Raw genomic sequence first — 144,179 nt, forward strand, 5'->3', positions numbered from 1 at the left:
ATACATGCATCCATAATTTATAATTACATATATTTTACATTGAATGAACTGACATTTTAATTATTTTATATCATATTTAATGACACATTAAAACAATATTTAAATCTTTATTTATTGATTTCATTAATTAATGGCACATTTAATAATTAATTAAATACTGATTAATTACATTTTGTCGCATTTGGTCCTCCATAGTGTGATGCACTGCAGTTTGACAGCACTGCAAACTGTAATAAAATGTTATGTTACATGAAAACGAATATGATTTTGACATGAACGGGTTCATCAGGCTCCTTCAGGCTATATAGGTGTTTCTGCTGCTATGGCAGAGAGTTCATAGTGTGTCAAAATGATTGAAAGACATGATTTGTAGATTAATATTGATGCGGATTTGTACATAAATGATGTGGTATGCCGAATATGAACGTCTCCATATTCACAGTCCTTCAATCATAATCGAATATGTATATGTCTGTTAGAATCATATTTTTCCCCTGACCGTATGACTTTTTAAAAAGTTTATCATGCACATTTGTACTATGTCCTATTATGAAACACTTGTTCAATGTGATTCATGTTATGAATTGACCATGTTGCTCTTACGTGTTTTTTTTTCCCAGTATCCATGCCCTGCCCCGAGGCCCCACAGTGTCTTATCTCAGGAGAGGTCGTGTGCTGGATTGCTGAGTCACCTTTCATGGGAGGCTGCTCTTATCTCCCGAGAAGCACAGCATTCAGGCAGTTGCTTGCAAAAGGAGGAACATTGAGCGGGAGCGCTGGGGCATTTTGAGTCTTCATGGCTAAAATGTGGATTGCAGCAACACTCGCTGACTTCCTCTTTTTTCCCCTCTTTTTCTTATTGTTTTTTTATATGCAGGTATGCAGGTCTGCTGTATAGAGAAAATACTGGAACTTAAGTGTGACCGAGCATGTTCGGGGTCATTCACTATGTGATGAATGGGATTGATACATAAAGGTTGATGTCTCCAAAGCCTTTTCTATAGCACCCTCTCATCTAAAGCATGTTCACTTTGGCATTAAACTCCATACAGATGCCCAAGCGGCGAATCGAACCCAGATCTTTCCGATCTCATGACTGTGTGGACTACATTTGAACCGCTCGGTTAGGCTAAAGGAGGTGCTCTCCAACTCACCAATGGATTAGGCTTGAGAGCAATTTTAATGCCATAAAAAAAGTCACTAGGTGGCAGAATGCATTTGGTAAGAGCTGGACAGGCATCAAGAGAGGAAGGCATCAAGAGAGGAAGGAGAAACACACATGACAGGAAGTGGAAGCCCTTGCTTAAAGGCAGCTGTTACATTGCACACAAAAAAAAAAAAAACTCTGAAATTTGAACGAATGCACATGGAGGGTCAAACACATGCACGTGTGCACACACATGCACAAACATGCACACAACATGTCCCAGATGTGAAAACTGGAAATAGTTATATTATATAGAGTTATATTTTTGAGTAAAATATCAGTTTGATGTGTCATCCTCCCTCCCTTTTTTGTCTTGTTTATGTTGGTATAGTTATTATATAAACTATATAAAATTATATTAAATTGCCACAAAAGAAACAAATATTTGTGAAAGTTATGCTTGTAATGTATCTTTTCACAAAAACTTGTTATCGCCCACTTCTAGTTGGGAACTGATATTTTCCTGAAACGTACCCATGTTGTACCGCTTCTTACTGGACTATACATAATAGTACAGTGCTATACATACACTTTGTACATACATTTTTGTGGCTTCACTCTATCACGGTTTCTCAAAAATATAATAAAGAATAAACTACGCTCCTTCACATCCAGAGGAGTCAGTTGAGGTGGCTCGGGCATCTAGTCTGGATGCCTCCCGGACGCCTCCCTGGTGAGGTGTTCCGGGCATGCCCAGCCGGGAAAAGGCCCCGGAGCAGACCTAGGACACGCTGGAGGGATTATGTCTCACAGCTGGCCTGGGAATGCCTTGGTGTCCTCCCCGGTGGAGCTGGAGGAGGTGGCCGGGAACCGGGAACCGGGAAGTCTGGGCTTCCCTACTGAGACTGCTGCCCCCGTGACCCGGACTCGGATAAGCGGAGGAAAATGGATGGATGGATGGATGGATAAACCACGCTGTTACGTGATAGTATATGGCCTATTATTAGTCACAAATGTGCATATTTGAGCAAATTGTATATATTTTTTGCCTAAATTAAGCATTTTCTAGCATACAAATGGCTAAATGTACTAACATATGTAATCTACAGTGTATTTTTGTCTGTAGAATATATATAAAGGCTGCACGGCATGCAGGCCTCACAGCTAGGAGACCCGAGTTCAATTCTACCCTCGGCCATCTCTGTGTGGAGTTTGCATGTTCTCCCCATGCATGCGTGGGTTTTCTCCGGGTACCCCGGTTTCCTCCCACATTCCAAAAACACGCTAGGTTAATTGGCCACTCCAAATTGTCCATAGGTATGAATGTGAGTGTGAATGGTTGTTTGAATGGTCTATATGTGCCCTATGATTGGCTGGCCACCAGTCCAGGGTATACCCCGCCTCTTGCCCGAAGACAGCTGGCATAGGCTCCAACATGGCTGCGACCCTTGCGAGGATAAGTGGTAGAAAATGAATGAATGAATGAATGATGTTATTCTACACTAGGTCACTAGGTGTCAGTAATGTTACTGTAATGTTTTGGTGAGACACACAAGCACCACACTAGATTTTTGCCTGTACAGCAAACTTTTATTGCAGGTTTATGTGTGTAGATGACATTAGTGCAAGAATGGCATCAGTAAATGGGCTGCTTGTGGGCTCATCCAGGTCTGTTTCTTTACGGAGAGTCATACTAATAGCAATGAACAGGAGTTAAAGTTTTGATGACATAATTGAATTAAACATCCAACTTCATTTTTATATATGAAGAGGAATCCATCAACCTAAGCCTCTCTTGATCCACAAGCCACGTTGCTGTAATTAATATCACTTGGCAAGTTACGAAAAAAAGAAAGAAAGAAAGAAAGAAAGAAAGAAAGAAAGAAAGAAAGAAAGAAAGGAAGAAAAAAAAAACATTACCAGATGATGTAGCTGGCCGACTACCAAACAATACGCTCCGGCTGCTTATTTCATGGATCCTTAAGCAGTATTCAATGTTTCACATGTGGAAGCATGAGCAGCATGTAGCCCTTAATTGCTTCCAGCACTTTAATAAGTCAAATACGTTCAAGGCTGATAATCACATTAAATAGTCCAATTTCTCTAAAAAGTCAACTGCAAAGTGAAAAATTCTCTTTCTTTAGGAATGCATTATGCCGTGAGGTTGTCAGGGTAAATTAAATTCCCCCCTGCACACTAAAGCATCAATTTCCTTATGGTAATTATCTGCTGGAATAGACGTGTCACTAGAAGGAGTCAGGCATGCTTGACATTTAGCCTTTTTATGGAGAGGCGATGAGTAAAAATTAAGATGAGGAAATGAAATTAATCTCCAGCCCAGGCAGGCATTGAGAGATCCTGCAGGATAGTGGCTGAATCAATCATGATGTTTGTGAGGCTGTTTTGAAAAGGAACCACTGATGAGATGGAGACCACGAGGTGGAACATCGGAGGAGGCGGGAGGGGGAAGCAAATTGAGTTTGCATTATGATAGAATGTTGTTGCACTTTTATTGGTCATAAACACTACATCAAAGTTTCAAAATAGTGGTTTTCATTCTTTAAAGGATTATTAGTTCATCTGATTATAACTATAATTACTGACTACACTAATTGTGCTAACTGCCTTCTTCGGGCACAAGCCAATTAACTTGTACAGTGTTGTCCAAACTGAGGCCCGGGGGGCCATTTTTGTCCTGCACCTATTTTTGTATTGGTTCTCAGCGTATATAAAAATAAAATGATTTAGGTATTTATTCATTTATTCATTCCCAAAGACATATTTATACATCTTTTACGAGTTTTGCAACCCCACAATAGAAGAGAGCACGTTTGGTGCAGCTTTAAGCCGAGAAAATGGCCACAGAGTGCCGGAAGTGCCTGCATCTCCATCCATTTTCTATGGCGCTTACCCTCACGAGGGTATGCTGGAGCCTATCCCAGCGGATTTCGCGCAAGAGGCAGACAAACAACCATCCACACTCACATTCATACCTATGGACAATTTGGAGTCGCCAATTAACCTAGCATGTTTTGGAATGTGGGTGGAAACATTTGGGGATGAATGTTGAGGGAAGATTACAAAAACGGACTTCATTTCCAGACAGTGGATGCCCTGGAGCAACATTCCTGCTAGCCTCCGGGAAACACTGACATTAAGTATGGCCAACCCAATTTTAGACGTGACTGACAAGAAACGCACTAGAAACGTAATAGAAACAATAATACCGTAACTCCCAATGCCCAGTTGTTTTGAAACTTGGCCAAAATGTAATATTTTCATGTGAAAACATAGTCTTTGGCGGTGGCTTACATGCACAAACGACTCATCAACTGAACATTTTGATCAATTATTTTGTGTAATTTTTTTGCCATATTCTTCTCATTGCACATCAGTAATCACATATCCAAATTGTATGCTACAGACAGACTGATATTTCATACACTGTCATTTTGTATGACTGTCACATCTGGGCAGCAAACACTGTGTTTCAGTTTGCAGGGAGTGTATTTGTATTACTTTCATTTAATAGCAGAACTTTACTCATTTATCCATCTTGTAGTCATTACGAGCATCAAACACACAATTCTACGTCACAAAAAAATGCTTTAGTATCACACACACCCATATTAACATGAAAAAGAGCTCACAATTCCAAAACCATTCATGTAAAACAAGGAAATTGGATGCCAAATGAGGATGCCACTCATTATTTTGAATCAATGACATTATTCATATAGTGAAAACACATTGAATGACTCCACAAAGAAGCTGACACTCTTTAAAGTCTTATTTAAAGTCTCTTGCCTGGAACAGGAAGTGAAGGCGTCAGGGATGGGTTGAATGGCTTGATGATGGTCACCATGCGAGATAGGGGTGCTACGCGACCAAAAAGAGTCCTGTTTGTCTTTCACTGTCCTGTGTGTATTTTAGGTATTATAAGAGGTGCTGCCAATGTAAAAATTCCAAGAAATCATCAGCTAACAATAATTCTGTAACACAATGTGACCTCTTGTTGAATGTGTGAGCTCTGTTAAACAAAGTAGAGGTCGTCTGACTGTTGCAGCCGACCGTTAATCAATCCAAACAAGTGTGTTTTTTTTTGTTTTGGGGGAAAACTTTGGGGCAGGCCAGTATAATCAGCAGAGGAAACAGATCTCAAGGGCTGTTGGGCACCAGGAAAATGGATTTGGGTTGTGAAAACCACGATTACCACGAGCTGCTCTGGATTCAGCCATCTGGAGCCGCCTGCTCCAAAAGCCGGTAAAATTGGCTGTGCTGGGGCCCCTGTAGGAAACAGGTTTGCAGCCACTGACACAGAGGACACTCCAAGTGCATGTGTGTGTGATGTATGATGCTGCTTGATATTAGTAGGACTATGAACGATTCAAAGAAACCAACTCATCTTTAACCATGTGAAATCATGGATTTTTAGTACAATCAAGTATTAATTGTTCTTATGGAGTCAAGTGATGCATTCATAGGTTGGTTTTATGGGTCAAATATCGTAAAATGCTGTCAATCAGACACACATTTTTATGGACCTTTTTGGTAATGGTAATGGTAATAGTAATTGTTTTATTTCATTTGAACATGCATCAGATTACAACTGAGTGCATCACATAATCAGTTCACAGTTCCACATGTCCAAAAGGAGTAGGGAAAAGCAAAGCTTATTAAATCCATCTGGCTAGAATGCTCAGGCTAAAATGCTCAAAAGTTTAGTTGTTCCAGCCAAACACAGGGCACATATAGACAAACAACCATTCCCACTCACATTCATACCTCTGGACAATTTACCTAGCATGTTTTTGGAATGTGGGAGGAAACCGGAGTACCCGGAGAAAACCCACACATGCACGGGGAGAACATGCAAACTCCACACAGAGATGCCCGAGCGGGGAATTGAACCCAGGGGTGCGTGCTAACCACTCAGTGGCCACACAGCATGTGGTGTGCAGCCCCCATATCATATCACAAAATTCCTTACAAATTCCTTAAAGAAAAAAAAAGTATATATATATATATATATATATATATATATATATATATATATATATATATATATATATATATATAAAATATGTTACATGTATTAGTTTTAGACAAAGGTTGCATGTTTTCCTTCTTTTAAGTACTGGTTCAGACACTGTTTAAGCATCGGCACCATTTCAGAAGTACCGATTTGGCACCGGTATTGGATGATATGTAAACAATACACAAACACCACAAGTACAGCACTTAGAATAGTTTGTGATATATAGTAAATTAATTTACAACAGTGGCACGGTGCATATTCATCCAATCCTGGGACGCATTTAAAATTATTAATAAATTATATGATGATAGAACACCATTTGTTTGTTTGATTGAGATTTGTCTAACAAATAAACAATCAATTTTAGTATTGATAGCAGAACTTTACACAATAGTTGTTATTCCACTCTACTCAACTAAATAGTGAGGACAATGTTCTTGTGGAAAATGAAGCAGGGATTGTGAAGCAGGACATGGATCCGTGTATTAGGTTGCTCTCTAGAGGACATTTGCTGTCATTACTGCCTGGTGGCTGAATTTATGTTGAGAGAAATGTACAGCAGTAAATTAAGAACAACAGTGGGTTTGTACACATTGTTAGATTGTATACATAATTACAAATATATAACAGTAACTGTGCAATTTTTCTTTAACTGTGACTGACCTGGACACATCAGGGACAGCTTGTGGAAGTGGAATTATTCATAAGAATGTCATCATTATTGATCAAATAAAAACACGTACCGTGCTGGAGGTGTGTATGGTGGCACAATGCTCCTCTTTAAGGTCAGTGGTTGGAAATCTTCTTCCATGTTATCAATGTTATCCATGTTTTCTGAGCCAATTGTCCCACTGCACATGGATGTGAATAGACGCATTCATGTGTTAGACATCCTCTAACATTCTAGCTTTTAACGTTAGTGTTGACAGTAGGATACTCATGTGTACAGTGGAATTTGGCCTGATCTTGCACACCCACTGCAGTGGCACAACATGATTAATGTAACAAACATGTGATGGGTCTTTAACATTACACAATCAACAAGAAGCCACAAGCATAAGTCAGTGAGGCAAGTTGTAAACTTACAATTATATTGGCTTCTTGGCATCATGCCTCAGTCGAAGCTGCTGTCTCGCCCACTCAGCTCCTACGAGACTATGGAGGGCGAAAATACGCATACAACCTCATCTCTTTAAATTGTGTAACACATACTGACCCCATTGAAGGGTTGAACATTCGCAAAACACTCAAGTTTGAAATAAGTACAACATCCATTCATCCATTTTCTGTGCCGCTATTCCAGCTGTCATCGGGCGAGAGGCGGGGTAGGTGGCCAGCCAATCACAGGGCACATATAGACAAACAACCATTCACACTCACATTCATACCTATGGACAATTTGGAGTGGTCAATTAACCTAGCATGGATGTTTTTAAAATGTGTGCTGTGCGCCCTTTCACCATACTTTTCCAGACCTGTAACTGTAGCTATACTACTTGTCTATACTAGGAACCCAGTAAAAATGACGTATTGGAAAATAGAAGCTATTCAGTGTAGCAATACAGGATGTAACATGCAACTCTTTGTTGTTCTGTTTGTCTTGGAGCTCTTGACAACTGTACTTCGGGGGGTCCGTGAATGCACCACAGTTGTGTGGTTGGAGAGGCATGATGGAGAGATGTGTTTGCGAGTTAGAATACCTATGTGGTGTTGAAATAGCACTGCTGTTGTGTTCAGGTTGGAATAAAGTAAAAAAAAAAGACTTTATGAGGATGCTTCACTTGCGTCTTCTGTCTTAACAGACAGGCTTGCCGTGGTGCACAAGCATTAATTACACTAAAAATGTTAATGAAATTAAATAAAGAACTTAGTTACCGGTGTTAAAATATCACCTCACCTGCTGTGAATCTATCCAAAATATTACAAATATCTGTCAGTATGATACAGTGCAGTTCTACACCACTGAATGATGAAGCATATCTCTGTAAAGGCTCCTGTGTAAAGGCTCCTGAGTGATTTACCAAGAGACTACATGTCCAGGAGCACCCCAATCTCCTCTGTTATTTGTTACAGTTTCTCTTCCGCTCTGAAGACATAAAAGTCAAAGTTTATACGGTATGGACAAAGCAGTGGTGTTATTTATCAGATTTTTTCCACCCTGCTCACCTGCCACAGCTGAGGTTTTCTGTAGTAGCGTATTGATGAAGGACGCTCAGCCACCGGGTCAGCAATTTTCTCCAAGGTTGGCGTTGCCTTCTGGCGTCGAGGCAGCTTTGAATCCCAATCAACGTCCTCATAACTCCTGCAAATGTCTGTTGGCCATATGTTTGTCTATATGTGCCCTGTCATTGGCTGGTACCCAGTTCAGGGTGTACCCTGCCCCTTGCCCAAAGTCAGCTGGGATAGGCTCCAGCATACCCTTGCGACCCTAATGAAGATAAGCGGTATAGAAAATGGATGGATGTAGCACCATCAGGGAACTGCAACCAAGTCTTTTTCTGATATTCATCCATTTTCTATGCCGTTTATCCTCATTAGGTTCGCGGGGGCATTATTTAGATTTTCCCACAATGTCAAACAAGGAAAAAGGTGTGTTTGAGGTGTGCCTCCAACTAACTCCAATGTTGTCAGGTAACCCATAGAGGAAGCTTTCCCATAATTGCAGCATTCAGCAACTAGAAATAGTTAAATAGAAAAATCTGTAATATGAATGTAATATTTGAGTGCACATGTGGCTACAGAGCAACATTTAGCATTCCAGCCAAAGAGGGCAGCATAACACTACATGTGAAGATAAGAGTTGTTTGTTGCACTGCAGCTGTGGCAGAAATACACTGCAAATAGATTTGACTGTAAAGTACATGACATTTCAGCAAATAAAATATATCTATTTGTTTTACCGGCAAGTCTGGCTCTTATTGCTGCATGAGAAATCCTCCTGGAGTTCCAGGCCTGGTCGTGTCTTAGCTCTATCGCAGACAGCCTTGAGGCTGTTTTCACCTTCTCCTTGTAATGAGGGGATACCAACATCGCAGAAGCCACATGCTGGAAGCCAATAACCTTCTGCCGACCTTTGATACAGAGATCCACTTCTGCTCCAGCGGACAACTGCCAGTTGCATGGGTCCAAAGGAGGGACATCATCTCGCTTGGGAGCCAGAGGGGTATGTTGAGCTGGTCGCTGGGATCCAGCAGGTGAGTTTAAGCATCCTGGTTGTGGTCTGTCTCCACCAGCAGGCCGGTACACTCGAGAGTTAATACACGATGATAATGATAACACGCATGCCTGCAATATATGTCTTGAAGGCATTCAAGTCTGTGGCCATCTTTCTAAGTGTGCAAGTGTATGTGTTGCAGCACAGGTCGTTAGACCGTCCCAGGCCATGTGATGTAGAGTGTTGGTTGCTGGGAAACAGACTTTGTTGGCTAACCGGATGAAATTGCTGACATGAAGAGGTCACACGACACCTAACGTTCTGGACATACTGTACACTAGTTGACCATAATCATTCTGTATGTTTATAAATGCCGTTCTAGTTTTCACCACAGTACAGTGAAATGCGTGGGATCAATCGTCAGGAATGTTCCCACAAGATGCTTTAGTTTGCCACAATGACAAACAATGACTTCATATCTTTAGACTGGAGAAAAAAGGTCAGCTTTGAAAGATTACTGTGCTCTGCCATTTACAATACACGGTGGACTAGTGGTTAGCAGATTGGCCTCACAGTTGAATCTCTGGGTGGAGTTGGCACATTCTCCCTGTGCATGCGTGGGTTTTCTCCAGTTACTCCAGATTGCTCCCACATTCCCAAAATATGCATGTTAACTTAATTGGAGGCTATTAATTGTCTATTTGGGGGCACGGCAACCGAGTGGTTAGCACGCAGTTCAATTCCACCCTCGGCCATCTCTGTGTTTGCATGTTCTCCCCGTGCATGCGTCGGTTTTCTCCGGATACTCCGGTTTCCTCCCACATTCCAAAAACATGCTAGGTTAATTGGCCACTCCAAATTGTCCCTAGGTATGAATGTGAGTGTGAATGGTTGTTTGTCTATATGTGCCCTGTGATCCAGGGTGTACCCCGCCTCTCTCCCAAAGACAGCTGGGATAGGCTCCAGCACCCCTGTGACCCTCGTGAGTTGGTAGAAAATGAATGAATGATTACGTAATTGTCTATTTGGGCCCCATGACTGACTGGCAATTAGTCCAGTGCCTACCCCGCCTCTGGCCCAATATCAGCTGGGATAGGCTTCAGCAGTACCCTAATGACGACAAGCGGTATAAAAAAAACAGATTGTTGAATGGATTTTTTAGAGCTTGTATACTCAATAGGGTGTGATCGACCCAAGAGAGCCGTGGACCCTCTAATAACCAATCAAATAACCACTAGATGGCGTGCTTGAACTAGCAGAAAACTCAAGAATCCCTTTTCCATTTAACTATATCAGCACTATTTATCGCAGAAGAATGGATCCCTGTTGGATCCATGATGGTTTTAAAATGGCACAGTATCATAAACCTGTGAAGTCCCTAGAAACAGGATGAGGTGTTTTCTTCCTGTTTGCCTGCAGGCCAGCTGACAGAAAATAATGCTTCGTTTTTAACAGCAAACATAATTATGTAAATTACAGGGATGTAAAACAAATGTTTATTTTACAAAGGGCATAATCTGGTGAATGCACCGGCTTGAAAGAGCTGTCTTCTATTCATTGGAGCAAAAAACACAAAACCCCAGAAATGACTAGAGTATGTGGCTGAGCGCTTATTAATGGCTTTGCCTGGATTTACTAAATTGCGTTGTGTAAACATATACATACATGTACACACACAGGCGTGTGCTGCAGTTTCACCCAGTAGTGACTAAAACACTGGGGCTGGATAGCATTTTGATGTGAGAGCATTTATTCATGTTAATGTGTCAGAGATGATGCTGATGCTTGCTGATGGATGACTTTCACTCAGGCTGTCATTTGCAAATATGAACACCCACGGGCTGTTGAAAGGGATGTGTTAAAAATAGTCTAATTATGAGTTATAGCGATGGTGGTGAACGTGTCACCCATGGAAATTCTCCCTTGAAAAAAAGGAGGGCAGATATGACACTTGTCAGATGTGATGGGGGCCCTTCTTAAAATGGCACTGTTGACAAAAACACGCTATTTGTTGCATGCCTTGTGAGAACCATACGCTGATTGTATATTGATGCCGCTGTTATGAATACAGTTATGTTGAGATAGCCACATGATTTATTACATCTGGAGTACTTTAATTATCCACACCACATCCCCAAATCTTTGTTTGCCAATTATTTGAGTTTCCTGTATATTGTTGCAGAAATATGAATAGAAATCCAGCCTGCAGATGGTATAAAGCGTTGCAGGGAGTCAGATATTTCTGGAGGGAGGCGTCATTACCATCAGAGCAGTCTGTGTCTGAATCCTGAGTTATTAGTTGGCTTGTGTGGCTTTTTCAAGCATCCTCTGCTATCTCTGAAAATATTTACTAGCCAAGATAGTGGACCCGATGCTGCAGTGCGGTTAATTTGCACAGGCTAGATGTGTCTGCTCGGAACTGATACTCTAGATTGATCATCGTTCTTGTTGCTGCTGCTGCTGCTGCTGCAGAGGGTCGTTAAAGCAAAATAACAATTGGATGGCGGTGACAATATGGGCAGCTACTGCTGTTGGCCTTTTAAGTATTTTGGTCTTTTGGTCTTTTAAGTTATAAGAGCAGATTGGCTCAGTAAGTCACCCGATGGTCTTTTTAGTTGGAAAAAATTGGTGGTGCACCAAATCACTTAAAGAGACCATATGCAATGAGCAATGAGCCCCCCAACTGCCCAGAGGGCTCTCACGTTCTATCAATGAATAAGCTGTATCCTGTATAAAATAAACCCAAATTAATAGTAGGATTAATAGTTGTCACGTTTAGGCATGGCTGTGACCCCAGGATGCAGACATAGGACCGTAGTGCAGGTAAAAATCATTTCTTTGAATGCTTTTTCTTTTAATTCCAGATAAGCAGAGAGAACGGCTACTGGCCAAACAAAGCAAACAAATGGCAATGAACCAACAAAGGAAGGAGCACACACCTGAACTAAATAGAAGGGAGTGAAATTAGAAACAGGTGTGGGAGATAGGAAAACGAAAACGAGGCAAGACAGGAAGTGAATAAAAAAATAAGAGCATCCAAGGAGAAATTAAAGTAAAAAGGGAACATAAACACACTGTCACGCAGGAACCAACACAGGGCGTGACAATATAGTAGGTCAAAAAGTTGTTACAATCTTAACTAGTGCTATAAAATCACAACTAGAAGTGCTAATTTCATAACATTTCATCAGTGGTTATTTACTGAACCAGTGTACCAATCTGCTCTGTAATTTAGTCATTGGTCTGCAGTGGTCATCAAAATTTATTTCCAGTATGTCAATAAACTGAATGTTAACACATTGTTCTTCAATGAAGCCCCCTGTGGATGTTGTGGAGACTCTTAAAACAACATTTGATTTGTTGGGAAAACAAAGCATTCCAGCCATCGATGCATTTTCTATGCCACTTATCTTCACAAGGGTATGCTGGATATAACAAATGATTATTACAGTACCATGTAATTACATGGTACTACATTGTACCATGTACATTGTACTACATGGTAGTGGCAGCCTTGCATATCGATAAGAATCAGCCACGGACATCATCAGTTCTTAAGTATAGCCATTGGCCACGCCTCATCCTGTTTAGGGCCAGTAGATGTCCAGAACTGCTGCGCCTATAGACTGCACTGGCAGGCAATGTGTCAGACGGACACACACTAAGACAATGATTCCAAAAACAGCACTAAAAGAATTACGAGACAGGATTTTTTTATACACATTATTTTTGCATGCAGCATATCATATATTTATAGTCCTAGTCCAAAGTTTGGGCACACTAGCTCATGCTGCTGAGAGGGAGTCCTACCTTTTCCATACACATTACCTTCAGTCCTTATCAGAGAATGCAGTAATCATCAGGTGTTTTTTCTCATCTTAATATGCCGGGATTCAGAGGCGCTCTTGTTATGGCGCTGCAAGGATGGGGGGAGGGGGGGGGGGTTGGTTTATTTAAAAAATGCATACAATGTTATATTGAAATACACCACATGTTCACAATTCCCAGTTCAACATATCTAAAAAGAAGCAGAAGAAGCAGAGTATATTAAATTCTACCCCATCTCCATATAGTAACTCCAGTAACTAGTTCAGTTCTAGATTTGTTCATTCCTCCACCCTGCAAACTCTCCCATTTCTGCAGCTACCAAATGTACTCGTCCAGTGCTCAGTGCCCCAGCCACCCCCGCACACCCCACTGCCCTCCAACAGGGAGCATTGTCATTCAAACAGACCCTCATCATTAGGCCACAGACATGTCATCAACATGCATTCAAGGTGAGACCTAATAACCAGCCATCAGGACCTCATCATTGCCAGGCCCTAAACAGGACGCTCCCAAAATGCCATCTGCAGTCAAATGTCACTCTTAATATTGTATAATATTGAATATATCGCAGGCCAAGAGTCTCAAACATATGTTATTTCACCATGAAAACGTTAAATAATCGGGTGCACAATTTCAAAAAAAGAGGTGAAATGCAGAAAAGGGCCGAAAATAAAGTAAGGAGCTACGTCATAGATATTATGTCATAGATATTATGGGGCAGATGTGATAAAAATAAGCTAACGTTACTTGGTCGCTAATATCCAGTGGCAGTTTCTGGCATGTGCGTTATGTACAAGCCCACAGAGCAGCCTTGATGAAGGGGCACCGTGCACCCCTGCCAGAAAAGAATAAATCAATTGCACAGTGAAATGTTTTTGTGTCTTGTCAAGGGTGTGGAGGCTTTAGCTTTTACTTTACTGTAACTCTGTTGTCTTGTCTGATATAACAAACATGTAATGAGGCAACACACCTTTCGTATTCATTGTCCTGCTGTAGAATCCAAGTTGGTTTCAGCTTGAGGTCACCAACAGATGGCCGAACATTCTCCTTCAGGATTCATGGTTCCTTTTATCACAGCAAGTCTTCGAGGTCCTGAAGCAGCAACAGCCACAGACATCACACTACCACCACCATATTTAACTGTTCGTATGATGTTCTTTTTCTGAAATGCGGTGTTACTTTTACGCCAGATGTAATGGGGGACACACCTTGCAAAAAGTTAAACTTTTGTCTAGTCAGACCAGAGAGATGAGCCTTAATGTTCTTTTTGGTCTGCAATGGTTTTGGTCTTGGACCGCTGCCTTGCAGGCCACTTTTGCCTAGTGTCTTACTTATAGTGGAGTCATGAACACCGATCTTAAAAGAGGCAGTTTTTTGGATGTTCTTGCGGGGTCTTTTGTCACCTCTTGGATGAATCATCGCTGCACTCCTGGGGCTATTTTGGTTGGCCGGCCACTCCTGGGAAGGTTCACCACTGTTCCACGTTGTCACCATTTGTGGATAATGGCTCTCACTGTAGTTTGCTGGAGTCCCAAAGCTTTAGAAATGGCTTTACAACCTTTTCCAGACTGATAGGTCTCAATTAAGTTGTGTTTTAACAAGGGGGGTAATCACTTTTTCACACAGGGCCATGCAGGTTTTTCTCCCTTCATAATAAGTTGCATTTAAAAACAGCATTTTGTGTTCAGTTGTGTGTGTGGACACGCTACACAGGCAGCTGTGAATGATCAATCAGCAATTTATACAATAATTAGGAGGTCTTGCTGTATGATTCCATCTAAGTGATGCCGTGCCCCAGTAGCACTGGCAGCAAAGCCCACATCATGTTTCTACCTCCACCAAGCTCGACAGTTGGTACAGTAACAGGGTTGAAATTCTCAACTTGACTCCTCCGAACACACTTTTTGTCATTGTGGCCAAACACAAATAGCTCAATCCTTATCCAAAAGGTCAAATATTATTTTATTGATATCATAATGGTTTCAGGCCATAGCTCCATGTGATCATCACATTATAAAGGCAGCGCATTACAACAAGGAGGCTCAGTGAGCTCTATTTTAGGGTGTGTGCAGCTCTCTTGGACCGTTTGGAAAAATGTGAGTGCGTAGATGAAGCTCCCCTGAGCAACGTGGGCAGCTATGTCCTCAGAGAGGGGGGCCGGAGGCTTCGGCGTATTGTTGCTTTCCTGCTCTCTCGCCACTGCCGTGCTCCACTTGTCATCCTCAGTTAGCTCAACAAAGTAATGAGTATGCCGCTGTACATTTTTCATGAGGGGGTGGGAGTGAAAAATCTGCTTCTTATAATGCTTTTAATATGGTTTCCCCACACACTCTTCGCCCTGTCCCCCGCAGAGCACCCTCCGGGCTAACATGATGCTGCATAAGCATGTTTAATGGTAACATTCCCTGCGGGAGAGTCAGCATGATGCAATGTCACTTTTGGTGATGAATATGTTGACTACAGCAGATACACAAGCAGCTGTACATCATGAGAAAACTAGATACAAAGGCAAAGAATTATAGCAAATTGAGGTCTCATGTTAACAAAACAGAATGAAAAAAAGAATGTTAACCTTTATTGTCATTATGCTGCAATTAACAATATTGAGATTTATCAAATATTAAATTAAACAACATATGACTGTCTTTAGGCTGCACGGAGGTCAAGTGGTTAGTGCGCAGGCCACACAGCTAGGAGACCCAACTGGATTTTATGTCGGTAAGAATGTAAAAATATGTGATAATACAGGTGAAATGTACAGAATACCATTGTCTGTCTGCTTCACTGATAACGTTTGTACGTCTCCCGCTGAGATTTTGCATTTAGTTCAATTCCACCCTCGGCCATCTCTGTGTGGAGTTTGCATGTTCACCCCGTGCAGGCGTGGGTTTTCTCCGGGTACTCCGGTTTCCTCCCACATTCCAAAGACATGCTAGGTTAATTGGCCACTCCAAATTGTCCATAGGTGTGACTGTGAGTGTGAATGGTTGTTTGTCTATATGTGCCCTGTGATTGGCTGGCGACCAGTCCACGGTGTACCCCGCTTCTCGCCGGAAAACAGCTGGGATAGGCTCCAGCAACCCCGCGACCCTCGTGACGATAAGCGGTAGAAAATGAATGAATTAATGAATGTCTTTACAGTAAATTATTTCATGGGTTCATTTTCCTTTCATCCACCAGTCAGTGATAATGCACTCATTATTATTATTGCACAGCTATGACATTCCATTTTTGTATTCACAGAACACGCTCGTATGCATGAAAAAGTCAGCTTACTTCAGAAAAGGAAAAACAATCATTTCAATCAGCATGATCTCACAGATGCGAAATATGTCAACACTGCCATAAATCAAAATTTAATTCCCGCCTTAATGTCCCGCCTTTCATTGTGGCACAACACAACCGCAGTTTTTCTTGTGCTTGAACCCATTGTTCCATTAAAACACACAGATTGTAAAGCAAATCCAATATGCCTCATCATTCACAACAAAAGCATTTCAAAAAACATTGTGCACAAAAATGGATCCAGGCAAATGAATATCAATATCATCTTTTTTATCACAATTATTTTTAGAATGTCAGACTTTTACATTTGTGTATGGTAATCTGGGAATTCAACAAAGTAAATGTATTAAGCACCCTACAACACAATGGAGGTAATGTGAAAAGAATAGCAGTAGAAAACAAAATATAGAGAAAAAGCCCAAGCTGCTGAAATACATCATCCCATTCAGGCAACCTCTCGACAAGGACAAACGATGATTGATGACAGGGTCAATGATTGTTGCCACAATTTCATTCTGTACCAGAGCTTTATTTGCTTTTTCAACGAGGTGTGTAAGCTCGTCATCCTCTTCTGTCGTGCTTTTGGCCACTTTGATTCATGCTTTCTAATATTAATAGAGGCAGTATGTTTTACTTTCCGATTAGTCGTGATGGTATCCATCAAGACTAAATAGATATGACATAAGAGGCCCAAGTTAGTTTGTTCAATAATGTAGTGGTCAAAGACATTTTATGTCCCATTTTATAAGAGTTAGCAAAATTGAGTCAAACACAAACCTGAGTTCTAAAATGTTATTCAATCATTATTAGTCAATGTCGTGATCCAAGCCATTTGTATTGAGTTATGGACTCCTGTAGAGCAGCTACACACAATAACCAACACAGAAAGCTTTCTAGTTCTTCTAGAATTTGCACCTATTCAGCTGTATTTCTTTGAATTCCGTGCTTCCTGCAAAAACGGTATGTTTTAATGTATTCCACCAATGGCCCGCCTCCAGACACGCTTAGAACAACCGGCTTGTGCCGCTAGCTTGGAAACCCAACTTTACAGGAGTTGATAAACAGTATAGGAGTTGATACAGTGATGTATCTTTTTAATATAAAATTCCTTTAACAGCCATATGTGTTGGATTCTGAATCCGATCTGGAAGTAGAGACTGGACAGTCTGACCTTTCTTAAGAAAAGAGGTTACTTCAAGACATTTCTCAATAGCATTTAGAAAGGTCAGAGAAGAAATGCTCACACTAAAAAGATGGTTTGATGATAATAGATTGTCCTTGAACCTAAGTAAAACTAAAATCATGCTGTTTGGTAACAGCAGAAAGGACACACACCAGCAAATACAAATAGACATTGCAAGGGTGAAGGAAAATACATTTCTGGGGATCACAATAGATGAAAATATGAGCTGGAAACCTCATATTACAAATATACAACATAAGGTGGCCAGAAATATTTCAGTCTTGAACAAAGCAAAATTTGTTCTCAATCAGAAATCACTCCACACTCTTTATTGCTCTCTGGTTCTACCATATCTTACTTATTGTGCGGAAATATGGGCTAATAACTATACAAGCAATCTTCACCCGCTAAATGTACGGCAAAAAATTCATAATGCCGCCTACAGAGAAGATACTAACTCCTTATTTCTAAAATCACAAATACTTACACTTGCTGATATAGTTAATTTCCAAACAGCTAAAATAATGCACAAGGCTAAATCAACCATGGAATGGATTGAGTAAGGAACTCAAACAATGCACAACGATGAGCCAATTCAAGAAACAATACAAGCAGTTGATGTTTGCTAAATACAAGGATGAAGAGTCTTGAACCAGTCATGATGTGCTATATATATCACTATATTGACAGTTACTATGGTACCCATTATGGCATTGTATGGTCATATCACCTGGTACTTCGGTACGAGGTGCATTATTAAAAAAAAACAGACAAACAAACAAAACAAAACAAAAACTCAAACTGTATTATGGAAAGCAGAAAGTGAACAAATGTAACAGTTACTGATTGTAAAAGTACCAGATGGAGGGGTAGGATTTAATAAGCTTTGCTTCTTCCTACTCCTTTTGGACATGTGGAACTGTGAACTGATTATGTGATGCACTCAATTGTAATCTGATGCATGTTCAAATGAAATAAAACCATTACCATTACTATTTAGCATCTACAGCATTGGTAATGTCTAATGTTACCAGGGACTACCGGTGTTTAAAGAATTCAGGTAGAAACACTAATTGTGGTGGGAAACAGTTATTAGCAACCCCGCTCCCTGTATGCGCATTCTATAATGCTACACAGACAAGTGCTTTTGCTCCATGACTTAAAAAGACAGTTAGGACACTAATAAACTGTTACTTACTGCTTGCTCTTCTGACTCTTTCACACGACCGAGTAACGTTGGAAAGGTGTAGGGCATTAGCAAGTTTGTGGGCTAGTCCAGCTACATAGTGGCCCATGTTCATGAAATAGTCCAGTGTGAAATGCCGTTCACAGATTAAAATACATTTCTTTTGCTGGTAGGGAATCAGGAACTCCAACGACAAATGAGGGAGGGAAGAGAGATTATCTGCCTTACAGACATGCCCATATAAGTAAATCACCTCCTCTGTGACATCACAAAACTTCTTTCAGGGCTCACTTCCAAATGTGTAAAACTCATTATCTGAAAATTCTGCATCATTTAACACAAGAATACAACATTCTAACTACATTTATAAGTCTGAAAAGTAGGAAAAGCTTAAGAGATTCACTTTACATATTAAATGCTAACCATCAAAAACATATTTCTATGGTCCACATTCGAGGAAACTAGCACACTCTCAAGTGTTTTCATCTAATTCATTCATTTCACTTCCAACAGCAATGTTGAAAAATAAACAGTAAAACTTTCCAACTGAAATACAATTTTAGGTCTCCAGCAGAAGCAGCAACTAAGGTCAACATAAGTGCTGAAATTATTATTCCTGGTCACGTCACACGCTTTGGAACCAAGGCAAAGTTCATTGGGCTCAACGATAACGGCCACATAGGCCAATGAAAACAATAGCATATACATGGATCCTTGAATAATTTGGATTTTATGTCGGTAAGAATGAAATGAAATGTACAGAATACCATTGTCTGTCTGCTTCACTGACAACGTTTGTACGTCTCCCGCTGAGATTTTGCATTTAGTTCAATTCCACCCTCGGACATCCCTGTGTGGCGTTTGCATGTTCTCCTCACGCATGCGTGGGTTTTCCACCGCCTCTCGCCCGAAGACAGCTGGGATAGGCTCCAGCACCCCCTGCGACCCTCGTGAGGACAAGAAAATGAATGAATGAATAATACTTTCAATATGCAGAAATATGCAAGTGAGAAAGATCGAAAGGGCTTAAATGTTGAATGGAGGAGAAGGTCAACATCAAGCCACAATTTCATGCAGACTGTTGAGTATTGAGAAACCACTCAAAGAGACATCTGCAGTTGGAGGGAGAAGTGGCTCCATTTCTTTATTCAACAGCATGACCAGGAGTTATTCCATCTTTGGACAACCCTCCATCTATTGAAGTGGTCCTTTCGGCAGACCCTGAGCTTGTGGAAGGGGTGCACTCCACACCTAGGAAATTTAGCAAAACATGTTATGAAAGGGCTGGGTGTACCCCGCCTCTCGCCCGAAGACAGCTGAGATAGGCTCCAGCACCCCTGCGACCCTCGTGAGGAAAAAGCGGTAGAAAATGAATGAATGAATGAATGTTATGAAATAACACCTGTTAAACCTCAGGTCAAATTCAATTGCGCTATACCGTGCCGTTGGAGTACACATACTACCATAAAATCCCCTCCCCGGGCATCTCAAAATATCTTCAAAATGTCCCTTGTTTATATCTCTGTGCCTCGATAGGGGAAGGCTTTATTTTGATGGGCCAATCACATGTGAGGACAGACCAGGCCAAGCAGGTAAGATGGGGTAGTCACATTTAAATGCAAGCGTGAAATGAGTGGAAAGATGCTAACATTTTTTCCCTAACAGAGGTGCTTATAAAAGCAATGAATACAAACAAATGCTTATCATCACACAGACTTTTGTTGCTGCATGTTAGCCCCTTTCGCCCACCAAATTATTGACATTGAATGCTACAATTTTATATGGGAAAAAAGAATCCCTTTGGTGGACCACGTTCTGGGAAACCAGCACACCCCCTGACACTCTGAATACAATTTGAAATGTATTCAAATTGAATACTATGGTTGGCGACAGCCGAGTATTAGATGTGAAATACATGCTGTGTCTTCTATTTCCTCCATGCCTCAACCACAAAGGGTAACATGTATTGGAGAGAAAGGAAGTGAAGTGTCTAAATGTGGCGTACAGGACACTAAAAGTGAAGCATATCAACAGACTTTCTCTCTTACCTCAAATATCTGCTGGTCCCTCACTTCTGTCACTAAGCTGGCCCAAACTGCACAAACAGGCTATTTTTTATTCCCAATAAGAACAAAGTAAAACCTCTTCTTTTGAACCATAAACACAGAGGAGAGAGCCTCAGGGTGGACACCCATGGTTAAAAGCTATACTTTGTCTCCAGCTTGGTATTTCAAGTTGTTTGGGAACAAAATGGGAAAGCAAACTGAGCCCAGTTGTTTGCATTCAGAAACTTTTCATGCACATAATATCCTCAGGGAGCCGCATGACCGTTTGAGCCAGCAGCTCGTACATGTGTGCTCTCCCAGTATGGATCAAGACATGAATGATGAATTACCATAGAGGGAAGAAGAAGAAGAAGAAGAAAAAAACCTGGGGCTGAATGTTGTCTGCAAATACAAACACTTAATATTCCTCAGGGCTGAGACAAAAGCGGCCTTTTTCATTCTTGACAGCAGCATATGCAGAAGTATGCAGCTCAGCAAAGCTCTTCTGACTCGAACCCCCCACACCCTTTAAAAAGTCTTCAGTAAGCAGGTCACATTGGCTCCGTAAACTTGTCTGTTGTGGATGAAATGCTACCATCAAAGACGCTCTAAGCCTTGTCACTCACCACCCATAACAACCTGTGATGGATTGGATGGCCACAGGCAACTCGCCCTTGCCTGTTCAACCCATGCATGTTATCTGAAGAAAATAGAAGAACCCTATCAAGAAAAAAAACTATTCCTATGCTCAAGCTCTCGCTCCTTTTACACAGACAAAAATGGTCCTCAGCTAGTAAGATCCCAAGTAAGGAGGGCTAAATTGCGTAAACAAACCAAAAATCTGCCTGCACTATTAGTCGGAGTGTTGCGGGTGATCTACAATGATTGCTTGCACAATTTTCACAGGTTCAAAAGTGGTAGAGACTGTCCTATTTAAATGAGGATTTAAAATGAAAAATGGGGTGTCAAGCATTGAGTCGGAGGGCTTGATGGAGAATGCAAATAAACACACACATAAACACATTTCTCCGGCAGAGACATTGCATCATCCTAATAATATTATAGTATGTTATAGTAGTGAATTTGATCATTTAATATACACCAATTCCTTCTTAATTGTGGCTAATTTGTTCCAGACTCGATTGTGATTGAATACACAGTACATTTCTGTGAAGTAGGATTCCTTATTTATGAATATTTTTTCAAAAGCATTGTGTTTTTAGAGCATAGAGAAACTGTTTACAACATTCTAAATAAAGTTTTTAACCTCATTAGAGCCCTGTAGGCATTAAATAACACCCCTATAGTCTGTCTAGTCTAGTCACCTTCACACACATATTACCCAATATAATAGATATGCTAACAGAAAATAAGCCAGCGTGTTGCTGTAAAGGTGTTAGTGGAGCTGAGTGAGGCGGTGGACAGGAAGTGAGGTCATAAGTTGTAGCTCAGTGTCAGTATTTTAGTTAATTTAGCCATTTTTACGCCTGAAATACTTAATTTAGTAAGAAAATTCATACAATTTGCTTAAATGTGCATATTTTGGACTAATAATAGGCCATATTCAACAAATAAATATAATACAATAAATAAAATGAATTATTGAAAAACAACTACAAGTATGTCACGGTGTGGTATGTCGGCATTGCATCGCGACTCAGGATGCAGAGAGGACCCAAATGCAGGTAAAAAGTCTTTGTTTAATTATAATAAAAAAAAAACGGCAACTGGCCAAACCAAACAAACAATGACAACAAACCGACAAAGGGAGAAGCACGCACTTGAATTAAGTAGGGAACAAAAAATTAGAGGCAGGTGCGTGAAACAAGTAAAGGTGTGAGCGAACGGAAAGGAGCAACAAAGGAAGTGGCAACAAAATAAGGGCATGGAAACAGGAACTAAGGCATAGAAGGAACTAAACAAGCTGTCACGGAGGCTAACTCCCAAATCCTGACAACAGTATACAGCGTTATCTATTCTCATTACTTAGCTGTATAGCCTGGTGAAACCCACAAACCTGCGCCATGGAGGGCTGAAAGGTTTTCTTTCCAGCCGGTCACTAAAGCAGTCTGAGGGAAGGAGCTCATCAATTAAATCACCTGCTGGAGAAAATGGTTGGAGAGAAATCCTGCAGTGTCTGGCCCTTCATTGAGCCTGATGAAAGGAAATGCAGTATTGCAAGGAGTCTCTACTACTTTTATTTCTCACAGTCCTAATATATTGATACGCGCATAATGCACCAGTTCCCCCTGCCTTTCAATCGTGCTAAAATACGACTACAAACAGTTTTAGGTTTGATTAATTACATTACAGGTGGTAAATGATTACATTTACAACAACTACCGTTGTTTTGCACGTTCAGATAATGCCAGTCTTCTTTTGAATAAAATCGGGCCCATTGCTACAAATGTATGACTTAAAGCACAATTTCATCCGTCAACCTCAGAAGAATCTACAATGTGAAAATCTGGGCAATGGCAGAGAAGGAAAGCAGGACTTATAATACTAAATCTATAAAAGGCAATTTAAGGCTTCAGCCTTGTGAGAAGGCGCTCAATGGTGAAGCAATTCACGCAGATTGATCAAGGTCAAATGGGAGCAACACGTATGTCTCCATGGTGGGAGCATGTGAAACCATCAGGGGGTTTCAAAGTTGGATTGAGTGGATTCAAGGAGACAGGCTTAAAAATAAATCCAGGAAGTGCAAATAGAATCCTCAAAGTGTTTTAACCACATTTAGCAGCCGTGTGGAGAGTTTTAAAAGTCATCATATTACCAGTGCAATTTTAATGAAAAAAGTTAGCGTGAGAAAAGCCGATCTTATAGCAGAAATATTTGGTTGTGTGAAAATCCACAAACGAACGGCGTTCCTAAAAATCCAATCCTGAGCAGCAAGCTTAAATGTCCTGACAGATGAGGAGGTTTTGTTTGTTTTAATTGATCCTTGTTAAAAACTCATTTCCCTCTCTCCAATTGAAATTAATGCGGCACATCTGCCATTAAAAATGTAGAACCTACAACCCTTGGTGTTGCGCTCTTCCTCTCTGAAGATTTAAGTTCTAAGACGAAAAAGAAAATCTTACATAATCATTCACTTCTAATGATTACCAAATCCATGAAGATAAATGACTGGAGCAGCAAAGGAGCAGTATTCTGCAGTTTTATATGCATTTTTATATGTTTTTATATGCATGCATAAGTACATTTTAAAAGATAAACAATGATGCAAATTCAGTGGGAGTGTACATTTTTTGCCCTCGAGGCTCACTCAGCAGCTTCAGTTCAAATCACCGTTTCATAAACATCCAACATAAACATTCATAATCCTCACGAGGGTTGCGGGCGTGATGGAGCCTATCCCAGCTGTCTTCAACCTGGACTGGTCGCCAGCCAATCACAGGGCACATATAGACAAACAACCATTCACACTCACATTCATACCTATGGACAATTTGGAGTCACCAATGAACCTAGCATAGTATTTGTTCAGTGAAGTTGTATTAATATATTCCCAACAGTCTATTATCTTCATTTAATGTGTATCTGGATTTTCTAGTCCAATCAGATTTCAGCTTCATGGGTTGCCATATCAGTGTCATCTACACAGGGCCTTCAGAATATGGAGTGCTGGCCCCGTCACAGACACACATTAGAGGTGGGGCTCATTTATTTCAGATTTGATCAGATTTACCTCTCAGATGTCATTTATGGACCGTCGCTGGCCTCCCATAGGCTGTGACACATTGCTGCAAAAATAAAATAAACAAAAAAATCCAGCAAAAAAAGCTAGATAGCAACATATGGCAATGTGTAATATAAAAAATTCTAGCATAATTATCAACCCTCATATTTTTCCTGGGTAACTGTCGTATTTCCTGTTTTTTTTCTGGTTTTTATAATTTCCCATATTTTCCCTGTATTTTAACGTTCATTTGGAAGAAAAAAATCGTCTTCTGCACTGGCAGCACTCTGGACTTTTCCACCGTACAATGATCTCTACATGATGGTAATACAGTTACTTTACCCCTGAGCTATACTTTTTAAATCAAGGTTACAATATATTTCATTGTCTTTATTGAAGGCAAATAACTGGAGGACATTTATCCCTGAGCAGTGTGAAGCAACTTTAATTGGCAGTGTTGGCCGATTGCAATAAATGTATAATGAATGTCATCAGCACCAGTAATATGATCACAAGTCGTGAAAGCAGAGCAGTGTGTACTGGCCAATTATGGAGTTTCAGTGTTGAGAAGACCAGAGGCTAATCTTTTATGAGGGTCTATGACAGATATGCAGCCAATTAATGGCCTGTCTGGAGGGAGACCAGTTTAGATGCAGCCCATTTAAAATATTTGACGACTCGGACCATACGTTGTTTTATTTGTTTTATGGTCATACACTGGGACCACAGTTAAATATGCTGGAGTTTAAACTACATTGTAAATGGGGACCTATTATAGTTTTTCCACTTATCAACTTGGGATGGCTCTGAATGTTTGGTTTCAGAGAGTTTTTTCTAACATCTCATACCTGTATAAGGAAGCTGCGGCTCCAGGAGGTGGACGAAACCCACCACACATTCGTTACCTAAAGACCCACTTTTCTGACGCTTTGTTTTTTGCCCGTTTTTCAAGTCCACAGCTGATGCTTTTTCTTCTTTTTTTGAGCTGCTTTAAATGACACTTTTCTGTTGGACAAAACCAACCACATGGCTTGTACCTGGGCACGCCCATATAAGGAAGCCTGGCTCACTGTAAGTCACAATGAGTCGGCACGGAGCGATGGCTTCCAGGTTGGTTCATGTTTGAAGGAAAGCCAACTTCCCGAAGGAAGGCAGAAGTGGCAGAAGTGGCTGGAGTTGCAGATTCCAGGTGAAGAGGAAAATATTTTGTGAGCATGGGACTGGACTATCTGGCAAACTGTTGCTGAAGTCCTATGCCTGTCCAACATTACTTGGTCATGTTGAAGAGTCAGAAGCGTAAGCTGTAAGTAACAATGTATCAGTGTCCTGTGTTTATTTTGTGTATGTAAACGGTGTAGCATTATAGAGTGTGCATATAGGGAACGTCTTCCCTGCATGCAGGCAATTTACAAGCTCACTAATGTCTGGAGTTGCCAATAGCCTTTTCCACCACAATTGGTGGATCTACACAGATTTTTTTAAACACGACCTATGTTACCACTCTTTGAGTTCATACATGGTAAATCGGCACTGTTCCCCATGAAGGGAACTGGGCTTGTATCAAACCAATTCATTTGTACACTACAGTAAATCTATTTTACTTTAGGTAAGAAATGTAGGCACAAGAAGAAAAAGCATCTGACCAACATTTCACACTTGTATGTATGAGCACAGTTCTATCATTTCTTGAATGAATGCGTTTGGCTTGAGAGGACAGTCATAGAATCTGGCATATTAGGATTGACAAAAGCCCTCAATTGAGCCGAGCACAGAAAAGCCTGTCTGCTTGCATGTACATGCATTTAGGCTGATTTGCCTCAATCCCGCTGGCTGGCTCCCAGGCACGTCTCGCTGTTGGAGATGCAACACCGTTGTCTGGCAACCCCCTGGATCACAGCGTTGTGCTGTATGACTAAGGCATTGCAAAGTGTAAGAGCACTGTGCTGCTCCTGTAAAAGATGGCAGGTAAACAGAAACACAGCATTTGCATTCATTGATTCAGCCAGCCCTTCAGTGCTCATTACCTGGACTTATTATGAGCCATCGTTTTGATCTGCTGGCTGAGGCTGGCCGGACACATGCACTCATTACTTCCCATATTAACTGGAGGTAGCAAATAAAACTGCAGGTTGAATGTGTCAGATTTCATTTTGACGCCTTGGAAGCCAGTTGGTGGCTACAAAATCTAAACATGCTCTTATACTATATTTCTATCCCACCGAGTGAAATCGATACTGTGGAGTAAAAGTCGTTTTTTGTTCCTAAAACACAAGTGACAATTTTATTATACTTAGTGTGTACTTGTCTTTATTTCGTTTTCACTGACGTTCCAATTGTGTACAATTTATACAGTTAACTGTATACCAGTGGATCACAATAGGCTGCCTGACGGCCACATCAAAGCCAACCAAAGCTTTTCATTTGGCCCTCCCAACATCACCCAAATAATGTAAAGGTACAGGTGAACATTTTTGAACAAGTCAAAAGAGGAAAAAATGTTTGATAACCTCACATAACTTCTTTGGTGGGGAAGGAGCTCAAGCTTGTGCTAAACATTCCAACTACTACACATAGGCGGACTCACCTTGACGCACAGTTTGGGTTCTGGAACCAAACTCCTAATAACACCCATATGTGCCTCTGTGATCAGTGTTCCCCAGTGAACAGGAGGGTCATCTCCCTAAGCCTTCCTACGCAGCAAATAGCAGCTCAGAGTACCCAGCCGTCTTGGAGTCTAATGGGAGGGTGCTGGAGAGCATCCTTAGTTCTACCGGGATACTTCACCGCCCATGTGGACAATACCAGTGTGACCTGGAGGGGTGTGATCAAGAGGGACGGCCTCCCCGGTCTGATCCCATCTATCCATTGATCCATGCATCCATTTTAATAAACACCATGAGGATGTCCATACGTGCGCCAGAACACTAGCAAACCTTTGTAGTTAATAGTTATATTATCAGACCTGCGTCCGCATGTTCTGGACTTACGGGTGAAGAGAGGGGCTGAGCTGTCAACTGATCACCAACTGGTGATGAATCTTTCCCGATCTTGTTTAATGCAAGGTACCACTGAATATGATACAATATATCTGTATCAGTATATGCCTGTACTAATCAGTGATAACTCAAACACAGACAGTAGATACAAATAAATTTGGTCTTGTTGCTTTGAAGCTAACTTGACCAAAAAGAATTGCTGCTGTTAAAGGAAACTTCCCTCAACGAGTCATTAGCGTGTTAACTTTGACAGCCAGGGTCGGGTGCGGAAACATTTCTCTCAGGCTCTCAGGCATGACAGAGAATAATTAGAGTAATGTACACAAGTCTTATAGATATATAATATATATATTTTTAGATAAGTTGTTTTATCAATACATTAATGACCACATATTAATAAAATTGAAAAAAGTACAGTATTGCACGTACTGAGCTGCTATTGTGTAGTGGTTAACGTTCTGGCCTTCGGAACGCCCCGGGTTCAAATCTCCACTAGTAGAAGGGAATCCAGATTATAAAGTGCTCAAGCCAAAATCTGTATGCGGATCAAAATATCAACTGTGGCGATTTCGCAATCAGGAAAAATCCGAAAGAAACAAACAATTGTACATGTTTTAGACAACATTCAATATTCTCAAAAATATATCTTTCCATCTGAAATACAGCCTGCTTACTTTACAAGAGTGTTTAATTTTGTTCATGTTTCACACATTAGAGGCTCACCTTCTTGATTCACATCGTATATCTGCACTACGACTGCATAAACAACAAACATTTGATTCATTTGGGAGTTGGTAAACAAAACAAGCACCGGGTTGCATGCAGACCTATCGGAAGTATGACGCAGGCACCCGCAGAGCCACAGACTGGCGTTTATTTGAAACAGGATCACACAGCACCAAGATACAAAAAAAAGCACTTTTCAAATCAAAGCACATTTGAAACAGACAAAAGAACGCAGCACAAGTCATAAACAGTCAGGCCAGCTTTAACATCACTTTTAGATCCGTACTCGATCGTCTTGGAACAGCAAAGCTCCACAGTTGACTGACTACATGGGTCTTCTCTGCACTGCGGTCATTAAGGAATCGGTGTGAGGATTTGTCAGACTTATGGAGACATAAAATCTCTGCCCCCATAGACAGCCGGTGTTTTCTATACATTCTATGTGTTTCTTTGCAGTCCATGACGCTGTTTATTAAAATACCAAGCCTATAAAAATATTACAGCTAGTTCAGCATAATGACGCCTGCCTATACAGAATTTGTATATATTGATAAACAATTCAATACATAGATAAATAGATATTCTGTGTATGGATTATAAATCTTCATAAAAGCCTTTGCTTAGTACAGAATCCAAATGCTGAGCTGGTCACAGGCTGCAGGCTGACCCTGATGTCCGGAAGTCTGGGTGAAAGGCCAAGTGTTTACATGGATTGGCGCTGGTGTCGCATACCAACGTTCCTCTCACCGTGCCAGTCTCTAACCGCGCTGGCACTCGTTCTTACTGCAGGTGGCCTGACGCTCGATCTGCCAGGTGCCCTCTTCGTATGTGCAGTAGCAGATTGTACACTCGTCGATCTTCACCTCTCGTCCGGCAGGTATCACAGTTGTGTCTGCAAAACAGTTGGGACCTGTTGGCAGGCAGAAGAGTAAAAAAATGACAAGAGCGAGTGAATATGCTGGGATAAATAACAGGCATTACAGCAAACTTAACCTTAACCTTAGATAATCTGTCTCTGTTGTTAGTGTAGTCTATTCTGTCCAATGTCAGGTCAGGTATTGAAGGTTGTTCCTGATTCTTCATCAAATCAGGCTCTAATTTGTTGTGGTTATCAAGGATGTACATTTACATTGCATTTTGTTCTAGATGAAAGCTTTCCACTCATTGATTTGGCAAATGTTTATGCCCCGGTCAAGGCATGCCCTGTCTGTGTACTCTTGTTGTTTTGTTTCTTATTTTAATCTTCTCACCTTGAGACCTGTCATTTGCTCTCTTCTGTGCATTTAATGAGCTTTTTCTGCCCCTCTTGTGTCTACACGATGTCGGTGTGTTTCTGTGTCCTTTTCATTTTAACCTGTTCCTGCCCGACAGCTTAGCTCATATTTTTGTTCCTCCTTCCAGGTTTATACTAAACTATTGTGTATGTTCCTATATCAAGAACGGTCCAACTGATTTTCATGAAATGCCCTGAACATGCTGAATGGCCTGCTGGTCCAAATGATCATAAGTATCATCTAGGTGACAGTAGCAGTGGTCATCTGTGCAGCCCAGCCCGGCACGCACCAAGGTTTGAACATTTGAAATGAAAGTTATATCAAGCAATGATTTAGCAGTCCTAGGCTGGCATCACCATCAATTTATAGGAATTTTGTACGAGACATACAGTATTTTTCACAAAACATTTTGTCGAAAACTGAATCCTATGAAAACCTGGGTGTATGAAAACTGAGGTTCCACTGTACAACTGAACAAACCCAGGTTTTTTGGATTATGGATTCTAATAAAATTGTCGGGAGGGCATCAAAGTGCAAAAAGAGAAAACAGCAGCAAGATTCGGGAAATAGAGTGTACAATTTATTACAGTTGTTACAAGATCTCGTGTCACGATTTGCAAGATTAAAATGTAATTTATCGTTCAGACGACACCAGACCTAGACACCAGATTATAATAATTTAACAAATGCATCACACAACAAATGAAAATGAACTTGACCATTTTGCTGGTTTCAGTATATTGCCATGTGCATGCGTGTATGTTTTCCTTGTCTTTGGCCTCCAGCACCTTGGTGTGTTTGTTCCATAGAACAACAGCATGAATGAGACCTTTTGTCAGTCATACAGTACAGTCTCTTTGTCCTGGTGGGTGGAGGCGGGGCTCGTAAACACACAGAGTACAGAAGAGTGTAACATAGTAGAAATTAAATGAGTAGACTGTAGAGGTGTATGTTTTAATAGTGAGTGAGTATGTTTTTAAAGTGAGTGTCTCATGACAGCCCTACCATTTATTGAAAACTGCGTTTAAACTCAAGTAGGCTGTTTCATCAGCTGATGAAAAGGTAAAGACTAAAAAGTCAAATCTGTGCTAAAGTCTGGCTTTTATGTAATTTATGTAATTTTCTATCTGGCATTCACACAATGACCCCCTAATGGAAAAAGGCTCTCCGTCTTTGAAAGAAGGGCTTAAAGATGGAGCCCCAGGTTGCACAGTGGCATCAAATAGTGGCTGGCTGATGAGTGCCAGCTTGAGATCTTTTAAGAAATTTAAAATCACTGTCTTCCTGCATCCATCATCAAAAAGGCACAGCAGGGACTGTATTTCCTGAGGATTATCAGAGACAACAATCTTGCACAGAAATTGCTGGCTCTTACCGATACTCCACTGAGAGCATTCTAACATACTGCATCTGTGTGTGGCTTTCCAGCTGCACAGCGGCAGACAGGAAAGCACTCCAAAGGGTTGACACCACGGCCCAGAGGATTACTGGCTGCTCCCTTCCTTCCTCTGTGGATCTCTACAATTATTGCTGTCTAAAGAAGGCAACGCACATCCTTAGGGACCCGGCCCATACTGGACACTAGACTTTAAAAGCCTGAACCAACAGAATAAGAAAGAGCTGTAATTGCACTGAACAGTGCCAAACTTGCCATAACCGCCATAACATAATGTACATTTACAAGGAATTTCAAATTCAAATTCCTTTTATTTCTTTCACACCACACCTTACTCTATTCCGAGACAAGGATCCTTTTTTTGTTATCTACAGTGAGTTTTTTTTTATAATCTTGTGATGTACTTTCATATGGCACAGAGGAGAATGCGTCTTTCATTTACTTACATTGCAGTTCAATGATATTGCTACGTTCAAAGATATGATGCCAGCAGGAGGTCACAATGGTTTGAATGTCTGACAGAAAATGACACAAAATATTTCAGGGTAGATTTGGACTTTGTAAGACTTTCATCTTAAACATATAGACACTGTTTGAATACAAATGCAGTTTTCAATCAATTGTAGACTATTGTCTTCTTTTTGCATTTTAAAGCTCTATTTACAGTCTGGTTACAATCCGTAGGTGCAAAATGTGAATATTTTCTCCCTGCCTTAAAGTGCTCACATCACAAAAACACAAGTCAGTCTGGTTCTTTTCGCCGTGGAAAAAAACACTGAAAGGCATACATATTTCCTCTGTTAGATGTGTGCTCGAAGGTTGAAATATTTAGGGTTTTTACGATTTTCCCTACTGAAGCTTCATGCAACTGAAGAGCCCTTAAGAACCCTTCCACCTGAAAATGCCCATGAAATACTATATATTGGTTTCTAAATTCTTATGGTACAGTTTGGTAGAACCTCAGTTGTTATATATTTGTCGATATTATGGCCGATGGTTGTGTGGAAGGCTTTTGCTTGAACACATTTCCACAAGATGGCATTCGCTACATCTGATTACTCGCTATTGTATGTCGACACCTTCGGAGGACAATTGTTTGATACTCCACTTCAGATAAAGGATAGTTTATGACTGACTGTGTATTACCAGAGGTGGCTTCTCCCATCTGCTGTCCCAACTTTCTTTTTTGACCAAGCTTGGACAGAAAAAAGCAAAAACCCAGAAGATGTTTGACTGTGGAAAGGCATACCAAGGTAGAAGTAAGCAAATCCACATTGTTTTCTACTAGATATATTCTACAAATGTTAGAATAATAATATAGGCTTTCATGCTAAATTTTGAGGCTAGTGAAACAGTGATTGCTGCTCAATCTTCCTGTGTCTTGTAGTTATATTTTGGAAACAAGTATTATTAATATTATTTGATGTTTCAGCGCAACAACACTTGTGGGACACCTTGAGCAACTGTCATCTTCATACGAGGAACATATTTCTTGACATCACAGTGAAAGCGTCAAAGACAGGAATCACTACAAGCACGCTCTCTATTTTCCACTCTATTTCTAGACTCTATTTCCAAATTTGTTTTATAGGGGTGGAAAAAGACAGAAAAATATGGATACATACACAAAGAAAGGAATGTGTCATGTAGTGACCTTTCCTGACGGCATGTAATCCGAAGCAACCCAATGCAGAACACATATACGGAATGCATTAGAGTCGTGCCCCGGGGTCACTTAAAAGGCGGAATTTAGTACACTGTGACATTTCCACTCAAACTGCCATGAATGATTCAAAGAATTAAGATCTGCTTATACTGTAGCCTTGGACTGCCATTAGAAGGCTCCGGAGACCACAAAGTAGCCTCTTCTGTTTTATATGGAGAAGCGTTTTCTAGCTCGCCTTACACGAGGGAACCTTTACTGTTTTACCTACACTGACTAAAACCTTGGCTATCTACTTAATGGAGCAATACAAAAAATCATGGCTTAATCTAGAGAAACAATGTAGTTATCTTCAAAAGATGGTTCCAGTGTGGGTTAAAGGTGTTGGGTAGCTTTGCTAGTTGATATGAAAATACACTGGAAATGCTCCTGCAAACAAAATGTTCACAATATCTGAGGCGAGGAAAGTGAAATTCCAATTAAAATGCCACAAGGACAATTCTTTTATTTGCAATGCATACAATCTTACATGTTATTATTATTATTACAATGTTATTACTGCAAAATACATTTTGCAGAATAGACATGGGGGAAGGGGGGTGGATGACACCCTACAACAGCTATAATATTAAGTGTTTTATTTGGATTGAATACATTTGGCAACTCTGTACAGTGGCTTACACACCTGGCCTGCCAGAGAATAAGAAGATGTAGCAGGAAGGAGTCACTATATTGAGCGGTGAGTAACCCCCCACACACACACCGGGGGGGCTGAGCACTCAACACTTTTGGAAGTACCATAGCTCATTGTTTTTCTTCCGAGCCCCTCCCGGATGACTGAGCTCCTCACCCAATCTCTCAGGGTGAGTGAAATCCCCTCCTCAATGAATCAACACCTTAGCATGGTGGAGGGATTTGAGTGCCCGAGGAGCCATGTTGTCTGGGGCGATATCAAACATGCTGACATCGATTGCCAAGCTGTCAAACTGAAACCATTGAGGTCGTACAGACTAGTGCTGATTCCTGCAGTAACATGGAGAGTGCGTCCCTTGTCAGTCCAATATGGGTGTTGGCAACCCAACATGACACAGTAGACATGCACAGTCATGTACTGTTTGTGTAGTCATGACATGAATTGTCATGTCACCATCACGATAGTTTTTTGTGATCGGCTTCGAAAAGGCATTTGTCAGCATATGCTGATCAGGTTACAGAAATCAGGCTGATCGTAATCGGTGGCCGAGCGATCGGAGCATCCCTACCAATGACAAGCCATAGCCATTAATTAATTGTTTTAAAAATTGCGATAGAGTGAAGGAGAACTATTCAAATTGCGATGTATTGCGGGAAGACTTTACACCTCTCACATCTCAGCAACTATTGTATTCTATCTTCTCAGGGGACAATATAGAAATATAACCAGTGTTTTGTCCTCATCTGTTTAAATTGTGTAGATTTTGTTTTTATTCCACTGTATGAAACAGAATACTGAAATGTGTTAGAATCTATTTTGAATTTCTCTTGCCAAATCTACACATTATTTCTCTGGATTGTCCTTTATGGTTGATGTGATTGGATCACCTTTGTCTCCTGAATATGCCTTTGTCTTCAACCACAAGTAAAAAAAGACCCCATAAATCATCCACTATCTCCACGGCTGCACTGCAAAATATAAACTCGACAGGAATTGTTTCATGCAGCATCAGGTATAGCATAACAATGGGTGTTTCCTGCACTAACAAGGTCTCAAGCTGCTGTGTTACACATTACTCTGTAATTAAGAAGCAGAAAATGGGAAGTCTTTCCTCTGGAAATGCCGGCGCATCTCATTGGGCGTCAGCACCCGGAGGAAGTGTGCTGCTGGCACATCAATCAATGTGAACAGCCTGTCAAAATGTCAACACATTCATAGTCTTTGGATGCACGCACACACCCTTGCTGGGGAACAGCTCATCCTTTGCCCGCAGACTGCTGTCGCTCCTGATTCATCATCATTAGGCCTCTTTACAACACACTTTCACCAGTAAAGTATGTCAAAGGTTTGCTTGGACAAAAAATATCATAAATCAACCTTCAAACCTCATCTTGATTACGTCGCAGTCTGCCAGCTACTCATTCACCATTGCATTGGTGCATGCAGGACACATTCATTTTCATCACCCTATTATTCTTTTTTGCCCTGGCTTCATTTATCTATTCTAGAATCTTTTCTCCATCAGTCCCTGTCTTCCCCTGCTTTTTGCAGCACATTAGGCACCACAAGAGCTTTTCAAAAACACTTGCGGAGACAAATGGACTGTGCATGTGGACCACACTTACGCTACAGCATTTGTTAAGGGTTAACAAAGGCAGTATATGGAAAAGGACAGACATCGGCACCTGTAGCTCTGAGCTCTGAAGTATTACCACATCATGAAATGGGAGAGAAGACACATTCGCACAATCACATCCCTCCATTCCTAAACACAAAGATCAGAAGATCGCCATTATCCTGTAATGTAAAAGGAAAAAAAGCTGAAACCACTCATCTTAATGGACTCCTTGAGTGCATTTGCATTATAAATGAAGAAATAAAAGTGATTCTAGTTCTGTAAAGAGATAAAACAGTACCCACCATAAAAATCTTATGGTATAAATGCAATTCATAAATAGCTTTTAAATTTGTTGGATTTCATGGTAAAGCCTTTTTTATGTTTTATTTGGTATCTTTATTAACTATCATATTTTCTTTCTCATGTTTTGAACAGCCACGCTGCCTAGGCTGCCAGATGAAAGGTCCAGCTGCACAGTCTGTCATAACCAATGTCCTTCATGGGGCAAAAGCACAGACTGTCGGCAGTCATCACAGTAGTGACCAGGTAACAGACTTCATTTGAATCCCATAATATCGTCCTGTGAAGTTAATGCCCTATCTCTTTGTAATGTAAAGTAGCCAACTAATATGACTAATATGACTAATATGAATTCTATTCAAAAGAAAATGTACACTAAACATATTCCCTCAGTGACCAAGCCTTATGTTATTAGGTGACCTATATTGCAATCATAAATCTAGTCTACAGATGGAAATTGCCTTATAAAATACTGAAATATGATGAAAGAGCTGATCCAAATAGTGAAATATGGATGAAATTAAGCCACAAAATGCCCTACTTAGCCTGCCTGGCTTCGTCATAAATTATCTCACAAAGTCGCCATCATTCCCAATTGGGCTGCCTCCTGTGGACTGCCATTATCTAAACTGAAGATGGCATAATTAATTAATTAGTGGCCATTATACGTATTTCCTACAAACCACAATGTTATATTGTAGCAAATGTAACAAAATACAGTGGGGAACCTTGGTTTGCGTCATTAATCCACTCCAGAGGGTCAGATTCTAATCAAAACGTACTCTGAATACATGTTTCCATAAGTAATAAGGTAAATCCAATTAATCTATATCAGAAAAACAGAAAATGTTAATACAAAACACATTTTTACAGTTTTACAAGCAAAAAAAATCATTTGAAAATGCATATAAAGAACATAAAACGTTACTTTTGTCTTTGTGTCACCGTGTTGAGCTCATTGTCACATTGTGTCTTTGGCGACAATCAGGCAAAAGTAATCATAAATGTTCATTTATCCTTTTCAGCCGTCATTTATATGCAATTAGAATTGTTTTATGCATGTACAACTTTAAGTGTAAAACTATGAAACATGTTTTGTGGCATAAATGTATTAGTTAGCAAAGAGAGTCAACTGATGATGACATCACAGACAGGCGACAGAGCTGACTTCCAGTTTCTGTTTGTGTGTATTAGGCTGCTCAAAAGTATATTTTGTGATAAAAATACATTAAAAACACAGTTATACTCATGCAGTGTCTTAATAATAAGACAATATTGTATGCTAACCGGAATATGGAGGTAAAAGAATCTAAATGAAACACTTACATGCTAGGACAAGGTTAAAAAGCCATAGCATTTCAGTATGTGGAATCAAACTATGGAATGGATTGTGTAAGGAACTCAAACAATGCACAACGATGAGCCAATTCAAGAAACAATACAAGCAGTTGATGTTTGCTAAATACAAGGATGAAGAGTCTTGAACCAGTCATGATGTGCTATATATATCACTATATTGACACTTACTATGGTACCCATTATGTCATTGGATGCTCATATCACTTCGTACTTCGGTACGTGACAAAAAAAAAGTAAATAAAATACATAAATAAATTACATGATATCAGAAAGGCAGGAAGTGAACAAATGTAACAGTTACTGATTGTAAAAGTACCAGATGGAGGGGTAGGATTTAATAAGTTTTGCTTCTTCCTACTCCTCTTGGCCATGTGGAACTGTGACCTGATTATGTGATGCACTCAATTGTAACCTGATGCATGTTCAAATGAAATTAAACCATTACCATAAATTATTAATACATGTGCATTAAGAATGAAAGTTTGTAATCCCTAACATGGTCTACTGTTACAGCCATAACCCTCGCCAGGCTAAAACTCAACTCTGAATCCCGACATCACTTCCTGTCCGCCCCCACACAGTTCCCCCAGCACTGGAACACATTCACGCACAAGCACATGTCTTATGTCTTAAATGGCTTATTCATGGTTAGCATGCCTACTATATTGGGTAATACGAGTGCTAAGGTGACTATAGGGGTGTATTTAATATCTAGAGGGTTCTAATAATGTTTTTAAAAAACTTATTTAGAAGGTCAGAAACAGGTTTTTTCTGTGCTCTAACTACAACTAAATTCACCTGTCACGGGTAAGTCTGGAACCAATTAACCATGGTAAACGAGGGACTACTACATATAGTTAAACATTCACATCCTATTGCTCTTTTAAAGATCCACCGTAGCAAGATTTGTCAGCACTGATTGTATATCTCTTTGCAGTATCTTAGTGTGACTCAGTGTATCATTAAATACAGGAAAGTACAGGCGCATGTAATCAAATTAGGTGAATAGTTTCCAGTCAGCTCTAACTCAGCTTTTACTAGCTACAGTAGTTGTAATTCAATCTGGTAGTGGTCATTCCTGGTTTTGTTCTGCATTGTATCAGCATGGCAATAAAAACTTGAAGTTTAATAGCCAATGCCAAAGTCACAGCATAAACCAAATACAGTATATATATATATATATATATATATATATTTTTTTTTTTTTACTGTCAGGACGGTCTGCATCAAATTGAATTCTAAAAAAAAATTGTGGTTTTGATGCGTTCTTTAAAAGAAACAAAAGCTCCATCTTAAAGGGCCCCTATTGAATCATACGTCTCTTAATTCAAATGAGCCTCTATCGCTCTTGGCAACCGGGCCACCATGTCTCATGTTGCTTTATTTGAACTGATATTAGCTCCAGTTCAGACTGTTTATCACAGCTCCACAGATTAGCGCTGACCCTCATGTCTGGGTCTTCAAGAGCCCCATTTGTTTCCTTGTGCGTTGCCAAGGCAATAACCTGCAAAACTAAAGGACAAGAGGGATGCAGCCCAGATGGTGAGGATGTTTTTTATTTATATTATTTTTAATATATTTTTGCATCACTCAAAAGTATCTTTGCAGCACCTTGGCTTTGGATATAATATATAATAAATAATATATAGATTAAATATATATATACATAATAAATAGATTATTTTGATTGTATAGACTTGATTGTTGGTTAATCAATTTAAGGAGCAACTTAGATTTGTGTCAACTAGTTTGTCCTCAACAAGGCTTCCATTCACGCAGCCCATAGATACCAGGAGCGTTAATCAGATCAATGCAACACAAACACTCTAGCGGGAGTTCAGAACATTTGGGAAGATTCTCTCGAATTTACAAAGGTAGCCATGTTAGCCATTTATCACGACGTTACTTCTGCATTAATTTAATTTAATTTGCCAGAGTGACCATTTCTTTTATTTTTCAACAAGAACAAGTAAGCAATTGACACTTTTTACTACTCAAAAATATGACGACTTAAAGTTTTACCCATTCTTTGCCTAAATGAAACGTTTTCAAACATAAAAATGGCTAAATAAACTACTACAACGCCTTGTGATCATATGTAGTATTCTCCACTCATCATTCGGTGCCAGTGATGTTACTGTAATGTTTGTTGAGACACACAAGCACCAGACTTGATCACCAGAACAACAAGCTTTTATTGCAGGTTTGAATTAGTATCTCACAACAGGCAAAATAATTCCTAATAAAAACACAGGTTACAGTTGCGGCTGTGTCATATTTATGCCTTAAATTGATTATTTTCTGTTACAATATTGCAGTCCTTCTCAATTATTTTCTGTTATGCCCCCTTAAGGGACACACATTTTTTTGCCCCCCCTCAATTTGAAATACTAGAGAAACTGGTAATATCTATTAATTTTCATTTATCTGTTCTGTACAGGTTGCTGAACTTGAAATTAAAACCAGGAAAATGCAACAAAATTGAGAGCATACAAGCGTATTCAGGTGTTCAGGCTGCATTTGTAAATAAGAATTTGTTCTTAAATTGCTTGCCTGGGTAAATAAAGGTAAAATAAAATAAAAATAAAATACATTCAGTAATTAAATTGCATGTTGAGTACTATATAGTATATATAGTATAAATGTGTACATGTTGGTAGGTTTGCATTACAATTGCCTCTTGCGCCCCCATAGAGTTCATCTCCCCCAGGAGGAACCCGCCTCACTATTTGAGTGGCTAAGAGTAGTGTGAAGGTCACTGTAGGGGTGCTATTTCATGTCTAGAAGGCTCTAATACTGTTAAAAACCATATCTAGTAAGTCATTAGCAGGTTTCTTATGTCACAGAAATACAGAAATATCGCATTTAGCAATAGGGAATTGTACTTCTTGGGAAATCGAGTCTCACAGTCGGGCCTGGAACCAATTAACCAAGATAAATGAGGAATTACTGCATATAGATAAGTACAATTTATCAAGAAATAACATGCTGGAAATCATAAATAACATGAATGAAAAATACAAATTAATGAAAAATTTAATTAATGTTTTTTTTCCTCCCATGCTTGATGGGAAAGTAGTTAAATGTAACTATAATGTAACTATTACTATAAACACTTTTAAAGCACTATTTGATTCATGATGTTCACAGATGGTCTTTGTAAAGTCCCGATTGTTAAATGAAACCTCCATCCATGAAATTAAACTGGCGGCAGTCACCAACCTTTAGGGGGTATTGTTGGAATAATTGTACATAAAGTTATCCTATTTTTACTATATTCTTATGACCTATTTTTACTATATTCTTATGACCTATTTTTCTTATGACCTACAAACATTTCGTATCACTCACATAACAAAGTAAGATTAACGCTGTACATGTGTTTCATATCACTCACATAACAATGTAAGATTAATGCTGTGACGCCTGCACTTGTGGTGTACATCATGATTAAGGGAAAACAGAACATGACAGAACATTCCTTAGCAGATAGTTTTAACACCCTCAGGGGACATAGGCACGGGTCAGAAGTAGATATGACCTCAAAGGCTATGTGTGTGTGTGTCCTCGGAGAATCACATGCCAAGGATGAGATATCTACACATATGGATAACATGTTGTGCAAAGAAACTGGTTTTAACTAGAATGATTAAACCCCCCTTCCCTCAGCTATTTGATTGTACAGGGCCTCCCTTCAATAAAAAGGCAAGAGGGCAGGAACTGCTTCAGAGTGAGGTGGCGAATTGTTACTGAACGGTTCCTGATCACTCTCCTTGCAAGTAAAAAGAAACTCATCTCTCTGTGTCTCCCTTTGTACAGGCAGTGTTTTTTTACAAGTGTCGGGGTTTAAACCTGACAGGTATGAAACTATTTCTTTTAATTGCAATATGTTCCCCTTCTTTAGGATAATGTGTAAAAATGTGGACAACCTGGCTCCATTCACAGCTGTTCTTTGATATTCATGAACAACTGTCTGCGCGAGATGTCAGCGATACCTCGCACTTTCATCCTGGTCCCTTGGCCCTTCCCAATATCTCCATGGATAGCGACATAGCAAATAACACATCTGAGACAGGCGACACTATAGGCATCGATTTTGCATGCCTGAAAAGGCCACGATAATGCCAGTGCATAATTGATGAACTCATCAAACATTGAAATACATTTTGTTTGGTAGAGGAAGTGATACAGAGGAGAAATGATGCCAAGCTGAATTATACAGACAGCAGAGATATTGAATGAGGAATATTCTTTAATACCCACCTTTCTTTTGCTGCCTCATTTACTTTTTAATACTAATTTTCTCATTCAGTCAGTGGCAAAACACATCTGGATGAGGAGTGAGTTCTTCCCCTATTAGTGAGGTGAGCTTTGATGTGACAAATTTGCTACAAGCTCATAACATCTGTCTACACCTAAAAAGCATCTGCAGGCTGCTGGGTGACAACTTTAATGACCCCCAATAACCTAATTTAACACCTATTACTGTTCGACATAGTTTGACTAACGTAGACTTCTTTGGAATGTACACTAGCAAGAAGTGACAATTAATAATTGTCCCCATTTGAATTGTCAGCTTTAGAAATGAGGACCCCAGTAAGGAAAGGTGAACAAACGATAAAGTGAGATCCAGTGCATCATGTTGTGTCAATACAAACCTACTAGAGATGCTTCTTATTCACTACAAAAACAGCTATACTAGAAACAGGGGGTAAGTAAAATTAGACTTTTAAGAATATAGTGAGTCCTAAAATAAGAATTCAGCCTGCAAGAAAGCTGTTCTTATCACAGAGCTAGATATATGTAAAATGTTCTTATTACAAGGTAGGATTTAAGCCAAATGCTCTTATAAAAGTCATAAATTGAAAGAAAAATGCTTTCATGAGACTAGATTTAAGCAACATGTCATTACATATTGTAGATTTAAGAATAAAAAAGCAATTCACACCAGTGGGCACTTTTTAGAGTCCACAATTAACCTAACGTGCATATTTTTGGAATGTGGAAGTTCATTATTAGAGCCCTCTCGACATGAAATAACATCCCTACAGTGACCTTTATACTCTTATTACCCAATATAGTAAACATAATAAGAGAACAATAAGAGAAAATACAACATTAAGACAAAAATAAGACTTGTGCTTGTGTGTGTTGCTGTAAATGTGTGCTAAGGGAGTGGACAGGAAGTGCCATCAGGGGTTCAGAATTGAGATTAGCTTGGCATGGACAATGGTAGCTTGTGTGACTGCTGTGAGATAATTCAAACCTGTAATAAAAGTCTGTTTTCCCGCAATCAAGTCTAGTGCTTGTGTGTCTCACCGAACATAACAGTAACATGACTGACACCTAGTGACCAGCGTAGGATAATACGCTCGAGCCTATCCCAGCTGTCTTTCACGGGGGGGGGGGGACATGCAAACTCCACACCGAGATGGCAGAGGGTGGAATGGAACTTGGGTCTCCTAGCTGTGTGGCCTGCGCACTAACCACTCGTCCGTGCAGCCCCCGTTAGATAGTGAAGCTTCGAAATTTGATGCATGACATGGTGAGGGATGACTGAATATAACTGTTCATAGAATACCCTTTTTCCAAGGAAAAAAGGGCTTGCAAAACAACAGCAGGCATTAAAATAGTCAAACCTTTTCACATGAACTGCAGATGTTAGTATGTGTCCACATAAAACACAAAAAGTTCATCTGCCTCTTGTATTTCAGTATGAATTTCTTTCTTATGTATCTGACATTATTAACTAAAAACCTGAATGCTATCAAAACAATGTAATTACAAATACACAGAACTTATGCATTATGCACTTGTCATTTTGTTGTCTGTCCATACATCGCTGTATGACTTAAGGGAGTATTCTCACTTCCAGTTGTATTTATGACATGTATTCTGTCTCTTTTAGTTAGTGAGATGGCTGGCACTGCATGGAGTCAACAAGAGAAGTGTTTTGTGGAATGCAGCCACTTAGCTTCATTCTATTATAGAGTGGGGTCAATGGTACCTTTTTCCTTTGTCCTGTATGGTTGACCCAGCTGGGCTTAATACCACACACCCAATACTCACTACAAGTTCAGTGCTGGCTATTGATTGCCCAATCAAAGATCTGCCTTCCTTTAAGCAAGCTAAAATGCCTCACACCATCTCCCCACCCAGGGAACACAGGTAGAACTTGTGCTAAACACCTATGTAAATGCTAAATGGTCTTTCACTTGTATAGCGCCTTTACCCCTCAAGGTGCTCAAAGCGCTTTGACACTGTTTTACATTTACCTATTGATGACGCAGCATCAGGAGCAACGGAGAGTTCAGTACCTTGCCCAAGGACACCTAGACATGATCACAGAAGGACAGAGGATCAAACCCACTACCTTCAGGTTGGGAGACAACCACTCTACCAGCTGAGCCACACCACCCCGCTAAGGTCACTAATGTCAAATAGGGGGCTACCAAAAATTTTGACCCATGGGTGGTGATTTTGAAACTCCTGCTTTACAAAGTAAAAATAACACAAATAACACGTGGCTGTCAAGCCCAAATAATATAATGTTTATTCATGTCATGTATAACGTGACAGGTGACAGTAATTGGAAACGTACTCATAAGGAATTCTATAAACAAGTCAGGGTGCCGGTCTTTTTGAGGTGCGTCAACAGGTTCCTCGTGTTTCCTTCTTTAGTTCTGAAAACTTTGTCATGCTGCTGCTCCATCACGATGGCAGCAATTCTTGACATTTAACAATTTGTATGACTTATTTATGAACTAAATTATTTAACTTTTTTTTCAACAAACAGCAGAACATGAACAAAAATCATTACAAAACTGTTAATTTAATGGCAAAGTGTGCAGCTTGGCTGATTTTTCTAATACTCTTTGATGCGTGAACTCGGCCAGAGGTGGATCATTGATGCTGACTACAAGGCATGCACAGCTGGATGGTCCCACTGCAGCCTGTTATAACTCAGAACAGAAGGTCATAACGTCACAGTCCTTTTTTGTTTACTTTTTTGTTTTTTGGTTACTTGACCTTCCTCCTGGACAATTTTCCTCTTCTTTTGAAAGTTATTTCTAATACTCATCCGAAAAGGCAACCAGGAAAAAGTCCCTAAGGACATCTTACTACAGCTGCCAACTCCCTGAAAAATAGAAAAGGGACACCTAATTGGCGGGGCCAAATGACCCAATTTTTTCCGATTATTTGTCAAGTCTAGTTTATTTATATAGCCCTTAATCACAAAAAAGCCTCAAAGGGCTTAACAAGCAGGCAACAATAGACGATAGATGACATCCCCTGATATGAACCCTCATTAACTACAGTGCAGATTGTGCAATGTCCAAATTTAAATATTAAGTAAAGTAACACTAATGATACCAGCAACATTTCAGATTGAATCAGAGCGTTACGAAGGGAAAACGTCTAATGGAGAAACATACTTACAGGGCATAGCACGAGCATCATTCAGGATAAAAGTATGGACCCAGTGAGCAGGTTATTATGCTAAGAGGAGCTGTGATTCATATGAAACCCACTTGAAGAATACATAGATATATACAATGCAGATTGTGAATATTGTCATTTATCCAGGTATGTGTATTCTCAGGGCATTGAATCTATCGCCACTGGGTTGTCTTAAAAGGCGTTATTCATGCTCCTGGCTAGATAGGAATGCTCTAGTCCATACGGATTGTTGTCATAGATACCAAAAAGCCAAGCTGTAAGTGAGCAACACGCAAATTCTCAGACATATGTATTATTTAAATATATGCATGATACCCTTTGGTCTTAAAAGGTTCCCACTGGCATGTTGTTCTTGATTGCTCTGGATTTGTTAGTATGTTGTGTATGCTTTGTACTGTATATATTACTGTATTGTTTTACTGTATTGTTTACTGTATTGTTTTACTGTTTTATAGTTTTGTCATGATGAAAGCTTTTTAGTGAGCCAGTCAGCTGCTGGTAGGGAATGTTCATGATTGGACCTAACTCCAAATGCCACTTTGAATTTAGTGCATGCTATCAGTTGCATGTTAAAGAGTGAAACTATTAAACAGGCCCTACTTAGCGGTGCCATTTCTCTCACAAGTCCACACTTTTACAAATGTACAAATGTGATGTGTACACTTAATTGTTTAGCATAAACAAGAATATGGTGGCCTTAAAGGTTAAAATGCCTCAGTACAGTATATACTGTATATATGTATACAGTATGGAATAATGTTGATGCACAAATTGACTAGCACAAACTTCCTCTTCTTTTCAAAGTGACCTGAGGTTGGGTTCAGGTACACAACAACACACAATATTTACTGTGCTGAAACATTTACCAGGTTTCAATGATAAAAAGTTCTTGCCAATGTTCTGCTGTCTGCACTTTTATGATGATGTTTCCTTCAAGTTTCCTTCATGCAGAAGCTTGCAGGCTCACTTAGGTCATGGATGGCTTCATTGTGCATTTTAAGATGCATGGTGCGTGTTCATTGTTTTAAACTTGGTTTGTTGGTGGAGCTGGACAGTTAATTACAGAGCTTGCGTCTGTCTGCTATAATTTCCCGTCTCACTGGTTACAGGCTATATGAAGAGATCATATCATTTAATACGTTATGTTATTCCTTGTTGTCACAGATCTGCAACATGCTTTGAATGACAGCAGAAGCTTTGCCATTACAGTGTGTGTACGTGTGTTTTAAAGTGTATGCACAAAAATTCGGAGCTGATTAGGAGTAAATCAACATTCTCTGTCAGTTCACATGTTTGCACCGTTCATGCAGTGTAAATATTGAAGTAAATATTACCCACACAACCTAACAGTATCTCATAAGAAGTTGCTCTTTTAGATATGTTGAACTACTATACTATAACTACTATGTTGAACTAGATATGGAAGGAATCCACCTCAACTCTGCAAATCCTTCTCGGCTCAGTGGCGGTTTTGACTATGGTTTCACACCACTGCCACATCTGTATCTACACGGATGTGCATGCAGCTGCTGATCAGCTTAACAAATCCACTGTGCAGTCCACAGGGAAAAAAGATGGAACAATGCTGAAATGCAACACAAAGCACTCCAGCATGTGCAAGTTAAACAGCTGTATGTACGGACTGTCATCTTGTCTGCCAAAATACAGCAGGTAAACATTACGGTGAAACACTGTTGTAGGGAAAAGGCCTAAGCTTGTAATGTTGATTTGAATCTTGATTATGAGGCAGCCATGTGCAGTCATTATGTGCACATTTTAAATCAATTAGGTTTTATGAGTCTAATGATGAATGCTTTACAATTAAACATTATTTAATATGTAATTTGGCCACTTTGATTGCTTCAGTTGGTTAGAATGTAATCTAGATGTTTCATTATATCTCTTTTGTAAGCCATCCACTCAAGTATTTTTATTTCTGAACTTCTCTGGTGTCAATACACTAATGCAAATGGTAACCTAACACAATAATCTCCCTTCTACTTTCAAGGGATCCGAGTGTAATAAATGGCATTTTTTTTGTGTGCAACATACTCTACCAGTCATCTTGATCTTGCCGATTTGCTCACAGTCTGCACAACTTCAAAATCCCACTTCTGTGAGACATATTGCATCATCATTGCCGTCTTTTAGCCAAAGGAAGAAATTTTGCTGACATTGTCATGTTTCATTAGAGTCACACCAAGAAAAATGGACACATAAGCGAGGACATGCTCTCTTAAGTGGAAACAAATTCAACTTGAATTGACTTTGAGCTGCACGATTTCTTCCCAGATGGACCAAGGCTCTCACAAACAGATTTTTAAAACACAACTCCCCTCTGTGGCATGAGGTGTGTACATGAGTGTACCTTCGCTCTCAGCATGATGGCACACTACAATAAAAGGCATTGAATAAGAACATACCTGCAAACAACATCAGAAAATCCATTAAAATTACAGCAGAAATGCTGTTTTTTTATTGTCATCTTTTGGTTTTGTTGTCTTTTGTGCTTTTCTTTATTATATTTACTGCTACAGTTTCTTGGGCGGAGCTACTGGACGTGCGCAAAGGGACATCATCATCATCCTTTTAGGTTCACCTGTGGCGACTGGATGGCACTTGGTGATTCCTACTCGTACCTCTACACCATGTGCTGCCATCGTTCCTGCCTGCTTTCTTGTCAGCTGTTGGTTATATACTCGGTGCCATCCAGTCCAGCTGCGTCAGTCTGCAGCACGTTAAGTAGCTCAGCCGGAGCGGCGTGCTTTACATCTAGTTTAGCCTTTTTGTTCCTGTGCACCTTTTGGACACTAGTAAAGAATATTAAACTTACCTCTTGTCGCCTCTGCGGCTTGGGATCTTGCTTTGCTGCACACACTCATCACAGTCAGACATGTGCTTCTATTTTTACTCTTTTTCACTTCTCAACACTAAAACTACTTCTGGGAACTGGAGAAGAAGGATGAAATTATAAGATACGATAAGATATGCCTTTATTTGTCCCTCAGTGGGGAAATTATGCTGATTTTCAGCTGTTGTTGTTAGGGTGTCCTGATAAAAAAAAATTGCACTTCCAATGCGATACCAATAATGCATCGGATGATAAATCAATCAGATATCATCACAAATTAACTTATTTTGTAGTGCGGAATGTTAGGAATGTCTAGTGAATCAAACAGAACAATAATCAGTAAAGGTAGGTATGAGAAACAGACCCATTTATTTCTTTGAGCATCTGGAGTTAGCGGCTGGACACAATATAGCTAGGTTTGAGGTGCTCAATTACAGGGATAGTTGGTATTTTTTGACATGAAGTGTACTACAGCAACGGTGACTTACCCTCACTCCAATCGGTCCTATGAGTTCAGTTATGGTCAGATATCCGTGACAAAGAATGTAGTTCCGCTTCGTTGCTAGGGCCACTCAAGTAAAGACTTTGGCTTCTCAAAACAATATGCGTTCAAAAAAGTAATTTGCATCCCAAAAAAATCCTCCTCAAAAAGAATCAGACCTCACAAAACGATTGGCCTTGTATTTATCTCCCACAGCATGTTCCTCTGCTGTGGAAGACATACCTCAAGAAGATGGCTCCCCGTCGCAGAAGTAGATGCAAGCATCTTCATCACATACACAACAATGGACAGTCATCAACGCGCAGTGATAAGGTGGTAGACCAAAAAAACACTAAAGCTTTTGTGGGATCCAGTATATTTTTTTGAGGAAGCATTTCTGTGATGCAAAGGTTTATTTCTTTCAGCTTTTTTCCGAGTCGCCACAGAGGATTTTTTTTTTAACCTGCATACTGATTTTTGGCTTGAGCCCTTTAAATTCCAGATACCCTTCCTGACGAATACTGATGATGCTTACTAGTGGAGATTCGAACACAGGGCATCTGCTCTAAAGTCCAGAATCCTAACCACTAGACCACAGCGGGCTCATTTCTGTGATGCAGACGTATTACTCTTTTGAACGCACATTGTTTGGCGAAGCCAGCCTCTTTGCTTAAATTGCCCCAGCAACTAAGAACTACAGTCCTCGTCCCTGATCTACGACCAGACGTGGACTCACAGGACCAATTGGGGGGATAGGTCACCGTCGTTGTAGTACATTGCCGATGGGGATATTATACAACTTCATGCCAAAAAATCCAAGCCATCCCTGTAAGCGTTTAAACACCACCGACAGGGTCTGGTCATCTTTTCAGTTGTAGCTAATGACTTCCAGTGTAATGCTGCTTCAAATGCGTGATGAGTTTGGTCGTATTGAACACCCTGGTTCTGCGCCAACACAGGAAACTTGTGCATGACACGTTTTGCCCTCAGCTGGACTTTAACGAAAAATACACACAGCCAAGATCACTCTTACGCCATGCATATCATTTAGCACACGCTGATGTTGTGATTATGTGGGCTCTATTCAGCTGCTGTTGGATAGACATGCTGGGGCGGAGTCAGGAATTGAATGTATTTGTCAGAGTGTTATTTAGATGCAGGTCTATATAATCCAATATTCATTTTTTTCAGATACGTATCAGCCCGATATCAATATTAGCGAGAGACACCCTTAGCTGTTATAAATGCTTATGATATTATGTCTGCGAGCTGTGTGGCAGGCTTTTGCTGCTACACTCAAGTCTGCTCACTTTTCCAAAAGACACGACTTGCGTCAGATGATTTGGTATTGTGTTTGGCACATTTTGAGGATGGTTGTTTTGATACTGAATGTGAATTCCCAGAGGATGCTCCCTACAATCTATCTTCAATCTAAACCAGTGAGAACACATGCACTGACACAGATGTATGTAAACAAAAAGGCAAAACCCAGAAGACGTTTGACCATGGTGCCAAACTGGCAGTACGTTTTTTTTCTACTACATATATTTGACCAATCTTAGACTTAAACAGCTGTTGCTGCTCTTGTATCTTGCAGTGGTTGCATAGATTCGTCGGTGTCAATCACGGCCAGTCAAACAATATACAGTACTATTAGTGCTTGATTTTTGGATGAGTGCTTTGTCATCATAAGAGAATATGTTATTGCTGTGTGGTTGTTGAATGAATATTTCTCTTTCTTTGCTTTGCTGTGTATCCAAGGCTATGTTTTGTCTGTCGACATGACCTTGCAGGCAAGAGGGTGACGGTTCAGAAAAGAACACAACTTCATTTCACTTGTATTATATTGTTGTATCCTGGCAGATGACATCAGTGTGACAAAATGTTTTATAATATGTTCATTGTAATTGCCGTTTTTTGAACATTTTTGGGTGACAAGAGCACTGAAATATAGAAAATACAGTACAACATGCTTATTATATACAGTACATTATAATATTCATGACCATACATCAATATAAATATATATTAATCTAAATGTTTTTACATTTTTGTAAAAAGAGTTGTGTATTATGGGTCGCACGGTGGCCAACCAGTCAGGAGATCGGGAATGGGGTTCGATTCTCCGCTTGTGCATCTCTCTGTGGAGTTTGCATGTTCTCCCTGTGCATGCGTGGGTTTTCTCTGGGTACTCCGGTTTCCTCCCACATTCCAAAAACATGCTAGGTTAATTGCCCACTCCAAATTGTCCATAGGTATGAATGTGAGTGTGAATGGTTGATGGTCTATATGTGCCTTGTGATTGGCTGGCGACCAGTCCAGGGTGTACCCCGCCTCTCGACAGCTGGGATAGGCTCCAGCATATCATACGTGAGGATAAGCGGTATAGAAAATGAATGGATGGATGGAGTTTGTTGTATTATCAGATAAATATGGAAATAGAAAAAAAAATGTGTATATTGTAAAAATGTGAATATTACATACATGGTTCAGGTTATGTGGGAGGAAGTGGCAGCCAACTCCCACACAGATCATATGGGTCCCCTTAATGACAGTTGGGTATTTCATACATCCATCTTGTTTGTCCTTATTAGCTTATGGCCTATCCCAGGTGAGTTTTGGGTGAGAGGTAGGCTACAGTCAATCGCAGGGCAGATATAGAAAGCAACTTCATTTCCTCACTGTGAATAATTTCGAGTCTCCAATTAGCCTAACATGCATGTTTTGGATGGGAGGAATTATCTGAAAAAAAGAAAAAAAACACACACGCATGGGAAGACGTGCATCCTCCCCGCGGAGATGTTCCAATGAAGATTTGAACCCGGATGTCATAACAGTCTATAGACAGTGGAACCTTGTTTAGGGTAATTAATTTGTTGCAGAATTACTCTAACTGAAACAGATGTTCACTGAATCGTTTCCCATAAGAAATACAGCAAATCTAATTAATCTCTTCCATTCATTCATTCATTCATTTTCTACCACTTATCCCAGCTGTCTTCGGGCAACAGGCGGGGTCCACCCTGGACTGGTGGACAGCCAATCACAGGGCACATATAGACAAACAACCATTCACACTCACGTTCATACCTATGGACAATTTGGAGTGGCCAATTAACCTAGCATGTTTTTGGAATGTGGGAGGAAGCCGGACAAAACCCACACATGCAGAACATGCAAACTCCACACAGAGTCTCCGAGCTGCGAGGTATGCGCGCTAACCACTCGACCGTTGTGCAGCCTAATCTCTTCCAGAAAGCCAAAAATGTTAACACAAAACACAGTTTTCAAGATTTACAATTGTAGTTTGACATGCAGAAACAATTAACTCATATACAGTAAATGCACATGAATAAAGTGAAGTGAAAGGGATAGATGAAACTTTAAGGTTACTTTTACCTTTACTGAGGACATGATTCTTGATGTGACTGAAAACAGGAAGGTGGTCGTGAACCACAGTAAAGGTTTGTGAACTCTACCGTTTTCAATGAAGGTAAATGTAACCTTTAAGGGGAACTGCACTGTTTGGGAAATGAACACATATTTATTTCCCTTTGAAAGGGAAATAAGAAAAGGAGTTAATATGAGCTAGCTAACAACGGGCGTGATGGGAAATACCTAGTTTGATGCTAACTCAGGGACGGGCAAACTGCGGCCCACGGGCCACATGACGCCTGCCATGTGTCTTAATCCAGCACACTGGGCATTTCTAAACACCCATATATTCCCACCGCAAGGCATGCTGGGTAGCTCTTCGTTGCAGCTGAACTACCCAGCATGTGTTGAGGGCATGTGGAAATAACATTTTTAAGTTACATGTTATGTTTAGCGCTGTTGATTTATGTGTTTTGCGTTAACGTGTTGTGGATGTCTTGTGTGTTTGTTTCATTGCTCCGTGAGCAAGTATGTCATTCTGATTGATGCTGCCTATATATAGACGGCCCCTTTAACCCATTGTGGCCCGCATGTCAAGAAAGTTTGCCCACCTCTGTGCTAACTCATATTAACACGTGTTATAATGCACAGAAAAAGGAAATAAATACGTGTTCATTTTGCACATAAGGATTGTGAATGATTGACCAAATTCCATGTTGTATTTTCTTACCATATTTGTTGTGCTGTCATATATTTTATCCACTTTGTGTCTCAGAAGACGTTATTCCTCTCTCCTACAATGTCCATTACAATTCCATGCAAATGCATCACAACTGATTATGCAAACTAGGCAATGATGTCATTATATCAACCCCCCTACTCTCCCAACTCTCCCGAGCCAACACCGGCACAAACTCATTGCCATCCCGCGGGAAAAAATGTACAAACCAAACACTAAGCTGACGTTACAACTCTAATACTGAATATATTATATATTGAATATACTGTATAACCTCACTTGTAATACAAAAGTGTTTTATTCCATCCACAGGCCCTGACACGTGGCAAGGTGAACACTTTATCATCTTCCCTCATACTTTATATGATCTTGATCGAAAACAAAATGCTTGTTACACTGAAGATAAATGCGTGACCTGAAAGTCAGTGTTTTTCTTTTTTTTTTTTACAACAAATATCCTTTACCCCAACCATCTGTGATTAACAGATGTAGCTGAAGTGTGACAGGAGTATTCGAGGATGCGTGCTGATGCAACTTTGTCCTCACTATTAATGGCAAGGCATGCAATTAATATTTTTGGCACGTTGGTGCACCTGAGAGGTCACTTGAGCTTAGTTGGTCAAACACTTCTGTCTCATATAAAAAAGGTCAATAATAATATTTTATTGCTCTATTTGGTATACACAGTTAAAGAGACATCAGTGAGAAAAACATAGCATCTAGGTATATATCATATTTAAATGTCATATAATGTATTTTAAAGACAGCTGGGATAGGCTCCAGCACCCCCCGCGACCCCCGTGAGGAAAAAGCGGTAGAAAATGAATGAATGAATGAATGAATGTATTTTAAAGATCCATTGTATATAACTGTATGAATCATGTTGTTTGTTGTTCGATGAACAATGAAAAGACATGAAAATGCGATTGTGGTCACCAGACAAGACCTGTTTCTGTCCACAGTTTACAACAGAGCTACAGCAATTAATCAGTAAATCAATGATTAATCAATCATCCAATTAATCGATTACTATTTTGGTATTCAATTAATAGTTTTTCAAATGTAAATATCCTCACAAACGTGAATATATTTTAATTCCTTTGCCATCCATAAAAGCAACCTAGTATTATCTTTGTGCTTTAGGCAAAACTAGATATTCACAGATATTAGCTTTGAGTTTGGAAAACAGTGATTGACATTTTTGAAAGAATAATTAGTTGAAAATAAAGAATCATTATTACTATTAAGAATATTAATTTCCAAAGCAAGCATAGGCTACAGTATATGTATGGTGGGAATCACCGTTTACCTGATACCGTTTTTGGCACTAGTTTTCCTATCATTGCTCAGTCAAAACCCAATGCCCCATATCATTTCATAATCACCTTCCTTAAAATTCATCTCTTAATAGGTATTTGTTTGTGACAATAGGAAATCGTATCTCCTTTTCCATTTTGTACCTTAAAGCAACAAACATCCTCCTCCATTTTGGTACTCTGTAAGGGATAAGCGTTTCACAGCCTCATTTCTAATGCTAAATACTACAAACATAAAACCGCATGTGCAGTAAAGCTGACATCATGGGTATGTGTTGCTAAAATGTCTGTCACACCCTGCATGTATTCAGGTATTGTGTTTTGAGGTGGTTTTGACAACATATTTTGATGATAATGACAACAAGACATTTATCCAATGTCCTACTACTATGGTTTTATATCAAATGATGAATATAGTTAATGCAACAAATGCAGAAATGCTCTACATGTAAGTGTAGTATTAGTCAGAATCTAATTTTAAATCAAATTTTTCAAGTACAATATCTGAGTATACTCAAAAACTAGTATCCCTGGCAAAATTCCTTGGACCTCTGTGAGCGGCATCAGACGTGCACACTGTAGCCTTGCACCTGTCCAATTCCTAAAAAACCTCAGAACTGTGAACTTCCATTCTGTCATATTTTATATATGACTGGTTTCAAACAGACAGCAAGGAAGATTCCACAATGTCGTTCTCAATCTCAGACTAAACAAGCAATGATCTCATGGAATTAACCATTAATCTTGTAGAAAACCCATAGTTCATCATTTCATTTTCCATTTATTTTCTAGTTTCCCTATTTGACTTTCTGATTTAAAGCAGCCTATTGTGCCACTGTTTTATCCTGCAAATTTACTTGAAATTAAAAATAAATTAAATTAACAGACCTTCCAGTTCCTTCAGCAACACAAAGGCAGCGGAACACTCTGGCCATTCCTGGCCATCAAAAAGAAGCACGGCAGTAAAACATGCACAGTTACACCACATATTCACTCCGCACTTTTCACTCCCAAAACGTGCTTGCTTCTTTGGCTTTGCAGCATGTTTTATAAAGCGTCCCTTTCTCATTCGAAAATGAAAAAAAACACCCAGTTTCACTGCTTGTTCTTTTGTTTGCACATACCCAGACAACCAGTCCACCTGAAAAGAACTGCTTTTTCTCACTTTGGCTTGTTTCGTTTCGCCATTTGACAGGGTCATCAAGCAGTATTAGCTACAACCTGTAACCTGTAAAATAGCAGCATATACTACGTAAACAGGACCTTATCATTGGCTGGACAGTGTTCGTCATTGTCTTATGTCTTGTTACCGCTCATTGTCACCTGTCATTCACCTTAAATGACCTTGAATTTTCTTTCATCTCATTGTTGTTGAAGCAAACATCCTCCACTTACCGCTTTTGCAGATTGGACAACACTGGTCCGGCTCATATTCAGGGTCAACACACTCTGTCTGAGGACAAGCCGACACAGAACACAATACCTCCCCGCTTGGCTCGCATCTGCATTTCTCACATGGAGACACCTGAAAAACACAGTTACCATCCTTACACCACTGAAGTTTGCTATTTCTATTTCAATTTGTTTGTTAACAAATGTGAGTGTGGTATGCTGGAGCCTATCCCAGCCATTTGCAGGGCACATATTGAAAAACAACTATTCACATTCACATTCATAAAATTTAGAGCAGCCATTTTTTTGAAAAACCCTCACATGGACATCCATCCATCCATTTTCTATACAGCTTATCCTCACTAGGGTCGCAGGCAATCGAACCCCGGTCTCCTAGTGTGCCTGTGCGGTGACCACTCTCCACCGTGCAGCCCTAAATGCACTAAAAACCTCAAAAAACATTGGTTTAAATAAAAATTTTAAGGCCTATAAACTAGGGGTGCATTACAATTTTCTGGTCATTCAAAGCCTGAATTGCTATGTTTGTCCTTTTTTTTTTAACTGACAGCATACACTTTCAATGTTCCAATCTTAAGTTGTTGAAAAACATTGAATAATACCTGTGAAACAATACAAACTTGTTTTAAATGTGCATGAGGTAGTTTTCGCAATATCTTGAAATAGTACAAAAGGTAAGTGGTGAATTGCCAGAGGTTAAAAAAAGGTAAGTTTACCCAAAACTGAAAAATAATATATTTCAGAATTATACAAAAAGGCCTGTCTCATTGACACTTTAAAGCTGCTCTGCAGAAATGGAGGTTGATCAAGCCTTGGCAGTTGGTGCAACTAATTCCTCCACATTAATATCGTCCTGTCTCCTCTGCATAAAAACTGTGTTCGGAACTCACCGTGGTACTATACCCTTGTGAACATCAGTTGAAAAGCATTGTACTGGAGAAAGTAATTTGTTGCTGCAAAAATGGCAAGAAAGAAGGGAATTAACAATGGAGGAGAGACGCACCATCTTGACACTTTAAAATGTAGGTTTTTCCTCCAGAGAAATCGGAGCGTTCTAAAACTTTTTTTTCTAAAACTTACATTGCTATCTTCAAATACTGCATATTCCACAGTGTATTGGTTTCTTTAATGACGAATGAGGTTTTCCCTTTTTCTGGGCATGACCAACATCAATACCTTTGAAGATACGTAATTAGCTACAATTAGCTTGTCAGTAGGCTGGGTAACTGTTTTTGGATCTGTGGGCAGGACGTGACAAGTGCCAAAACAGTTGAAAACTTCTTTCGGTCCATACACACAGGAAGTGACATCACCCAAAAATATGGTGAATGGGCCTAATAATGCTGAATTGCGTTTTAATCTCCTCGATGTCTTACCGTCTTATATAGTGCACGTCTACTGCTTCACAAAATGAAGCCAACACTCATAACTCCATAACTTCATGTTCTGTAGATAAATAACGTTTAAAAACATTACTCGTCCATGCACACTAAAACACTAAAGCTGGAGTTACTGAAAATGTCCAATCTGCTCAGAGTTCTTCAATAGCTCAGTTTTTAAGGACAAAAACCTGGACTCAAACCTGAAATATATGCTTATATACTTGTGTTTTTTCATTATGTGCTAGTGTATTTGGAACGTAATCCCATCAAAAAGTGGGGATCGACTGTATAGATCCATTTTCATGGAGATTTCTTCCTACAAAAATGGCGCAGCAGAGTCATAACAGTAGATTTAGTTATCAAATCCCAGAGAAGAGGGACATTGGTGTAAATGTGTGCACATTCACACAGTAATCTGATAATGTATGACGACAGCAATTTTCAACACAACAGGTAGGGACAAGTGACTCAGGTGTTAAACGTCCTAATCATCTTCTGTTTCACACATGCGCCCATCCACTTCCATTTAGCCATAATACAACCGCCAAAGGTAGAATAGCAGCAACATGAATAACGTTGCCAAATGCACCTCAAACAACACAGGGAAGAGAAGTAATGGCATAAGAAGAATGATTAAACAAAAAACTGAGGACTGTTCGCATGCTCGTTAATAATGCTAAAAGTCGATCGCAGAGCAACTGAGAATGTCTGCTCAGCTTTTTCAGCTCAATATTAGTGGTTATTGAGAGACTTGGAGCACAATTGGATCTGACAGCGTGTGAGGACAGAAGGCTACTAGCGGAGCAGAAGATCCATCCAGAGTGTTGCCACTGAAAATTAACAAGTAAGTTTTCTCAGTGAGGGCTGCTTAGGGATAACAGTAGGTGCAGCCACCAACTGTGATCATTGCCATGAGGATTTCTATATATCAGACGGAACGTCTCTGAAATTATTTTAAAAATACATAAATATATACACTGTTGTTAAGAGTAGGGGGTTCAGGGCTGGAAATTATTGTGGAACTCATGTTACAATGTTATCGCAATATTTGTATTTTTTATAGGGATGTTCCGATCATACATCATTGTAATTAAATAAGAATTGTCTATAGGTATGAATGTGAGTGTGAATGGTTGTTTGTCTATATGTGCAACCAGTCCAGAGTGCACCCCGCCTCTCGCCCAAAGACAGCAGGGATAGACTCCATCATACCCCCACGACCCTAGTGAGGATAAGCGCCATAGAACACATGGAATCAGAGTCACAGGATAACTAATCATAGACACAACGATGACCGCCGAAATCTCAACTATTCCTGAATAACATGGTCCGTGTATCTATAAATTATTGGGGGAAAAAAAAACTTTAAAACTGCAGGGCTGTGAATGCTAAATCACACCCACCTTTTGATGCAAATGCAGAGGCACACCACATGGTTCCATACATAATATTGCCCTATATTATATTGTCTTCGGGTACACTCTGGACTAGTCGCCATCCAATCACAGGGCACATATAGACAAACCATTCAGACTCACATTCATACCTAAGGACAAATTGGAGTCGCCAATTAACCTAACATGCATGTTTTTGGAATGTGCACGCACAGGGAGAACATGCAAACTCCACACAGAGATGACCGTGCAAAGGTTGATCATCACCATATATAGAAATCACAGCTAAATGGATCTTCTGTAAGTCAAAGTGACTTAACCTAAAGTTAGAAGTGACCCTCTGTTTCAGCTTCTGGTTTTCACCATAACTGAGATCAAAGTCATTGTGAACAGACTTCTTTATACAGAAACTAAAATACCAAACAAGCAAGTTTCACTACTTTCCGTTTTGTGTCTATGACTGTTTGAAAAAGACATACTGTAGGTTCAAAAAGACTGTACTATTCAATTGCTCCCATGTGTCTCAAAATAACACCAATTGTAATATAAAAAACTAGAACTGATTGTGTACAGATTGAATGACATGCAGCTCCTATGTAACCTGTGCATGGCGTCATTTGGCAGTCGGCAGTCCTATCAATAAAGCTGAGGTTAATTCTTACGCGATTGCTGCTGATTGCAGAAGCTTGCGCCTCCGCATGACACTTCACTGTGAAAAATGGAGTGAGGCAGCACTTAGTACAATGCCCCAGAACCTAGCAATCAGGCATAACAACCTGCCAGTTGCAAATCCCACTGCACAGTGTCAAAGGATAATGCTTGATGCTTTTTACATCAGCAGAGAGGGCCTGTAAACTCTAAGTTTCATTTTGATGTAAGGTAATGACCAGTCAAAGGACTGCATTAGTGGATCATTATGTACTAAGACAAATATAGTCGACCTTTCAACATGCCACAAGAGGAGTTCAACCCAAATATTATTGAAAAATGTGCCTCAAAAGTCATGTCTTATGCCCTAGTTTTCGCAGGATTCAGTTTTCAACAAAAAATATTGCCACAAATATGCATTGGTTTTAGTGAACCGTCTCAGTTATCATATAATTCCACAAGGTCGAGTGCATAAATAAAGGATCCACATGTTGGTGGCTCAGTCTCTGTAAAGAGTGGATATTGGTTCTTTTACAGTTGTGACACTATGGATAGATTCTGGCCAGGGAACCTTTTAATCATATTTACTATGTGTGTGTTGTTCATTTGTTCAGTGAAGGCACACAGAACAATAAACTACTGTGTTTTTGTCTCTTTTCTTCCTTGTAGTAAGCATTGTGCTCCGTGCGCTGATGAGGCTTTCAGGCATCCTGCGTATGTCTGAGTGTCAGACATTTCCTTTTACGGACTGCAAATAACCCACTATGGGGCTAAAAAAAAGGTTGTGAGTGACAGAACATGAATAAAGAAGGTGAGAAACACTACTGAGGAAGGTAGAATTGGAGGCAGGATCGGAACCGCACATTATAAGCCTTGTAATCCAAGCTGGCCTTGGGTTTTCACTTGTTACTCGTCTCTCTTTAACTTTGGTGGTTGAGACGTGAGATGCTTTTCGGCTTTCCAGCTACTGCTGTGCTACTGTCAAACCAGAAGCTGCAGTAATTCTACACTTGATCATCCATCCATTTTCTATGCCCCTTATCATCATCCATTAGGTTTGCGGGGATATGATGGAGCCTATCCCAGCTGACTTTGGGCGGAGAGGCGGGCTATACCCTAGACTGGTCGGCAGCCATCTACACTTCATCAAACTTACTACTTAAAGGGGAACTGCACTTCTGGGGGAATTGTTCTCATTTTTTTTTATTTTACCTCATTCACAATCCTTATGTGAAACATGAACACATATGTCTTTCTCTTTTCTGTGCATCCAAGGGCAAGAAAACAATTTAGTAATATGCACTAATATGCACTAGCCAATGGGAATATGTATTTTGACTAAACGCTCACACAAAAGCCTAAAAAACACCAACAATGACCATTTACAGAATAGACTTATACATTAACCAAGCTACAGCGATATTGTTATTGTAGCAGCAAATACGAAAAACTTTTTTTATCTGGTGGACTAACACAACGCCTCGCTAGCCGTTTGACGTGGAGTGGATACCTACGTACCTCTCAATCTCACGACAAAGACTCAACAAGATGCTTGTTTGCTGTCAGCAGTTTATATCTGAGGACTGGAGCACACGTTTTGTGCTGGAAGACACAGCCATCCCAAAGACAGCAGACATTGAAGGTTGGCGCTGTATCTATGCTGCTGTTATTGACGGAAGAAGAATAACCTACATGCTTGATGTGAAAACCATGCGCCGGGGAAAGAAGTATTGATAATGTTTTAAATCAGCAAAATACTATAGGTATTACATGTTGTCATCAATGTACTTGTTCTTGCATGATCACAACATGTTTATCAAATGATAAAACGCTGATGAAGGTTTTTTTTAGAGGGCTTGGTAGTTGAAATAGGTGTGTCCCAATGGTGTGCATTGTTAGCTAGCTCATATTAACTCGTTTTATGGTGTTCTAATGCACAGGATATGGAGAGAAATATGTGATCATGTTTCACATAAAGATTGTGAATGATGGGCAAAATTCCCCAAAAAGTGAGGTTCCCCTTTAAGATTTGTCAGATGAAAACACTATCACTGCGAGATACAAACACAAGATATTAGCGTCTATTACTTCTTGTACTTCCAGTACAAACAATAGTTTACATGTCTTTACGTAACTACACATCAACATAAATGATGAACAGCAGTTACAACTGCTGTCATTATTTTAACTTTTGAACTTTTTTTGTTTATTTCAATTTGTAGAAAGACTGTCAAAAGCATCAAGCACGTTCTTGTGAGCTCAGTATCGCATATCGTCCCATAAGCTGAGTAATGATGTAATGATTTGAATCATTGTGAGCTCTATGTGTGCACAAACAACAGTTAAGTCTGAATTGAAAAGCAGGAAGTAATCGGTATTGGTGTGAAAAAAATATCATTTTTATTTGACCCTTTGGAAGGGATTCATGACGAAAACCGAGGTTCCACTATATTATATCAAATCAGCAAATCCTGTAAGAATTCAACTTAAAATTGTTGAGTATGCAATTTCTTAAATGGCACATAATGACCAAGCAAGTACAAAGCTTTGATACACATACAACAAGGTTTTATTAATTCCAGCTGCACTTATAAAATGGCAACAGTATTATTCCACAAACACCTTCACTTTCCCTCTCCATTATGCGTTCATCAGGTGTCTTGAATGGGCGCGTTTACTTCAGTTTCTTTTTATTTAGTAAAGACATTCCACTGGTTAAGGGACACTGTTACGTCTCATACAGCTTAAAACATGCAGCAGCTTGCACTTGTAAGATTACTACAAGTGTATCAATATGGAAAGACTTTGCTGAAGCTGCAGCTCTAAATTCTGCCTACAGGAATATTCCAACGAGAACAAAGACAAGTGCTGACCTTTGCCATTATAAATCTTCCGTCCTGCCTTCTTGACTGCTTTCTTCCTGCGGGAGAACTACTTTTTATGTAGTGCTTGCCATAGACCAGGGGTCAGCAACCCGCGGCTCCAGAGCCGCATGTGGCTCTCCAGCCTCTTTGTTGCGGCTCCCTTTGCAATGCTTGAATATTTTTTAGCACCCGTGTGGTGAAAATGCACGTCTTTGTTATGAGTTTACAAAAATCCAACTTTGTGTGAGACCATGAATGCATCCTGACTGAGTTCTGACTGGTGACTGAATGAGCAGACAGGATGCTATTCAGTTCTCTCTGACAGGTTAACATGAAGGGAAATGAGTAATACTTTGAGTTATTTGAGTTATTAATTATTATTAATGAGTTATTTGACGATTCTAAAAAATAAATTAGAGCTCATTTAAAAACAAAAGTTTATCTCCAGTACTAGCAAGAGTACTCCAACTCGTCTTTTTTTTTCCCTCCAATGTTGTTTTAAACATACAACGTTTTGCGGCTCCAGGCTATTTTGCTTTAGTGGGCAAGTGGGTGAAATGGCTCTTTTCATAGTAAAGGTTGCCGACCCCTGCCATAGACTAATTTGAACGTCAAAGAGGGTTCTGTCAGGGCTCGGTTCCACTTGAAGCATGTCAAAAAATGAGTGAATGCAGTTCATAAACTCACCTTAAACTCCTCTAGTGAAGCGTAGACCTTTCCCCGAAATTCACAGTAGTTCTTTTTCTCCTTGCATTGCGGGCAGCACTGACTGGTGTCCACTTTAACGCAGCGAGGGTGCACCCTGGGACAATCAGGCTTGCTGCACAGAGGACCTTCATCTGTACAGAGGCAAGGGCACGTGGAAGGGCCTGGGGTGAACTGCTCACCGATGGCGAATACAAAGCCACTCTCATCCATGCAGCCTTTACCCCTGTAGTCTGGGTAGGCATACTCATCGATGGCTTCCAAGGAGAGGGTGACGTCACTCGTAGGGCCCACATCTATTTGGTTCAGGCTGTCTTGCTCAGTCAACAGCTCTTGGGACTTCCCACCCTTAGACCACCGCGACTGGGAGCTAAGATTCGGTCTGGCACGGCTCACACCAGTTCTGTTTAGACCTAAAGTATTGTTGTCCTCAGGTTGCAGCTGCTTAGGGGACGCTTTGTCCTCCTTGGCCTGGGTCAGCACCCTTTCCAGATGTTCCCGGCTAACGGGTAAGGTTGTTATAGGATTACTCCGGGCACTGCTCATCAGGAACCAGAGAACAAAGAGAACCTCTGCTGTCATGGCAACGGAGTGCAGCATCTCTCCCCACCACCAGCGAGGTGGGAAAACACCTTGGCTCACATAACACACTTCACATCTCAGGTGTGAGCCAGTCCATCTGGAAAGAGAAAATTAAACTGGGGTTATGCGCTCAGTATTTTGTCACTTTTTATTCCAGGTGTGGGCCTTGGAGCAGGGCATCACATTGACATGGCAATGTTCCATCATGTCAAGCAAACACCCCAGTGAGAGTGAGTTGAGCCGGTGAGATCATTGAATTGAATCATCAGAATAGGGAACATTCATAGGCCTGTGTGAGAAAATCAATGCTGCCTGACACTGTAACCATTCCCTGCATCAAGCAGTCTTGTCGCTGACAAAAAGGAAAGGCTTGAATCAAATACTCAGCTGTTCCTCTTAACAGAACAAAGAATCTAAATCAATGTACTTCTTCAAATGAATTGCAGTCAACTGTAGGAGAAATTGATTCAGAGAAGAAAATCATCATTAGTCTAGCGAAATCTGACAAATGCATGCAAAGTGAACTTGCAACCTCTACTTTTAGCTGTACAAATATTCTTTCAATTCAAATTTATTTCTAGAACACATTTGCAGTTGACCAAAGTGCTGTAGGGAAGTAAAATCATGTTAAAATTATACACAAACGGTATAAATAAACTTGAACTAAAAAAGTACTCTAACCAAATAGATATTTCCCATAAGAAATCATGTAAATCCAATGTATCTGTTGCAGACCACCAAAAATGTTCAACAAAACCTGGTTTTCTAGTTTTACATTTATAGTTTTACATGCAGAAAACAATTAGAAATTTATATAAATTAGGGGTGTCACAAGATCTTGTGCCACAAGATCTCGCAAGAATAAAACAAGATTTCTCGTTTGTGTTATTTCTTGAATTCAATCATGTTTTTCACCCCAAGTCAGTGCTTTTATTTTTATCACAGCTGCAAAAAAAGGGCAATGGAGCCAAAGAAAGTTGCACTTTGATGAAGAAGGTGAGAAGCATGATTGAATTCAAGAAATAGTGTCACAATGTGGGCATTACCCCCTCGTGACAGCTCTTTTAGTTTCCTTCTTTGCCTCTTTGCCTTTCTCGATCCCTGCTCATTTCACGCACCTGCCTCTAATTTCATACTCCCTATTTAGTTCAGGTGTGTGCTCTTTCTTTTGTGGCTTCATTGTCATTTGTTTGGCTTGTTTGGTAGTTGCTGTCTGTTTGCTTGCTACATTGCTCAAGTACCATTAAAAGACAAATTTTTATCTGCATTTTGGTCCTGCTCTCTGCATCCTGGGGTCTCAATGCAACGCCGACTAACCCGATCGTGACAGAATGAAGCCAGCCAAAGACGACCTTGCGGAGAGCGACTTTTGGACCTGGCAAATTCTGAAGGCGATGGAAGAGGAGTGCACGACGTTCACTCCTGAGGAACTGGAGGACATGGTGTGGGGGCCGGATGGCACGCTTGTACCCATGGCGTGGGTGTATCCGGGCTCCGTTAACGACACACCAGCCCCGCCGCGACGCCGACACAGGTCTCGCTCACTTCCTCCTCGCCACGCCAAGCCAGGGTGCAACCCTCAGCTCATCTCACAGCTGCTGATGGTTCCCACGTTGCGACAGCCCGCCGAGCCCCAGCCGCCCACCTCTTCGGAATCCCCTTTGCCTCCCATGCAACACGAAGAGGACCATGGTACACGTTCCCCTCCAGTGCCAAAGCCAGGCAGCTCCAAAAGTTCCCAAACCCCGGCTTCCGTGCCAAGCTGCGTGACGCCCCAGATTCCTCCTGTGCCCAAACCACGCAATCCTAATGGTTCCCAAACCCTGGCTCCCGTGCCAAGCTGCATGATGCCCCAGATCCTCCCCGTGCCTAGACCTCACAGCTTCAAGTCCCTGCAACCCCTGGCTCCCGTGCCCAGCGGCTTGATGCTCCAGACCCGTCCAGAGCCCAAACCCCGTCTGAGGCCCTCTGTTGCTCCGGTCGCGGAGGCAGAGCGGCTGGAACTTAAAACCCTTCTCCATGCCCCCCTCCTCCCTTCCCTGGTTCGACGTCCAGCGGCATACGGCGTCTGAAATCCGCCTTCGGAAGGGGGGCTAGTACGACCAGCCGTGCGTCGGAGGACGCACATCACACCCCGTCCATGGAGGGTGGGGATGATGCCCTATGCTGGTCACCCAAGGAGGAACATCCCACCGGTCCTCCAGCACAACTGGTTCTTCCGGCTAACCGGGATGTGCTGTGCGGTACGTTACCTTTTGTCCAAGACTCAGATCTGGTTTCCTCCCACATTGCAAAAACATGCATGTCAGCTTAATTGGCGACTCTAAAGGTATAAATGTGAGTGTGAATAGTCGACTAAGAAAATAATTGATAGTTGATTGATAGTTGCAGCTCTAAAAGAAAAAAGAATTACAGCAGTCAAAGCCTGAATTGCTCTTTCAAGGTCAGCCTAATGAAGATACTGTTTGGTTTTGTCAAGAAGCCCCATCTTGACTGAATGACAGAGCTGATTTATTTCCCAAACTTAACGTTCAGTTGAAAATGAGCCCAAGGATTCTAGAAACAATATATTCCTTATGTCCTTCACATGTTATTGCATATGACTTTAACTGGACCTTTCTGCACAGTATGTTAATACACCACACCTCAGGAGGAGTACAACCTCAGAGTCAACTGCAAACACAGCACATTTTATAAAAAGCTGTGCTCAATATTTTTACTTTTGCCTCTTGCTAAATTTGATTTACCCTGGCACTTTGAAATTCAAATGCCGGCTACGACGCTTTGCTGCGCTCGGTGGCCTACTTCCATTTATTTCCTTTGTAGGGAGCATTCGCTGCCATTGCTGAAGCCACCATTCTGTTATATTAATGGTAGCAATTTCATTTGAACAATGACTTCATTATCCTGTGTTGACTCATTTAAAAATAATCTGATGTGCACTTATGCTAGCATAGTTTTTTCCCTCTGAATAGGTAGTGAGGAGCGTGTTCGTGTAGGAAGGCGGGAAGCACGTTCTGACTCCAACTATGATGCCATATGTTTTATCATGCCTTTGAAAATTCATAAATTATCTTCCATTCAGAGGTTAAAGAGCTGAAATTGACTGCTGGCATGTCAACAGCAGTGAGTAATGTTTTTAGCTAAATTGCTGTGTTTGAATCACAAGTATTGAAGCTGCAGTGAAACGGAGAGGAAGGAGAATGGGAGTGTATACTGTAATACTGCAGCTGGCAGGGAGAGAAAGAGATGAGGCCAAGACTTATTAGTAAAGGAACCTCATTGGGCTTGTCGAGATCACCTCACCACCTATTACAAGCTGTCACATGGACACTGTTTGCTGTCTGTTTTATGCAGTCCGTGACTGGGTGCTTCTTAAATGGGCACAAATTACCTGCACTACTACAGCTGACTGACAAAGACCAGCTCAACAATGAAGCAGTATTAAACATGGAAACTCCTCAGTAGTCCCTTTGAAGTTCAAACAAAAATAATCATTCAAAAATCAGGATTTTCTGTCATTCATTTTCTTGATTTATTGTATGTGATGCAGGGCTGATAAAAAAAAACAGCCGTGAGCTCTAAATGGACCCAGGGCCACACTTTGGACACCACTGTATTAGACTGAAATGAGCTAATAGACTGACTCTATAGCTTTGATAATCATATCTACCAGACTTTTGGATGTAGGAAAGTGTCTGTCCTGGTTGCTCAGTACAATATGTCTCAGTCAATAATAAAACAGAATATATAATATATATAATATAATATAACAGAAAAGAATGCTGGAAAAGCACAGTTATGTAAAGAGACAAGAGAGATTTTATTTATTATTTTATCAAAGTTGTAAAATGTTGTAAAAAACTGATCACATAAAATTTTTATCTGCCTTTTACTATTTCTGTGTGCTGGGATCTGAAGAATAGAAAAACATGATGTAGAGTTAGATTCATGTTGTAGTGGAACTACAAAGCTGTTATAATACACAATCATCATCACAATATTGCAAAAGCAATTTTAAGCATAACCTTGTACTATTATGTGAAAGGGAATCGAATAGGAATGAATGAACGCACAAAATAAGCAGGGCAGATTTCGGGTATACAAATAAAAACACAAATACATGGCATTGGTGGAAAAAAGAATTGACTGAGCCTTTTGAAGGTTTTTTGTCCCTGCCAAACCTCAATACAATCTTACTATTTTATTACAAATAATCTTTTCCTTGGGTTTTTATTGTTCAATGTATAAGGACCAAACAGTACGAGAGCGGGTGCCGTCACTTCGAGGAGCATGACACAAAGATTACAGTGATTTGCAGCTACATTGAAATAAAAATATTCTGCAAACACATTGAATAAACTGAGGAAACAGTGTCAAATATTTTCTTTGCTGCATGCAAATGAGCTGACATCTTCTTTGACACACAATGTGTACTTCATAGTATTTGCATGCTATGTCTCTGTTTGTTTTTTGTCAAAATTCAGACAATAACGAGAGGGACAAAATCATAAATATTGCATAATGTCCATTATACATGCATGTTACCTTCTGGATTCATACTGATGTATATTTTCTAATAGATACACTTTGAGGAGATATTTTACATCATGCCCAGACAGAAGGTGTAATGTGTTACACCTTCTCAAGAACAATGTTTTAATGTATTGGGAGTATCGAGTTTGACGCGGGGTCCATCTAGGAGCATGTTTGTGACAATTTAAGGTAAGTTTAAAGCATTTATAGTGATTGATATACTAGATGAAATACTGACATTTATTCAAGTGATACTTTATTTTAATATGCAAATTTGTAGAAAATATTTGTAATTTTGCTTGCTATGTCACACTTCTGGTACCCCTTTTAGGAAACTGACCCATAAACTCCATTAAAATACAAATCATGTCCCAATCCGATCTTCAGGATCAGGATTGGCTTGCCAATCCGCTATAATTTTAAGTAGCCGAATAACATCGGCTTCAGCCACCAGATCAGGCCGATCTGGTGACCGTATCACGTTTATAACTGAGCTACACTCCAACATGGCATGTGCAGTAAGCATGAAATAGAAAATGCAACACCACGGTGTAGACCTGTCCACGGTGTAGGTGGGTATCTCATAATGAAGTTATATTTCCACAATTTGGCCTATCATCCACACGAGCCCGCAGATATCCGGCACTAAAAACTACGATTTTCAAAACCTTTCAAATTCCGGTTATGTGTTTAGGTATTGGCGCAAATAACCAGAGTTATACGTTACCAAACACCACTGCCAGGTATTGGTAATGATAATGGTTTTATTTCATTTGAACATGCATCAGATTACAATTGAGTGCATCACATAATCAGTTCACAGTTCCACATGTCCAAAAGGAGTAGGAAGAAGCAAAGCTGATTAAATCCTACCCCTCCATCTGGTACTTTTACATTTATTCAGCATTTGTTAGCTTTCCTAATATAGTTAAAGTTTTTATTTATTTTTTTATTTTATTTTTGTCACGTGCCGAAGTACGAGGTGATATGACCATACAATGACATAATGTGTACCATAGAAACTGTCAATATCGTGATATATAAAGCACATCATGACTGGTTCAAGACTCTTCATCCTTGTATTTAGCAAACATCAACTGCTTGTATTGTTTCTTGAATTCGCTCATCGTTGTGCATTGTTTGAGGTCCTTACTCAATCTATTCCAGAGTTTGATTCCACATACTGAAATGCTATGGCTTTTTAATGTAGTCCTAGCATATAAGTGTTTCAAATTTAGTTCTTACCTGAGATCATATTTCTCCTCTCTTGTAGAGAAGTATTGGATGACATTTTTAGGTAATTGGTTATTTTTAGCCTCATACATTATTTTAGCTGTTTGAAGATTAACTATATCAGCAAGTTTAAATATTTGTGATTTTAGAAATAAGGAGTACGTTCTCTGTAGGCGGCATTATGAATTATCCTTACTGACCTTTTTTGCAGTACATTTAGCGAGTGAAGACTACTTTTATAGTTATTAGCCCATATTTCCACACAATAAGTAAGATATGGTAGAACCAGAGAGCAATAAAGAGTGTGGAGTGATTTCTGATTGAGAACAAATTTTGCTTTGTTCAATACTGAAATATTTCTGGCCACCTTATGTTGTATATTTGTAATATGAGGTTTCTAGCTCATATTTTCATCTATTGTGATCCCCAGAAATTTATTTTCCTTCAGCCTTTCAATGTCTACACCGTCTATTTGTATTTGCTGGTGCGTGTCCTTTCTGCTGTTACCAAACAGTATGATTTTAGTTTTACTTAGGTTCGAGGACAATCTATTATCATCAAACCATCTTTTTAGTGTGACCATTTCTTCTCTGACCTTTCTAACGATTTCATCTGTAGTCCCTCCAGAACAAAAAGCAGTGGTATCATCAGCAAATAATACCAGCTAAGGAGACTAAGGAGCGAAGGAGACTAAGGAGACTGGCCGATAGTTTGTAAATTGGTTTTGTCACCATTTTAAAAAATTGGAACAACCTTAGCTGTTTTCATTTCTTGGGGAAAACTTCCGGTCTGAATAGATAAATTACTGATGTACATCAGCAGTTCCACGATCTCGTTGACTACCATTTTCATAGTGTCCATTTCTATTCTATTACAATCAGTTGATGTTTTTGCTTTACAATTTTTGACAATGTCGATGATTTCCTTTTTTGTTACATCTGTCACAAACATAGAATTAGGATTCCTTTTTTCATTCCTTACCTCGCTTGTCCTTTGTTTCAGAATCCCTTCTTCTAGTTTGGGACCAATATTGACAAAGTAGTTATTGAACTTTTCAACTGTCTCATCCATATCATCATTATAGGTGTTTCCCACCATGAAATAATGAGGGTAGTCTGTCTTACTTTTTTCTTTCTTACCTTATTTTTGTGTGGATTGAGCAGATCAATATTGAAGTCTCCACATATTTTATAAACATAAAGTGTTTTTTGATAGTTATCTGAAAAGGTTGTTTTGATCCAATCTTCAAACATTTCTATCCTTGAGTGTGGCGTTCTGTATAAACAATGTACATGTTTTTTTTCTTTGTTCTTTACAGATTTCAATTGTTATGCATTCTAGGATATTAATAGCAACTGACATTCTTTCCAACTTTGTAATGTAGTTGTCCACATACAGGGCGACTCCTCCTCCCGTCGTGTTGTTCCTGTTGATGCAGGTCATCTCATAACCTGGTGGTGGGAGAACTTTGAGATTGAAGTCGTCCTCCCAGAGGAATGGCATGACAATTTCCGAATGCCGCGGTCCTTGCTATTGTCTTTGTCAGTGTTATTAGCATTTATGCGGTTTTGTAAAAATACAGTCCGGAAAGTATTCACAGCGCTTCACTTTTTCTACATTTTGTCATGTTACAGCCTCATTCCAAACTGTATTAATTTAATCTCTTACCTCAAAATTCTACACAAAATACTCCATTATGACAATGTGAAAAAAGGTTTTTTTGACATGTTTTGAATTTATTAAAAATAGAAAACAAAAAAATCACATTTACATAAGTATTCACAGCCTTTGCTTAATACTTTGTTGATCCACCTTTGGCAGCAATTACAGCCTCAAGTCTTTTTGAATATGATCCCACAAGTTTAGCACACCTATCTTTAGGCAGTTTTGCCCATTCTTCTTTGCAATAAGTCTCAAGCTCCATCAGGTTGGATGGGAGACATCTGTGCACAGCCATTTTCAGATCTCTCCAGAGATGTTCGATCAGATTCAAGTCTGGACTCTGGCTGGGCCACTCCAGTACATTCACGGAGTGGTTCTGAAGCCAATCTTTTGAGATCTTGGCTGTGTGCTTCGGGTCGTTGACCTCAGGCTGGGGCGAAGGTTCATTTTTCAGCAGGACAAGAGCGCTCTGGAGCAGGTTTTCATCCAGGATATCTCTATATATTGCTGCATTCATTTTTCCTTCTATCCTGACTAGTCTGCCAGTTCCTGCTGCTGAAAAACATACCCACAGCATGATGCTGCCACCACCATGCTTCACTGTAGGGATGGTATTGGCCTGGTGATGAGCAGTGCCTGGTTTCCTCCAAACATGGCGCCTGGCATTCACACCAAAGAGTTCAATCGTTGTCTCATCAGACCAGAGAATTTTGTTTCTCATGGTCTGAGAGTCATTCAGGTGCTTTTTGGCAAATTCCAGACGGGCTGCCATGTTCCTTTTACTAAGGAGTGGCTTTCGTCTGGCCACTCTACCATACAGGCCTGATTGGTGGATTGCTGCAGAGATGGTTGTCCTTCTGGAAGGCTCTCCTCTCTCCACAGAGGAACGCTGGAGCTCTGACAGAGTGACCATCGGGGCCTTGGTCACCTCCCTGACTAAGGCCCTTCTTCCCCGATCGCTCAGTTTAGAAGGCCGGCCAGCTCTTGGAAGAGTCCTGGTGGTTTCCATTTACGAATAATGGAGGTCACTGTGCTCATTGGGACCTTCAAAGCAGCAGAAATCTTTCTGTATCCTTCCCCAGGTCTACAGACAGTTCTTTTGACTTCATGCTTGGTGTTTGTGCTCTGACATGCACAGTCAACTGTGGGACCTTATATAGACAGGTGTGTGCCTTTCCAAATCATGTCCAATCAACTCAATTTACTGTAGGTGGACTCCAATTAAGCTGTAGAAAGATCTCAAGGATGATCAGTGGAAAAAAGATGCACCTGAGCTCAATTTTGAGCTTCATGGCAAAGGCTGTTTATACTTACGTATGTAAATGTGATTTCTTAGTTTTCTATTTTTAATAAATTCAAAAAAAGTCAAAAAAAAACTTTTTCACATTGTCATAATGGAGTATTTTGTGTAGAATTTTGAGGTAAGAGATTAAATTAATACAATTTGGAATGAGGCTGTAACATGACAAAATGTGGAAAAAGTGAAGCGCTGTGAATACTTTCCGGATGCACTGTACATGGTTGTGTGGAGAGGGGAAATGTGCGGTTTACAAAAAAAAAAAAAAACCTGCTACTGTACGTGTGGACAAGGCCTTAGTTTCCCATTTGATGATGGATATTCAACTCTGCAGCCCTTCTGTTACAGAGTGAATGAAGCTACTGGGGTTAGCTTCATCAATGTGCCCTACTCAGGCTGGATCCGTGTTGAGTCTTACCGCTGTAATGTAAGGACCAATTCATAATGTAAAGACCATTGTGGTCACTGACAACATAGAGATTCTGAGAGAGAAAAAGACAAGAGACACATTTATTCTCTCTTGCATCAATGTCACATTTCTGGCCTTCAAATTAAAAGCACTCGCCACATTTGTCTAATTGTGTCAGCAAGATAAAGGTGTCATAAAAACATCTTACATTGATATCCCATTAGAGATAAAGGGCTCTAATTTTGTGGCGCAGCGCAAGGTGCCACAGGGTGGCGGAGTGTGGTGGACCCCACGCAGTAGTAATTTCATCCAGCGCACCACTGTGCACATCCAACTTGGTAGACTGGGCTGTGCCGAGATGGGTGTGGCGTCCAGATTTTCAGCTTGACGCAGTGACAATTTCATGAAAAAACAGAGCCCCGGAGGTGTCCTAGAAGCTTGCCAGCTCCGACCTGGTCTAGTCTCGGTGCAAGCGAAGGACAGTCTGAGCAGTGGTAAATTGGGTGACAGGCACACAGTGCACACACAAGCAGATTTTTCAGCATGTCAGGCATGCATTGACATGTCAGGCATGTCAATGCAATAAACACAGCAACCTCTGTTTAAAGTCACCGTCGGAACCAGCATGTACATTTTTTAATTGTCCAATCACATCTGATGTCAAAGACGTCACGCATAATGGGAACTCAACCTGACAGCAGCTGAAAGTATGATGCCAAAGGGATGAAAAATGGGCATAATAGGTCCCTTTCAATACTAGGCTGGTCTGAGCCCTGTCCATGTATTGGGATACATACAAAAGAAAATACTTAATGTGACTCACAAAATGTGAATAAAAGTTGAAAATGTGCATTGCTCTGTAATTGTCCATAAGAGTTTAGGGAACGGCAAACAGGTTCCTCTGTTTAAACATTCATAAATACAAACTAGCAAACGACTCTGCAGAGCTTTGCTGTTTTTACAAAAGTTAAACTGAAAGTTCTTTAATAAATAATCATGCAACCTAAATCTGTGAGGTGTGGAAACAAACGACAAACCTCCGGGGAGAAAGTACGTTAATGGGCTGTGTCGAATAGCATGGAACCTTGTAGTGACTTGCTTACAAGCCTAAAATCACATCATAGAAATGCAAACATAATTGAACTACATTTCTTTTTATTATAATTCCACCACTGAGTGAGTGTTTTTGTGTTCAGTCTTCTTGGCTCAAAGAGGAAAAAGTTTTCATCTCAAAACTCAACAATAGAACTCAACAACGGGAAATGAATTAATGTGGTACATAGTAGGGATACTCCGATTGATCGACCACCGATCAACATCAGAGCTCGATCAATATCAGATTTCTGTGAAAAAGCATGTGATCGGCATATGCTGCTGACAAATGCCTTTCGACGCAGATCACCTCTGGCTCGTACAATTGCAGCATGCAGCCTGTAGGGAGTGTCCCCCGCCCACTTTCCTTCACAGTCCGTAGGTGTGCCAAATTGAAAACAAACATGTTTGCTGTGTGAGACTTATTTTGTGAGAATCAGATGAATTTTGCACCCGGTAAAACATGCCACAAAAAATATCTTGCTGAGTAATTCATATGGCATTTGAACACTTGACTAAGTATGGTGGGTTTTCTCCGTTCACGATGTGATCATCAGTCAAACGGCAGCTAATGTAGCTCCAATACTCGTCCATATGTGCGTCAGCAATGGAGCTGCAAGGATTAATCGACAAATTGATGATTAATCAATTATTCAATTAATCAACAACTACTTTGGTAATCAATTAATAGTTCAATTTTAAAATGCAATGTACGTAAATATCCTGAATCCAACCTCTCAAATGTGACTATTTATTAATTTCCTTAGTCATCCATGAAAGCAGACCTATTATCTTTATGTTTCAGGCAAAACAAGATAGTCACACACATCAGCTTTCACTTTGGAAAAGAGCAATAAACATTTTTGCCTTTCTCTTGCAAAGCAAACCGAAGCAGAGTTGTGTGTAACAACATCCCCACTGCAAGTACGGGATTTATTCACTTGTACTTGTGCATAGGAAAATGGCTACGTTTATGCACAAAAAACGTAAGAAACCACATACAGTTGGTAGAGAAATTATTTTTTTCCCGATTCAAATGTACAGTATTAACAGTTATTTAACCTTTAACATGAACATTAATGAAACGTAATAATTTTACCCAATTAGCAAGTTAGCATCGTACTCAGTTCCATCTGGGAGCAGCGTCGTAACTTTAACATGTTTAATGAGATGCTTTATCTTGACGTGTATTTTCCATTTTATTCCAAATCATTTCCTGCATTTATTTGTACCCAGCGTCATAAGCCTTTAGCTTAATTGCTAATCCAAAGCAAAACAGGGCGGGGTAGCAGGGTAGGGTAACAGTATGGGCGGGGCAAAATCAATTAATTGATAAAATAAAATTAATTGTGTCCGGTGTGCACACAGCTTTAAGCTGTCATTCCAACATTATGGTATCAAGGTGGGGGCCTCAAACTAGCGTCTCGCATTTGGCCCGCAGGCCGCGAGTTTGAGACCCCTTGTAGTAATGGGGGTTTAATTGGGTGCAGCAATGGTCAGCAATCACTCCAGGGTGTCGGGTCAGGACAGCAATTCTGTTCAGGTGAGTGCAGTAGCAATGAGGGACGTCCACATCCAGCTTGATGGCTGCTTTATTTATTTGTAATACGTCGCATCACAGGTAGGGGGGTGCGCATGGGACTTGTAAGTGTAGTGTGGGTGTGTGGCGTGTATGGGTTGTAAGGTGAGTGTGTGTATGTGTGTGTGTGTGGTTTGTTTATAGACGCACACAGCTATACATATCATCCACCACGATGTCCGTGTGGGCACATTAACACCCAGGGCTAAGCAGTTCGAGTGACATCAACTCACGAAGCTAGCGGCTACCGCGGTGCGTTCAAGTACTCGACCAGCGTAGTAATTCCGAGTCACGCCCACACTCATGTCAGCCTAATTAAACCAGAACAGAACAGGGTATAACAAGGAGTCTTTTGTACAGCCGCCCCCAAATTTGTTAACAAATTTGACCATTAGGTGTCATCAATGTCCCGAGGTAAGGCTGGTAGCTTGACAAGACGAACAACTGGCCGCGTGTACGTCCGGTCTTTTACTCGAATTACAGCTGTTCTCACTCGGCCGTCTGCTCCAGGAATGACAGTCTTCACTGTCCCTATTTGCCAGAGGGCTCTTGGGGCTTGCTGATCCACAATGAGGACGACTGTGCCGACTGTGATGTCATCACTCTCCGTCTTCCACTTCTGTCGGGCTTGCAAGGTGGGAAGGAAGTGCTGAACGTAATGTTTCCAGAAGTGATCGGCTAGAATCTGAGAATGACGCCATCTTTTCCGACTCAGTAGTTCTGTTGCAGGGTAGATCACTTGAGGGAGTGATGAGTCCGGCCGCCCCATCAACAGGCAGTTGGGTGTGACTGGGTCAGGGTCAGCAAGGTCAGAGGATACATAACCCAAGGGCCTTGAATTGAGGATTCCTTCTATTTCAATTAGGACGGTCATCAAAACTTCCTCTGGCACTGTCTGAGCTCCCAAGGTGGTACGTAGGGCGTTCTTGACAGATCTCACTTCTCGTTCCCAGGAGCCGCCAAAGTGTGGAGCATTAGGTGGGTTGAATTTGAAACGGATCTGTTCGGCTGCAAGTCGGTCCTTGATTGCAGGTTCTAGGGCACTGAAGGCCTCATGCAATTCTTTATTTCCTCCTTTGAAATTGGTGCCCTGGTCTGAGAGTAGTTCATAGGGCTTGCCTCTGCGAGCAACGAAGCGCCTCTTCTCTGTGCGTCGTCCCACTTTAATAATCATCGGTCCGAAACAGTCAACACCAGTGGAATAGAAGGCAGGTCGACATAGTCTCAAACTGGAGGGGGGTATATCGGCCATCCTTGGTACCTGTGGGCGGCTTCTCCACTTCCTACAGTCCACGCAGTAATGCTGGTGCTTCTTGACCGCTTCTCTGCCTCTCAGTATCCAGTATTTCCTGCGAAGTTCAGCAAAAACACGCTCTGATCCAGGGTGGTGCAGCTGGTTGTCATAATGCTGAATTAGAAGCTTGACCACTGGGTGGGAAGATGGCAGGAGAATGGGATGCAGTTCTTCTTGGCTCAGACTATCACATCGTCTAAGCCTTCCCCCGACACGTATCAGACCTGATGACTGGTCATATTCGGGAGCTAGGGTTAACAGTCTACTGTTAGATGAGAGGGGTTTACCCATTTTGAGCATGGATACTTCTTCTGGGAAACTCTTTATTTGGGTGTACCTGAGGAGGGCCAGCTCTGCTTCGTGGTAATCAGCAGCAGTGGGACGTGTGTTGTCAGCCGCCCCGTGCAGCTTCTGCGTGGTTGCCTCCAGAAGCTCTTGAAATGTTCTAAACTGAATGATGTCAGGTATTTCCGAATTGGTTGAGCTGACCGTCAAGCCACAAAACATGGCATTCCTCAGTTCCTCTGCTTCTTCCAGGACTGGACTGGGTGGTGATTCAGGCCACTGGTCAGACGGTTGTAGAAGAAAGGGGGGTCCATGACTCCATCGGCTCACTCCGCTGAGCTGTGTTAGTGTTTTTCCCCTTGTAATGTCGTCTGCTGGGTTTGTGGCTGAGTCAACGTAGCGCCAGGCATTGATGTCAGTCAGATCCTGTATCTCTGCAACTCTCGTGCCCACAAATACCTTATATCTGCAGGAGTCTGACTGGAGCCAGTGGAGGACTGTGGTGGAATCGGTCCAGTATACTACTGCTTGGATCTTGATTGTGAGCTCTTTGATCAACACAGAAGCCAACTGTGCACCGGTTAAGGCTCCACACAGCTCAAGTCGGGGTATGGAGAGTTGTTTCTTTGGCGCGACTCTGGATCTAGCTGCGAGGAATGCCACTTGAACTTGTCCTTCACTGCAGTCAGTCAGCAGGTACGCCACTGATCCATATGCACGTTCGGATGCATCGCAGAAGACATGGATGGTCCGGTTGCTGATACTGCAATCAGTGAAGCGGTCAGTGTAGCATCTAGGTAATATGACTTGTGCCAACTGAGGAAGTTCATATTCCCATGCCCTCCAAGCCTGCAGCAGATCTTCGGGGAGATTGGGATCGTCCCATCCTCTTTTCCGGTCCCAAAGGCGCTGCACAATAATCTTGGCTCTTGTGATGTAGGGAACGATATATCCCAGAGGATCATATTGTTGAGCAAGAAGACGATAAATGTTGCGCATAGTCGGTTCGGGACACTCACTCTGGTGTTGTTTGTAGCCAAGTGTGTCTGTCCTACACTGCCATAAGAGTCCAAGTGTGCGTTCCTGAGGGTCAGCTGTCTGTTGCGCGAACCATAGGGTGCTACTTTCTGACTGGGATTCCTTGGGCAGGTGTCTAATGACAGCAGGTACGTTGCTGGCCCATTCTCGGAGTTCAAATCCGCCCTCCATCAGTAATGTGTGTAGTCGGCTTACCAGCTGCTTGGCTTGATCTTCTGACTGAAGGCTCTGCAGGCAGTTGTCAACGTAGAAGCAGCGTTCTGCTGACAGGCGGGCATTCTCCTTTGGTTCAGTATGCCTGTGAACGTGAGTCTGAAGGGCAAAGGTAGCACAGCATGGACTACACGTCGTCCCGAACGGGAGTACTTGCCATTCATAGGTGGTAGGTTCTTGATCCACTTTAACGTCCCGCCACAAGAAACGAAGGAATGGTTTGTCCTCTTCAAGCAGGCGGACTTGGTGAAACATTCCCTTGACATCACTGCTGATGGCCACTGGGTGTTCCCGGAACCTGAGCAGGACCCCCAGGAGGCTAGCTCCAAGTGTGGGTCCGGGGAGCAGGTGGTCGTTTAGGCTCTGTCCATTGAATGTGAAGGAGCAGTTGAAGACTATTCGGTATTTCCCATTGTGTTGCACCATGTGGTGGGGGATGAACCACGAATAGTTGGTCTCTTTGGTCTTACAAGGAGAGATGGCCTTGACGTAGCCGGCATCGATGAGCTTGTGGATTTCTTTAGAGTAGATGGCGGCTCTCTTGGGATCACTCACAAGTCGTCTTTCTGCCCCACGTAGCTGGGACAGCACTGCTTCCTTTGTTGCCTGAAGCAGAGGTAGGCTTTGTTTCCATAGTAACGGAGTAGCATACCTGTTTACGCCATCTACCATTACTCTGGTGGTCTTCAATTCAAGGGTGCGGACTGCTTCTGCATCTTGTTTTGATCTAGTAATCAGACGCTCATTTCTGTATGGTAAGGTGTCTAGTTGCCATAGTTTCTCCACATGCCTGAAGAGTTCTTCTTCTGGAGCATTGCAGGCGGTGAACAGACATTGCTGGGGGGAAAGTTGGTGGTTCAATAGGCTAGTAGGGCCTTGTAACGTCCATCCGAGTCGGGTGTGTACTGCTGCAGGTCCGCCGGGGGGGCCTAGACATACTGGTTCCACTGGTGTAATTAGATGAGGATAGTCTGACCCAATCAGCAGCAGCGGCTGGGCATCCTTGATGGGTGGCAGTGGAATGTCTCTCAGGTGGCGATATTTCTCCTGTAGCGCTTTGACTGGATAGGTGTAACTGGCTAGATTCAGCTCTCTGGAAGTGAAGGCTTTGTTAATCTTGTAGCATTTGTCTGGCTGAGAGGCAGCAGCTACTGAGAAGGACACAGTGGCTCCATGGATGGTACAGATTTCTTGTCGGACTGTTCGGAGTGTGAGGTCTTCAGCCTTCCCATCAAGGCCCAAACGAACAGCAGCATCGTTGAGGAGTATTGTGCGCTCTGACCCATCATCCAATATTGCGTAGGTCTCGAGTACCTTGCTGCCGCTCTGGAGGATGACTCGACTCAACTTGAGTAACACTTGGCGGCTACTGGCTGGCCGATCGATGAACAAAGTCTCTGACACGGAACTCACTAAACAAGTGCTTGATTCAGGTACTTTGGGTTTACTGGGTGCTGAGGCATGTTGACTTGAATTGACCTCATGTAGAACCTCCAGGTGCTTCCTCTCGCATCGTTTGCACTTAGCTTTCAGGTTGCACTTTGCTGCAAGGTGTTCCCGGCCGCATCTCCAGCATCGATTATTTGCTTTAATCCAATGCATCCTTTGCTCTACGGACAGCAGTTTAAAGTTGCTGCACTGGTTCAGATAGTGCTGCGCAGTGTCACAGAAGGGGCAGTATTTCTTTGGCTTATCAGGCGTTGCATCCCTCACTGGAACAGCTGGCTCTCTATCTGAGTTCTCCTGCAGGTCGGTAGATTCGCTTCCATGAAGAATAGCAGTAGTTCTCTGTGACTTGTAGTCGGGAGGTCGAGTCTTGTATGAGACTTGTCTCTCTCTGGCTGAGGTACTGCTGTGTTGATCTCCACTGATTTGAACTCGTACCTCATATTCAAGCCAGTCTGCCAGATTGATTAGAGTTGGAATAGGATTATGAATGGGGTTCACATATCTGTGGAAATTAGCTCTTAGGTCGTGGGGCAACTTAGCTAAGAGGCGAGACACATGTGAACCACATCTCAACTCCATCCAACCTTGGCTTCCAAGTTGATGCAGCATTCCGACAAGTGCACGAACCTGGAGCGCGAATGACTTAAAGGCCTTAATATCTCCAGTCCTGACATTGGGCCCATCCATCAACATGGAAATCCGCTTTAGCGCCAGCTGCTGTGGTTGACCATACATCTCAGTGAGCGCCCTCATAGTGTCCGCAAACGGACGTGGACTGTTGCTGTAGGAGTCAGCAATGAGTAACGCTTCCTCACACTTGAGATGATCCATGAGGATTTGGAACTTGAAGCGCTCTGGAGCATCATATGGGAGTAAATTGTCCAGGGCCAATTTCAGTCTTGCAAATTCACGAGGATCCTCTGACTTAAAGTCTGGGATGGTTGGTTTCGGTCCACGGTAGGAGTCCAAAGCTGGCATTCGGCCATATGGAGTGGTGGAAGGATATGGCGGGTCAGGTGGGTATCTCTCCTCCCTTTGCCGATTGTCATGTCCATAAACAGCGCTGTTATAATCATCGAGGTGGCCTCTATATTCCAGAGGGTATCCACTTTCGTGCCCGTAGTAGCGGCTTTCGTGACGGGCTCTTGGACTACTTTGTAGACGGGATGTTGCAGGATGACGGCCTTCATCGCTGTAGTAAGGATAACTTGGATGGCGTGGAGGATAATAAGGACGATGATAGTGGTTGTCGCCCTCTTCATAGCTTGAGTGATGCTTGACATAAGACTGCCTAGGTGCAACTTTAGGCCAAGGTTGTTGGCCATAGTTAGACTGATGGTGAGCTTTACTGGGTGGTGAGCTGTCTTGGTCGTCGTGGTGACGCGGCTCTTGGCACTCCTTTGTGTAGCTCATCTCAAATTTGTCTTGCGAGCAAGGAGTTGAAATGCCAGACGTGACTGGTGACTCGGTGTGCTTGTTGGCTAATCCTGCTTCCTCCAAACACTGTCTGAGGTCCTCAACAATGTCACTTTGGTTGCCTTGTGGAGGTGAAAGAGCATCGTTGTTCACCGGTGGATTAATGAGTGGCTGACGTGGGCCTTGATGGCCACTAGATGGCGTCGGCTTGCTGGCGAGTGCCAGTGTGGTGAATATTTCCTCCATTTGGCATCTGGACTGTGTCTGAGTCCTTGAGGAGGTTGCTGGGAGACTGTGGATCATGTCTGAAAGACGTTGGACATCTCTCCGCAGCTGGTCATTTTCTTCTCTCATGCTCTGGATCGATCTAATAATTTCTGGAGAAGACATTTGTGTGGCCCGCTCATCATCTCCAGGAACGTGGCACCTCATAGGGTAACTGACCTCGTAGTCCTGAAGATGTGATGGCGGTTGTCTTACTCTTTGTGGGCGGTCCACACCTCTAGGCTCTCTCTCCTGTGGCCTGAACATAATGACTGAAGTGGTTGCTTCTATCCGGCTCGAAGGACCAAAATTGTAGTAATGGGGGTTTAATTGGGTGCAGCAATGGTCAGCAATCACTCCAGGGTGTCGGGTCAGGACAGCAATTCTGTTCAGGTGAGTGCAGTAGCAATGAGGGACGTCCACATCCAGCTTGATGGCTGCTTTATTTATTTGTAATACGTCGCATCACAGGTAGGGGGGTGCGCATGGGACTTGTAAGTGTAGTGTGGGTGTGTGGCGTGTATGGGTTGTAAGGTGAGTGTGTGTATGTGTGTGTGTGTGGTTTGTTTATAGACGCACACAGCTATACATATCATCCACCACGATGTCCGTGTGGGCACATTAACACCCAGGGCTAAGCAGTTCGAGTGACATCAACTCACGAAGCTAGCGGCTACCGCGGTGCGTTCAAGTACTCGACCAGCGTAGTAATTCCGAGTCACGCCCACACTCATGTCAGCCTAATTAAACCAGAACAGAACAGGGTATAACAACGAGTCTTTTGTACACCCCTGGTAGAGGACGATTGGTTGCCTTGGTTACATGGTTACATCTTGTTGAGGGAGATGATGGCTCGAGGAAAGAAACTGCTTTTTAGTCTGTTTGTCCGTGCCCTGATATATCTGTATCGCCTCCCAGAAGGTAGTCGCTAAAACAATTGTGCGGCAGAGTGAGAAGAGTCCTGGATGATCCTGAGAGCTCTGCTGACGCACCGGGAGTTGTAGAGCCGCTCTCTGTCTGCAGCAGTGCAGCTCCTATACCACATGGTTAGGCAGTAGGTCAGCAGCCTCTCAATGGATGAGCGGTTGAAGGCCATCAGACGTTTCTGGGCCACTTGTTTTTCCTGAGCAGTGTAACCGCTGCTGAGCCTTTTTGATGACGGCTGAGGTGTAGTCCAGGTCAAATCACCGGAGATCTGGACTCCCAGGAATCTGAAGTCATGGACCCTCTCCACGTCCTCGCCGTTGATGTAGAGGGGGAGATGATCACTTATTGTCCTCCTGAAGTCCATGATGATCTACTTTAGTCTTCCTGGTATTCAGAGTCAGGTTATTTTTAGAGCACCAGGTTGTGAGTCTCTGAACCTCCTCTCTGTAGCCTGACCACTGTGGTGTCGTCTGCAAATTTGATGATCATATTGTTCCTGTGGGCCGGACTGCAGTTGTAGGTGTAGTGACAGTACAACAGGGGGCTCAGGACACAGCCCTGTGGTGAGCCACTGCTTCGAGTGTGTGTGGAGGAGAGGTAGGGGCCGAGCCTCACTTTCTGGGGCCTGTTGGTCAGAAAGTCCATAATCCAGCTGCATGTGAGAGGGGGGAGGCTACAAATGTGTGTCCAATTTTGTGTTTATGTGTCTGGGATGATGGTATTGAAGGCCGAACTCTAGTCAACAAAGAGCAAACTGGGATAGGCCTGCTGCTGTTCCAGGTGACTCAACACAGCATGCAGAGTTGTTGTGATGGCATCCTCTGTAGATCTGTTTGTCCGGTAGGCGAACTGGTGGGGGTCAAGTGTGGGGGGGAGATAGTCCTTGATGTGTCGGAGTACCAGTCTCTGAAAACACTTCATGATTACTGGGGTGAGGGCAACAGGGCGGTAATCGTTGAGGCTGGTTGGAGGTGATTTCTTGGGGATGGGGATTATTGTGGCTGATTTTAGGCATGTTGGAACGATTGTTTGGGCCAATGAGAGATTAAAGATCTTGCAGAAGATGTGGGACAGCTGGTGAGCGCAAGCTCTGAGCACCTTGCCAGGTACTCCATCAGGGCTGGGAGCTTTCCTGGGATTCACTCCCTTCAGCACACGTCTCACCTCCTGCTCCTCATAAATGAGTGGGGGTGTGCTGGGGTCTGATGTGGGTGGGGGCACGGTTAGAGCAGATTAGTGTTGCCAAGGTGGTGTAAAGCGGGCGAAGAAGCAATTCAGCTCCTCTGCTAAGGACTCACTCTGGTCTGCCATCACATCACAACCTCTGTAGTTGGTGATGCTCTTGATGGCCTGCCACACTTTCTGTGGTCTGTGCTGGTGAGGTGGGACTCCATTTTCTCCTTGTAGTCCACTTTGGCTTTCCTGATCCCTTTCCTCAGGTCAGCCCGGGCTGAGCTGTAAAGTGCTCTATCACCTGACTTAAAGGCACAATCGCGGGCCTTGAGGAGTGAACGGACCTGGTTGGTCATCCAGGGTTTCTGGTTTGGGAAAACCCGGATGGTTCTTGTCACTGAAATGGTTCCCATGATTCAGGTCCTGATTTTCAAAGAGGTGCCAGTCTGTGTATTGGAAGCAGTCCTGTAATTCACTTTTTTGCATTTTCAGGCCAAGTTGTTATAGTCTTTGTTGTGGGCCTGGAACTGCGTCTGAGGGGGGTGTATGCAGGGATTAAAAGCAGGGAAAGATGGTCTGACTGTCCGAGGTGGGGGAGGGGTATTGCGCTGTATCTGTGTTTGATGTTGGAGTACACTTGATCTAGAGTCCTTTCCCCTCTTGTTGGGCATTTAACATGCTGGTAGAACTTTGAGAATACAATCTCAAGATCTGTCCGATTGAAGTCCCCAGCAATGATGTGTACACCCTCGGTGTGGGCCCGTTGTTCTGCATTGATGGCGTTTAGCAGGAGAGAGAGCGCCGTGTTAGCGTTAGCGTCGGGTGGGATGTAAACTGCTGTGATGATCACCACTGTGATCTCTCTTGGCAGAAAGTAAGGCCAGCATATCACGGACATGTACTCAATATCAGGGCAGCAATACTTCGCTATAACGCTGCTGTTGTTGAACCAGTTCCCACGCACGTAAATACAGAGTCCCCCACCTGTCTTTTTCCCCGAGTCCGCAGTCCGATCCCAGCGATGTAGGTAGCGTCAGGCTAGCTGTACACTAGCATCGGGGATCTTTGAAGTGAGCCAGGTTTCCGTGATGATGAGGGCACAACAATCCTGAACGTAGCGGTTTCCAACAAGCTGTAGTTCAAGGTCATCCGTCTTGTAGGTGAGAGACCTGGCGTTGGTGAGAAACAAGCTTGGGAGGGGTGGTTTGTGCGGTTGTAGCTTTAGCTTTAGCCGTAGGCCGGCTCTACAACCTCGCCTCGCTTCTGCTTCCTCTCCCTCCTTCGTTTGCGCCGCTTCCCAGACCCGACAACAATCCACGGGGAGTCCGACGGCCTAGCTAGTTCGCATGGGATGTTGTGGCTGGTATTAAAGTCCATCGAAACAGACATTTTATGTCGGTATCCAATGTCTATGAGGTCCTGTCGGCTGTAGTGGTGTATAGCCGAGGCGGTGAAGCAAAACGTCCGGCCGCTGATCAGTATTTCAGTGCTGATTTCAAAAGTCGATCACCTGTGAGTAGTAACTCACAGGTGAGTATGGCATCTCGTATTGATGCCTGTGTGCAGTGTAGTGTCTTGCCCTAACTAAGAGGGCCAAAAAAAAACCCAAATACCAACACTTGCCGGAGTATGGTTAGTTTTCTAGGCTCACAGTGTACATGACATTTAGGAGGCTAACCAAAGTAACCCCAAGCTCCACCAATGTACTCTCACTTCCAAAGCGTCCTTAAAGAAGTTTCACTAGTGATGTATGTTATCTTATTACCCCCCACCTCCTTTATTAATTACCAATTTAACTATTTCTTGGGCCCCTGGGCAGTTAGGTAACCTTGGAATTGTCCTGACTTTTCACTTTAATACGCCACCCCTGGCCAATAGCACTATTCATAAACAAATTGAAAAATGTACAATTAATCCATGTGACTGGTATCGACCACCTTAAAACCCTGATCGGAGCATCACTAACATATATAGGTATTTCTATTTTAAGAATAATCTTTACTGCAGCATTTCTTTTAACACTATGTAGTCATCCCACCCACCCAGCCCCCCAAAAAGACAATCTAGCTTGAAGCCTCAAACCCAATTAAATGTACACCCCACTGAACACAGTGTGCAGTAATGCAGCTGAAGTAATCCAGCCTTGCTAAACACACTATATTAACTTTACATTAGTCGGTAAGGTAGTAAAAGGAAGATGGGTGAATCTCTCTCTCCGAATGTTCTGAATTCCTAGTTTGCTACTGAATAATGCTGCCTGGTCTACTGGTCAACTATGCATTGACGTAACTCAACTTCCCATAGTTGACATCATGTTCAGTATAGACTGTATCAACAGCACCTCTGCTGGTTACAGGCAATAGTAGTCATTCTATTTTAGCTAAATGTCCTAAAGACCGATATATACAATCCATACAATCATCAGAAGTCTTAACAATTAATGAATCAGCTAATCAATTATTATGCAATCCCTGCTAATAATACTGTATGGTATAGTGTATTAAATAGAGACATTAAAGCGATGGTTATTTTGGAAGCATTCAACTCAAACAGCAGTTGGAGCAGTCAAGAGTGCTCCACATGCTTTCATAATTCCACACACTATAAAAAAAAGTTTGTTTTGAGATGTTTTGCTGTCCTTATATTTAATATAAGCTAAGGAGGGACCTGAGTTTTACGCAAGTCTACCATTAGCGCCGCAACCAATTTTCAAGTAGTTCACCATAAGGTTTATTCATTTATTATCAACTCCTTTACCGATAAAACCGATAAAATTAGAAAGTGGGGTCCGGCAGTCGTCGGAACGCTTGGGAGTGTGACCAATCACAGCGGAGTGGAAATCCAAGGAAATGCAGCTGGAATAGGTGCAGATTATGGAAGCTCTAGAAAGCTTTCTGCGCCGTTTATTGTGTGTAGCTGCTCTATAAGAGTCCACAGTCAATACAAAGGGCTGAAAAATTAGCATTTGTGTCCTCTTTAAGAGAAAAAAAAAACATTTCCTTTGATGTAATGCTAAATACAATCAAATACACATTTTCTAAGTTGCGTCCCTCTGCCTTGACTATTATAAATTTTCTATTGATCTGCATTCTTTTGGTGTGGAGTGCACTATATGCTGATCTCCACTGACATTTAAATGTTATACCGACTTGCTACCGACCTTGTTTTGCGACATGAGCAGGTTTGTGATGTCACTTTAGATGTACTGGATGCTCACAAAGTCAAAGGCCAACATTTTACTCACATGTCAGCATATTTGTCATAGACCAACACGGAGGCGCAGTCACGATGATTAATCTCAGACAGATTTAACCTGGCTGTTGGTTCACGGTTCAATGATTCTCACCGTAGAGTTGATTTATGACTCATAATAAATATTGTTGTTTTCATTACCCAGCACAGGGAATAAAGCCCACACAGTTTGAGCTCAGGGAGATATTTTTTGCTCAAGCTTGACTAATAAGATACTAGTATTAATACAGATTGGACTGACAAGACTTCAAGACGTGGAGAAAAGGTTGACCTGCCTCTTGCGTTCTTCAATAATGTCACTCAGAGCCATTCCTTCCAGGGTAGCTTGGAGCAATTAAACCAACACATTACTGCTATAAATAGGCCCAAATAAACTCAAGCAGCATGCTCATCTTCAGGAATTTTCCACACATTTAGCAAAGACATATGTTTTTCATTCAAGTTTCTAATGTATCTTGATATTATTTCAAATAATTACATATGTTAAATTCCTGTTTTATCCATGTGAGCGGTGATAAAAAAAAAATGATGGTGACGTGCAAGGAAGCAATAGGCAGCTTCTTCTTTTGATTTGTGTTTAGGGCCGTTGCTGTAAACAGTACGAGGCTCACACAGGTTGGCTGGCTGGCCTCTAAGGCAAGCATCACATTCAAAGTGTCCCTGTGAATAAAACTAAAGCCATGTCCCTCTGTCGCATCAAACTGGATGTCATCAGGAGGAAAAGCATGTCCTTAGGCAAGAATCAAATCACACACAAGTGTGGAGCACTGCTTGCACATGTCAAATTCTTTGTCTCGCACTACTCCAACATCCCAACATGCCATCTACACACATGGGGAATGTAACTATTTACTTTGAGGTAAAATGATGACAAAGCACATCACCAGGGATGAGATGTGATAGGTTCAGACAGTCTTGGCTTGTGGGCTCCAATTTGACAGGGCTGAGAAAGCATTGAATTAATGATGCCATCCTAAAAACAAATTTTATACACATAAAACAGGATAATGCAATCTAATTACAGCAATAAGGGACACCAAAGCAGAGCGTTAAGCCATATGCCAGAGAATAAATCGCTGTGGGGCTGTCTAATTGAATTTTATCATCTCACTGTAAATCTTACAAGTGACCTAAATCAAAAGTTTTCCACAAATGCAACTACTCTTGCAAAACTGTCACATAATCTTTACATCATTCAGCTCTGATGTATGCACAAATCCTGCCAGGGAAGCATTGGAGTGAAGCTACAGTATATTAAAGAGCAGCATGATACATGGATTTCATGATGATGTATCTCACCCAGAGAGTTGGTGACATTTACATTTTAGTGGGTCAAAATTGAAGGCACACATGAGGACGTGGAGCTGAATTTTCTGGAAAAAAAATCATTCTCCAGTATTCCCCTGCTGCCTACCCGAATATACGCTGAATTTCTTATGTGTTCCACCACGCAACTGAAGCGAACAGTAAGAAAACCCACATGTGGCATCTACAGGTGCACAGGTCTTTTTGTAATGACATGAATACCTCAGTGGAACAATACCCTGCATATCTAAACACACATTTATGGATAGTTTATTCTTTGTAAACCAAATTGCTGTGAACCTACCTGTGACCAGTGTTTGGTTCCTTGGGTCACCACACAGTTGGAGTCCAGACAAACAAAATGCGCGTCGGGTCCGCTTTGTAGAAAATACGACGTTTCTCCGGAAGACGGTTGCTTGTTATGAACTTAATTCGGCTGACAAGGTGCTGCGCTCCCTGCTTGTGCTCCAGAGAGTGTGATGTCCCTGCTCCACACCACCACTTTATTTCTCCCTCCAAAATTATTAAATAAATGTAGGCGGAGTGGCTTGCTTGTGACGTCGTGCTATTGGGTCGCGTGACCGCTAGATGGCGCGGTTCTACTGCTCTGATTAAGAACGCGGTTTAATTGCTGTTTCCCCCAGGGACGACACTAGGGTTTTTTAATTCTATTGGATTCTAGGAATTCTAGGAATTATCATTTTCATTATACAATTCATGAATTTGAAAAGCATTAATCATTGTTTGTCATTTCCTATATCGCCTGTCTTCTCTGGAAGCATTCCATAATTGGAAGACATTTTAGATTCAATTCAATAAATGTCTCATGCTTTCTCAAGGCAGAGGCGGGGCGTGCCAACAGGCAAAAAAGGCATTTGCCTGGGGCCCCGGCTTTTAGGGGGCCCCTGAGAGACTGGGTGCCCCAAGTGATAATATGTGTACTGCACAGAAATTACAACAATGGGCATTTAGATTAAGGGTTCTCCAAGTTTGTCAATATACAGTACATATAAAATGTCCCAAAAATTGTGTGCAAAAAAAAAAGAAAATGTCCCCGAATGGGGTGGGAGCCCAATGAATTTCCCATAGGGACCCTTGCCCCGCCACTGTGTCCAGGTACTCAGGTTTCCAAATATTTGGTGTAAATTTGTCACCAATATTCAGGTACAGTCAAACCTCCATTTTTAAAACGCTCCAGTTTTTGTATGATTCGGTTCTCAAAACTATTTTTGTCAAAATTTGTCCTGGGTCCTTGTACCTTGTCTTGGTTATCATCAATATTGCGCGTAACAAACTAGTCTGTGTAATATATCATTATGTAGAACTGGGAGGTTTTGTGTTAAAAAATAAATGTAATAAAATTTGCATGGTATGAAAATTGTTATGATATTGCAGCTATCTAATCATTTAGTAGCCCCTCAGGTGAAATTAAACTTTTACATTCTGTTGCTGAACATACTTTATGTAGAAATACGTACACACACACAGGGTGATCTGACATGCATCAATAGAGTTATATCAGGGTGATGGTGCGGCATGCAATTGGTGGCCTCAACACAAAACAGGGACAGCAAAAGCTGACAAACTATCCAGCAAATTAAAAAAACACATACTAATCCAGCAGATTAATTCCAACTCCATGTATTAAAAGCAGTGCTGAATTAATAAGGGAACCTATTATGCTTTTTCACTTTTCTGACCTACAAATATTGTTACAATGTTGTATTCTCATGTTAAACTATGCCAAAGCGTCATATAATGAGGTTTGCACTTTTGGCAGTGAGCCATGAAAGATTTTGGGGATGTTGGGGATGGCTCTGATGCTCGGTTTTACATATTTGTTTTCCAACACCAAGTTCTACTAACAGCAATGCGATCCGGACATTCTTATATTGACTACGCATGGCCTGCACTCAGTAAACGCAGACCTACGTATCAGGAAGTCTTCGGGAGCATTTGGGAGTGTGACCAATCACAGTGTATCCAGAGGAGGGCTGGGGGTCAAGTAAATGAAACAGACCATTTGGGTGGGATGCAGGAAGTCCATGGAAACACTGCAGAAAGACACTGCAGAATGTATGCAGAATGTAATGTATGTAGCTGCTCAATAATAATACAAAGCACTGAAAATGAGCATAATAGGTCCCCTTAAAAACATTTAGAATAAAACAATGTGTTAAATGGATGACTAACTGATTTCAGCTTTAGCCCACACTGGACATGAAATTGAATATACACACATTAAACCTATTTACGTTGCAAGCCCAGCTTCTATTTAGTCTTAAAAGGCACACTTGTCTGTGTTAACATCATGACAATAGCATCAGAGGTTAGCCATGACCTCAAAACTACCCTGGATAGTACCCTGGATCAGCATACACATGGCATTGCTCTCTGCTGTCATACCTTGCCTGAGGATGAATGTCAATCTTCAATGTCATTATATTTTCCCAGCCATTAACTATTGATCATCTGCTCTTCAACATTGGAATTCCACTAAAGTTGCACTGATGGTTTTCCAAGTCAGAAGTGTCAATTTAGGGTTGGGACAGGCCACTGGCGACACAATGCAACAACGACGACACTATAGCAGCTTACAGTCACGGAAAAAAAAATATTAGGCCACCCTTGTTTCTCCAGTTGATTGATCCATTTAAATGCCTGGTATGACTAAAGGTACATATGTATGTTTAGAACAAAAAGAGCTCATAAGAGATTAATTTAAGAGCTGATCTACGTAGTAATAACCACAATCACCTAAGTTCTGACATCAATAGCTATGGCATTGTACTACCAAAGAATGAACTCATATGAGCTATTTTTATCATCATTATATTCAACAATATATATTTTTTGCAACCTGTGCTGAATATTATGCTGAAGATGTGTTGCACTTCCATCCTGTTTACTTATGATCTGCAAGTCTATTATCAACTCCCTGCAAAATCCAAAACACTGCATATATTTTATGTTGTTGTATGTGTGACTGTGTGCCTCGTCCAATACAACCCAAAAATTGCTTTACCAGATCAACTGCATGTGTGCAGCCATGATACAGTATGTCTGGACATGAGAAAAAAAATGATACCATCAAGCTGCTCTGTCTACAAATCTAGAAAATGTATTGGCTAGGATCAAATATCCTAAAAGGGAAATGTTGATACCATGCTTAATGACATGATTCCAGAAAGAAAATGGGTATGTCACAATGTGTTATGGGCAGTACCCCTGGGATGCAGAGACTGAGGCAAAATGTATAACAAGAGTCTTTAATGAAGCTCACACAGAGAAAAACGACATGCAAAAACACAAAGTACAAAATAACAAAGAAAGAAAGGAGGTTCAGCTAACAAATGAACTCACTGTATGAGGTGGAAATAAGAACGCGTACAAAAAGGAGAATAAAACCAGAAAAGAGGGAAACAGCTAAATGAGATGCAATGGGGTGCTTCGACACACAGGTAACAATAGCCAAAAGTAAATTGCTGTGGCTTCCGCTGTTCATGCTGTAGCTTTTGTACTTTCAATCAGTGTTTCCCAACCTTCTTTGTCTTCAGAGCCTTTTTGTCATACCATGAGTACCCCTCACTCATATGTGTTGATAATTCTCCATAAGCAGAATGTGTTTTCTTTGTAACTGAATTAATTAAACAGAAAAATAAACAATATGGAGCTGCATGGTGAATGAGTGGTTAGCATGTAAGCCACACAGTAAGGAGATCGGGAAGACCTGGGTTCGAATCTCCATTGGGTCTGTGTGGAGTTTGCATGTTCTCCCCGTGCATGCGTGGGTTTTCTCCGGGTACTCCAGTTTCCTCCCACATTCCAAAAACATGCTAGGTTAATTGGCGACTCCAAATTGTGATTGGCTGGCGACCAGTCCAGGGTGTACCCCACCTCTCGTCCCAAGACAGCTGGGATAGGCCCCAGCATGCCCACAACCCTTGTGAGGATAAATGGTACAGAAAATGGATGGATGGACATGTCACTTTCTTTCTCTGAACCAAAAAACCCTGTTTGGCACCACATGCTTGCCATTGTTTGAAGGGGTTGTTGGAGCCCACCTTTTATTTGTAATTAGGGTTCTATTTAGGGGCCAGCCAGCTGGACATCTGTTTCTGCTTGGATTTTTGTTTCACCTTGCAGTCTCGCTTCTTGCTCGATGCATCTGTTTGCATCTCCGTTAGCACTTTTCCTGTTCCTTGGAGTGATTGTCCTTTTTGGGGGGCATTCTTGTTTCCACCTCCCGTTGTGAGTTTTTACGTAAGACCTAGCTCTGCCTCCTAGCCTTTCCTTGATATTTTGCTACGTTGCATTTTTATGTGTTGTGCCGCTCCATATGAGCTTTCTTTAGTTTTATTGATTGCACCAGCAACCACGTCCTCGTATCCTGGGGTAACACTACACAACATCATAGTGAAACATAACACAGAGTCCTTTATGTATAAGTCAAATACAGCAAGACTTATTTCTCTAATAAAAACAACCTTTTTTTCTCAAAATGACACATTTATTTCAAAGCCATTGCATAAACATCAAACATTACAAATTTGCAATGTATCAGGGTAGGCATCACCAAGTACACACATGTATTACAGTAACTGTGCTGCATCAGTTTGTGACAGAAATAGTTAATAATTTGTGTGGAAAGTGAACAAGAACCAAGCAGAAACAATAAATGAGTTGTTTAGACCAGTCCTGCTCTACAGGATTACAGTGCAGAGTGAATTCCACTAGAATCCATGTGGCTTTAGGATAATCCCATCAGAACTGCAACAGTGCAGTGCTACTACAGAACACCCAAGCCTGTTAGCCCTGATGAAAGCCTATAGTGAAGGAATAGGGGGAAATATGACATAAAAATGTAGCAATCCTTATTCATTATACTAAACACACCCCACTAGTATTGTACATTTACCAGCCTTCTGCCTGCAAAAATGGAATTCTCTATCAAAAATGGATCTAGTTACAAACATAGAAAACTATGTAAACAATTGCATATTAGAAAAGAAATCTCCTGGAGTCACTCTTTACATAAAGCTGTTTGTCATGAAACCATTAGAAAAGTTTTCATTGGGTTCAAATGCAAGCCTGAGTTAGCACATTGCATATTATGCAATACTGAGTTAATACCCAACTCTGCTGCCTACTTTAATAATGATACCTCTGCTCTCCTGCTTTATGGAAAGGAGGTGCTACACTGGTAAAGCTTGCATACATATGTAAGCAAGTACCAAATATCAGTATTTCGTCATCCATTAGTGCAATGTTATCCAATTGGACTGACTCAATATGGAGCAAACTTCTGCCGCTCAGACTTTTTGACACCAGAGGTGGGTATTTTTGCAGTGTAAGGGGCTAAACCCTGTGTTAGGCTGGTAGCAGCTGCTGGGTGTACAGCCAGTACAGGGAGCGTTTTCATGCCAAGCAGACTGGAAACAGGGACAGCGTAGTGTGGGTTTTGAATGGTCGGTAAGGTGGAGGGAGAGTGGACATTAATGCTGGTGGGGGCTGGGGTGGTGGCCGCCAGGACGGCGATAGAGGTAGCAGCATTGGAGGCGGTGGGAGCAGACTGTGAGTAGCTCATGTTCAGGTCAACTGGGGTCGCAGAAGACGCAGCCTGCATGGTGTATTTAGCCATCTCTAAGCTGCATGGTGAAACATTGGAGGGGATGTTGAGACGTGAAGTTAAGAGAAGACAATGGATCATGACGGGGGAGAAAGTGGGTGAGACAAAGGAGAAGGGAGGGGGAGAGAGCGGAGAAAACATGAGTCAGGGCAGGAATGTGTTAAAAAGCAGAGACAATCAGGATGTTGATGCAGTCAAGAGGCTGGAGGCAGTGAGATGGAACAAATCCAACCTCACCTTGACCACATTTATTTTGCCCCGACACAAACGCTTGGTTGACCATCATGTCAGAGTGCACTGTGTAGGCCTGCCAGACATGCCGGCTTTGCATCATTTCTTACCTGGCGCTGATGAGGTACTGGGCCACGCTAATGCTTGCCGGCGAGCCTGTGATTGTGACTTGGCGCATGGCTGAGCCATCAGTGGCACTGGCAATTTTGATGTGGGCTCCCGAGACCTGGCGGATTTCATTGATCTTGGTGCCTTGTCTTCCAATTATGCAGCCAATAAACTACAAGAGAGGGAGAGTGACCATGTGTAAATGGCTACACAGTCTCTCCTTTTCAGGACTAACATCACTAACATCACAAGTAAGAAAATAATACAGAAAGCAGCACAGCAATGTGAAAATGCACACAATATATAGGTTTTCCATTATGTTTCTACACTGTAATTGTAAAGTGGGAAATTATGCCTACATTATACCTGAATTACATCCTAAGTCACTTGCACAGTACAGAGGACACCTAAAGGACATATAAATTAACATAATAGAGACATTAAATACAAGAATAAATGAAACAGGAATAAAAAGAGAGCAAGTCCCTACTTTTATCCCTGTGATTGCCCTACCATGCCTTTCTACCTTCTTAAAATATTGTCCCAGGTTAGTACGAAAGGTCTCAGATCTTCTCGTAACAGTGCACAGAATGCATAACCCCTCTAGCATTCATAATAATAACATCATGCGACTGGCACAAACCAAACATTTATGATGGTCACCATAGTGAAGCAAAAGAGTATCCCATTTCCGTGAGCATTTCTCATCTATGAGCTTTTTACAGCATGTAAAAAAGACGTCAATGTCATAAAATGAGGACCAGGTCGCTCTTTATTTGACAGGAGCCTGTCAACCCTTTGGAAATTGCAGTCTACTCCTCAATATAACAGTCTGACTCACAGCATCATCTTACAAACTCAGCACACAGCAACTTAACAACGGTATACCTATGAAATATATAAACAAGTAACAATATGAGTTTAACTTGAATAAAACTTTTTAGTTATCTGATAATGCATTTCGTTTGAGCAAAGCATTTCATTAGAGGACAAGCAGCATAGACAATGATGGATGGTGCTGCAATGCTGCCTCTGTCAACCAGAGAGTACCAGAAGAGCCCAGAGTCCAGGGAGGCTGAAGTCATTGCAGAGCCCCAATAAATGCTCATACGCAATGCATTATGGGAAAACTTTAAAAGAGTTGTTTTTTATTTCAAACTTATATTGGTACATGTTTGTATATTTATATTCATACATTTTGCGTGTTAAGTTGCTGTGTGATGACTTTTGTGTTGTTACATATAACGACCTCCTGTGATTTCAAGTGGGTTGATGAGCTTGTTGGGAGTGCACTGATAGCTTGTGATTGGCTTCTGCCAAAGAAAGAGCTACTGTTCAGCTACCAACCTGCGAGTGGTACTACTATATAAAAACTTAGTAGTAGTTCAAAGTGAAAGAGATGTCTTGAGATTAGAATTTAGCCACCCTACTAAGCAGCAGGGTACAAAGTTTAACAAAAAAGTAGCAGCTTATACAGTAACATTACTGACACCTAATGACCAGTGTAGTTTAATATCATCACAACGTCTTTGACTGCCTTATATTTGTATTTTAGTTCATTTAGCCATTTTTATGCTTGAAAAATTATTCATGTAAGCACCAAATCCAAATCAAATGGACGTACATGTGTATATTTTTGGACTAATAATAGGCAGCATGACTTATTAATTAAAACTATGATACAGTGAAGAACCAAAATGAAGAAGCAAAATTCCAAGTTCAAAGTGGCGAGGGATTACTCTATTTATTTACACCATGTAAAAAAGTGATCTGCTCTGCTGCTCTGCAAGTGAACAAAAATGTACAACACTAAATGAAATGTACAGTCTCACCCAACAAGGCAGATTGAACATCACATCCCTGGCAGCAATCTGTCTTGATCTTGTGTAGGGTGTAAAGAGGTTCTGAAGGAATAGTCTTACTTTTAGCCTTTGGGCTACAGAACCAAACAACTGTTAGGGAGAGGCGGTGTGGACTTATTAATAGCCCCCTGCCTTGTTACCTATTCATTGGAGTCATCCTAGGTGAAGGAGTGGATCATTTCTTTGTGCCTTCGGTTTGAAAAACAGGCTCTGACTGTGATTGGTGCTGACCCCTTTGAGAGCCTCTCTGTTTTAGTCTCCAAAAGTCTCTTCACTAGATATTTTGCTTTTTACACTATAGCGACAATATCGCTAAAATGGCAACACTGATCCGTCCTGCTACATCGTCTTATTCTCTCACTCCCACTGTAATTTGTTGATGAGATTGCGCCAAGTCTATTTGTGACAGTCCAAATGTATTTGTAGCGGTACTGCACTGCACTTGTGAAATAAGTACATTAATGAAAGAGACAGACGATACATTTATTGCTGCAAATTACTTTGGTCTAAAAATTGCTTATCAAAGCTGACCACCTAGACAGTGTTAATGAAGTACACAGCATCCAAATTACTATAGTTGGGGTTTTTTTTGTACTGCCACAACACAAATAATGAGACACTTACATCATTAGGTATTGCCAGCTCCTGTGAACTTGTGGGGGCAGAAGCATCCAATCCTGTAAAGTAGGACAAAGAACGCTAACAACTGCATGGCACTAATGGCTTCCACTATCATGATATAACAAGTTGACCTACTTTTACTAGTTTATCACTTTTTGAGAACATGAAAATGGCAAAAAAATATTTCTAGGTTCACACATGTACTGTATGATACATGCATATTTAACACACATTCTAAGCACATACTGCATCGGACACTGCGATGGGTCTAATAGTCTTGTCTCATTATGACTTCTTTCACATCAGTCCTCTGTATGTGGTGTTGAGCTCTTCAGTTAGTTGTGGGGGCGGGGGGACTGCATGGCGATGTGGTTTCATGATGTGAGGGATGGTGTGGGCCAAGATAGTGTTAGATTTTGAGGGGAGATGTGACTGGATGGGAGGAGTGGGGATCAAGACATTGGGATTTGTTTATACAGAGTGAAATCAGGCAAATTGATTTGTTCTTTCAGAGGATTTGAGAAATAGTGAAAAATGGTTCAATATTTACAAAATTGTAAATATTGCTGTCATTTTCATATTTCCCTCTTTGAGGACTTGTTTCCAATACATGGACAAAAGTATATCTTCTTTAGTTTCCTTGTATATCAAAATATATGGCTACACCTCACAGTTTATTTAACATGCTCATCCAATGTAGGCCAATATATGTTACCTCATGTTATTACTTTTATCGTGAAACATCTCAACATTTAATTTTTTTGTCACTGCATGCCACTTTTGATACGCTTCCTATTACACTGTTAAACTTATTTTTTTTCATTCATTCATTCATTTTCTACAACTTATCCTCATGAGGGTCGCGGGGGTGCTGGAGCCTATCCCAGCTGCCTTCGGACCCTGGACTGGTCGCCAGCCAACCACAGGGCACATATAGACAAACAAACTTAATTTTACTAAGGCATTTTGGAGCATGTTATGCGTCCAACGTGGTGGGAACACTTGGGAAGAGAAAGCACTTTTTTGTTCGAGCATGACTGTGCCTAGTGCAGAGGTTCTCAAGATTTTTGGGACCACAGACACCCTGCGGGAGAGAACATTTTCCAAGGACCCCTTGTAATCGGCATTTTGTCATCATATTCTCTAAGCTTAGCTGGTTTGAACTTTGCATTCTTAATGAAAAGGGTGGGCTTAAATATCTGTGCATTGTCCCGGTCACTGTAAATTAGGGTTATACATTTTATACATACTGTACATCGTACATTGTTTTGTTGGATACTCACATGCTGCCAGATTGTTGCATTGTCTACTCTCTCTCCCTGCTCAACCATTTCCTTGTGTTGTACAATTGTCCATACTTCTAGCTCTCTGAACTCTGAACCACTTATTCTCACTAGGATGGTGGGCGTGTGCTGCAGCATCTCAGGCTACAGTACAGTACACTTTGGACTGGTCACCAGCCAATCACAGGGCACATTTTGGTCAATACTTTTGTCCATATAGTACACATACAATTCACACACTATTTTTGTGTCAAAGCAAACTTTTAAGATTGTAAAACGTATTTGCGGCTTTTACATTTTGTTTTGGATCTCCAGTTGTGATTGATCAGATGTGACCACTTACGGTTGACCTGAAAGAGTGGATGACCTCTGAGAAAATGGAGATATCTGTGATCCTCTCTAAAGTGACAGGGGCGGTTTGATGTTGTGATTGGAAGAGGAATGATGACAGAGGGATTGATGGTCTTCCCCTGGGAGCCGTGGGTACGTACCAGGGAAGGTAGGGTTGCTCTGCCCAAGGGAAGGGAGGGGAATATGCTGCATAGCCAACTGGTGAAGCTTGGTCAACTGCAGGGTAGGAAGGAAGTTAGAGCTAACCAATCAAACTGGATTATTTCAGAGGAGTTGTCCGCTACAATACAGAGACAAGATGAAGTTCACAAACATCACAGATGGTATCAGTGTGAAGACATTCGTTTCCTTCAGAAAACATGCTGGATTCTCATGGAAGTCATCTGAAAATACAGTCACATCTCTGCTACAAATCTACAACTTGCTCATGAAGGGACTACTCTTAAACTTTGATTTCAATCAGAGCATGCTGCTACTTTGTGTTAGTGTTAGTAATGTGGACAAATCAGGTTTGTTAAAGTTTCATTGTTGCTGAAAGGGGCTGAGAGAGGGTATAGTTGGGACTTGGTGGGAGTGGGCAGAGAGGGTCAAAAAGGAATGGGCTCTGTCATTCAAATGAACACACTTACATCTTGATGCGCAAAAGCGTACGGCCCTGGAAGTGCAAAGGCCTGGATGATATAAGAGAGGAGATGTGAATATGTGTTACTTGAAATGTAAATTCACCTCTGTGCATAGAGAGTAAACAGAACTGAGTGCTTTATGAAAAAAATCCATTCCCTCGCTTTTTTCCTGAGAGCTCAATACTGCTAATGGGTGCTGGCCTGATGGAATTTCGTCTAAATGTCATATGTTGTTTTTAACCCATTTTGACCAGAAATTCAATAACAGATGTCTGATAAATCAGAGCATACTGTGCCAGGACAGTGGCCCAGCCAGCTCATGAAAACCATCAGATTTAGTCATGTTATTGTCTCTGTTTCACACTGCGGGGAATTAGTCTATGTCCACACAAACAAGCACACTAAAACACAGGCCAAATTAATGTCAGCACTGGAATGTAAGCCAATCAGAAGCGTCAATTAAGACATGGAATTTCCGGAGAATCAAACCCAGGTCTTTCCGATCTTCTGACTGTGTGGTCTACATGCTAACCACTCGTCCACCGTGCGGCCAATGATGTAATAAAAAGCCCCAAAAACACACCTCAACAGTCCACAAGGTTGATGTAAAGTTCACATTTTTTCAAGCTCTGTGGTGTGTTTGGAGGGGGCGGAGCCTTGACGCAGGAGCATAAATCAGGTTCGAAGGTACAGACCCTCTAGTGGTTAAAACACTCCTAACTCACTTCTGGAGATAAAAGACCTCTGTTTTTGTCTTCTATTTTCCAAGGACGCTAAAGTGACAAGGAATGACTACTTACTTGTGCAGAGTGCTGTTGCGCTAATACTGCATGGGCTCCGGCAGGAATGGCCTTTGGACGGTAGGGAATAGTTGCTCCCTTTGGAGGAGACTGGAGATAAAGTCATGAAAACCAAAAACAGAGAAAGATTTATACACAGAACCCTGACGAGACCAATACATTTAACATCACTTTGATCCCTCGCTGAATCTTTTAATAAGTGTTTAATCGGTTGCGAAGGTTACATGGACCTTGCATGCCATAGATGAAATAAACTCTTAATTTACAAGCCTTTTCATTTTTCATGCATGAGGGTAACACTGCCCTTGCCTTTGGGCATGGAGGAGAGACACATCCATTTTCCCAGCTCCCTCACTCAGAAAATATAATGTATTGTGTGACATAAATGGTTATTATGATAATGGAGGACCCTTTCCTTTATCCAGCAAACAGGACCATCAAACCGTAGCAAATCAAGTACATCAAATCAGTTTGAATAATTGAGCTCATGTTGTTTTAATTAGTCAGCGTTTTGTGAATTCAGAGATTCACAATTCAATATTAAATAGTTCATTAGCGTTTGGACTCAACACTAATGCCGAACTCAACTCAACGAAAGAAACAAACTTAACCAAAGCCATTGAAATGACGGCAATGCATTGTACTGTATCAACGGAATTATCGGCATGTCTGATGCCCACAGGAAAATAAATATCAGGGTGAATCTTTTTTCAAGCTCATTACAAAGATGTTTGATGCAGCTGAGGTATCATGTTCTTCCACACCACACTCAACTGTACCCTAAATGTATAATTTTTCAATGTTTATGTCTTTATGATTAATGGATAATGTTTTGTCAATGCATCCTTTCTGTGAGAACCAAAAGTGAAACCTACATAGACTATGTTCTCTAAATCTGCTGACTAATAACACTACAAAAGAGTCAAAAAATGTTATTTGAGACACACTCAAAACTCAAAATAGACATTTTTATGGGCATCTGAATTACTTGTGGATTTTCACCATATGCTCACTACTAAGACTGACTATACTACTAAGGAACCTCTTTCCATCTAAAGCAAATGTGCACCGAAACAGAATTCTTGATCATGCAGAGCTGACAGTGCTTACCTCCAGCATGATGGAGCAGATGTGTCTTACACACTGAGTGATGGCCTGTGGAGTGCCAGAGATTGTGACAGCCCTCTCTGTAGAGTCCGGCAGCATGTCTCCTGCCACCTGAACCTGCGCCCCTGTAGTCTTAGCATAGTCAGACAACAGCGCAAAAGGTCTATTTAATGCCAGAAATGCAGTTTCAAGCACCTGCAGATTTATCCTAATCAGATTTGGACATGCAAAGACCAGCTGCAAGCCAAATAGAAATGTGTGCACCAATATTTGAAGAGGTGCATATAAATAATCTCCTAGTCAGAATGAGTATTCAGCCTCTGTACAAGCATAGTGATTTTGAATTCTCATGCGCAGCTACCGAAGCAATTCCACAAAATGTATGGAAGGCAAAAAAACATGGAAGCTTGACTGAAGTGTTTGATATGGGAGGACACATGATGTCAGAACATCAGGTAGGAGGTTGTCTGTTCTCATTTGCATGCAGAAAAAGAACTTCCTCATAGAAACTGCGGAAAGGCAAGGCCTCCTACCTCTCGGATCTCTTTGATCTTAGAGCCTCCTTTTCCAATCAGTGAGCCACACTGGCTCCCAGGGAAAACCAAGCGGAGTGTCACAGGTGGCTTGCTTGTCACGTTGCTGTTTGTCATTGCTGCCGTGATATCCTGAGCCAGAAGAACATTGTTCCTATTAGCACAAAGGCTAGGACAAAAATGTAAGGATGTCACCAATATTGACCTCCTCAAACTTCTGTGCAATCATGGAGAAAGCTCTGAAGATTCCTTCGGTTGGCCCTGTGATGGTCACTATCCTCTCGGGAGATGATCCTTCCGATATGTTGATACGAGCGCCACTCTGAGAAAGATATATCCACACTTGCAAGACTGAAGAAATACATTTTTGCTGAGGTTATTTTCTGGTAAATTCAATAAGCAAGCAATTGATACACCCTTAAAAATGTCGAATCCATTTCATTCCCTTCAAACTTTCCAGCTAGCTGGATGTTAACATTCCTCCGACTTCGGATCAACATTTACAATAACGTTGTTTTTTGCAATAAAAGCTCCAGAACACTCCCCTTCTCTCTTCAATTGCCAGTGTTCACTTGAAACAGGTTGTGTATGCCTCACACACCATGTGTGTACCAAAATTGTACACATTTAAAGTACAATATACTATAGGTCAGGGTTGCTCACACTTTTTCAGCACGCAAGTTACAAGACAAAATGGTCTATGTCTGTCTATAAAATATATTCAGTAAACTTTGGTATCATAATGATATTCATCCATCCATCTATTTTCTATAACGCTTATCCTCACCAGGGTCACAGGGCTATGCTGGAGCTTATCCCAGCTGAACCTGGACTGGATGCCAGCCACTCATAGGGCACATATAGACGAACAAGCATTCACACTCACATTCATACCTATGGACAATTTGGAGTCATAATTTAATGTTGCTTTTTGGAGACCGGAGTACCCGGAGAAAACCAACGCACTCACGGTGAGAACGTGCATACTCCACACAGAGATGCCCAAGCAGAGATCTCCCGACTATGTGGCCAACCATGCTAACCACTCATTCACCGTGCGGCCCTTTATTATTTCAACTTAATGCTATATTTTCTCTGAATATTATGATGTTATTCTCCAAATATTTTGCCTTTATTCTTATTTCTGCTTTTTGGTTTTTGTTTTTTTTCTTTTATTTGCCAAGGGCCAATGGAACTCCCCTGATATACACTGTATATTTTGATACTGTATTGTCATGTATTTGTAAATAGTTACCAATTTATAGTGATTGAAATGTTTTCTACTAAACAAAACGCATATTTAAAAAAAAATTAACACATTTGTGGGGCCATGAATGTGCAAGGATCCACTGTACTCCTTACCTCCTCTCTCATTTTCTTCACTGTTTCTCCTTTCTGGAAGCAAACAGAAATGGACAATGACTTTTCAAATTACTCTCATTTTAAAAATGAATGATACATTCACAAATCTTTAAATGTACCTTTCCAATTATACTGCCCACTTCCTGTAATGAAAACAAATCATCTTAACAGCAATAACAAGCTACAAACAAAATGAGTAGTAGGAAAACATGGACCGGAATAATAGTTAATTAATTCAGCTATTCTGCAATGGTCGATTACCTTTCCATGCATCAACAGCCGTAGCGTCAGTGTAACATTCAGGCTCCCGTCCAAGGCCATTTCTTCCCTCTCAGACATACTCTGTGTTCCTGCGACTTTTATGTAAATACTCTGCAAAGGAAATAAAATATTTAAGACAGTATATATACCGTACCTCAGGCACTTCAGTGGCATTATCTATAAAATTAGCCATCAAAAAGATAGATAGTTAAATAGAGAAGCGTAAAAGTGAAGTTTGTTTCAAGTTATTTGTTATTCGTTATTCTTTCATCTGCTAACTGCCCACTTATTGCAGTCCACTGGCCCGCCGCCTGCAGGATATCAGTAATATATAATTTCCTGTTTGCCATTGTGTCATCCAGGAAAAAAGGTCCTCAGACAAATAGTGCTTAAGAATGTAATAATATAAGTCTGTATCAATCTGCAGAAGAAATAAAAGAGATTTCTATCAGTAGAGATGATGTAGAGAGAATCTATCAGGGGACTGATTCCTGTGGTTGTGAGTGTGGAGGAGATAAGCCTATCACGAGGTGCAATCTTCACATGGGACCAGGTCTTTGGTTCCGGCTTAACACAAGATGTGTGACTCCCCTAGACATGATAAGACACAAAGGATGCCACTGTGAAGAGGCGAGAATCAAGTGATGTGTGTGATGGTCTCCAATGTACTGACACACAATTTCAGCCGGGTAGACACAGTGAATCCAATCTTTGTTGTCTTTGCAGAACAAATGAAGAATGTTAGGAGGCAGTCCATGTAGGAAGAGAGGCTCCTTTCTCATAACACAGAAAAGACATTTAGTCTTGAGAGTTTACTTTTGTTTGCAAAATGGGATGATATTATTTTTGATACTAAGAAAGTTCAATCATTGGATTTATTGAAGTCTTGGAGAGACCATACATCCCAGGGTTCAAATGTGAATGACGATATTGCTAATGGAACAAAATGAAAATCCTTGTCTGACAAAACGCCTTCATTCCTATTGGCAACTTTAACAATTTTGCACCGGGTTTGTTGTTGCGTGAAGCCTCACCTACATCCTGCTGGCTTAAGCAAATATATGGTAGATTTACTTCCTGAGTCCTTAGGAAAAGGGGAGAGAGCATGGCAACATGCTATCAGCTAGAGTGTCCAAACACCATGTCTAGTTTTCTCATTCTTTTTTTAGAATGGGATGTGGCATCAGGGTACTCTGCTTGTGAGCGGATTTTGAATTAATGTTGCCAAAAAGCACAGAAAGCACACAATATGCACAAGATTAATTCTTGAATTCTTCTTAATTCTTGAAATGATGCTTATTGAGTTGAAGTCTCCCAATGCGGATGTTTTTGTGACTTTATTGGGCACGTTTTTTTTGCAATTTGCAATTTTTTACTTTGCATTTGACCTCATGTTCCGGTGATGTTCTGTTTTTCGGGAACCACTTTCAATATTTTCCTTTGATAATTGATAGTGTTTAGTAGTACAGCAACCCCTCGTTTATCCCGGTCAATTGGTTCAAGACCCAACCATGATAAGTAATTTTATGCCCTTTATCCGTATTACCCAATATATATATATACGTGTATATATATACGTGTATATATATATATATATATATATATATATATATATATATATATATATATATATATATGTGTGTGTGTGTGTGTGTGTGTGTATAGCAATAATAACTGAAAATAAGACTAGATCAAATTTAAGGCACATATGAAACTCATGTGTCTGCTCTGCACTGTAAAAGTGTTCTGGCGCTAAGGGGACTGAGTGGAGGGTCGGGCACAGGCTGGATACATTACTACGGCCGCAACAGGAACTTGTGTTAGGGATTATTGTGCCTGTGGTCAGATATTTCTAACCTACATTAAAGGCCTGTTGATCCTGCAGTCAAGTTGGGAGCTTGTGTGTCTTACTCACACCTTGGGAGCTATATAGAACACGACATATTTATCACAACGTCTTTGAATGTGTCTTCTGAATGCCTTAAAGGGGACCTATTATGCTCATTTTTCAACCCTTTGTATTGAGTTGTGGTCTCCTATAGAGTAGCTACACACAATAATCCGCACAGACAACTTTTGAGATTTTCTAGAATCTGTACCTATTACAGCTGTATTACCTTTGATGTGTGCTTCCTGCCAAAACGGTCTGTTTTCATTTATTCCACCCACTGTCACAATCCGCACCGTTTGCTTGTGTGACAGTTTTTGTTTTCCCTTTGTCAGCCTTAGTTCCTACTCTTATGCTCTTATTTTGTACTATTTCCTGTCTTCCGTCACTTACTTTCTCTCCTACACGCACCTGTTGGTAATTTGTTGATTTGTATTTAGTTCAGCCGGGTGCATGTGCCCTTGGTTGGTGCATTGAGTTTTTTGTCGTGTTGTATGCCAGTGCTGCAATCACTTTTTGAAAATAAAGCTAAGCTTTTACCTGCACCTACTCGTCCTCTCTGACACCCACGACCCACCTGCGGGCATGCCCACTTTGCTGTGATTGGTCACACGCCCAAATTGTTCCTAAGTATGAACCATATAAGGAAGTCCACCCCTATGTGACATCACAAAGGAGCAGTTTTACCACGCTTTTTGAAACCGAGCGTTTTGAGCCATCCCAAACTTCTGTTAGGGCTCACTTCCAAATGCGCAAACCTCTGTTATCTCAAACTTTGGCATAGTTTAACACAAGAATACAACATTTGAACTACATTTATAGATCAGAAAGTGGAAAAAGTCCACTTTAAGCATGCATATTTTTTTCACTAACAATAGGCCGTATAGGCAGGCCAATTTATGAATTGGTATATGTTTAAAATTGTGATAAAGTATCAAATTCCAAGCAAAGTGGCGAGAGATATTTGTATAACAATTTTTATGCACATATGCATGCTGTATACTGTAATTACAAGGCATCTTTGAGTAAACTTCGAGTTTCATTTGAGTACCTCATTTCCGGGCGGAGTGTCCTGGTTTTTGATATTTACAACATGCTCGCCCTACTATTGGAACATGCCTGTTCCTTTTTAATCCCGTTGAATTTGATCCTACAATGGGATTCTGTTTGCACAATTACATTTGTAATACATGACCCGTCCACAAATTTGTTTGTATACTTACATAAACCAATGAATGAAGAACTCCCTGCCGCCATTTCAAACCTAAAAGTGAACAAGAAAGAGGGGCGGGTTAACTGTTAGCAATAATATTGTTCATTCATGTTCCTGTGTTGATCTTATTGGACTGAGCAACACCTAACCCAATCAATAACATTAAAGCAGTGTATCATTATAATTTTACAGTGACTACACCAAATAAATAAACACCAACATCTCGTACTAATCCTATGGGCCAGGATTTGTTTAGTTAATGCTAAGACCCTTTTGACCTATTTCTGTCACCTCTAGCATGTTAGCTCCTACTCAAGACTTACGAACAAAACAGTGTCACACAATGGCGGCTACAGAGCATACATCATAATCAACACAATTAATCCTTTCGAGAGGTGACGCATTTTTACTCACAACATACTCAAATGTGTCGTTTTTAATAGGTTATTTTACAAGGGAATTACATAGAGGAAAAGAAGTCATGTTCTCTCCAGTGCTTTCTTATCACAAACATAATAACCTAGTTCCCTGTAACAGTATATTATACTATAGTAGGTGTAAAAATGTAAAATAGTAAAAAAAATCTTATAATATCTAATATTGCATGGAGTCTAAGGTGTTGAGAGAATTCGGTCCTTGTTATCACTGTCAAAAGTAACTTACAGTAGATTCAAAATGCTCAGTCGCAAAACGTTAAATTACAATCTGGGACAGTGTTGGCAGTCCAAAATGGGCAGTCAACACCCTGCCCCTTGTAACTGTGTCTCAGTATAGAGGCCTAGTGCAGAGAGAAACATTAGAAATACATACTGACCTGATATGCAAACCCTTCACTCCTCTTTATATCTGGTGGCTCCTGGTAGAATAAACTCCGTGTTCAATGTTTACTTTCTTTGTTGTCTGTTGTCCACAGAATGGACAGATGGCTTTCTGTGCCCTTAGACCGGCTGGAGTGGAAGCAGGCTTTGCTATTAGTCCCTCAGCTTAGCCCAAGATAAGCCCCTACACAGGGAAAGAGAACCCGCATCTTTGCCTAATTCTCCCTGTCTCTACAACCAAAGAGGCGTTCCTCCACACGGAGATCCCCAAGCTGAAGAGGCCTGAGGGCAGGGCAAAGATTCTCTTGTGCTCTCCGCTGTCCAGCACGGTTAGATTAGGCTGCAGTTAGGTCCAACACAACAAAAAAGCCTTTGTGAAAAAAATAAAATAAATAAAAACATAGAGACACAGAAGGTTTCTTAATGGGCGTTGCTATGGGAGTATATTTGTAGACGTTATTAAAAAAAAACTCCCTGTGTGAAATTGTTGTACTTGAGGCTGACTAATTGAGGGATGACAAGGACAATGTGGCGTTGGTGGTATTTAGTGATGTTAAGCACAATGTCCTCGTGGGGTGCTTCCCCCGCTTGCTCTCTGTCCTGCCCTCCCCCACGCCAAGCCCCTCTACCCTGGAAATGAGGCCAGAGTGGATACAATACAGCCCTTCTGCACAGAAAAATGTATTCAGCTGGAGCTTCAAAATTGTGAGGGAAGTGAATCAGTGAAGCATAAGTGGCATATTTAATTACTATTCACTGTGTTGCACGGAAACAATGATGGCTGCTGTGAGCCTCATGGCTGCATGTCTTTTAGACATCTGAGCAGTCATTGCTCAGTTAGCAGGCCCAGCAGTGCTTCTATGAATAAAACTGTTATAGCTACTCATGAGAAGAAAAGGATTATGGCATGAGGGTGTTTTTCGACCTGAAGTGACTTATTCAGAGTACCTTTGAGGTTGGAAGTTCAAGACAGGAGGTCAATTAAAGTTTAGTCTCTAATTCAACAAAAAGTAGATCTGGAGCATATCATTTAAGATGAAAAGACATTTCAATTCCATGTTGCTTATGACTAATCCCCCCCACCCGTGCTGATGGTTTTGTAGGGGAAGGGATTATATGTAATGAGATTACTGTAGGGATTACTTAAAACTTGTTGGTGTAACTACTTCCAATTTGATTCAAACAATCCTAAAAAGGAACAACATAAAGTAAGTCTAAGCATAGATGTTTGTAGACCATTGTTCCAGTAATCATGTTGAATTGCATTCCTATTTAATTGTTTCATTTCTCATTTAGAGAGTGTACTCGATTTGCAGGTGTTTAATTGCCTTGGAATAAATGGATGAAACACGTGAATTGTATTTGACACCATTCTGCCTTTAATTGCTTTTTTAATGGCGAGGGCAAAGCTTTATTTGTTTCAATCAGGCTTAACACAATTACATAGAGAACATGTCAGAGAAGATGGAAGAAGAAACAGATATTCATTATTCATATTCATTCTCAGCAATAATATACAGTAATCCCTTGTTTATCGCGGTTGATCGATTCCAGACCTGTCCACCAAGTAGGATTCCTTGGAATATGGAAAATTGAATATTTTCGTATGCCTGTGAATATTCTCATTCATACAGGTAATTGTATTCTCAGTTGATCACAGCAAGACTGTTCAGGTTGACTTTGAAGAGGTTTTCATCCGAGCATGCCTCATCAGTTCAGTTCAAGCTCAAAAACAAGGTAGGACACACACCAGTCAGACTCGATAGGACCGTGATGCCTTCAGTGAGAATCTTCAATTTAAATATCCATCCATTCCATTTTCTATACCACTTATCGTCGCCAACCAATCACAGACAATGTAAATCAGGGGTCCCCAAACCTTTTCCAGTGAGGGCCACTGGAGGGCCCCCCCATCCAACACCTTTGCCGCTATATCACCCCCCCACCCCCATGCGGCCATGACGGAGACCACGGCAAGTGGCTGCAGGTAGCCTGGCTGGCTGCTGCTCGCATCGGCTATTTTTCCGTGGCGCTGGTTTTGTGTCTATATGTGTGAACAATGTTTTTACTTGTATGCCAAATTGTATGCAGAGGTTTTTTAACAGTCCCACACTGTGCTCCTTCATTTAGGAGTCTAGTTTGGAGTTGTTGTTTTTTTTCCCTCCCCTATCCTCGTGTTGTCCCCCTTCTGTCACGATTCGGCATGTCTATGTTGTGGTGCGACCCCAGGATGCAGAGAGCAGGACCAAATGCAGGTAAAATAATATTTATTCTGGCTATAATAGCAGCAGAAGAAAAGGGAACTGAACTTGCTGATGGACAAACAACAATAATCCAACAAAAGGAGAAGCACACACCTGAACTAAATAGAGAGGACAAATTAGGGACAGGTGTGGGTGGCTATGGCAACGAAGGCAGAGGAGGCAAAACAGGAAGTTCAATACAAAATAAGAGTGTCCAACAAGGAAACCAAAGCCCAAACAGGGAACATAGACAAACTGTCACACCGGAACCCCCACAGGGCGTGACACCTTCCCCCCTTCATCGCTCAATCATCCCGTCCTGTCACCCCTTGTCTCAACTGCATAGTATGTTGTATATGTATGGACGGATGATTGCACTATTTCGCTTGTACTTCTGTATAACTGACAAGAATAAAGGGCTACATCATCATCACCATTTCCGGTTCTATGACAGAAACTGCACCATGTCAGAAATGTATGTGATTTATCCGAGCAAATATATTCTTTGTCATGACACTGGTACTGTGGCGAAACAGCTGAAAGGAGTGGTGGGTGGGGGGAGGGGGTATTCGTATCTTTGGTAGCATATTGTTCAGGGGGCCGGATCAAATGTGGAAGCGCGCCTGAGTATGGGGACCCCTGATTTAAGTAGTGTTGTGGAAAAAAATTCTATCATCCTAAGTAGGATAGAGAATGCCTGAAATAAATACAGAACTCTGGCAGTTTTTATTACCTTTGCAAAACAAAGGGGTCAGACAACACACAGTATGCATGGTGGTCTGTAGGTGTCTGGCCAAGAGTGGCTTCTTGGCGGGAAATTTTATACTCCATAGCTTTCAAATGAAATACATTACAAGAGAAAGGTGTCACAATCAGGCTTCACCCCCTTGTGACAGCTCGTTGAGTTCCTTTTTTGCCTCTGTTCCTAGTTCATACCCTTATTGTGTATTATTTCCTGTGTTGGTCTGTCCTGTGTTCCGTCACTTTTACTTTCTCCTCTACGCGCACCTGTTTGTAATTTGTTGATTGTATTTAGTTCAGCCGGTGCGTCTTCCTTTTGTTGGTTCATTGTCATTGCTGAGTTGGTCATGCTGGTGCATTGTTCTGCTGCATAGCATAATTAAATATATTTTTACCTGCAATTGGGTCGTCATCTCTGCATCCTGGGATCGAACCGTAAAACTCGCAAGCCGGAACGTGAGAAAAGGAGACCTTCTTGTCACTCCCCCGATGCCGCCCTCATGTATGGGGGTTAGCCTAAAGACCCATTCCTCTGGCATGGTTTGTCGCACCCATGCAAGATAACCTCCTAGGGTCAACCATTTGGTGGGACCTCCTGATGTCCCCTGTCTCGTGAAGGGGGAGCTTTGATCAAAGAATGACCTCCTCCGACACTGTCCCTAACCCCAGGTTACAGATAGCCTCCTGCTGTGCCCACGATACTTGAAGGGACAGCAGGATGTGCTCGAATGCAAGAGTTGAAGCTCTACAAAAGGCCGTAAAGTAATTCACACAATGTGTAACCTATGTTATACCTGTGAAATATAAATTTTCCCATCACACTCCTCCCTTTTGATTATTCATTAATCACAAATTGCAGTACATATACAGATAAACAAACATCTGGGTTGTGCGACCTTGTCTTCGGCGGCCAAATCTGGTTCTTGGGACATAGAATGTCACTTCTCTGGTGGAGAAAGAACCTGAACTTGTGCGAGAGGTTGAGATATTACGACTAGACATAGTCGGACTCACCTCGAGCCACAGTTTGGGTTCCGGAACCAAACTCCTCGAGAGAGGCTAGACCTTGTTCTACTCTGGAGTTGCTGCAGAGGAGAAGCGGCGAGCTGGTGTGGGCTTATTAATAGCCCCCCGGCTTGGTGCCTCTGTGTTGGAGTCAGCCCCGGTGAACGAGAGGGTCATTTCCCTACACTTTTGGGCTGAGGAAAGGGTTCTGACTGTCATTTGTGTGTACGTGCCAAATGGCAATTTGGAGTACCCGGCCTTCTTGGAGTCCATCAGGGGAGCACCCCAGCTGGTGACTCCATCGTTCTACTGGGAGACTTCAACACCCATGTGGCCAAATGACCTGTGACCTGGAGGGGCGTGATTGGGAGCAACGGCCTCCCTGATCTGAACCCGTGTGGTGTGATGTTACTGGACTTCCCTGTGAACCACAGTTTGTCCATAACTAACACCATGTTCGAACATAGGGATGTCCATAAGTGCACTTGGCACCAGGACACCCTAGGCCGCAGGTCTATGATCGACTTTGTAGTAATATCATCAGACCTGCGTCCGCATGTTCTGGACACACGGGTGAAGAGAGGGGCTGAGCTGTCAACTGATCACCACCTGGTGATGAGTTGGATTAGATGGCGGGGGAGGATGCTGGACAGACCTGGTAGACCCAAAGTGAGGGTGTGCTGGGAACGTCTGGCAGAGTCTCCCGTTCGTCGAGTCTTCAACTCTCACCCCCGGCAGAGCTTCACCTGCATCCCGGGGGAGGACCGGGATATTGAGTCCGAATGGGCCATATTCCGTGCCTCCATTGCTGAGGCGGCTGACCAGAGCTGCGGCCGCAAGGCGGTCGGTGCCAGTCGTAGCGGCAGGCCCCGAACCCGATGGTGGACACCAGAGGTCAGGGCCGCCATCAAGCTGAAGAAGGAGTCCTATCGAGCATTGATGGCTTGTGGGACTCCAGAAACAGCTGACAGGTACCGTCAGGCCCAACGGTTCGCGGCTTCGGCGGTTGTCGAGACAAAACCTCGGGTGTGGGAGGAATTCGGTGAGGTCATGGAGCACGACCTTTGGTCGGCCTTGAAGAGGTTCTGGCAAACAGGTTCTGGCAGTGCCCGGCCCACACTGTTTACAGTGGAGATGGGGGCCTGCTGACCTCAACTGGGGATGTAGTCGGACGGTGGAAGGAATACTTTGAGGCCCTTCTCAATCCCACTGACATACGTTCCATAGAGGAAGCAGAGTCTGAGGACACATACGTGGACAGTGCCATCACTGTGGCAAAGCTCCGGGGGTGGACGAGTTCCGCCCAGAATTTCTCAAGACTCTGGATGTTGAGGGACTGTCTTGGCTGGCACATCTCTTCAACATTGCGGAGGGTGTGTTCCAACTATAGGGGGATCACACTCCTCAGCCTCTTTGGGAAAGTCTATTCGAGGGTGCTGGAGAGAAGGGTACGACCGTTGGTCGAACCTCTGTTACAAGAGCTCCAATGTGGTTTTCGTCCTGGTCGTGAAACACTGGACCAGCTCTACACCCCAACGAGGGTGCTTGAGGGTGCATGGGAGTTTGCCCAACCAGTCTACATGTGCTTTGTGGATCTGGAAAAGGCATTTGACCGTGTCCCTCGTGGTGTCCTTTGGGGGGTGCTGCGGGAGTACGGGATTGGTGGCGCTACTACGTGCTATCCGGTCCTTGTACAAACGAGGCAGGAGTCTGGTTTGCATTGCAAGTAGTAAGTCAAACCTGTTTCCAGTAAACGTTGGCCTCCGCCAAGGCTGCCCTTTGTCACCGATTCTGTTCACAATTTTCATGGACAGAATTTCTAGACGCAGCCAAGGTCTTGAGGGAGTCTGGTTCGGGGGCCATAGAATCTCATCTCTGCTATTTGCAGATGATGTGGTTCTTATGGCCTCTTCGGGCTGTGACCTTCAGCGTTTACTGGGACGGTTTGCATCTGAGTGTGAAGCGTCTGGGATGAGACTCAGTACCTCCAAATCAGAGGCCATGGTTCTCAGTCAGAAAAGGGTGGAGTGCTCCCTCCGGGTTGGGAATGAGGTCCTGCCCCAGGTGGAGGAGTTAAAGTATCTTGGGGTTTTGTTCACGAGTGAGGACCAGGAAGTCTGGGCTTCCCTACTAAGACTGCTGCCCCTGCGACCCGGACCCGGATAAGTGGAGGAAAATGGAAGGATGGATGGAGACCAGGGGTGTCAGTAAATTAATTATCATGAAAGTTAGGAATGTGGAAAACCGTGTTATAATGTGTTCAATTGTTGCGATAGATGGTGGAGGTGTTGAACGACAGTCGGTTCAATTAATTTTGATATTTGGTGTCTGCCATGTGATTGGTTGGCAGTCAGTGCATCTTCTTGCCCAAAGTCAACTGGGATAGGTTCCAGCCTACCTGTGATCCCAATGAGAATAAGCGACACAGGAAAAAGATGAATGGATGTCCAGGTGTCTTAAAGTGTTTTACGTATGACTCCGTAAGTGATGCCCGTATGACATCAACGATGTGGTAAACATGATGTGTACGATTTGAGATGTTAGATTGCCAAATCATGTGGAAGTCCTTGTGCCTCCGTTGATGGTTTGCTGTTGTTCTACCGTGTTGTATTCAATCAGTCAGTCAGTCAGCCAGTCAATCCTCTTCAATGCAGCACTTGTTCTTAGGCTGCAGGAGCTTGCGGTGCAAACAAGTGAGCTCCATCCAAACACGCAGTTGAGAAGGTAGAGTGCGTCATGGACATTCATTCTGGTTGTAGTTGTAGTTCTCTGGTGTTTAGGTAGTGTTTTTCTGCCTTGACCGATCTGTGTTCAGGTCCCTCATTTGACCACGCTGACAGTGGAGTCTTCCCTCTGCTGGAACTCCAACACATCCTCTCCATGACCCCCACCAGGGCCAACAGATGTCAGGTCACTCGACACCCACCGAGAACATAGAAAGAAATGAATGAGCAACACAACATTTTACATCTACGTCATACATGTCAGATGTGTTCTCTACACATGACTAATCTCAAAAGCAGTAAGCAACCTAAGAGCAGTAAGCAACCATCATGTAGTGTCTGACTGAATACAGACACTTTGTTCATATTTTGGCCATTGACGTTGATTGTATATGAACCTTAAAATTTTCTAATCGTCAGGAGAAAGCCCACCTAAGCATGAGGAGAACATGAAACTCCACACAGAAAGGTTCTCAAACCTTCTTGCTCTGAGACAGCAGTGCTAACCACTCTGCCATAATGCCACCAATATCTATTTTAACTGGTGTTTGAAAGTTGCCTTTTAACATACACCCTCTGCATTTAAGTTTTTGCCAAACAACACAAGATTTCACAGAATTTAAACCAATACACCGTCTGGTCTATGTGAATATGCATTAAGACGGACATTGTCACACTGTAGTAGTGTTCCTTGGTCGCAGCTGGAAATTTGGCTTTGAATGGACCATTTGCTCTCATTAGCATGACCATTGGCACTATGGAAGGTAAAGTACCAAATACAGTAATATAGTAAAGAAAAACAAGATACAGTAACTTACCAAAATCTTCAGCGTGTTGTACAATCCATGGAGTGTCAATGCCACTGCTGATCACTGATCATTATCAACCTCTAATGTTGGAACTCATACCTACCTTTGTTTCACTCACTTTGGTTTTGGAGAAAACAATTCTAGCAAACAAATATAATGTCCATTTGTTAACAATGATTACAAAATGACATTCGTTATCTCCCCCCCTTTTGACACATGTACTTCCCATGTGTCAACTTTTAAAAGCATTGGCAGTTCCCTGTAAAATCAAATGATGGTTATCTTTTTTATACATCTGCAAACAGTAATCTGTGAAGCTGGACAACATCAAACAAAGTTCAACAACTCAAACTCTGGATCCTGAAGAAGTGTCCTGTGGAACAAACTGAAGTTAAAATTATGACACACGCTGCCAGCTGATTGGCATCCTGCTTCACGAAAGTGTGAACGTCAGGGTCAGTTTTTACAGGTTTTTACAGCTTCACCTCCATCTGAATCAGAAAATAGGCCAAATACCCTTTGCACCATATGCCAACAAACTTAATTTTTGAAGTTGAATTTTCTCTTAAATAGAAAGTCCAATGGTGACTTGTCTTTGGTCCACTTCACCTGACTGGCTAATGAAGTTAACATATTAGCCATTCAACTTTGGAGAGGTTAGGAATTTGTCACTCTTAGTGAGTGTGTGTTTCATCAAAGTCGAAAGGAAAAGAAATAACCTTGCCATATTTTGTATACTAAGTATTGTTATAGCATATTCTAAAAGAGAGAAGTAGATTGTATCCTACATAGCTATCAGCAAGAGGAGCTGATTTAAGCCAATACTCTAAACAAAAGGAAGAAAAGGACAGAGCATATGGATGTGTATGTGTGTGTGTGTGTGTTACTGTCAACTTTAGTATCATCCTTGGCATCAGGTGAGTCAGAGTAGCCATGATCCTATCATCACTCCTTGCTTCCCTCCACCATGCTTGTTAAGAAATTCCTCCAAGGTTCTGGTCCAAAGTCTCCTTTTGTTGCATATGCCAGGCTCATATTGCTGTCCCAGTTTCTCCTCTGGATGTCCTCCTTGCTGGTGGCCATTTGTTGCCACCCACGGATTCTGGTGCATGGCTTGTCCTTGCATCAAAAGTGTGATCCATCCAGTTTTAAGTTGGCCACATTCCACTTTAGTGGCTGGTGATGTGATTGTCGTCACCATGAACACCATGTCAGCAAACGTCTTCAGAACTCTTGAGTGGTCGGGGAAGTGGGACAACTTCACTTAACACAGGCAGGGCTGTTATGGCCTCCCCGCACGTCCTCCTTACACCATTGTTCCACTCATGGTGTCCACCATCAGGAACAGGATCCTTGCTAAGCATCCGCTTGGATACGAGTGACAATGAATGTCTGGAAGGGATCGTTTGCAGTTAGAACACAGCTCATGTGATGGATCTTCAGGTCTTGGTGAAGATGAAACTGGACTCACCATGCATGTTGTTGTATCAGGTTGTTGTTGTCAGGTTGTTGGCAGAGCAAGGGTGGAGGTGTGCGATCAAGATCATGGTCCACTCTGAGACACTGAGTCACTGTAGGAGAAAGAGAAGAAGACCTGTTCTGAGAAGCCTTGTCTGTTTTTTTATGTCAGTGTGTGTTGCAGATCTTGCCTATGTAACTATCATCATTGCAAGTCTTAGTTGCGAGCAGTGCTCTCTGCTCTCAATGGTTTTTAGCCTTTTTCATTTTTCCCCACTATTTTTTTTCCAAACAGTCCATGCCCTAAACAAAATTCTTGAATGCTCTTTGATTGTCATCGTAATTAACATTTTTTTTAAATCACCATTTTTTTCCCGAAAACAAAAATCTCACTTATTTTAGTTTTGTTCTATTTTGTTTAACTCACTTACTCTTGTTCATATAAAACTCACTCCTCCTTTTCTCAAAAGTTCCCCATATTAGTGTTTTTTAATGCATGTTTTCCCCATTTTTTTCTTTACCTCTGGTTGCTTGTTTACCAGATTTCCCATATTTACAAATGTCACCTTCTGTGCACAGTTTCCCTAAGACAAGGTCGTCACCCTGAATCCGTGTTGTTCCCTCGGGCACAATCCACGAAAAAAACCAAGCTGTCCATAACGTGCGTAATCCACTCTTTATCACTTAAGATTTTTTTTGCATTAGTGTATACCCAGTATACAATGGTGCGTGATTCACTCTTTATTAATGAGGTCTCTTCAGCCCAAAACAGCGACAAGCGTAACTCACTCTTTGTAATTACAGAGATCTTGTTCGCCTAAAGTATACCCAGTATACTATGGTGCGTGACTCATTCTTTATTACTGAGGTCTTGTCCGCACAAACCATCCATAACATGCGTAACTAACTCTGTTGTTACTGAGATCTTATTTGCATTAAAGTATACCCAGTATACTTAGGTACGTGACTCACTCTATGATATTACAGAGATCTCATCCATACCGACAGGTGACCAAATGTGCATATGGGAAGTATTACAATGTGTATTGTTATCTAATGCCAGAACTAGCATTTATTTCAGCATTCTCACCGTGTAAAAGACGTCGTACCACTCTGATAAGAGATTCCAGTGGTGATGGTCTGGAGTCCTGCACGGTCAGCCCTCAAAATCTCTGAATGTCACTGACAGAGAGGCTGGAGGGAAAAATTAATTCCAGGATGATCAGTTGCTGTCCGCCACAGGTCCAGATCCAATCAGCCAAGGAATCCCACTTCTGACACCAAATTGTTGTGGAAAAAAATTCTATCATCCTAAGTAGGATAGAGAATGTCTGAAAAAATACAAAACTCTGGCAGTTTTTATTACCTTTGCAAAACAAAGGGGTCAGACAACACACAGTATGCATGGTGGTCTGTAGGTATCTGGCAATGAGTGGCCTCTTGGCGGGAACTTTTATACTCCATAGCATGCAAATGAATTACATTAAAATAGAAAGGAGACCTTCTTGCCACTCCCCCGATGCCGCCCTCATGTATGGGGGTTAGCCTACACACCCATTCCTCTGACATGGTTTGTCGAACCCATGCGAGATAACCTCCTAAGGTCAACCATTTGGTAGGACCTCCTGATGTCCCTGTCCCGTGAAGGGGGAGCTTTGATCATTGAAGAATGACCTCCTCCGACACTGTCCCTAACCCCAGGTTACAGATAGCCTCCTGCTGTGCCCACGATCCTTGAAGGGACAGCAGGATGTGCTTGAATGCAAGAGTTGAAGCTCTACAAAAGGCCGTAGAGTAATTCGCACAATGTGTAACCTACGTTATACCTGTGAAATATACATTTCCCATCACACTAGTCATGAAAATAAAGAAAAGGCAGTGAGTCCAAACTGTTGGCCTGTACTGTACGTATGCATTGAACTGTGATGCCATTACACCCCGAGTACATGATGTTTGAGTTTCTTGCTCAGTCCATTTATAATCTAACTCTGCATGCTAATATGCTAGATATGCAGGTTGCTGTTTAATTGAGCATGATTTCTGCTGTAGCCGAAAGTGTACCAAATTGTACCAAGTGTACCAAGTGTGGTTATGTTATCCTTACAATAACTCAATATGTGTTGTATATGTATTCCAGGTTAATTTGAAAGTCTTTTGAAAGTCTGCCATACATTTCAATAAAAACCTTTCTGTGAAGATTTTCGGTCCATTTGTGGTTGCATTTATCACCATAAAGCATTGGTGGACAAACTACAGCCACACGGGGGCCACATCAGGCCTGCCAGGCATTTGAATCTGGCGTGCCAGATGCTGCCAAAGTATTTCAGGAGTAGTTACAGGAACTAATGAGTAGAGGTTTGGGTTAGGTTGGTTCATTCCTCATTTACTGTAATTTTGTGTACGTTGTTGTAAAATATTACCAAATGTAAGCACACTGAATAATTGGAAAGTCGGGTGTTTATTATAATTTCTAAACATTTTGTTTTGTCACTGATATCCCTTCTGATCTAAAAACTCCTGACAACGCAAAGCCATGGAATCGCACACACGAACAATTCCCTCAGTGGACATCCCTGTTCTAGCTCCTATTGTAATGTCTGATCCTGTAGTATCCTGAGTTTATATCATATGTAATAAAATATATATACAGTACATATCAACAATGTAACATTCGAACAACACAGACATATTTATGAAAAGATTACATATATACTTGAAAAATATAGATGTCTTGTCGCGTCGTATTTACCCAATAATGACATCACACTTGGTATCTATTTATCGATATTTGGATCGACCCTTCCACCAGTTGCAATTGTTTAACGATACTGTTTAGCTATTTTACATTAACATGCCTGTGTGTGTATTATGGGCGTAGTCACTGCAGTAGAAAAGGCAGTTTGAAGTGTTTAAACTCATTAAGACGCCCAGAGTAATGTTGTAATTTTAGGGGCGTGTCGTCACAGGACTTTGACTGTGAAGATGTCAATCATTGTCATTAGTAGATAGTCAGGGGTTAGCTGGGTGCGTCAAACAGCGGCAATAAGCGGCGGGATTCTCGGTATCTCTAGTCAACTCGATGGAATTCCATAAAGTTAACTCTTTCGAAACTTTTAGAGAGGTGTGGAGCCATTACGGCTACGGAGAAAATTTGGTGGACCTGCGTCAGCGAGAGTTCGCTCGAATTAAAGGTAAACACTTTTGTGTCTTCTTGTGAATTTGCTGTGAGTTCATTTAAGTCAACATGGCGGCGTTTGTACACACAGACACCGTGTATCTGGATCATGCAGCAACTACTCTGTACCCACAATCTCTGGTCACCGATTACTGCCAGGATATGTCAAGGAACCTGTATGGTATGTGAGTCACAACACGTATCATGTGTTTTAGGAAGCACTACAATTTGAAGTATTGTGTCATCATCCTAATAGGGAATCCTCACAGCCACAACCCCAGCAGCAGGTTAACACACGACACCGTGGAGAGGGTCAGGTACAGGTGAGCTCTAATCATGCCCTTAGAAATGCCAAATGGGCCCGCGTGTCCTCCTTTAAAGCACCATTCCATGAAATAAGTTTTTTTTTTTTTAATGAACATTATCTTTCAGGATATTGCAGCATTTCAACACCACCCCCGAGGACTACTCTGTGATTTTCACTTCAGGCTGTACAGCCGCTCTCAAATTAGCAGCAGAGGGCTTCCCCTGGAGGCCGCAGACGGAGAGTGAGGCAGGCAGTCACTTCTGCTACCTTACTGACAACCATACATCTGTTGTTGGCATAAGAGGACTAACATCTGACTGGGGAGTAGTTATCCTTCCGGTCTACCCCCAGGAAGTGGAAAATAGGGCAAAAGATAAGACTCGAGGTGAAAATGCGGTTTGTCAAACGCCACATCTCTTCTGCTACCCAGCGCAGAGCAACTTCTCAGGGAGGAAGTATCCCCTTAGCTATGTAAAAGGCATCAAGGCACGGCATCTTTACCCAGCGTGTGACCATCAAGGCCAATGGTTTGTGCTGCTAGATGCAGCCTCGCTTGTCAGCTGTTCCCCACTAAACCTCCAAGACTGCCCTGCTGATTTTCTTCCCATCTCCTTCTACAAGATATTTGGCTTTCCCACAGGTCTGGGGGCCCTTCTTGTCCGCAACCATGCAGCAGACATGCTAAAAAAGACTTACTTTGGGGGAGGCACGGCAGCGGCTTACCTTTCTGGGGAAGATTTTTACGTGCAGGCTGCAAATGTTTTTGACAGGTAAAACAGCCTCTGAAAACACAGCATTATTTTTTTGAGCATTTTGACTTGAAATGTTTCTTTTCTCCTGGATAAGATTTGAAGATGGCACTGTCTCATTCTTGGACATTGTTGCTCTCAACCATAGCTTTGAAACTCTCTACAGGATCACCGGTATGTAAGACAACATAAAAAAACATGAGACAGGTTGACAACAGTACATTCTTTCTTTTTCTTTCTTTCAGGGTGCATGCGAAACATAGAGCAGCACACCTTTGGCTTGGCACGCTACACTTACATGCTTCTGTCAAGTCTTTGCCATGGCAACAGGCGACCAGTGGCCCAGATGTACACACAAGGCCAGTTTGAGAGTCCGAGCACACAGGGCGCAATCCTAAACTTCAACCTCATGGACTCTCATGGAAAAATAATTGGGTATTCTCAGGTGCATACAATTAATTGTTTCTGCCTAATCAACTAAATTACTTAATGGTATGATGTGTGTGATGACAGTGCTTAAGGGTGGCATAATATTCCATTACAGGTGGATAGAATGGCAAGTTTGTACAACATCCATGTGCGTACTGGTTGCTTCTGCAACACCGGAGCTTGTCAGAGCTTCCTGGGGATTGCAAATCAACAGATGCGGAGAAACCTACAGGTAAGCAATCAAGAGAAATGCAATATGGTATACAGTAAAGTCTCGAAGTACTGCTTATTACGATACTATTTTCATTTCCCGGCAAATTTCTAGTCTTTTATGATATAATTAGTTCCATTAGTACGATACCCGGTTATTATGATCATCCGGTTACTACGATGCCCTTTTCATCTCCCGCCAGCCAATTTGGTCTGCTTATATCGATACAAAAGCAGCTTAAATCAATCTTTGCTTAAGGATTTCAATACCAAAAAAGAACACGGCGAACGGCTGCTTCCAGTCAACTTTATTTTTCACACTTCCACCACCAGAGCACAGCACACACACCGATTCCCGCACTTCCTGGTTCACAGGTCATGCTCAACCCGCCCCACATAGCTGGCCAAACACATGCCTGCAACAGAAGAACCAACTGACATAGCATACACACCTATTCCAACGAAGACACAAGCGTACAATTACATGTATTTAATTGTGTTGTATTCAGATATCTTTTTATCGCTTGCAATAATCACTGTTTTTCATATGTACATGCTGACGTTCGTGGTTTGTGTATAGAATCTATACACACGAGAGAAACTGTTGCAGGCATGTGTTTAGCCAGCTATGTGGGGCGGGTTGAGCATGACCTGTGAACCAGGAAGTGCGGGAATCGGTGTGTGTGCTGTGCTCTGGTGGTGGAAGTGTGAAAAATAAAGTTGACTGGAAGCAGCCGTTCGCCGTGTTCTTTTTTAGTATTGAAATCCTTAAGCAAAGATTGATTTAAGCTGCTCGACATTGTTCTATACTATAGAACAATGTCGAGTGCATTATTGCCCACTTTTAATGCAGTTCGGCGCAGGATCGGATATATCGACAGTCCGGTTATATCGTTTTTTTTTTCCGACTCCCGACAATATCGATATAACGAGACTTTACTGTATTGTTGTCCCCCTCCAAACCTCGTGGCTAGCTTGACATTTTCCGATTTCAGATCAACTTTTGCAATAAAGGCAATGATTACATTACATTCAGCACCAAAACCTTCCCCTTCGCTCTTCAAAATGCCTCACACACTTAAGAAACACACTTAAATCATGAAATGTAAAGGTATTGACACACAGATGGAAGATGCATCTTAATCATGGTGTAGAAGTTACGGGTATTCAACCTGGAACCTCAGTTAGTGCACGCCCCGGTTAGCCTGTTTTTTCAGTTAATGTCAAAAATTCACATGAACATTTTGCCTTAATACAACATGGAAACGCAAACCGGAAGTCAGCTCCATTGCCCATGTGTGCTCTCATGACTCTGCTGCTCTTTGCTAGCTAAAAATAAGTCTCAAAAATATTAACATGTTTTTAATCATACAAATATAGTTTAACAGAAAACAATTCTAAATGCCTTTAAATGACAAATGAAAGGGCTAAATAAAGGGCTTTTATGAATGTGAGTGTAAATGGTTGTTTGTCTATATGTGCCCTGTATTGGCTGGTGACCCGTCCAGGTCGTACCCCGCCTATCGCCTGAAGACAGCTGGGATAGCCTCCAGCACCCCCGCAACCCTCGGCAGGATAAGCAGTAGAAAATGAATGAATTAATATTTCATTTAGTCAGACCGTCTGGATCTGATTAATGACGTTAGCCAAGGTTTCACTATTCCGTCTCACAGCAACTAAAGTGAATTTGAGGGCCGCCAAGCAAAGTGCGAAATCTCAACGCTTGACAAAAAAACATTAGTGAAGCATAAAGACATAAACATAATAATATCTTTGAATGGGCTGTGAATGCTGATTTTCCTAATGTGCTGGGACCCACTGCATTTCAAAATCTATGCTCATTGAATAAAATGTTGTCGTTTTTCATTCCAAGGCCGGCCACGTCTGCGGAGACACCATTGACTTGGTGGATGGGCAGCCAACCGGATCTGTTCGCGTGTCCTTTGGCTACATGTCAACATTTGAGGACTGTCAAAAGTTCCTGAGCTTTGTTGCTGAGTGCTTTGTGGAGAAACCAGTGACAGTGGACCAGGCAAGACTAGAGAGGCTTATAGCAGCTGGAGCATCAAATGAGGAGACTACAGTCAATATCACTGAAGTAACACACAAAGCCCAAGAAAAGAAGCAAATTACAGAATCCTCACAAAGTGGATTTGAATCTATACTTCCAGACAGCCAAGAAGGAGCTTATACATTGACAAACATTTACATATATCCCATCAAATCGTGTGGCGCGTTTGAGGTTTGACCATCCCCTTCTGTTATTGTACCATCCTTGACTATATTGATAGTATGCATTTCTGCATTTTGTCTTGTGCTCCAGGTCCACAACTGGCCAGTAGGAAGTCTGGGATTACTATATGACAGAGTCTGGATGGTGGTAAATGGAAACGGTGTGTACCTGAGTCAGAAAAGAGAACTACGTTTATGCCTTATTCGCCCACAAGTCCATCTATCTTCAAAGGAGTTGCTCTTGCAGGCATCGGGTCAGTCAGTCACCATCTCTCGGAGAGTGACAAGCAAAAAAAAAAAAAAAAGTGATTTTTTCTTTTCACATTGTCCTGCAGGGATGGATACCATTTCAGTTCCACTGGAAATCAGAACTGGAATAGACGCAAGGTATCCAGTCTGTCAGAGTAAAGTTTGTGGTGATAGGTGAGCTGTGGACGGGAAACACAACATTTTTTTTTTAAACAATATTTTTACTTGCAGCTAGGGGTGATACATTCTCCTTTTGCAGCACTCAAGACAGTACTCTTTGAATGCAAATTATGTTTTTGGCCTCATAATGTTAAAGAAAACCCACACTACTTTCCATTTTATTAATGGGAAAGAGAACTGATTTTAAATAGTTTTGTTGAGTCAGAATAAAAAAAAAAACGTATTCAGGCACAAACTCTTGGATTGGATGTCGCACAAAGTAGTAATGATGTCAAAGTCCGTAATTTCCCCTGGGGGCTCGTAAACACAATCCTCCTCCTCCCCCTAGAGTGAAGACGGTGGACTGTGGTGATGAAGCTGCATCATGGCTTTCAGAGTTTCTTGGACAGCCATGCCGCCTGATAAGACAAAGTCCTGATTTCACTCGAGGCATGAAAAAGACATCTGATGGAGGTAATCCTTTGGGAATTATTCTCCATAGTAGATCACTCTTACGCATACAGTACACTACCACAGATCACAGTTACATTATGAATGCACACGTCTCATTTTATTTTTCTTGGTTACATTCTTTCAATAATAGAGCTTTAGATTGCATTATACAATCCACCGTCGATTCTCGAACAGTCCAGTTTTTACAGTGATTTTAATGATAATTGTCACCAAAATGACCTTACAATATTGCATGAAACAAACTATACTGCACCCTTATGCGTTGATAGCGATCCTATAGTATGTCTACACTAACATTTTACATTTAACAATTTTACGTTCACTTCGCCCAATTCCCGTGTTTTTATAAAAAAAATCTCTGTCTCCATAAAATCACATTCACCGCCTTTCATGTGCGTTTTAGCCAACCAGAAGACTGAAAAAGCTACTACAGCTGACTAGATTGCGTGTTATAACACCTCTGTTTAATATAGTAGATATTAGATGTACAATGACGTATACGGGCACCTGCCACTGAATGAAATAAGACCCACAAGTAAATAATGTCATTTTCTGTTGTGGCGCAATTCTTATGACAAATGCTTTAGTCAGAATGAATGAATATATTGATACACTGATATATATTTATCAGTATATTGACAAATATATATTGACTAATAGTGCACCTTGTATTGTAATTGCTCCACCTGGAGCAATTGAGAATGCAGAAGATTTGCAGCTGCTGAAATTGAAGGGTAATATGAAGTATTTCCCTTCCAGCCATCACCTCCCCGCTGCTCTCCCTGGTGAATGAGGCTCAGTATCTCATGATCAATCGTGCCAGTGTGGAGCTCATTCACAAAGTAATGAGCAGCAGGTTTGAACACATAACACGTTCTTCCAAAATACTCAATGTGCAGTGAAAGCCACCGGGATATATCAATGCCTCTACATTTAGTACATAACATTGGAGTGCAATGAAATAACATGCAATTTCCACCATTCCTTTCTAAGGCGAGACAATTCCGAGCTTGACTTTGAAAACATCATCAGTCGCTTCCGAGCCAATTTTGTCATTGCAGGGGTTGAACCATTTGAAGAGGACGGTTGGTCACACTTGATTATTGGCAACATTCGGTTCATGGTGAGCTGACACTTTGAGATAACGTGGTGAAGTTTTTTCATGTGTCAGAAGCGGATTCTTGTGTTGCATGTGCTGTAATGTGCGTCTTGTTTGGGGAATTAAAAGGTCAAAGGTCCATGTTTACGTTGCCAAATGGTTGGAATCGACCAGGACACAGGGAGCAAAACAAAAGAGCCTCTTATGTCTCTCTCAATTCATCGCAGGGGAAAGGTTAGTCAACTGTGGTGAAATAAAAAAAAAAGCATTTCCCTCCTTTTTGTGGACAAATAAATTTTTTGTGGACAAATAAATAAATAAATTTGATTCCAAGCAGAAGATTTGATGACACATTTTATTAAATCAATAATGCTGCTTGGTACTGCTGCTATTTCTAGGTGACATTTGGCGTGTACTTGACTCATCATCTGCCAGAAGGGTCCACTACAGCCGGTGTCCTATGTACTGGAGCGCCATGCTTCGTGAAGTGCACTGCAAACACTGGAGACTTGCCCAAGACATCAGGGGGATTTCTGACATGATTGCAGATACCCCTCAAGTGTGCACAGGGATCTTTTCTTTATTTGCTGGGTTTTTATGTGTCCATATCCATTATCTGGGTCCTGCACTTCGAATTTTATTATATATCTTCAATGTATTCTTCCTGACAGAGGTAAAACATGTCAAACCTGATGCAATCCAAGGCCATGAAGAAGACTGTCTTCACCATTCATTTACTGCTTAAAAGAATTGCTCGTTGTGCTCGTTTTTTAAATTTTTCTTAAAACAACTTCCTGTTGTTAAACGTGTCTATCCTGGATTTCTGCACTATAACAGCGTGTCATTGCATAGGCATAAGGTTTGCAAATCGTATCTCAAACATACGCGACACGATTGAATTAGAAATATTTCCCAGTGTAGGAAAGTAAATCTACAACTCCTCTAAGACCGCCCATCAAACCAAGGTAGGCGATACTGTCCATGTGAGTGTCAATTCGATACCAGGTACATGTTGGACCAGTTTTGCACATACCGATATTAAAAAAGGTGGACATTTTTAGGACAACTGTATACGTTTGTGATTTATCTTGCCTTTATTATATGAATTTATTAAATACATTTATTGGGATCCAACAGTAACGCATAAGACAATGTAAACATAACAGTCAAATACAAGTAATTCCTGTAAATATCGCCATTAATTGTTCAAATTAAGGTTATAGTGCTAGCATATTTTAGCTCGCATTAAATTTGTTTGGCTTTGTGACCCCTAAATCCTCCTGTGTCCAATTACGTTGTGAACAATACATAAATGGAACACTCTAACAGGACATAAAATACAGAAATAGACGGATAACGATCTCATCGCGCTGGCATAGACCCTTAATATCGACATCGCTCTTGGCTCGATCTCTCTGTCCTTACCTTCTGACTTCGCTTTGGACTCGTCACTCGGGTAGAAACTTTAGCCAGCTGCTTTCCAAAATGAGGAAAAGGAATGAGAAAAAGGAGAAAAAGGACGCATCATCCTCCGTCCAGACAACTGCTAAATATCAGAGGAAGACGGAGAATGAGTGAGTTCGCATGCTAGCTTTTAAAAACATTAATGTTTTTTTTTTAAAGTACTTCAGGTAGGTTAAAATTATATATTTTATTGGGTGTTGGTCGATGTTAACATACATGCAATACATTACTTTTACTTTTACATACTATTTGTTGGTCTTATAGTTATTTATGTCATTTCTTTCTGTCAGTTATATTTTCATCCATTTCCGGTTTATGTCCCGCCCAACCGAGTAGGATAGGATACAGATGATTTGGATGGGTGAACAGATACAGATACAGATAGTGGTGTACTCGCCCATCCCTAATAATAGCATAAACAAATGAATATATGAACAACATAACAAACATAACAAAGTATCTGTGAAAATAAACATAGAACAGGTGTGATGCTAGTACTGATTCGATACTGATACTCCTTGGTATCAGTCCTTGTAGTATTGTCCTTGGTATCAGTGATTTCTTAAGTACGATGACAATTTTAGAGCCAGGTGTGAGATATCGATGAAGAAGCATCACAATACAGCGGTGGAAGTATGTGCTAAGTCTGGACAAATGATTGGGCTTTTGGGAGGCTGGTGGGGAAATTACCTCTGTAATGTTCCCCTTGAGAGGTGCGAAAAAATCAGGCATTCCACTCAAAAGGCTCTTCTGTCTTATTAAAATCTTAATAGAGGGGGAGGAATGTATTGTCCATTAAGTGGAATCCGTCTGAAAAGCACCCTCCTTTGTGATGTTGCCTCGAGCAAGGTCAGATATATTCCAGTGAGAATCTGACATCTTGATCACATCGTTCAGCTCTTATCACTCTCATATTAGTACACCCAGGCACCCTGGACACAGTCTTATAAGCACAGTGAGAACATAAAAACCCCTCCCGGATCAAAGACTAAAATTGTATGAAGATGTTGAAGATTGTTTCAAGCGTTTACCCTGCAAAGAGAAAATCTGCACCTAGAGAAATGTGGTTCACTATTTTCTGTTTGTCTTCGTCAGGCCCCACTGGATGAAAAGGGGTTTATTTGCCCTGTTTGTCACCCTCCTTTTGGTGTGTTTGTTCCCAGTGTCATGGGAATTAGTCCAGCACTTTGTTTACACATACAGACGTAAGTGAATTCTGTGTGTCAATGTAAGAACGATAATAGCGTGATTTGTTCACAAAAAAACATATTTACATACTTCCTGTGTGCAGTCAAGGTCCCGTTCTTCATTGACATCAGTGAACCTGCTGACTTCTCCCTAAATCACACCATCAACATGTACTTAACACCGGAGGAAGGGATCTCTCTTGGTGTGTGGTGAGTGGTATTAACTTTTACCTAACCTAAATGTACTTTTAGTGATCTAGTTCTTCAATTGGTATTGTTTGACCTGCAGGCACACAGTGCCTGCAGGTCAATGGAAGCAGGCAGAAGGGAAAGGCCTGGCATGGTACCAAAACACACTGAGTGATGGGAGTCCAATTTTCATATATCTACATGGGAACACAAGGACCAGGTGGGTTACATGATGACTCGTGTGATAGATGACTGGAAAATAGAGAATCTCCCCAATTACATGGTAATATGATTCCTTACAACTATTTCAACAGGGGAGCTCCTCATCGTGTCATGATCCATTCTCCCCATGCTATTTTCCTCCTGGTGAGTCTCTCCCTCTGTTTTGCCTGGCCAGCCAACCCCACACCCAGCTCCCTCCAACACACTCTGCACACCTGCAGCCAATGATTACCTGCCCTGCCTGCTCTACATAAGCCTCCCCCACTCAGTGCCTCTTGTCGGATCGTCTGCAAGCCTGCACGAAGCTCTGCTCTCTGTTTCAGCCCACAGCTCGACTCTGACTCCAGAACCTGACCTGCCCTGACCACGATCTCCGCCTGACCCCTGCCGGTACCTTTGCCTTGTCCTGACCACCTGCCACAACGACCTGACCTGCCCTGACCACGATCTCCGTCTGACCCCTGCCTGTGCCTCTGCCGAATAAAGACTCGTTCCTGATCTCTGCTGGAGCTTCAATAAACATCTTGAACTGTGACGCTCGTGTGGTCCTCGTTCTGTCTGATCCCTGACAGTACGATCCGAACAACATGGACCCAGCGCGCAGTTCTCCCAGCAGAGGACCCGAAACACCCTCCGCTATGCAACGCCTGGAATCCACTGAGGGAAAGGTGAGCCGCATGGCTGCTGACATGTCCTCTCTGCTTCAGCTCAGCCAGCAACAACAGCAGCAGATTCAGCAACAGCAACAGCAATTGGCTGAGATCGCTAATCTGCTCTCCAACCAGCCACCGCCCGCTGCACCTACCCCACATCAGTCTGATCCGAACATGTCTGATTCTGTTGTTCCATTCTTCACCACCACTGCTCCAGAACCCAAGGTCGGCAACCCTGAACGCTTTGATGGTGATCCTGCACAGGTTCGGGCATTCCTTACCAGCTGTCGACTACAGTTTGCTCTGCAACCTAGAACCTTCGCTACGGAGGGAGCGAGGGTGGGTTTTGCAATCACCCATCTGACTGGCCGTGCACGACTCTGGGGAACGGCTGAATTTGAACGCCAGACAGCTGTGTGCTCTTCCTTCAACCTGTTCGCTGAGGAGATGCTGAAGGTCTTTGACTTGGGATCGTCTACAGATGAAGCATCACAGGCTCTGATGACGATCCGTCAAGGTCGAAGGTCAGTGGCAGACTACTCAATCGACTTCCGAACCCTGGCGAGACGCAGTTCTTGGAATATGGAGGCCTTGGTGGATGTCTTCCTCCATAGCCTGGCAGACTACTTGAAGGACGAGCTGGTTTCCCATGATCGACCTTCCACCCTGGATGAAGCAATCGCCCTAGCTGTCCGCATTGACCGCAGGATCCAGACCCGCCGTCAAGAGAGGGGGCGCCAGACTCTTCGTGATCGCCGATCTCTCTCCCGAAGAGCGCCAACATCGCTTCTACTTCAACCTGTGCCTGTACTGCGGAGGAGAAGGGCATCGTGTCGCCACTTGTCCAGTAAAAGACGGGGCTCACCGGAAGTAGGAGGGGTCCGGCTGAGCCCAACAAACCTGCAATCCTCCAATTTCAGTAAACCTCTTTTCAAAGTTTCTCTTCACTCTCCCAATGTAACCAACACCCTGTCCGCTCTGATAGACTCTGGTGCTGAAGCTAACCTGATGGACACTGATTTAGCTTGCCAGTTGGGAGTTGAGAGTCGCCCCTTACCCGAACCCATTCCCGTCCGCGCTCTGGATGGCCATCTTCTGGGCACCATCACCAGTATCACCTCACCCATTTCCATGATGATCTCAGGCAACCACCGTGAGACAATCAGCTTCCACCTACTTCGCTCACCTAATCAACCTCTCATCCTAGGCTCCCCTTGGCTCCGCCTGCACAATCCACACCTTGATTGGGTCTCTGGAACCATCAAGGAATGGGGTGAGAGATGCTATCAGACCTGTTTACACTCTGCCTCTCTGCACCGCTGCCCAGTCCCACCTGCTTCCGCTATTGACGTTTCTAACGTTCCTGAGTGCTATCACGATCTACGCGAGGTTTTTAACAAATCCAAAGCCATGTCCCTGCCACCACACCGTCCCTATGACTGTTCCATTGACCTCCTCCCAGGTACCACTCCACCCAAGGGCCGTCTGTACTCTTTGTCTGCTCCTGAACGAAAGGCTATGGACGATTACATTAGTAACTCCTTGTCCGCTGGGATCATTCGCCCTTCTTCCTCTCCAGCCGGTGCCGGATTCTTCTTCGTGGGGAAGAAAGATGGCTCACTTCGACCCTGCATCGATTACCGTGGACTGAATGACATCACAGTCAAGAACCGGTACCCTTTGCCTCTTTTGACCTCTGCTTTTGAGCTACTCCAGGGAGCCACCATCTTCACAAAATTGGATCTCAGGAACGCCTACCACCTTGTCCGAGTCCGAGAGGGGGATGAATGGAAGACGGCCTTCAACACCCCATCCGGCCACTATGAGTACCTGGTCATGCCATTTGGCCTCACCAACGCTCCAGCTGTGTTCCAGGCCCTGGTGAATGACGTGTTGCGAGACATGCTGAATAAGTTTGTTTTCGTTTACCTGGATGATATTTTGATTTTTTCCAAGGATATGTCCGAACACATCTGCCATGTCCAGCGGGTCCTCCGCCGCCTCCTGGAGAACTCCCTCTATGTCAAGGCGGAGAAATGCGAGTTTCACGTTAAGTCAGCAACCTTCCTGGGGTTCATCGTGGCAGATGGCAGTATCCAGATGGACCCAGCGAAGGTCTCGGCGGTGGCAGACTGGCCTGTTCCGGAGAACAGAAAGAAGTTGCAGCAGTTTCTGGGGTTCGCCAACTTCTATCGGAGATTCATCCGGAACTACAGCACAGTCGCTGCTCCTTTGACTGCGCTGACCAGTACCAAGCAGCCCTTCGCTTGGACCCCAGAGGCTGACAAGGCCTTTGCCACCCTAAAGGACCGGTTCACCTCAGCTCCCATCCTCCAGATGCCGGATGCTGACCGACAATTCGTCGTGGAGGTGGATGCGTCTGATGTAGGAGTCGGGGCTGTCCTCTCTCAACGGGCAGGTGAGGACAATAAATTACATCCTTGTGCGTTCTTTTCCCGTCGACTGTCCCCTGCAGAACGCAATTATGACATTGGCAACCGTGAGCTGCTAGCGGTCAAGCTAGCCTTGGAGGAGTGGCGCCACTGGCTGGAGGGAACCACAGTCCCGTTCCTGGTATGGACCGATCACAAAAATCTGGAGTACATCCGCTCTGCTAAACGCCTGAACCCAAGGCAGTCCCGCTGGGCTTTATTCTTCACCCGTTTTAACTTCACTCTGTCATATCGTCCTGGTTCACGTAACACCAAGCCGGATGCTCTTTCCCGCCAGTTCCAGATTGATGACACACATTCCACAGAGCCTGCCCCAATCCTGCCTGATCCCTGCATGGTAGCAGTCCTGACCTGGGAGGTGGAGGAACAGGTTCGACGGGCCCTCCAGGATCAGCCCGGTCCTAGTGCGTGCCCTGACGGCCTGCTCTTTGTCCCGGGGAATCTTCGATCCCAGGTCATACAATGGGGTCATGACTCCCGTTTTGCCTGCCACCCTGGCTCCGCTCGCACCAACCATCTCCTCGCTCAGCGCTTCTGGTGGCCTTCTATGAAGAGGGATGTCAAGGAATTTGTGCGAGCGTGTCCAACCTGCAACCAAAACAAGTCCACCAACCAGCCTCCTGCCGGACTACTCCAGCCTCTGCCTGTGCCCACTCGTCCCTGGTCCCATGTCTCTTTGGATTTTGTCACAGGCCTGCCTGCATCTAACGGTATGACAGTCATCCTTACAGTTGTTGACAGATTCAGTAAAATGGCACATTTCATTCCGCTACCTAAATTACCATCTGCCAAAGAGACTGCACAGTTGGTCATCGACCATGTTTTTCGCATTCATGGATTGCCAAGAGACGTTGTCTCAGACAGAGGGCCACAATTCACCTCCACTTTCTGGAAGGAGTTCTGCCATCTCCTAGGAGCTACTGTGAGCCTAACCTCTGGTTTCCACCCCCAATCTAACGGCCAATCTGAGAGAGCTAATCAGGAGCTAGGAAAAGCACTGAGGTGCATGGCCTCTTGCAAACCTCAAGCCTGGACACAACAGTTGACATGGATCGAATATGCCCATAACTCCCTCATCTCTTCTGCTACTGGCATGTCACCCTTCATGTGTGTCTATGGCTACCAGCCACCTGTGTTTTCCAGTCAGGAAGAAGAGGCCACCTGTCCATCTGCCCAAGCCAATGCACGCAGATGCCGCCGAACCTGGTCCCGAGCCCGTGCTACACTCCTCAAGTCGGTCAGCAGCTATACCACCAGTGCCAACCGCAGGAGAGCCCCAGCACCAACATACCGGGTTGGCCAGAAGGTGTGGCTGATGGCCAAGGATCTGCCTCTTCGGGTGGAGTCGAAGAAGCTGGCTCCTCGCTACCTTGGTCCCTTCCCCATCCAAAGGGTCATCAGTCCGTCGGCAGTCCGACTTCAACTTCCCCGATCCATGAAGGTACACCCAACTTTCCATGTTTCTAGAGTGAAACCTTTCCAGGAGAGTCCACTGGTCCGCCCGACACCTGCTCCCCCTCCTCCTCGTCTCATCAATGGAGATCCTGTCTACACCGTCCGGCGCTTGCTCCGCTCCAGACGATGGGGTCGAGGCATTCACTACCTCGTCGATTGGGAGGGCTACGGTCCAGAGGAGAGGAGCTGGGTGCCATCGAACAGGATCCTGGACCGAACTCTCATTAGAGAATTCCATCAGCAGCATCCTGACCAGCCTGCCGTTCGACGGGGCCGCCCACCTCGCCAGGCCACCCAGCCAAGACCACCTGAACCCCAATAGCCTGCAGCCGACTCTGACCTGTCAGAGGAATTCTAGCGCACCACCAGCTTTGGGGGACTTCAGGAGCCGTCCCTTGAGGGGGGGGTTCTGTCATGATCCATTCTCCCCATGCTATTTTCCTCCTGGTGAGTCTCTCCCTCTGTTTTGCCTGGCCAGCCAACCCCACACCCAGCTCCCTCCAACACACTCTGCACACCTGCAGCCAATGATTACCTGCCCTGCCTGCTCTACATAAGCCTCCCCCACTCAGTGCCTCTTGTCGGATCGTCTGCAAGCCTGCACGAAGCTCTGCTCTCTGTTTCAGCCCACAGCTCGACTCTGACTCCAGAACCTGACCTGCCCTGACCACGATCTCCGCCTGACCCCTGCCGGTACCTTTGCCTTGTCCTGACCACCTGCCACAACGACCTGACCTGCCCTGACCACGATCTCCGTCTGACCCCTGCCTGTGCCTCTGCCGAATAAAGACTCGTTCCTGATCTCTGCTGGAGCTTCAATAAACATCTTGAACTGTGACGCTCGTGTGGTCCTCGTTCTGTCTGATCCCTGACACATCGGGTGGGAACTGCAAAAGTGAGCGATCACCCACACAAGCCGATTCATCCTTCGCAATTATATTAAAGTCAAATAAGCCAAATAAGTCTTGTCTGTCAACAGGTATTGAGTGCACTTGGTTACCATGTGATAGTGCCCGACTACAGAGGTTGGTGCTAAAAAAGATTCATAGTTCTCCTTTTTTGCATCCCCCAGTGATTACAGAACTCATTATCCTCACATTGATTCTTTTAACCACTACATAGAATGAAGGTTTAGGCCAGGGGTGGGCAAACTACGGCCCGGGGGCCACATCCGGCCCGCCAAGTGTTTCAATATGGCCCGCCTGTTCTTTCCAAAGTATTTTATTTAAACTCAACATACAACCTGGCATTGTGGCTTGGGCCAACTTTTTGATGGTTGAGGTAGCTGCTTTATCAATTTCGTTATTTGATGTGGTCTGTTGTTTACAAAATGCTCCTGGAAAAAGGAACACAAGCACAATAGTAAAAATAATAATAATAATAACAATAATAATGTTGTTGTTAATAATAATATTACTATTATTATATTAATATTGTTGTTAATAATATTAATATAATAATAGTAATGTTATTATTATTATTAAAAAATAATAAACAATATTATTGTTATTATTATTATTAATATATAATAATATATGATATAATAATATAAATAATAATTATAATATATTATATTATATAATATAATGATAATAACATTACTATAACTAATAATAATAACAACAGTAATTCTAATAAAAATAATAATAATAATAATATTATAATAATACATTTAATTTCTAATACACTTCACATCAAATAAATGATTTCAAAGTTCACATATAGCAGATTGCATGACACTTTTACATGTAAAATATGTGTAAAAATATAGGTGTAAAAATTGACTGTTACGTGTAAAATACTATATACCACCCCCCCCCCCCCCCCCCCTTCCCGGCAATTTTGTTAAATCAATGCGGCCCGCGAGTCAAAAAGTTTGCCCACCCCTGGTTTAGGCAGTAATAAAGCAGCAGTTCGATTTGTGTGAAACTTTTCTTCTGCGTGACCGCCATCTAGTGGTGCTAACGAGTAGCTACATCGCTGTTGAGTTACTGATCTTGTTGGTTTACAGGGTTTGGAGACTCAAGTGGTGAACCAACTGAAGCTGGACTTACTACAGATGCCATCCACGTTTACAACTGGGTGAAAGAACGCAGTGGAAACAGCCCGATCATACTCTGGGGGCATTCCCTGGGCACTGGGTCAGTTAGTGTTACAACTTTCACGGTCAGAATGGCTTCACGTCTACTTGGTGTACTGAAGGATTGAACCTTCATTTAATATGAGTAGATTTTCCATTTTAAAGGTAAATGCTAATCTGCCTGCAGATTTTGTTTTTTTTTAATGTGTTCAACATAATTTTTAAGGGCAAGGAAAAACATAGTGGAGAAACCCCAAACAGGATCCAGGATCTGTGGGGCGACCATCTGTCTTGTCCCGGTTGGGTTGAGCTAAAGCAGTGGCGTCCAAAACTTTTTACACTGAGGGCCACATACTGAAAAATGAAAAAAATGCAAGGGTCTCTTTGATATTGTGTAATGCGTCTTCACTTAGAGAAAAGCACATTTTAAGGATGGACTTTAGTATTTGCTCTTTTGACCAATTTTTGCTGCTTTCCAAATATTTGAACATTCTTTTCAAATACACTAATGTTCAGATTTTTTTCCTTGTAATATTATGATTTCATTTTCATAATTTAATATAACTTAAAAACACAAGTTTTTCCCCAACCTAATTTCCCCTAAAGTACAACAGTAACTGTTTTGTTTGTTTCTTATAATACTATGACTTAAAAAATAACATAGTTTGTCTTTAATATGTCAACTCTGTGCTACGAACATTGTATTAGTTTTCCCCATAACGTTATGTGGTTCTCACTATTGTATGGCTTTTTTTCTTAAAAGTTTGACTTTATTCTCATAAATTTTTAAACATTTTTGGGTTTTTTTTCCAACTATTTGAACTTTCTTCTTGTGCATTTTCTTTCAGAACATTATGCATTTTTCTGCAGCCTAATTTTCTGATAATATAATTTTTTTGTTAATATTCCAACTTTATGCTACTAAAATGACATCATATTTCCTCATAAAACTACAATGCATTCTCATAAAAAATAGGGCTTTTTTGCTAGAAGACATTCTTCTCTTAATATTTTTACTTTATTCTTCTAAAATCGCTGCTGAATTTTACGTTTATGCTGTTAGTTATTTTTTTCTTTTTTCTGTGTTACTTTTCTCAATAAATACTATTTTTAGAATATGACGTGGGCGAATAAAAAAACAGCTGATGGCAGCAAATGGGCCTCAGACTGCACTTTAAAGGCCCCTGAGATCCAGAGCGAGACTGAATGGGAAGAGGAGTCTGCTTCGCGTTAACGTTGCTACTTGTCTCTTTGCAGAGTGGTCGCTAACACGGCTGTCAAACTGTTGGAGCAAGGTGGGTGTAACCACACAGGTAAGAGTTCATTATCAAATCCAACCTAACCTTGCTATATTTGATTCAACAGGTATTGTTTTGGATGGCATTATTCTTGAGGGCACCTTTGATATGAATATACAAAAACCATACATCCACTTATTTTATTGGGTAGGCTTTGTCATTTATGCATTTTTTGTGTCTTTTAATTACTGTAAAATGTAACATAATGTTTTTTTATTGACTTTTTTCTAGTATTACTGGAAATTTCCTGGCTTGGGATATTTTTTTCCGGAGCCATGGGCTAAAAATAAAGTTGTCTTTCCCACTGCGGAAAAGTAAGTTGAAAACCTGATGCATTGGAACTTCCAAAAAAGAACAAAGTCCTGGTTGACATGTTTCAAAACAGATATCCCCATGGAAATTGCAGTGGATCCCTTCACATTCATGATTCAGCATTCTTTTTTTTCAGCAGAAAAAATGTCTCATTCACCTGTTATTCAAATAATTGATAAACATGTGATTACACAGGTAAAACAACTGCATGTACCACTTTAAAAAAGCCCATGCTTATTCTTCACTGATCATGTTTTTTGTGTGTGAGCGTTGAGATTATTATGCACTTGTTTTGACGGTCCTTGAACGCACCAACGTTGCTCTGCGACACAAAAATGCAGCACACTCTATACCAGGGGTCGGGAACCTTTTTGGCTAAGAGAGCCATGAAGGCCAGATATTTTAAAATGTGTATCTGTGAGAGCCATATACATTTTTTTAAACATTGAATGCAATAAAATGTGTGCATTTTTTATGTAAGACCAACAGTTTTAGATATAATGGGCTCTAATTACGTAGACCAGGCACACTACCCCACGCCAATGGGGTGTGGCCAGCATACTTTCGTGAGCAGCACAGTGTCCAATAATAAATCAAATACTTGCTGCCATTAATGCAACTTCTGCTGCTGCATAGTTTTGAACCGTATTCAGTACACGTATTTCATTCTTTTGGCCATCTTTGTCAAAAGACTTGGTTCTGCAGCTTTAGCTAGGTGACTATTTGACTAAAGGAGGAAAGTTTACATTTACATGTTTTTTTGACATCTCAATGACCGAGGTAGACTACCGCATTACCCAGTAATAATCAAGTTTTGGTGTTTGACCTGGAAAATATCATCAAGAAAGATGGATATGGTCGGCCATATTGCAGTAGAAAATAGATGGACGAATTAAAATGCATAAGAAAGTTTTGATTTTTTAATATTATTTTTAACAGTGATTTCTGTGATGTTTACTTTAAAATGTTAGCAAACATACATTTTTATTGTGGTAAATGCTTGAGAGCCAGATACAGTCATCAAAAGAGCCCTACCTGGCTCCCGAGCCATAGGTTCCCTACCTCTGCTCTATACAGTATATATGTATACTTCTACACCTTGACTCCGATCCATGTGTTAATGCACCGTCTTACATTATCATTTATTCGTGGTGAGTACATGCCGTGTGTCAAGAAAAGACATGAATTTGCCATTTGCTGGTGGCTGTAGAACTTGAAGTGTGGCTCTACTGTACTTATGTTAGTATCAGCTTGGTAAAATTGTTTTGGTCATGTAGTTGATATTTATTTAATTGTACTGCTTACTTTTTTATGTTCCTGTTCATACCTTAAATGCACGCTGCTTACATCAGTTGCCATTATCTTAGCTCTATGATTGTTTAAATTATGTTTTTTGATTTTGTAGGTGTGTAACCTATTTATTATTTCATCTAATCTAATCCTAATCATTCACGGCTTCATATGTTTGTGTTTCTTCTGCAGTTTGAGAAGAATAAGAAGCCCAGTTCTTTTCCTTCATGCAGAGGATGATCACCTGACTCCCTTTGAGAATGCACAGGGGGTACATGACTCAAAATCCCAATTACCAGCAAATATGAAACTGTTATATGACTAACTATATTTTCCCTCCAGCTGTACAAGATAGCAGTGAGCTCCCAGAATGCAGAGCGGGTGAGGTTTGTAGCTTTTGAACATTCTCATGGATACCTGCACAATGGATTATACAAAGACCCCCGTCTGCCTGACATCATAAGGTGACAACAAACTTTAATGATGGTAATTTGCAAAGATGTTAAGTGCAAGTGGTTTGACATTGCATTATTTCTCCTCCACAGGAAGTTCATGCCTTAGTAAAGCGGGGTGTGCGAGTCCAGCAAGCTATTTAGTACATATGTACACACAGTATGTGAAAGAAGGATGTACAGTCGTCCCTCGTTTATTGAGGTTAATTGGTTCCAGACCTGACTGCTATAAGTGAACGTCCACAAAGTGGCACTCAATAGTAATTGGAATATTTTCATAGTTAGAGCATATGAAACCGGTTTATGGCTTTCTAAATTTTTACTATTATTAGAAGCCTAATAAATAGCACCCCTATAGTCACCTTTACACTCCTACACTACACAGCTTTAAAGTTCTTCCAGTATCTGCACCTATTCAGCTGTATTTCACACATCTGCACATCTGACTTACGTTTTCTTTATTAATGACCTAAAAAAATGTCACTATTTTGCTTCTTGACCAATGTTATTCTTTGTTTACACCACACAGGCTGAGGGATCACTGCAGGGACATAAGAGACAGCCGCTGCTAACATAGCAAGCTACCGAACTAACTAGTTAGGCTCTCCAATTTACTTATTCTAAATGTAACCAAGTGGGGAAGAATGATAAAGAGGGCAAAACTTCCACAGGACTGGGAGGAGAACTATGTTATGTGAGACATGCCATGGGTGACTAATCTCGTGTCATGTCTCATCAATGTAACATTACTGGCGCCTAGTGGACACAATACTACATAAACATGTCTTTCGATATATTTGACCAATTATAATAACAAAAGAGCAGTCATTAATTTTCAAAAACTGATGATAGAGTGAGGAAGCAAGGTTCGAACCGTGGCGTAACAGGGGACGAGTGTACTGTAAACTATTTGCTTTGTCTTAAAATATTTTATTGGCTAAAGTCATGATGGTTGTGAATGTATTATTGCAAAAATCATTTCTAGACAATTACTCCGGAGGAAAATATAATGAGGCTACAGGAGATGTGTTGACACTGAGTGTCTGAAAATCGCTAACTCCACACAGGGATGTTCCAATGGAGATTCAAACCTGGTCACTGTGTGCAGTGCAGCTTTTTCAAGTTCAAGTTCGATTAAATTCAGTTGTTATGCAGGGTATATTCACATAATCTTTAATCTGATTGTATTATAAATTCAACACCTGTGTTTTTTGTCTTAAATTGCTTTAATTAAATGCCTTCTTTTCACATACTTACAATTGTGTTATTTCTTTATTCAGCTGTGTGTGCATTAAGACGCTGTACTGTTTAAATTTGTTTTACAAGAGCTGCATAGTGTGTTCCTTCGCATCCTGTTTCCAAGTGATGTCTACGGATGTCTCCGGCTCTATTTAGTTTATTTGCATACACGTTGGCAGTGAAAACCCATAGGCTGGGGCACGTATATTATATATGCCTTTTGACAACATATACGTCCCAATCCATGAAATAGTAAACAATTGTTTAGTATAGTGTGGCGTGTTTGTCGTACTAGTTTTTGTGATTGTGACACTGTGGCAGGTTCTGGCAGTCGGATGACGTGGCTGAAGGCTGCAGAACCATACGCCGACAGCGTTTCGTCATTCATCGTTCATTCACCACTTTCCAGCCTTATTGGATAAGATGAGCCACGTGATTCATCTCAGCCAATTGGGCTGCACCCGATGAGCCACAGTGAAACACTTACGCCATATGCGTACGAAGGCATCGCGAAAAATTGGCTCTGTCACACAACCAGGAAGAAGGTGGGATAGCCCTGCGAAGCTAACATCCCCGATCTTTCGGCACACTTTTTCTGAAAAGAATGGGATCATCCAGGTGGAGGGTGGTAGCTGTGGCGTTCCTCATTCTCGCGGGCTCCTTATTTCCTGTCCAAGCAGATGAACACGAACACACAGTAAGACTGTCTTTCAAAGGCCGAATCTTGACAATAATGGACGTTTGTGCTCTGTGAAACATGCTAACGTTTTCCTTAGCTGCGACGGCTAGCTGCACTCGAAGCGTATACACGAGTGGCACTCATCGCGTTATTTATCCTTACGACGTGGGGATGGAAAAACCACACACAACCTGCTGTGAGCTAGCTAGCATCAGCACTTGTCGGCCTTAAGGTGCTTACGGCAAAACGTATGGCTGCTAGCAGGTTAGCTTCCTCGTTTCTCAAGCGCTTTCCCAGCACCCGCCGGCGGAAGTAACTCTTAAGTTTGACTAGCTCACAGAAGCGTTATTAGATGTGCTAATGTAAAGAAACAGCTTAATGGAGGCTGTGACAAAAATGACTTCAGAGGCCATCCTTACATGACCAACAAGTGACGGTTGTCTTCATACGTATTGTAAACTGTATCGTAAACACAAGTTTAACATCAGTCCCGCTCGTCGCTCTTTTTACACATATACTCTTATTGTAGTAATATGTCTAAAACTCGGATACTGCATGTTTGACGTTACTTTCCATATTGACAAAAATAGTGTTGTTGGAATGTGTACTATGCCTAACATTCACAACAAAACATGTTTTCCTTGCAGTACACAGATAAGGAAGAGGTAGTATTATGGATGAACACAGTGGGACCTTACCACAACCGACAGGAGACATACAAGTATTTCTCTTTGCCCTTCTGTGTGGGCTCAAAGAAGACCATCAGTCATTACCATGAAACACTTGGAGAAGCTCTGCAAGGAGTGGAGCTGGAATTTAGCGGCCTTAACATCAAGTTCAAAGGTATTCAGCAGTTGTAATGGCATTTCACTTGGAGTGTCTGTCTTTACGGAGTGATCATCCATACCAGTGTGAATGCCCTGAACTCAATGGCACGGTTTTCAGTATAATATCTTGACATTGTGAGAGTTGATAAAAGTCAGGATTGTGAGGGTAGCTGATTTCTGAACTACGTGAAATATTTTAGGAGACAGAATGAGCAAATGCAAGAATGGCATGATAGGCAGGTTCGTGACAGGTGTAGATTGATGTTACATGGAGGATATATCTAGACTTAATAATATCGGTGTGCTTCAAAGTAAAAGTGTAGGCCAGTGCCGTCAGGTGGGGACTACTTTACTGTATATTACTGTCTATATACCAAATTTCTTCATGGTTGGCACCTTTACTAGTGTTGTTATTCATGCTTGAATTATGCTGGTGCCATCAAGTCATACAGTTGTACAGCTACGTAAATACTGCTGGTTTCCAATAGTATTTCAAATTGCGGAAACATGAAAAAAATTCTCTCCCCCAAGGACTGGCATGGGAGAAAAATAGAGAAACACTGGTCTCTGCTGACAAAAAAAAACACCGCTATAACTTTGTATCTTTGGTTCTGATATTCACAACTTATTCACCACAGTTTCTATCAATGTAACATTTACAATAAAAAGGTGAAGATTGCATTTAGAGACTAACTACTGTCATCTTCATAACTATGGAACTAAATATATTGCCAAGGCAGAAAGGGGGGGCACAACAGAGACTCAATGAGAAGTGCTGATAACTTTTGTGACTGCAGCCTGTGTGACTAGGTAAAGTCAAGTGTACTCTTGTTCTTTTGACATCTATTTTCCTTCCCCGATATTGTCAGATTCAGGACAAATGAAAGCTGTTAGATAGGAGGGAACATGCAGTAGATGGACAAATATGAAGGCTATTTAGCCAAGATCTTGGACTCAAGTCACAATTTCTGATGAATTTGGACTGGACTTGAAAATATCATAAGATAAGATATGCCTTTATTCGTCCCTCAGTGGGGAAATTTGCATTGCACAGCAGCAAGAGTACAGAATCAGTTAAGCAGTACAAAATACACAATATAGAAAAATAAGCAATATAAACAACCCAAGTATGAACAAAATCAACAGTTTTTCCAGAGTTATATACAATACAGTATGTAGATAATATGAAACGAGATGAGATATTTGACCAGTCTATACACTGAGATCTTGCTAGTGAGTTAATATGAGGCATTATGGAAATACTTCACATAGAACTTAGTATATTGCATTTAGAGCCCTTAATATTGCACATGGAGGTTGATCAGATATTGTACAGTGAATGGGGTCTGGAGTAACTATACTGACTATACAGTGCATCCGGAAAGTATTCACAGCGCTTCACTTTTTCTACATTTTGTCATGTTACAGCCTCATTCCAAACTGTATTAAATTAATCTCTTACCTCAAAATTCTACACAAAATACTCCATTATGACAATGTGAAAAAGTTTTTTTTGACATTTTTTGAATTTATTAAAAATAGAAAACAAAAAAATCACATTTACATAAGTATTCACAGCCTTTGCTTAATACTTTGTTGATCCACCTTTGGCAGCAATTACAGCCTCAAGTCTTTTTGAATATGATCCCACAAGTTTAGCACACCTATCTTTAGGCAGTTTTGCCTATTCTTCTTTGCAATAAGTCTCAAGCTCCATCAGGTTGGATGGGAGACGTCTGTGCACAGCCATTTTCAGATCTCTCCAGAGATGTTCGATCGGATTCAAGTCTGGACTCTGGCTGGGCCACTCCAGGACATTCACGGAGTGGTTCTGAAGCCAATCTTTTGAGATCTTGGCTGTGTGCTTCGGGTCGTTGACCTCAGACTGGGGCGAAGGTTCATTTTTCAGCAGGACAAGAGCGCTCTGGAGCAGGTTTTCATCCAGGATATCTCTATATATTGCTGCATTCATTTTTCCTTCTATCCTGACTAGTCTGCCAGTTCCTGCTGCTGAAAAACATCCCCAGAGCATGATGCTGCCACCACCATGCTTCACTGTAGGGATGGTATTGGCCTGGTGATGAGCAGTGCCTGGTTTCCTCCAAACATGGCGCCTGGCATTCACACCAAAGAGTTCAACCGTTGTCTCATCAGACCAGAGACTTTTGTTTCTCATGGTCTGAGAGTCATTCAGGTGCTTTTTGGCAAATTCCAGACGGGCTACCATGTTCCTTTTTCTAAGGAGTGGCTTTCGTCTGGCCACTCTACCATACAGGCCTGATTGGTGGATTGCTGCAGAGATGGTTGTCCTTCTGGAAGGCTCTCCTCTCTCCACAGAGGAACGCTGGAGCTCTGACAGAGTGACCATCGGGGCCTTGGTCACCTCCCTGACTAAGGCCCTTCTTCCCCGATCGCTCAGTTTAGAAGGCCGGCCAGCTCTAGGAAGAGTCCTGGTGGTTCCAAACGTCTTCCATTTACGAATAATGGAGGCCACTGTGCTCATTGGGACCTTCAAAGCAGCAGAAATGTTTTTGTATCCTTCCCCAAATTTGTGCCTCAAGACAATCCTGTCTCGCGGGTCTACAGACAGTTCTTTTGACTTCATGCTTGGTGTTTGTGCTCTGACATGCACAGTCAACTGTGGGACCTTATATAGACAGGTGTGTGCCTTTCCAAATCATGTCCAATCAACTGAATTTACTGTAGGTGGACTCCAATTAAGCTGTAGAAAGATCTCAAGGATGATCAGTGGAAAAAAGATGCACCATAGCTCAATTTTGAGCTTCGTGGCAAAGGCTGTGAATACTTATGTAAATGTGATTTCTTAGTTTTCTATTTTTAATAAATTCAAAAAAAGTCAAAAAAAACTTTTTCACATTGTCATAATGGAGTATTTTGTGTAGAATTTTGAGGTAAGAGATTAATTTAATACAATTTGGAATGAGGCTGTAACATGACAAAATGTGGAAAAAGTGAAGCGCTGTGAATACTTTCCGGATGCACTGTAAAAGCAAGTATTACACAGATGTACATCGTGGTGTAGAAGTCTATTGGGAGCAGTGCTGCTTGTACAGCCTGACAGCTGCAGGAAGAAAGGACCTGCGATATCGCTCCTTCACACACTTGGGGTGAAGCAGTCTATCGCTGAACCCCGCACTCACACTGGATCCGTCACGGTTGAAAAAAAGTTAGATCCTGAACGGATTCTTTCTGTTTTGCCGGACAGGGCTTGTGTGAGTGTACAACAGACAAATGGGTGATTATTCTGAAAGGGGCACCTCTCTGAAAAGGTGCTGTTACTTCAAAGTATTTCACACAGTGTTGCTAAAAGTGTATATGCTCATCAGCTGACATCTTCATGAAGACACAATGTATCAGAGTATTTCCGGTTTTTCACTTTTGTTAGTCAACATCACACTATCGAAAGTGACACCAATTCCAATCTTGAGATTTACTTATATAACACTGACTTGCTCCCACCCGTGCTATTCAGCGATGTCTACTCACCACAACTAAGGAGACTTCAACTACTGAGTTACAGCTGAGTACTAGTAGAGTAGGGCTTTCTGGAAATAACTGCTTCACAAAGATTGATGTCCCTCTTGACAATGTATTGGAAATTTTGTAATATCTATCAAAATAATGCATTTTTTTCCTCACCTATAGATGAAGTCATGCAGACAACGTATTGTGAGATTGACCTGGACAAAGCCAAACGAGATGCTTTCGTGTATGCCATAAAGAATCATTACTGGTACCAAATGTATATTGATGACCTGCCCATCTGGGGTAAGTGGCAATCTGTTTTCTGTCAAAAAAAAAAAAAAATACAGTTGAAGCCGCTTACTTCGCCAACCCATCTGGTAGGGCCTCTATTAGCAGTTGGAACTTCAATCAAGCGTTTGTGATAACTTGCAGTCGGTCTCTTACAGATCTGTGGGGGAATTTTGGTCCACTCATCTTTGCAGAATTGTTGTAAATCAACTTGAGGTCACAAACAGATGGCTGAAGGATTTTTTGGTAGACGTAATGGTTCCATTTATCACAGCAAGTCTTCCAGATCAGTAGCAAAACAACCTCAGACCACCACACTACCACCACATTTTATTGATGGTATGGTGTTCTTTTTCTGAAATGTGACGTTACTTTTACGAGAGTTGTAATGGAACACACAACATCCAAAAACGTCAACTTTTGTCTCATCAGGCCACAGGATTTTCCGAAAGGTCTTGGGGATCAAGATTTTTATGGCAAAATTTAGATGATTCTTAATGTTCTTTTTTCACTAGTGGTTTTCATCTTGGAACTCCATGCAGGCCGTTTTTGCCCAGTACTTATGGGATGTTCTTGTGGGGTCTTTTGTTACCTCTTGGTTGGGTCGTCGCTGCACTCTTGGGATAATTTTCATTGGCCGGCCACTCCTGGGAAGGTTTACCACTGTTCCATGTTATTGCAATTTGTTGATATTGGTTCTCACTGTGGTTTGCTGGAGTCCCAAAGCTTTATAATGTAAATATGTATATATGTGGCTTTATAACCTTTTCCAGACTGATAGATCTCAATTCATCTCAGTTATGTTTTAACAGGCCATGCAATCACTTTTCCACACAGGTTTGGATTATTGTCTCTATTAGACTGTAAAGTTTCATGTAGCTAATGCATTTTCTGTTCAGTTGAGTTGTCATTGAATTTCTTAGATGAAACATTTAAGTGCGACGGACATGCAAAAAAAAAAACCCAATCAAACCAGTAAGGGTTCAAGCACTTTCACACTACTGTAGATCAATGTACCTCACATTATTGTCAACACCATTATCTCCAAGCAGCGTGACACAATGCAATTACATTTCCTATTCGGTACAGAGTGAGCTTCAGTCAAATCATGGCAGTATTAACCTGATTCAGTCAGTTATCTTAACATTTTATTTTTCACTATTTCACTAGTTGTCGTATTTATGCTTCGTGTTACATACTATGTAACTATGTACTGTAATCACCCTCTAACAATGGACTCACTTAGATGGTTTGTATAAAGTGCTGCTCTAACAACTGTATTAGAATTTTCATGTATCATTACGGGTGTTCTGTGTCATGTATAATTAATGGCAGCGGAATGACAATAAATTAATTAGGGATCGGCCGATATGGCTTTTTTCTGCCCGATGCCGATACCGATTTTTTTCCCCATCACCCTTAGCCGATGGCCGATTTTGCTTGGGCCGATATTTGTGGCCGATACTGCTTTTGCTCCCTCAATCTATATGAAAAAATTACAATGATAACAAATATTCCAGGTCTCAAGTTTAAATATTTATTTAAATGTAAACACTGAACATTGTAGTAGGATTCAGCTTTCTTAAACACACATTTAAACAGCATTATGAATTTTAAAAGGAGTAAATATTCAACCAATTCCTTCTG

At 41.7% G+C, this 144,179-nt stretch overlaps 5 protein-coding genes across 9 annotated transcripts in view; 2 read left to right on the plus strand and 3 right to left on the minus strand.

Annotated features, from left to right (window-relative positions):
* Window positions 1-6,857: 6,857 nt before the first annotated feature.
* LOC131108296 (uncharacterized) lies at window positions 6,858-9,696 on the minus strand. The gene is made up of 5 exons (XM_058059262.1): window positions 9,086-9,696; window positions 8,352-8,497; window positions 8,207-8,271; window positions 6,929-7,036; window positions 6,858-6,867 (listed from the first exon to the last, which is right to left on the minus strand). Exons 1-5 carry the CDS (start codon window positions 9,492-9,494, stop codon window positions 6,858-6,860), a joined length of 738 nt encoding a protein of 245 aa, XP_057915245.1. The 5' UTR covers window positions 9,495-9,696.
* Window positions 9,697-28,394: 18,698 nt separating this feature from the next.
* On the minus strand, window positions 28,395-86,745 carry vwc2 (von Willebrand factor C domain containing 2). Of its 2 annotated transcripts, none has more exons than XM_058058013.1 (4): window positions 86,511-86,741; window positions 61,183-61,879; window positions 54,193-54,322; window positions 28,395-29,180 (listed from the first exon to the last, which is right to left on the minus strand). In XM_058058013.1, exons 2-4 carry the CDS (start codon window positions 61,798-61,800, stop codon window positions 29,029-29,031), a joined length of 900 nt encoding a protein of 299 aa, XP_057913996.1. In that variant the 5' UTR covers window positions 61,801-61,879; window positions 86,511-86,741; the 3' UTR covers window positions 28,395-29,028. The 2 variants fall into 2 exon arrangements, with proteins under 2 accessions (XP_057913996.1, XP_057913997.1); XM_058058014.1 differs by lacking the exon at window positions 28,395-29,180 and adding an exon at window positions 49,769-54,025 and having other exon boundaries at window positions 86,511-86,745.
* Window positions 86,746-89,494: 2,749 nt separating this feature from the next.
* On the minus strand, window positions 89,495-105,452 carry zgc:110045 (uncharacterized protein LOC664755 homolog). Of its 3 annotated transcripts, XM_058058007.1 has the most exons (14): window positions 104,893-105,444; window positions 104,089-104,129; window positions 100,978-101,088; window positions 100,836-100,859; window positions 100,717-100,749; window positions 99,560-99,676; window positions 99,355-99,486; window positions 98,825-98,953; window positions 97,715-97,804; window positions 96,921-96,962; window positions 96,432-96,507; window positions 94,661-94,713; window positions 92,177-92,346; window positions 89,497-91,854 (listed from the first exon to the last, which is right to left on the minus strand). In XM_058058007.1, exons 3-14 carry the CDS (start codon window positions 101,053-101,055, stop codon window positions 91,494-91,496), a joined length of 1,305 nt encoding a protein of 434 aa, XP_057913990.1. In that variant the 5' UTR covers window positions 101,056-101,088; window positions 104,089-104,129; window positions 104,893-105,444; the 3' UTR covers window positions 89,497-91,493. The 3 variants fall into 3 exon arrangements, with proteins under 3 accessions (XP_057913991.1, XP_057913992.1, XP_057913990.1); XM_058058008.1 differs by lacking the exon at window positions 100,836-100,859 and having other exon boundaries at window positions 89,495-91,854; window positions 104,893-105,452; XM_058058009.1 differs by lacking the exon at window positions 98,825-98,953 and having other exon boundaries at window positions 89,495-91,854; window positions 104,893-105,450.
* An 11,233-nt stretch (window positions 105,453-116,685) lies between these two features.
* mocos (molybdenum cofactor sulfurase) lies at window positions 116,686-123,409 on the plus strand. Of its 2 annotated transcripts, XM_058058000.1 has the most exons (14): window positions 116,686-117,066; window positions 117,142-117,231; window positions 117,307-117,373; window positions 117,483-118,127; window positions 118,204-118,280; window positions 118,352-118,551; window positions 118,651-118,767; window positions 120,619-120,987; window positions 121,069-121,231; window positions 121,313-121,400; window positions 121,735-121,859; window positions 122,619-122,715; window positions 122,853-123,192; window positions 123,357-123,409. In XM_058058000.1, exons 1-13 carry the CDS (start codon window positions 116,955-116,957, stop codon window positions 122,989-122,991), a joined length of 2,289 nt encoding a protein of 762 aa, XP_057913983.1. In that variant the 5' UTR covers window positions 116,686-116,954; the 3' UTR covers window positions 122,992-123,192; window positions 123,357-123,409. The 2 variants fall into 2 exon arrangements, with proteins under 2 accessions (XP_057913983.1, XP_057913984.1); XM_058058001.1 differs by lacking the exon at window positions 123,357-123,409 and having other exon boundaries at window positions 116,688-117,066; window positions 122,619-122,982; window positions 123,088-123,108.
* Window positions 123,410-137,734: 14,325 nt separating this feature from the next.
* The window catches only part of tm9sf3 (transmembrane 9 superfamily member 3), a 28,148-nt gene continuing 21,703 nt past the window's right edge, over window positions 137,735-144,179 (plus strand). Inside the window, exons 1-3 of the mRNA XM_058058006.1 lie at window positions 137,735-137,949; window positions 138,579-138,774; window positions 142,425-142,547. Coding sequence (XP_057913989.1) covers window positions 137,857-137,949; window positions 138,579-138,774; window positions 142,425-142,547 — 412 coding nt within the window. The 5' untranslated portion in view covers window positions 137,735-137,856. The remainder of the gene's footprint in view (window positions 137,950-138,578; window positions 138,775-142,424; window positions 142,548-144,179) is intronic.

This window comes from Doryrhamphus excisus, chromosome 20 (genome assembly GCF_030265055.1).
Source record: "Doryrhamphus excisus isolate RoL2022-K1 chromosome 20, RoL_Dexc_1.0, whole genome shotgun sequence".
Classification (NCBI taxonomy): Eukaryota; Metazoa; Chordata; class Actinopteri; order Syngnathiformes; family Syngnathidae; genus Doryrhamphus; species Doryrhamphus excisus.

Coding starts and splice junctions, on each gene's coding strand:
- LOC131108296 (XM_058059262.1), bottom strand. CDS start 9,494: ATGCCTTCAAGACATATATTGCAGGCATGCGTGTTATCATTATCATCG. Junction 8,498..9,085: donor AATAAGAGCCAGACTTGCCG/GTAAAACAAATA, acceptor TATGGCCAACAG/ACATTTGCAGGAGTTATGAG. Junction 7,037..8,206: donor CCTGGACATGTAGTCTCTTG/GTAAATCACTCA, acceptor ATCCATGTGCAG/TGGGACAATTGGCTCAGAAA.
- vwc2 (XM_058058013.1), bottom strand. CDS start 61,800: ATGCTGCACTCCGTTGCCATGACAGCAGAGGTTCTCTTTGTTCTCTGG. Junction 54,323..61,182: donor CTTCACTAGAGGAGTTTAAG/GTGAGTTTATGA, acceptor TGTGTTTTTCAG/GTGTCTCCATGTGAGAAATG. Junction 29,181..54,192: donor TTGTCCAATCTGCAAAAGCG/GTAAGTGGAGGA, acceptor GCCTGCCAACAG/GTCCCAACTGTTTTGCAGAC.
- mocos (XM_058058000.1), top strand. CDS start 116,955: ATGGAATTCCATAAAGTTAACTCTTTCGAAACTTTTAGAGAGGTGTGG. Junction 118,128..118,203: donor GCTGCAAATGTTTTTGACAG/GTAAAACAGCCT, acceptor CTCCTGGATAAG/ATTTGAAGATGGCACTGTCT. Junction 121,232..121,312: donor GTTGCTCTTGCAGGCATCGG/GTCAGTCAGTCA, acceptor ATTGTCCTGCAG/GGATGGATACCATTTCAGTT.
- zgc:110045 (XM_058058007.1), bottom strand. CDS start 101,055: ATGTCTGAGAGGGAAGAAATGGCCTTGGACGGGAGCCTGAATGTTACA. Junction 96,963..97,714: donor CGCAACAGCACTCTGCACAA/GTAAGTAGTCAT, acceptor TATATCATCCAG/GCCTTTGCACTTCCAGGGCC. Junction 96,508..96,920: donor ACGCTTTTGCGCATCAAGAT/GTAAGTGTGTTC, acceptor CCTACCCTGCAG/TTGACCAAGCTTCACCAGTT.